The sequence below is a fragment of the Catharus ustulatus genome, chromosome Z, assembly GCF_009819885.2.
Source record: "Catharus ustulatus isolate bCatUst1 chromosome Z, bCatUst1.pri.v2, whole genome shotgun sequence".
Lineage (NCBI taxonomy): Eukaryota > Metazoa > Chordata > Aves > Passeriformes > Turdidae > Catharus > Catharus ustulatus.
In genome coordinates this window covers 111635-224401 of record NC_046262.2, presented here as the reverse complement: position 1 = coordinate 224401, position 112767 = coordinate 111635, and the positions used below count along the sequence as shown (strand labels likewise).

Here is a 112767-nt window from a genome sequence, read left to right as displayed (position 1 = left end):
AATGGACGCTGTCCTCAGAGGGAAACACGACCTGATGGGACACCCTATTTACAGATTGTTGTATACAAATGCACATAACTTCATAAAGGAAAACTGGAAATAAAAACCAACACCCTCTGCTACATTAGATGATTATTTTCTTGTGGCCATTTATTCTGTGGTAAACCTGCCTTTCCCAGTGTGCTTTGAGGTTTCAGCTATTTGGGAATAATTTCAGCCAACTCTTAGCAGTGAAAATACAAAGTTGGAGATGAGTGCCCAGTTCCCTGGGAAGGGCTGTGCCTGGGCCTGGGGCAAATGGTCAGGGCTTATCTTCTCCTGGTTTGAGGCTGGGTCTGGCAACACCACACCATTCCAAAGCAGACTAACGATTTTCTGCACTTTGTCACTTGTCCAGGCTCTCTGCATGCTGCCATGCAGGGATACACCTCTGTGCCACAGGGGCTTTGTGTGTGGGCTTCGAGGCTTTCCTCCAAGTAGTGGTAAACTCAATTTCCATTTTACAAACCTCTATTGCAGCTGGATTAGCTTAAGGACATGGCCTCCCTGTGAAATCAGTTTTTAAACAAAAGGTAAACTTTGAACCTTGGATTACAGCTGAAAGATAAGAGATACACACTAGATCAATACTTGGCAAATATTAGTCACATGCTGTGGGCAGATGCCTCTCTGCTGTATCTCTACATGTTTTAGTTTTAGATCTTTGGTTTTAAGGGGTTCTTTACATGACACAACCATTAAATAACTTCTAACTGCTTCAAAGTAGGGTAACATTGTGTAAAAGTCTATTAATTCCCTTCCTCTGCAGCCCACCTAGAGTTCAGGGAACTGAGGGCCACCTGTTTGCACAAGTGACAACCCCAGGACACCCTACCATAGCAGTAATTTCCTTTGCCCAGTGCATTCCTTCTGTGAACAGCAGTTTTTAAGAAAATTGTCAAGTGTGAAACAGTTCCTCAGCAAGCAGGCAGCTGGTTCACTGTCTCCAATTATGTAATAATAATGCAAGTACAAATTGTGCTTCTATGTTTTATCAAAGGCTGGGTAGAACACACACATTTTTGACTCAGTGTTCCCCAACTGTGCCCATAGGTTAAAAAAAAAAAGGAAAGAGAAAACATAGAAGCATTCAATTCCATTTTTTTCCGTTTTATTAAAGACTTTGCTATTTGATAGTGAGGCAGGAACCATCTTTCTGTTGCTCCTTTCTGCCTTTGGTTTGTAACAACAGTGCCAAACCCATCACAAGAGGTTGCACATCAATATTCCAGGAGTACGGATCCCTGAGACAAAGGCAGGTGGTGTTACCTGCCAGGGAAGCAGCCTGAGAGAAATCAGCGTTCCTCAGGAGCAACCCAAGGCCTTCCTACACCTCCTGCCCGAGGGGCCACCCAGAGAAGCCCGGACATGTTCTCAGCTCACTAGCACAGCTGTGGAAACTTTTCTGTCAGTAAACTATAGTTTCAGATATGTAGCACAGCACCAAAATCGTGGTTAATCTGGTACTGAAAACAACAGGGTGCCTTTAGAAAGTGCTGGGGAAAGAAAAAAGTACCCATTACTTCACTAGGTGCTGGATCAGCAAACAGACATAAGGATAGTATCCCTCATAGTAACCCTCACTCAACTTCCTCCTGTTCTTATGCTCAAACCAAACTATCAAAAGCTCTTAAAAAACCCCAACCACAAAGCCCCCAAAACTTCATGTAAGGCATAACTTTAAATAATGCTTTAAAAGCAACATAATTCAAACTGCCATACTCATGCCAGCTTTCAGGAGTTAAATAAAAATGCAGTTACAAATTAAACAGAAGCTTTTTTAAGATTGAAATTTTCAGCCAAGCTGAAATATTTTGTCAAATGATGCATTTCAGGAAAACTTCATTTGATGAAAAATTCCCAGTTTGGGGTAAAGGTGAGTCAGCCAGTTCTCACAAACCTGTGGCTGGCACTGCCTGACTTCCATCTCATGCTCCCAGCAGGTACAGTCATTAATCTTTATGCTTTTCAGCAAAATCCTTTCATCCATACAATAAGTATTGCACTAGTACGTACTGGGTGAAATCCAGGCCCTGTGGAAACCACCAGGAATTCTCCTGCTAGCAGAGCTGCTTTTTTTGTTACATTTCCTGCCACTGGTGACTGCTCAATGTTCCACCTACCTAGATCCCTCTGCAAGGCCTTTTTCCCTTGAGCCCACAGCACCTCCCACTTCAGCATCCTCAGCAAACCCACTCCTGCAGCCAGACCCTGGATAACGCTGGGCAATAGTGCTGAACAGTACGAGCCCTTGGATTGAGACCCAAGCACTTGGCTGGCAAACCACAGCTCTGCTGTTCCTGTGACACCTGGCCTGGCTTCCAGAGAGCCAAGAGCAGTGTGTCCTGTTCAGCCAGGCTGGCTGACACCCCACCTGCCTGGCTTCTGCCTGTCCTGCACAAGTTTTATTCAAACCTGACCAGCACTGGGGGCCCCTGAGGCAGCTCCTCAGGGGACATGGACAACTGCTCCCTGGCAGCTGAAACTTTGCTCTCTTGAAATCCAGGGTGACAACTCTGGTTTTTGTAACTACACCAAAAAGTTTAAATCCAAGCATTTCACGGTCACTGTGACTAGGGCCATCACTCCTGCCATGAATCCTCTATTCACAAACCCCCATGGCAGAGCACTTTTCCTAGCTGGCTCGCTGAGCACTTGTGATGAGAAGTTATCCTCAACAAACGTCAGGAATTTCCCAGACTGCTTGTCACAGCACTATGGTACTCATGTCTAGTTAAGTTACTCACTGATCCTAAATTAAAACTGGACTTTACATTCCACTAGCACTCAGGAATGTTCTACTAGCATTTAAGAATTGTGAAACACACGGAATCTTGCCACACGACCACAGCTTCAAACATGGCCCCAGAGTGTTGTTCATTGACCTGTGCAAAACAGAGCCCTGGCCCACACCCACAGAGGCTTGAGATGAGTGATTAATGTTTAACATGCTCCAGCTCATGTATGTGAAATAGGTCCAACATGCCAGCCATGGGCAGATAGTACGTAAATCCACCAGGCACACAGGGACCACACGAGCGGTGCCACCAGCAGCCATGTGTCACCACGCCCGCACACCCGTGTCCCTGCCACCCCGCAGCGAGCACAGCCCAGCAGCCAGAGCCCACAGCCCCAGCCCTCCAGAGCCAGGCCCCAAGATCCCCGTGCCTGTGTCCCAGCAGCAGCGACCCAACAGCTGCGGGACTCTGCTGCGCCAGGTCCGTCCCAGGGCACCGAGCAGCCCAGCTGCCAGCCCTGGCAGCACCACCCACGGCACAGCCACAGCCTGGGACCATTCCCAGTGCCAGCTCCAGCAATGGCACATCCAGCCCCACAGCCCCACGGCAGCTGGAGGCTCCGGCAGGGACCGGGGCCGCCCCACCCCGTGCCAAAGAGAGCTGCACCGCGTGGGCAGCGGGAGAAAGCGCTCACGTAAGTTGGAAAAGCATCAGCTGGTGTCTGGAGGAAATAACTCCCTTTCCACTGGGGAAAAAGATTCATATTTGTATATGGGGTGTTTTGTTTTTTCCAGTCGTAATAAACCAAGTTTTCAGGAGTATTCTAGGAACGGCAGGTGAGTTATAAACTTCAGATCATACAGAATTAATCCTGCAAGCATTAATTAAAAGTTGGGGTTTTTTCTTGGTAAGCAGAGAGAATAATCTCTGAATTCCTGAATAAGCCTTGGAAGCAAATAATGTTGAAATGACTGCAAATTGCATAGTTTTACAGTCTTCACTTGGACATGAAAATAAGTAATTGGTTATTGATCTTTAAATGGGTACATTTTATCTCCTTTTTAATAAAAATAAAAATTAATTCACTGAGATCACTAAAACAAGAATTGCGTATGTTGAATTATTCTCTAGTACAACAGAAAAATTTGAAGAGGCTGGAAAGTGTTTTGTTTTAGAGCTAGCAGAAAGTTTTAGCTTTTAAAATAAAAACACTCCCAAACAGAGCAAGCTGATACCAATGACTCAGCACAAGGGGGTCCCATACAGCACTAAGGGGTTCGACAGTGGCTGTGATATATAACCCCTGATAAGACGGATACAGAGTTATAGAGCAGGTACCTTTGGTCCAAAAAAATTACTGAAACACCTTAGCAGCATCTCCAAATAAGATTATCAATACATAGATGTTTAAAGTGAGCATTTGCTGGAAATCAAACAGAATTTTCCTCCCTTCTGCCTTATTTTCTGTTTCTTTAAAAAAGGTTACTTTCCATTGCTGGATCTCATTTCTATATTTAAAAAAAGGAAAAAAAAATTTAATTTAACCAGCAAACTAGCTCATTTCTCAAACATTAATACTACTAACACTGTGAAACAGTAAGAAATGAAATATAAAAAAGGAATCCTCAAAATAACTTTTCTTTAGCTGTATTCTGAGGACAGCATTGTGTAACTGGGAAACCTTGTGAGGTTCCGGCAATAGATTTCAAGCTCTGGTGAGCTGAAGTGGTATGTGATGACACAGGCAGGTCGTGCATGCAGTTCCTGGTGGTTAAAGACAGCCAGGTATTTCCTTGCAGAGCTGAGCACTCCTCCCCTCCCCACCCAACAAGAACCTGTGTCCTTTTAAGCCCAGCTCAGCCCTGGGCAGCCCCGTTTGCCCAGTGACATCTCCAGTGACATCTTGCGGGACAAAGGCGGACTCGGAACACCAGGTTAGTGACCGTGCCTGTTTTCACAGCGAGGGAAGGCGAGGCTGCTCCTTGTTCTCTAATGGCAGCAAACGCGTGCCCCGAAGCTTTGCGCTTTAGCCAGGGGGCATTCACTGCCCAGGGACAGAGCCAGCAGCCGGCCAGGTCACCCTGGCCCCGCTCACCCGGAGGAGCCGCAATCCCGGAGCAGCTGCGGGCTCCGCAGGGCCCCGCCCTGGAGCTGCCCTGCCCCAGCCCCTGAGCTTCAAAAAGCACGGCTGCAAGGGCTCTCAGCACCACAGCATCCCAGCACCCACGGCATCACAGCACCCACAGCATCACAGCACCCGCAGCACCCCGGGGGGTGCCCGGTGACAGCTGGCACTCCGAGCCACCCACCAGCCACCAGTGACAGAGCTCCAGCCAAGGGCTCCACAACAGGGAAAGGCTCTTGTCCAGTTACTGGGACTCGTGCTCACACGGGTCCTGTTTCTCTGAACCACACTGAAACTGCAGGTGCTGGTGCAAATGTCACATGGGGGCTCTGAGGTGCGGACACATGAGCACTTTAACCTAGTCCATCACACAGTGTTTGGGATTACACTTCAGAAAAATACTTTTGGGAGCTCTGGGCCATGGTACTCAGTGAGCACAGCACAAACCCACTGATTTCCAAGAGCTGATCTTGAAAAAGCCCTGGAACACAAAACAGGCAGAACCAGGCACCATCACCCTTCATCATCCAGAGGCTGAAACACAAAGCCACGTCTGATTCACTAACCACACCCTTTGTTATTTCTGTTTTTCTATTTCTAAGCTATCCTCAGAGAGCATAAAGATACTGGCAGGCAGTGGAAAAAGTTTTCTGGTGATTTCTTTCTGATCCACCACGTTTCCCACAGATAATCATTCTATAAAGTCCATCAAATCTAACACATGTCAAGGCACAACACCACCTGTTTTAACAGCGGAATACAGGAACCTCAGAGTCCTCCCATTCCAACCACAAACTAAAAGTCCACTTACTTGTCCATTTTAAGTTTCTCCAGGTGAGTCCGTCTAGAAGAGCAGTCTCAGGAACTCCAGAGCTGTTGTTATCCAGTAAATTTAATATCAAATGCAAGGAGCAAGCTTCTGTAACTTTATAGAGGCAGTTCTGAAGGCCTCACCACAGAGAATCACTTTAGACTGAAAAACCGTTACAAGTTCCCTGAGGCACACCTGACCTCAATCAGGACTAATTAACTTCTGTGCACCTGTTTCTACAGCCTGTACAGCAGATTCATAATTCTTCTTTCCATTATTTTTATACATCATCTTGCAATTCCCAGTTCTAGGTCAGGAATTGCCAAGGCTCACTTCATTTTGAGCTCAAGATCCGTATTTCACCCCCGTGCTGTTTCTGCATGCAGGTTCCCTGCAACGCAGCAGCCTTGCAGCGCTTAAGGGGCTCACAGGAGGGACTTGGGACAAGGGCCTGGACTCACAGGACAGGGAATGGCTTCCCACTTCCAGAGGGCAGGGCTAGATGTGATATTGGGAAGAAATTCTGGGCTGTGAGGGTGGGGAGGCCCTGGCACAGGTGCTCAGAGATGCTGCCCCATCCCTGGCAGTGTCCCAGACCAGGTTGGAGCAACCTGGGACAGCAGAAGGCATCCCTGCCCATGAGGATGGAATGAGACCATCTTTAAGGTCCCTTCCCACTCAAACCATCCTGGGATTCCCTAGTTTTGACTTCCCATTATTCCTGGCCAGTTAACAAGTGCTAGGGCTGCCACCGACAACCAGCCTCTGCCCAGTGGAAGCAAATCCTTTCTGGAGCATTCTACCAATGCTACAAATACTTTCCTTGTGGAAAGAAAGCACTTCAGCTCTTTCTCAAAAGCTGCTGCCTCACTTTCTTCCCCACTTCAGTCCTTCTTTTCACTCAAAACTATCTTTGGATATGTAACAATGTTTTATGCTCAGCACTTGCACCCACCTAATTAACTACAGACCAGCTGCACCTGAGCAGCCACAGCCTGCCCCTCAAACCTGCTGGTTTGGATTACAGGGACAGACTGGGAAAAAATAGCAGCTTCTTTTTCTCTGAGGGCTTGAAATCAGGATTTTGTGGAAAAGGCTTCAGCTCAGCAAAGCCATGGCAAACAGGACTGGAATAGCCATGAGAAATGCAACTTCATGCTACACAGAGAGGTAAATGAGTTGGTAAAACAGGTTAGACTAAATATGGAATCTGTGTGGTTTCCATTTAGCAAGGAAAGTGCCTGCAATGTCACACAAAACACTCGATGGCTCATTCTTTATTACTTTGTCACCACTGTCTCCAAAACATTGCCATCACAGCTGTAACTGGGGGATTAGGAGCAGATGAATACAGGAAAGCAAAGCCAAGTCCAGCCCAAGCTGGGTTTAACAGGCCTTATCTTGGCTACTTCTGAGCCCTGACTTTAAGCCCTTCTGGTGGCCAGGGAAGCTGTAGGAGCTTCTCCAGTCACCACATCCATCCCTCGTGCCCCTGCTGTCTGCAGAGCCAGCAAGTCTCCTGGGGGAAGGGGAGTTGCCCTGAGGGACTGGGAAATACAAGTTCTTTTGTGTCAGCCTTCTGCTTACAGCAAAATTGCTTAAATTCTGCCCACAACTATTTTCCTGGGGAAACAGCAATGCCACAGAAGGTACATGGTCAGCCAGACCTTACTCTCCTAATCTGAAGATAATTCCCAATCCAGATTGTCTCTGTCAGAGGGTGAATGGTTATAGGAAATGCCAGGATGATCTAGAACTGATGTAATGAGTTTGATGATTGGGAAACTCAAATCAATTTCGTTTACTGATCTCCAGCAGAAATCAGAAGAGATCATGGCTTCCAGGTTAAAGACCTTTGCTCAACTTTCTGCTGCTCTGAGTTAATCTTTCTCTACCCAGCCATCAGAGTGACCAGCACAAGTAATCTTTAACCAGTGGCCATTGACTGACAAGGATCACAGCATTTCTCCTCTGGGATCTGAGCTTACCTCTGATTCTACCTCAGTGAGATCATGGTAAATGTACCCTTTGAATGCTGCAGTACTCTGGGATAAGCTGACAAACACCACCTTTGTCTACGCTGAGCCCAAGAATTGCTGTAGCAACGTCTTCTCAAATATTACATGGCCATATCCAAAAGTGACGTGAGTCTGCACAGTCACTGACTTTAAGAAAGCAAAGGGATAAATTCAGCTCCACTGTTGGATATGTGTCATTTTTCTCCATAAAAGATTCTGGCCTAAATCTTTGACCCAGATTTGTCTGGAAGTTTAAGCCAAGGGAGCCATGCCCATGCTGGGGGGACCATGACAGGGTTTTTCTATGGATGAAATAGCCAGTCCCAGTCAGTTGAACAGTATTGATTATGTGCTGGAGTAAAGCCACAAAGACACCGCTCAGATTTTGGCCCCTGTGGTTATTCCTTCAGTTTTGAAGCTGTTCTTCAACTGTTTCCACACAGAAAAGACACCATCCCTGTGATTTCCATTTCCCCCAACATATCCCCCACACTGTATGTAAGAAAAATGAGAGAAAAGGAGAAAAGAGACTTTTGTAGGGATCAGATAGTATCCGTTGTCTAGTGACACCTTACTCACTGGGTGCTCTGCATATAAAATGGAAACACAGAATAATTTAGGCTGGAAGGGACTTCTGGAGATCACAGGACTCAGTCCTCTGCCCCTAGCAGTGCCAGCCTCCCAGTCAGACTGCACTCAAAGTCAGATGATTTTACTTGGGGTCACAGCCATATATTTCCAAGGGAAGAATCTGGCCCTCAGGTGTATGTGCAACGTATATTGCATTATCTGTCCCTGCGTCACCTTTAGTAACATTTAAACAAACCAGCTCCTTTTCTTCTTCCAGGAATTTCCCAATACTTTGGCATTTCATTTCAGAGAACTGGACCCCAACCAGTCTGCAGCAGTACTGGATGTTGCAATGCAGTTCCAGACTTTCCCCAGGCTCCCTGTGGAGTGACCAGTGCTTCACCCACAGTTGCAGAGGCCCATTTTGAGGGGCTTTTTTCCCCCCAGAAACATAACCCACAAATACCAAGTAAGTGGTGTTTCTGCTGTGATTAAAAGTAGCACATTTTCATTTTTCTCTGCTAGTTTTAGACAACATGTGGCATTTTGGTTTTGGGTTGGTTGTTTTCTTTTTAATATGAGGTCTTTTGTCCTCTTTTTCTGGTAAAGCATATTGTCAGATACCTTCTGTAGACTTCAAATGCACATCTGTTCTTTCAGAGCACCATAAGGAATTTGCACACAGGATGCTGATACAATTGTACAGGTAATTTTTAGATACCTACTTTCCCCAAAACTTGTTCTACTACTAAGGCAGACTCAGAAGTAGTATTTTTTGTCATTTTTACGCTGTATACATGCACCAGTCCCAAATGAGGAATTACTATTTACATAACAGGATTAGGATTAGAAATCAGCATTTTAGGAAACAGTAGATTATTCGACACAGAATGTTTTTCAGATTTGATTTCTTGGTGGTTTTCTGCTGCTGGATGGACACATCCAGCCAAAATCAGTAAAGCCACCTGGTCCTCACTTTTGTGAAGCATTTGTATTGAAAACTTTGCATTCTAAACCCCCAAACTATTACTTTCCCAAAAGTTCTAATGGAACAGAAGTATGGTAAAGGAAGTAAGTGATGAAATACCTGTTAGGTAACTAGCAAATGTTCTCATACCCAAAATGTGACTTCATGTTCAGAGAAAATCTCAAGTTCAAATCCTATTTTAGCCTTCACAATAAAATGTGAAATTCATCAGGCCTAAATGTGGAGGTTTATACACTGGTCTTGTTGTTGGGTGAGGTCCTGGGGGGTGTGTACCATTCCAGGGTTTGGCAGTGGTGTTCAGACAGGCTCAAGCTAAGCCAGGCATTCCCCCCTACCTCCTAGGTGTGCTGAAAAATAAAACCTGAAAATTCCCAAGCAAAGCAGACAGTACATCAAAATTTAAGGAAGGAAAAGATTGGCAAGCCCCAGCAGTGAACATAAGATGAGACCTGAGGAAATGATGAAATCAGACTCACTGGCAGAAGTAAGCAATTAATATGCAGCCAGAGTAAACACTCTTCATCTCAGGGTTCAGCAAAACAAAGAGCTGAAACCCCCTTATCTTTTGCATTTTTCCCTCTCCGCATGTGCTCTCTGAAGGAACAGAGAAAATTGAGGTCTCAGAGCTTTTTTTCCATTCTTTAGTCTGACTAAAGGTGACTCCAGCTCGGTGCAGCAAGGGTCATCTCCCTCCCCCAGATCAATATTTTAATATGACTTATCAGAACAAGAATGAATTGTTTACTTTAAAACCTCAGGATCCCATAAAGGGAGAGGGAAAGGTGTCCACTGGAAGCAGAGGCTTGCAGCACTGCTCACTGCTGGGAACTCAGAAAAGAAACCAGGACTCCAAAGATTCAAGTCAGCAAAATGTCCTGCAAGAGAATCCCAGTTCTGCCAAGCCCTAACTACACACCAGAGGATCCTCTGGCTCTTGTCTCCGATGGTAAGTGCCTTCCTGTGCAAATTCATGTGAGGAAAAGGAAATGCTAAAATATATTAACAAAAATGAAACAGTGCCGGTGGATTTCCAACACCAAGCACTTCAGCATACCAAAATATCCACACGTGCCCAGGGCTCAACTGTGTAACTTAACAGGATTTAATGTCTTGGACCTAGGGATCTCTACCTGCACTTGGAAAAAGATTAGGCTTTTGTTAGGGCAGTGCAAACCACCCTGAATATTTATTGTTTTTAAAAATGGGGTGGTGGGGAAGCTGACTGACTTCCCGGGGGACCAGGAATGCTTCCAGGTCTGGCTGTATGGGAAAGACAGGTTCTGAGACCCATCTGAAAAAACCCTCTTGTTCTTCACAATGTTCCTCTGCATTGGGACATCCCAATAATGTTCTTTACATAGATGTCCAGCAGAAGAGAAGCAAAAAGGGGTTTTTTCTCTGGTGATTATGCTTTGTTTTCTCCCAGTAATTTTCCCATTATTTTGTGGGGTTTTTCTCCCCCTTGCAGTACTAAAAACCAGTGGCCATTTATCTTTCTTTCATAATATTTTGTCTTGGAAATATTCCTGATGATTTGCTGGAAGCTTCCATGTAGCCGAGGGACCATAAATTGCCTGTTTGCAGTGGCATCCACTGCCTTGCTTTCTCCTTATATTTTGCAGTGAAGTTGAGTCCTGCCAGGATTTCTGGGCTTACCTGCACAGGTTTGCCAGGCTCCTCAGGGAGCTTCATTAGTAGGATCTTGTCTGAGCCTTCCCCTCTGCTGCAGAGAGAAGGCTGAGTAAGATGTGTGTGAGGGAAGGTAAAGGAGACACCGACACTGAGGTGAATTAGAAAGCCAGGCACAGCACCTCTGACCCTCTGGCACTCGTTTCTCACCGCAGCATAGGCACATTTACCAAAACCAGCCCTGTGGACCTCAGGGCTACAGCTGCATCCTTACTGACAGAATGTTCTGGCATGACTGGGTCTGTGCCATCCTGAGTTCAGTGCCATGTGATGCTCAGGGTGTGCTGCAGCTCCTCTCCCTCTTTCATAGATGTCTCCTTCATAGCTGGGACCTCACAGGAGCCTGACCTGTGGATCTGCACATCTGCCTTTGTGTGTGTTCAAATGCTCAGCTCTGTCCCACTGGAGCACTACAGAACCAGTGGGACATGAAAATCCCTTGGATGTCAGCCACGCCCAAGCATTTCTAGGTTTGCTTTCGTGGCAGGGATGGGAATGCCAGATTATTGTAATTGTGTTGGAGAAATGAAACAGCCTGATCTGGAAACCAGACACTGAGGGCTCATTTCTCTGCTGTTCTGTCCACCAGCAAAGGGCACTCAGAACCCAGCTTCTCCTGCCAGCTTGTGGCACTGAGTGACCACAAACCCTTCCCTGAGGTTTGATTAGATGTAAATCAAGAAATAAACTGATCCAGAGCCCCACTAAGTCTGCCCTGACCTAGCAACACTGGTTGAACTATATTACAGTTGGGTAGAAGATCCAGATAATACAAGCTAGACCACAGGGTGAGGAGAACTCTGTTACACTGTGAAGAGCAGGCAGGTGGTTCAGGTGTGTCAGCAGAGGTGGGCAGCTCATCTGGGTGCCCTGGTATCTCCTCTGAGCGGGCACTTTGACACTTGATGCTGTAGAATTGAGCGGGCTGATCTGGGAGCACTGTGCTCCCTACACAAAAAGGGATTGATGACAAGGCTAAACCCAGGGAGGAGTTCTCTGAGGATGAGCCTTTTGAGGCCTTTAACTTCCTTAACACTCTCTTGCTAAAGCAGAACCAGATCCTGAAGACTGCTGGAGAATCTGGGTTTACTACACATGGGGAGCAAATTCTCCCCAGTATGTAAAATGCGAATGCATTTCTGAGTTTAAAAATAAATGAAACGGGAGTTGAAAAGCACTACAGCAAGACATCTCATTCTCACCTCTTGGCACCAAAAAACTGCATCCCTTCCCAAGGGGCTTCCAACCAATCCACAGAGGTTTCTCTCCTGAGAAAGTTCGATTTTCAGTACTTACAAAAAATAAAGGTTGTTGCTGTTCACCCCAGCGCAGGTTTCTAGCCCACTCCCTTCCATGTGCTTTTCCTTCCCTGTTTTCTCTGCCTCTCTGCAGCATTCAGACATGATGATGGCATAAAACTGAATTTCCACAGGTTACAAATCCCTGTCCAGCATGTTTGTGTGTTCTTAATCCACTCCTCAGTCCACATAATCTTTTATGGGATCTTTTCTGCTCACTGAGACTGTGCAGAGATGTTATTTGGCTAGCAGGCTAAACACACAGAGAAACTCTGAAACACCCAGCCTGTGCAGACAAGCACCACAGCTACGGATCCTAGAGCTTAGTTCCCTGATGCACATGTGCTGATGTGTCCCAGAGGAACATGCAGGGAATATTACAGGGGCAGTGGGACCAGGGGGACAGTCCAGCTTGGCTATCTGTGGGCTACTCAAAAACACGGCTAAAAACAAGTGTATGAAAATCAAATACAACCCCCAGCATGGTCTGTCATAGCTATAAACGTCAGGTGCTGATTCTGGGCTGTCTCCACAGGCCCTTGCAGGAATGACTCATCCCTCTCCTCAGGGATTTGTCTCTGGAATAGTACAGATTACTTTCTCAGGTGCTGTCCATCTCCCTTGTCTATAAGGACATGCAAAGCCACTTCAGCTTTTACATCCCACAGCCAGCTGAGACACAATATTCACTTCAAAGCAATTCAGGATCCTTTGTCCCACCTCCTTGTGAGAACCCCAATGTGCCACACATAAATATGCACAAACCTGGTCTTGGGTCTGTTTTGCAGGTGTTTGAAACCCCCTCTTCTGAAGTGTGCAGTGTGCCTCCACCACTCCTTCCACGGGCTAAGGATCTGCTCCCAGAGCTGTGGAGTGTGACAATGGTGTTTGTGTCCAGTCTATCAAACGCCATTATCACACTAAATAGTTCCTGGCAGACAAGGCATCAGGTCAGGAAGGTTTGGGACCTCTGGCAGTACATCTTCCCACTGTGCTGAGGAATAACCAACCGTGGTACATGCACAGCAGGATGACTCTGCTCCTTCTTTTAGAGGCAAAAGCAATACAATACCTGAGGAATCCATATTCTTGGCACAGCACTTCCAGATCCCCATTGTAAAGCACACCAGACATCCTAAGGAATCATCACCACACTGTCATCACTAGGAATGTGGATTTCGTTGGCATTAATAGGGATGTGTTTACCTCTGAGACATCAGCTTGTGATTTTCATTGAAAATGAACTGGCAGGACAATAAAAGGGAAAGCAATTAACCAATAGAGTGGAACTCCATCTATGGCTTTGGGACATTCTGAATATTAACTGGCTGAGATGTTCATGACATTTTTCAAACTGAACACTTCCCAAAATTCTCATAAAAATCTGAAACACCATTTATTCAATGCTTTTAGCTTCGCTCCCATCCCACCACACTCAAGCCCCTTGTCTTATGTTCTAAACCTCCTGTTTTGGGAACAGTCACAATGTCCTCACAGAAATTCTTCTGAATACTATTGTAAAGAACAGGTATCATCTGTAGGAACTTCCAAAGGCCTAACAAAAGCCAGGTACCAGCAGTGCACTGAGGAGCCTAAACCCCACTGAACAGCCCAAGACTGAGGCTCAAAGCATGTTATGCTCTGATTTGCAATGGAAGTGGTAACTTTAATTTTCATCAGTGTGTTCCAAACTTCATCTTTCCTGACTTCTAGTTCTAAGAAACCCAGCATGTATATACATATGCAATACTGTGCAAAACCTGTACTTGGCATCCTAAATATATTGATGTTTCCATAGCAGCTGACCCACAGGGCTGTGGATGTAGACACAGAGAAGATTTTCTTCTCCAATACCAATCCACAGAAGCCTGTAAGAAAATCCAGGAGATGGCTTAGTTTGTTTTTAATCCTTGCCCCAGTGTTAAATCTCAGGCACCAAGAGCACAGGATCAGCTCCTTCCCTTGTTGCTGGCCAGCATCAGGATGATTCCAGAACAATGTCAAAAATCAAAAGACTAAAGTTATCCCCTCAGGTCACTGGTGCATGTCACTGCTCCATGTCCTCAAGAGTAGTTTCACAAGATGGGATAGAGAGACTCAGTGCTCTGAAGAAATGAAGTCTCTAGGTTCTCTTGCCTTCTTGGGCATCATTTTCTTTACCGTTGATGAGTTTGGCAGATTTTTGCTTTTAGTGGATGTTGCTTTCCTCAGTTTTTGATGAGTGGTTCGGAGAGATTTCAGCCCCAGCATCTCACAGTACTCATTGCACTGGTGGAGGGCTCTGAACTGCTCAATGAAGGAAAAGGAGCAGTTGCCTTTAAACCCCTTGTATCTGTAGTAACAAAGGAAAAAAAACCCAAATGGGAATTCAAGATTCATTTTCAGCACAGGGAGGCAGAGTATGACGGCTGACTCATAAGCAACTTGAAGACATTAAGCAAGTCTCTTCTACCCCTGCTGGCTTGAGAAGCATTGCCTGCCACAGAAACTCAGCCTGGCTCATTGGGAGGTGAGGGGAACCAGGCAACAAGTGGTGACAGAAGAGGGAAAAGCATTAGAGGCAAAGCTCGGTGGGCTGGGTCCTGCGCTGTCTTTCATGGCCTTAAGTTGGGAATAAAATTGTCTGCTGGCTCCCTTTCTCAGTAACACACACATGAAATCCACGCTACCTCACTCTCTATGAACAGTTCTGTTGTCCACCATGAAGAGACAAGGCTGTTGCACAAGGTGTTTCAGAACTAGAAGCTGTTTCCATCTAAACATGTACATCAGTTCCATACTGCACTGCTCCCCTCCCCGGCTGCCTACAGGATCTGAAGGAGCCAAGCCCCTCAGGGAAGGATGGAAGGAATGTTCCTGAGGAAGGCAGTCTCATCCAGCCTCCTCAGTTCCCAGGCCACCACTGCACCTCCCACCATGAGAGGCACAGGGCACACATATCCCTCTTCTCCTCACCGTGCCTCTGGGTGCTGACTGTCCTCCCAGGGCCTGCTTTTTAAGCTGCTTCAGTTTATTTTAACAGGTGCGCCTCCTTTTCAAAGGAGTAATTTTTTTAAGTTCTCAGGATGGAGAAGGGAGAAGAAAGGCCAGCATGCTCCTTTCCTTTTTAACTTTAATCAGTGTCTGTTCTACTCTGTTCTCTTGGTTTGCTGGACATCCAGTGTCCTCAGAGCTGAACTGGGAGTTGTGACTACACAAAACCAACCAAACAACATTTGGTACTGAAATAAACAGAGGCTGCTCGTTCCCAGCATCCAGAGGACAGTGCTAAAGACAACAGTGGTGCTCTGAGAAGGTCAGGCTCCTGCTGACAGACAGGTCCTGCTCTGGAGACCCCACTCAGCTGGCTCTGAAGAGCAGGTTAACCTTGAAGCGATATTCCTCTCCTCTCCACGTAATCTGTGTGTTTGTTTAACCAAAGCAGGTTGAAGAGGTGTGTCATTGTTACCCCAAGACTATATCCTGGAGTCCAGCAGGATCCTCACCAAGCTCTCTTGCTCCCTTGGAGAGATCAGAGACTTCAGACTTCACTGAGCTGCTCTCAAGAGCTCAAACATGTGTGTTGTGTTGGTGGATGCACCAAGCACACCCAAAGAACAGGCAAACACACCTGCCCTCAGCAAGGGAATCTCTTCTATCCAGCACCAAACTAAACCAAACCAAATCTGAAAGGGAAATGTTGGATTTGCCCTCAAGTTTAAACTCCCCAGTGCCTCTTGTTACCATGTGGAGTAAAGCTAAACTTGTCAGTGCCCTGGAACCAGGCAGAGTTTCAGATCCAGACTTGGCAACCAGCACTCCTGTTAATGACCATAACCGTGGGTTACCACGCTCCTGATCCCTCCTTTGTGTGCACCATTCCTGGATCATTCCCGGGCCCTCATGCACAGCTCTACTCTGCTCACTGAGTGTGAGCCACACACTGTGCTATGGTATTTTTGTTTCCATTTGCCAGAGAAGCTACAGAGTGTTTTTAAGGCTCAGGCGCAGATTAAACATGCTTCCCAGGCATTCCTGTTCCTAGCCCCACTTCGCCCTCTCCTGACAGAACTCCACTGCAGCTCCTGCAGCACACTGACCACACCACTGCTTTGGGCTCCTCTGCTTCACAGTTCTCTGGCAAAACACACAGAGCAAGGACAAAAGATCAAAATTCCTCCCACACATTGCAGACTTCAAAACACACAGAGCAAGGACAAAAGATCAAAATTCCTCCCACACATTGCAGACTCTGCTTTGGAGTACAAAAGACAGACGTTCTGTGTCCCCTCTGCCGGCACAGCTCAAGCCACCCCAGTCCCACTCCGCATTTCTGGCTCAGTAGGACCATGTGCTCTCAGCAGCTCAGCCCAAAGCAGCAAGACCCAGCAACACACACGAGCCCTGGGCACTTAGTTGATTTTCCCCACCCATGTTCATAAAACTAAAAATCCAACTGCAGACATTTATATAGAGATATTCTTTCAAGGAAAGAAGCATGAAAACAAAATACAGGACCAGGAAAAATCTGTCATCTCGCAGGAATACAATTAGCCAAATAGCAAACAAAATTATATTGAATATTTTCAGGAAGTTGTTCGTTTAGGGAAATGATTTTCCTTTCTATATGCCTGAGGTGATCCTTACCATTGTGTGCCCACTTCCTCGTCTCCAGCACAATGTGTCTTTTTATAGAAATAATTTCCCACAGTGAACTGGACAACATTCACTAATGCATTTTTATAAATTTTCTGATTCCTGAGAACAGTGTTGCCTAAATAAAACACTGAGTACTTTTTTGGCTTGTAACAGGATGATGTACATTCATTTCAACTGCTTGTCCTTTGGATCCACAGCTGCAAGAGTGTATCAGTCTAACTGAATGGATGCTAGCCTGCAAATGTTCAGGATTCTCCCACAATATCCTAAAGTCACATTTTTATTAATTTAGATGATATTGTGAAGTTTCTATTTGTATCCCAGGTATTCAGACAAGGTCCAATTTAGAATAAAAGCTGTACACATGACCAGACCTTCTTTCTCCTGCCAGATTCTCACAGGAGAACATGAAGTTAAAGCACTTACTCCCATCCCCTTTCCTTGTCCAGCAGCCACTGCCTACTCCTATCCACAGCTCTGCTGGACTGTGGTATAACTAGAAGCCTTAATTAACTTCAGAGAAGTGGACTAAAGTTAGAATATTACAGGCCTACATCTTTACACATATCCTTAGGTCTCCCCAAAAGAGCTGAAGCCTTTGCATCACCACAAGAAAACAGAAATGCCCTGAATAATCTTTTGTTAAGGCTCAGAACTACTGTTTTTGAGAGAGAAAGGGGAGAAATACCATCAAACCCCTTCACAACTGTCCTTGTTTATCAGGGAAGTGGCCAATACACAGCATCCCACTGAGGAGAGTCTTTCTAAAAGCTTGTGTCACAAATATGTATCCCAAAGTTCTGGCACTTTTGCTGGCTGCAGGAGAGATTCCAGCTTACCTTTTACCCCAGGCTGCAGCCAGTGCTGGCCCTGTGTGTTCAACCCTACCTTCCTCCAGCAGATGGACCACCAGGAGCCTTACCTGCTGTCACCAGAGCCCTTCATGTCACTTGTAAAATACCCTTTGGACAAGCTTGTTTCAAGGGAGGCATGCAGGAAAAACAAAGCTCAATCTACAGGGTGACCCCATTCTTTCAGAACCAAATAAACGTGGTTCCTTTACAGGCAGGTTTCCATAAAGATGAACAGCAAAAAGTTAAAGGGTTTAGGTAAGGACTGCTTTCTTGTAAAGTTAAAGCAAGAATAAATTTCCAGTGCACCCTCTCCTATCCACATTTAACTGTGAAGAGACAGATGAGTAAAGTACAACCATGCTGCTGAGAAATTCCGTTCACTCACCCTTTGGCCAGGGTTGCTATGCCAACATCTGTTAACTTCATCCCTACACCTGCAAGGCAGCAAGGAAACACAGAGCTTAGTTTACACTGGAATTTCTAGGACAATCTTCACATAAGGAGGCATTAAATGTCATTTATTGAGTCACCTTTTTCATTTTAATTATTTGTCACATTTTTTTCAAAGCATTTTAAATCACCCCAGTTAAGAGGATGCTCTCTGTGTCACCAGCAGTTTCTAGAAGTCAGGCTTATGCCACTCTTTTAAATACCTCTAATTTTACAGCTGTCAGGGTGATCAACAGTACAGCTTGTTTCCTGTGCTAGGAATTTGTTCTTTCTCCTCCCTTCAAATTACTTCAGGGATCTCATTTAGGTGCCTTGTTGCTAATTTTCCTGCCTTTGCTTGCAAAATAATAAAGGATGTTTCCTAAGATTCCAGCTTTTTCTGTTTTTCTCCAGGAAGGGGCTGTCTTCCCCTGCCCCAAATGTACTGCAGGACTGAAGAGTCACACCCATGGGAGCTGAGGGAGCACTTAGCAAACACGAGGGTGTTTTTTCACTATTCTTCTTTTTGAAAGAATGTATTTCTTCAAAACTAGCCAGGACCCAAATATGGAGCATTCTGCTGCTGAGTTGATGAGTATTTAAATACGAGAAAAAGGGGAGGACTAGGGTGTCGTTAACACCTGAAGTCTTTCACTCAGCAACCATTTCATTAATTTCTGGGTGGGGTGGTGAGAGGAAAAGCTGGATTTGGCTCATACTGAGTGACCTGATTCACTAAGGTACATGTGAAAGAACAACTCTTCCATTAAGAGTGTAAAATTTGGTTTTCTTTTCCAAACTGTCCTCTTGCAAGAATGTAAGCTAGACAACTCACCTTGCAGGTCAGTGACAAGCAAGTTCCCATTGGTCTTCTCATACACCCAGTGCTGAAAGGTGCAACACTTCTGGCCAGCCTCCGAGTCTCTTCTCAGGAAATTCACTTCCTTGCCATCCTTGACAGAGTATTTCACAAACTCCCCAACCAGCTCCTCCTCCACTGTGGCATAGGGGATGTTATTAGCAGGGCGATGAATAAGAAAAATCGGAATGATTCTGAAATCAAGGGATAGAAACTAATAAAATGCGGGGAATTCTTTCGGTAAGGGGGTAAGAAACGGACAAAAGGGGACAGTGATCTCAGAGAGTCAATGAACAGCTACCAACTCTACACCAAGCTGGAAGAGCTGTGACACTGGTCCCAGGTTTCCTCCTTCCTCTCTAGTCCTAGCAATCAGTGGGCTGCCATGGCACAGGACAGTATATATAAGCACATATGTATATAAAATATGTATTTATACTCACTCTGGTACTTCTCCAAAGCCTTCCAAGGGTTCAGCTTCAGCTGCATATAACTTTGCATACTCTCTTGCAGTGTTTTGGACATAGCATTCCTGTGTTACAACAGACACGCCTATGGGAATATTGCTCGAGACACCCAAGAGATCATCTGTTTGAAATGAGGACAGCTTTTGCCCACCACTCTGGCTTACGAAGGCCAGGCGCAGCTCACCTGCAGTGCCAGGCTGTAGTTCCTCTGCAGCAGCTCGTCCCGGCTCTTGGAGCCGTAGGTGAGAGCGCTGTGCACCTTGAGCACGCAGGGGTGTCCGGCAGCGAAGGCGGGCGCCAGGCCCTGCAGCACGCGGCTGCGGAACGCTCTGCGGTGCATGCCCTCGCCAAAGTGCAGCCCCTCCGTCATTATTGCCCCGTGCAGCGTCCCGCCAAAGTAGCTGGAGCTGAGGGGATCTTCTCTGAACATCAGCTGCATAAATTCGATTTCTTCCACACCTAGAACATAACGGGAATCTCTGCAGGCACAGGAGGGGGTGGGCATGGGAGAGCACATGCATCTCTCCAGAGAGGAGGAAAAAACACTCAGTGGAAGCACAATTTGTGTTACTGAGGACTGGACAGCTGTTTGCCTGTGCGACCTAAAGCCAGCATGGAGAAAGGTGGCAGCTCAGGCTCACATGGAGACAGGACAGAGTGTAGCAAGCAAGTCTGTTATAGATTAAATACAGGAAGATTCTGGATTTCACCCCTTTAAATGATCATTGGAATCTAAATTCCAAAAAACTCATAAGGGGGGGAAAAGTTAAACACTGAGGGAAACTAAAAAATTCTAACTGCACTCCAAGTGTCTCTAATCATAACATTTCAAGGACCATCAGTAAAGAGGATAAACAGGAGAACAGAACTCCACAACAAGGAAGTCCTTCCAGCTGCCCCTTGCAGTTATCTCTGGTTTGGCCTCTGTAAACCATGCAAACACCACACAGATAAGGCCAGAATTAGAACACTCCTTAATTCAACCTAAAATTCTCTCATTAAAAGTTATACAGCGCTGCTACATGAAAAGTCCTGTCTTCATTTGCACTAGGAAATAAATGTTTAATTTTAATTCTTCAATTGAAAGAAAGAAAAGTCACCATGCCAACTGAAGGCCTGGATCTCTGCAGGCTGTTCAGGAATGACAATCCCATGGCAAGGCACTATCTTTAGCTGCAGCACAGGACCCATGCCGGGTGTCACTGAACACCAGTTAACACACAGGGAAAGCATTCCAAAGCTTCATGCCTGCCTTTCTCCTGGAGTACAGTTACACAGCAGGTGACCTGCAGGAGCCATGTGCTTGTGCCAAAGAGCTGCCAGTGCTCTGTGTGTGTCTGTGTCTCTCTGTGATGCCATGCAATATTACTTTACTTTATATTTACCTTCATAACTCTGAAAACTTGAGAGACGTTCCAATACTAGGAGGAAATAAATAAATGAATTTTGTAGTAAAAAACTCTGAATGTAAACTGTCATTGTCATTATTATTAATCAAAACTGTAAGCTAATGCTTACCTGCAGCAGTCAGATGAAACTCAGCAGTCACCTTTCCATACACATTATTCAAGCAGCAATAATACATTCCCTGGTCTTGGTAACTGGCTCCAGCTATTGCCAGAGACACGGGAGAGTCATCCTGGGCACTGGAACAGAGCATTTGGTGCTATCACATATTTCACTTGTTATCACTGGAAAAACTGATAAATTTGATCTCTCTGCACTGTTTATTTGTTTCAACACAGCACCATTATTTAGCAGATAATGATATGTATAATACTACAATGGATATTGTAATACAGCAATCAAAATCAGAAGTTAAAACAAGGAGTATCAGAATGCAAAGTTTAACTACTTCATACAATTTTTTCTCTTCACTTAAAAGAACAGCTAAGAAGAATCCTTCCTACAAAATTTTTCATCTTCTCAGAAGTGTGCATTCTGATGGAAATCTTTTCTTTTTACTTTCCTTTGAGTAATATTAACTTCGTATTTTTGAAACATTCTAAATAACTTTTTAGATCCGAATGTCATTACTGCTATAAGAGAAACAACTCATTTCATCAAAATGGAAAAGCTTTTCTTTCCACTCTTCTCTAGGTTAAATGAGGTTCAAATTTCTATTGGTACTTTTTTGAAATCTGGATGACACTGGCTGTGAACAAACTGTGACCACTATCAGTTGTGAGAAGATCTGTCTCCTCTGAACAGCAAAGTCACCCAAAACTCCCAGTCCTTCAGAAACCTTCCCTCACCTTCTCTGCAGCTGAGTCAGTATCTTGGAATCTTTAGTCCATGTAATGGTGGAGTCACTATGAATGTCACCAAACTGACAGCACAGCTTAATACTTCCAGAGCAGTCAGGGAATAACTCTGCTTGGATCTTCTTCAGCAGCTTGGGGGCTTGAAACAGAAGAGCAACAGTTCAGGATTTAAAGGCAAATATATTGTTCCAGCATTTTAACATTTCATGTAAAGACCATGAATGCTGAAATCTCTGGTAAGTAATTATGACTTCTTGTGTCTCAATAGTAATACCTAGCAGAATTTTTTAGCTAATCACAACCTGGGAGAAAGTCCCAGAAGGTCCTGCCAGCCTGGATCTCTGCTAGGACATTTCGCTGCCTCACAGAATGCTCCAGTGTCTTTGCACATGGGCATGGTGTGAGCGGGGTGCTGGAGGGAGCTTGGAAAGAAAGGGAATCAACATATACTTAGAGAAAGGTTTGGGGGTCACAACATAGCCCCACCTCAAGTGACACACCCCTGCTCGAGGGAAGAGATGTAAAATGCAGGATGTTTTGTTTCCTGCTGTGTGAAGTCTGGGCTGTTGCACTCTGAGTGAGGTAGCACGGCACGTGTCCCTCGGGGATCCCATTCCTGCAGTGAGACTCCAGTTACACCAGCTCCAAGGGTCAGGCACACTCCTGTGGTTTTCCCCATTCCCAGATCCAGGCCCCACTCAGTCCAGATCCCCCCACTGGATTGGCAGTCCCTGAATCCTGGGCGATGTGAACCTTGCTGTATCAGGGCTAAAGCGACACACACAGGACATGACAGCTCTAGAAAGAGAACTAAAGGCTCCAGGTTCCTGCCCTGGCCACAATCTTCTCTCCTGCAGCTGAGATAATGCAAAAGAACACTCAGCATATTCCACAACAACCAAACCTTCCCATAATGCCAGGGAAAGGGCCACAACAATGCTCTAGAGCACAGACATACTTCAAGACTGAGGCAGAGCAGAAACAGGTGAAGAAAATTCAGTGTTATCTGATGTAACCTGAATGTTTAAAACATATTTCAAGCGTAGCTTCAAGTAATGGAAACAGGCCAGGCGTTGCACAGTCACTGCAGTTTGCTTGCTCTGCTTTGAAGGAATGTGTCTCCCCTCCCACACATTTGGTTCCCTGGCAAAGGACACATCTTTGAACAGAGAAAAGTCTGGGGTTTTTAAAATGTGATTAGAAAAGTAGAAGTCTCATGAGACCGCACAGTAATTAGTATGTGAAAAGCTCCACAAATGTGTAGCTTACCTTTAGACACTGTTCAGTCTTGCTCTGACCTATTAAATAATTTTATGATGTGAACATGGAATGTCATGTCAAAAGGTAAAAAGAAGACCTTGGTCCTTGCAAACTACCCATAGAAACAACAAATCCCTCATTGGCCCAGCTGTCACAATCCTGCTACAGTGTTAGCAGCCTTCTAGAGACTCTCACAGCAACCCTGATCTCCTTTCAATTATATGTTTCCTATATCAGTTTAATATTTCTCATTTCATCCAGTCAGAAGTCAGCACATAGGACCTCAAAACATTGTTTATCAGTGGTACCCTTCTGCTAAAACAGTAACACTTTGCTAGCAATAAATGCTTTGGTACCCAAGAGGGGACAGTTGCAGTCGGGAGCTGCAGTGCAGGAGCACAACTGGAAACACAGCCCTGTGGAACAGAGCAAGCACTGGGCTGGCAGCTGCTGAGTGGTGTGTAGCAGTGCGGTACCGTGATACTGTTCATCCCTGAAAAGTTACTCCGAGAGGCCAATGAGGCAGTGACTATTTCAAACAGGTTACAAAGTTCACGAATTGAATATACTTGCCAGCTGGGAAAAGGGCTCATCCCTGTGGCATGGGCACAGCACTCATTACTAAGTGCACAAATCTGGAAATACAGCTCCATGAGGGCAGGACACCTTTAGCTGACTGCGTCAGTCTGAAAGAGGCTTGCAGAGCCTTTCAATAATCTGAATTTTGTACTGTAGCCAGAATGATGGAAAAGGACAGAAAAGAAAATCAGTTTTCTCTTACCTTTGCTATCCTTTTTCAAAATGGGTTTCCTTTGCTCTTTTCTGTCCTCTTTGTGAGTCACGCCTCCCTCGCTCTTCCCAGACTTTTTAACGCAGCTGGGATCCTTGCTGACACTTCCCCTCTCCTCCAGCCTGGGTTTTTTGGACACAGTTGCCGCTGGTAATTTCTTCTTAGCTCCAGCAGCTACAGGCCCGCTCTTTGTTGTGTCCTCTTTACATTTGATGGGCTCAGGCTCTGCAGCAGCCAGTGGTGTCTGGCAGGATTTTGACCCTTCCTGGCTTTTTTTACTTTCTGTGTTGACTGGGAATGGATCAAGTGTGGTCCACGGCAAAGAGAATGATGGAGTTCTTCTGTGGGATGGCTGCTCTTGAGAACACTGGTTGTTCCCTGAACCAACTGATGGCAAATTAACTAAACCACTTACTACACTCTCTGTTGTCCTGACTTCCTCCTTTTCATCATACTTAGTGGGCTTAACTGAACTCTCAGCCTCAGTTGTCTTGCTGGAAGGGATCAAGTCAGGACAAGACTGGTCTGTGCTAATATTCATAATCTGGTTCAGAGCCTGGGGGCCAGTCAAAGTGTGCAAAGGAGCCTTTGTTTCAGCTTCATCTGAGTTATATTCAACAGCTCTTGGAATCTCATGTTCATTTTCAAACAAGGTTGCTTTCCCTTTGGTTTCTCCAGGAACCCTCTGTAACAGATCCTGCCACGACTTGCAGGGCTTTTCCAGCGTAGTTAAATTCTTGTTTACTTTGACTCCAGGTTGTATGGATCCAGTTTTTCCCTCACTTCTTGTGCCAGGACATGCCACTGCAGATTCACTGGAAAGGCCCTCTGAGTGGCTTACAGGTATGAGGAAGGGCAGGGTTTTGTTTCCAAGCAGTTGTTGGGAATGCAGCTGATCCCCAGCAGCTCCATCTTCCCCATCTGCTGTGCTGTGGTGCTCACCTTGAGCCTCCCTGGGCAGCAGGGCGCTGGCTGATGTCACACTTCCAGCAGCATAGGTGGGATTTTCTGCAGAATCTATTTTTAACTCTTCATCAGACTTGAAGGTGCTGTCAACAAAAAATGAATGTTGTTCTGCTGTATTACAAGGGGAAGTCTGACTCTCTGAAGCCTGACTAACTCCTGAGTCACAGGAAGTTTCAGCCCTGTGTTCCTCAGGTATGCAAATCGCTCTCTGCTCTCCTCCTGGTTTGTATGGTTCACAGCTGGGCACTTCTAGATAAAAATCTCTTAAAAATGGCCCCCCAGAAGGGGGAGGGACTGCACCTTCCTGTTTTGCTATTTCTGTCAGTTGGTCTGTATTTTGGGGTAGATTCTTATGTGTTATGGTTTCGTGACTCTGAATTAAAGTAGGCAATTGCATTACATAACTGTATTTCTGTGCATTAGAAACAATTTGAAAATCCTGACAGCCATTATTTTTTGAAAAATGGTAGCTGTCAGAATTAGTGTCATTTGGTGCACTCAAGCCTGAATTATTTCCTTTTTCTCCTAAATTCACTTCATTACTTTTGTGTGTGGTGTTAACAGAAGATTGCTCTGCATGTGTAAACTGACTGGTATTTTCACTGGGGATAATGTCTTCCTCTTCAGGGAAATAAGCCAGTCCTTCTCTCACTGGATAACAGTCCTTAAAATGACAGCCTTCTCCAGGTACAGACTCATTTATCACGGCTATGTTGTATTCAGTATGAAGTAACTGTCCAACTGTCCCATGTGACATACCTGATATGTCAGCTGGGTTTGCTTTGGGACATGCTAAATTATCACTCTGGGCATTTTGGAACCTTTGAAGAGAATCTGCTTCACCTATTTGGGCAGCATTATTAACAGCAAGCTTCCCTTCCCAAGTCAGAGTGGATCCATTCCTGTCCATGGCCATTGGATTTGGCTCCAAGCACTCCTGGGTACTTAAGAGGACACTGTTTGCTGAAACACAAATGGATGGCATTTCCCTCTCATTCCCAGTGCCAGAATCTAGACAGACACCATCTGTTCCTACCACTTGGGCAAGACAAATGTTTCCTGTGGATGCACTCTCATGTGCTGCAGCTCTCTGCAGGAGGACATCAGAAACCTTGCAGTCAGCTTTCTCAGTTCTGGGATTGTGAGCTGGTTCTCTGAGTGGTTCCTGCTCTTCTGTCAAATCCATTGGCAAAGGATGATCGGAGCAGGTCTCCCACACAAAGTTCAGTTCTGGGACTTTGATATCTGTCAGGGTCGTACCTAAACTTGGGATGACTCTGTTTTCAAATGGGATTTGATAGTCTGAGTCATCTTCATGAAGAAGTTTCCACAGCTTGTCATGCACTGCAGATATATCAGCATCTCCTTTGCACTCAGGCTCTCCGGATTCCAGGACTGATTTGGGATTAGCTTCAGACACAGCCTCGTCGGCTGATCGGCTGCAGAGAATATCTGGGTTACTGCTGTCATGTATGTCAAGCCCAGACCTTTGCTCTCCCTCCCCTGGCTCATCACACAGCTTTGCAGAAGAGAGAACAGCACACAAGCACTCCTGTTTATCAGGAGCAGAGTCTGTATCCCATAGAGGAGAAGGGGAAATGTCATTCTCTGACTTTTTGCCATTACTAATAATTTCTTGTCCAGAGAAGAGCTGTTGGTGACAGCCTTCTCTCTTTTCAAAAGGAGCACAGTGAAGAGAAGAGGTCTGTAAATCTGCATTCTTTACTTGCAGCATGTTTTCAGCAGAGAGCTGGCTGGCTCCTGCACTCTCACAAGCCATGAAGATACCTTCCTTTTCTGTGCTGGGCTTCATACAGAGGTCCTCACAATTCTGGGTAACACTTTTAAGATTAGCACTTTGACTCTTCAAAGAAGGAAAACAGAGAAATGTAATGTAAAATTAGAACTACAGCTTGACACAGGCCTAAAGGCTTGCAATTTTTTCAAACTTTTTTTTAAAATGTTTGTCAACAGTAGAGTTTCTGACTTGTAACTATCAAAATAATGGATTAAAATCAATCTCCTGAGTCTGAGTCTGACAGTGTTGCTCCTTGGAATTGTAATGAAGCTGATCAATTTTATCTCCCAGTTTCTCACTGTTTTACAAACAGAAATAAATTCGTAACGTAATTCTCCTCTGCAAGTAAAGTCCCCGTGTTACATTCTTATCCCTTCGTTTGCACAGAGTGTAACAAACTATCCCAGACAAAAAATACATCATTGCCTTTGGGTCTCAACTGAGCTGTAGCTCCAGTCCAAGCAGGACTCCCCTGCTTGCTCTGACACAGAGCTACGGCCCCTCTGGCATGGCTCAGGCTCAGACTGCTCCCTGGCAATGCCAAGCTCTCATCCCAGTCAGATGCTCAATTACCTGGAACTTCTGAGTCAGTTCTGCTTCTCCACTTTTCGGATAACAAAATTTAAAAAGATCTAAAGGTGACATAAATTTGTCTCGGGAAGATCCAACCAAGGATCTCTCAGATTTTACGTGAACAGGCTGCTCTGACATGAACAAAACCAGAATAATGGCTCTGTAACCCAGGAGTGACAGAGCACCTCGTGCCAAGGTGCTGAACACTGACAGGGACAGGGTGCTGAACACTGACCACTGACAGGGACAGGGTGCTGACCACTGACCACTGACAGGGACAGGGTGCTGACCACTGACCACTGACAGGGACAGGGTGCTGACCACTGACCACTGACAGGGACAGGGTGCTGAACACTGACCACTGACAGGGACAGGGTGCTGACCACTGACCACTGACAGGGACAGGATGCTGAACATTGACCACTGACAGGGTGCTGGTAACAGAGAACAGATTCCCAGTGGCACCCAGCAAAGCCTCCTGGCTCTCTGTACACTCTGTAACATAGCTGGCACCGTTGGTGTCTTGGACCTATTATTAATGAAGCTGCTTTGAAGCACCAGGTAAATAAAGAGTTTCACCTGGGGCTAGACCATGAGGTGATGCAGTGAGGAGCCTCCCACCTTAACTATCTAACGGAAGGAGAAGTCACCCAGCACAGCAGGTGCTGCACAAGACACACTGCAAAGGTTGTTCCAGTTGGAACACTTGGCACCACGGGGAAGTGTAAATCCTTGGGTCATTAGTGCTGTGATCCCGTGGCTGCTGTGCACCCCTCAGCAGACCTGATTCCCACATGGATAGGGAAAGTACAACACCCTTCCAGAGTCAGCGGTGGGGTTTGCTGCCAGCCCCTCCCCTTGCTCCGGCAGAGCTGGCTCACTGGGCTCCAGCAGGAACTCCAGGGCACTTTTACAGAAACCTGTGTGCAGCAATAGATTCCACAGGCAGAATTCTGAGGAGTTTCTGGCTTACTATATGTGTGCTGTGAGAAGCTGTCCACATTTTTCTGGGGCCCCAAAAAAGGAGCAATATTCAGGCAGGATGCTTTTGCTTGGCTCATTTTTAAGACCACATAATTTTGAACCTCCACCTGAATTTCACTGTCATACACACGTTTAAAAACAGGGGTTTGGTCCATGCCCAGCCCTCACCCTTTTGTGTACACCGGCACTCATTTTTTGTCCAATGTAAAGTTTTGGCCATGGAAGTGCAGACATACTGACTGCACATCAAGAGTCTAATTGGCTGCTCTGAATTTTATGCCAGGCACCTGACAGCTGGTCTTGGCTAAGAGGCTTCTGGGATTTAAATTATTGCACTGTACTTGGGAAAAAAGCAAACGAGGCCTCTGGCAAACCATATATCCTGTCAGGAAGTTCTGAGGAGGTTAATTCCAATGAGGGGTATTCCCCATCATAAGGACATCATGTGCTCCTGAAATGGGACTGGAATTTTGTGTACCATAAAACCAGAGAAACCTGTGAGCATTTTTCAGGAAGAAGAATTCGGTGATTTTTGATTGCTGAAGACATCCTGCCCAGTGGTGAGATTGAAGTCACTCTATGGTGATACTACACCCAGAACTGGGAGATGTTTTTGCCCAAATAATCAGATGAAGAGAAGCATGTGTAACTGGAAAAAACTTTTGTTGTGACAAACGAGTTTTTTTTCTGTGCAATTAGCTATACACCTTCAAATCAGAAAAAAATGGTGACAATACGATTATTCATTATTTATTAGTATTTATGTATCTTGAGTCTTTACTGTATGAAATAAAAATGATGATTCAATTTTTCCACTAGGAAAACTGGTGGAGCATCATACCAGTCTCTACAACTGCAGTGATTTCTCCAGCTGATTTTCTACCAACACCATAAAACAAGGAAGTACATGGAGAGTACCAGGAGGGTTTGATCTTTTAATTAGTTTGTACATTTAAACTGGAATATCCAACTCTTTAATTGTTTTATTTTTAAAAATCACAGAGCTTTTTCACCTCTGTGACATGAACTCTCTGCATTGAATTCCCTTCATTGTTATAAAACCAGAGCAAACCCCTATTGATTTGGTTTAGGTTTCTGGCACCACAAATGGAGGACAACTTTGTTTGTTGAATATAGATGAAAAAGAAAGTAAATCAAAGCATTCTCTGCTCACAACAGGTATTTGAGAAACTTTCTGGGTTGAAAGAAGCATTTCTTTGCTAAGACCTGTGCAATAGCCTCCATATCAGATTTCCCTATCCAGCTGTCCAGAGGCCCATTAGTGCCTCTCACCATTATCAGGCTCACTCTATAATTAGAACAGCTCAGGCTTTACTTGGGCCTTTTCTAAACCCAGATTTCCCTCCCAGCCGTAGCTGTCATTCAGAAGTACATGAATAGTATCTTTCAAAGTAATTTTGATTTTACATTCTTCTGACAAGCAGGAATAAACTGAACTGAGATCAGCGGAGCAGCTCTTTGTGTTAAATGATAAACATGTTACTTACCCCAAACGAGATGTTCTCATCTGGAGCCTGGTTTTGCTCAGACAGGCCCTGAGTCCTTTTCCTTTCCCAGTGGCTGTCTGTGTCTGCCTCTTCTGTGGGACACAGACCAGCCTGCATTTGCCAGCTCTCTGTCTCCTCAGGAATCTGTGTTGAACGGAAACCTTCCAGACTGGGAGACGGAGCCCTGGACTCCCTACCCACTGCTGCAGCCTGGAAAGACTGTCCTATAGTACTTACATATCTGCAAAGTTCTAGAGGGTTTAACAGCTTGAAAAGGTTTCTCCTCAGACTTTCTGTTAAGGTACAGACAGCGTGCTGTGCATTTCCCTCTGGCACATTCCTTCTCCCCTCCTCCAGCAGCAGTGAGCTTTCCCCCAGCACGTCCCCGTCGGGGCTGGCTTCTGTCATTGTCCCCGAAGCCTCATCTGTGCAAGCAGCACCTGTGCCATTGGCAGAGGAGTCTACCTGGGCAGGGACAGTGTCCGTGGGCTTTGGATCATCCGTTGAGGAGCCTGCAGCCAGATGGCCACTTCCATTAGTCTCTTCTTCACTTCTGGGCTGTTCATTTCCAGTGGCTGCAGAAGCAACAGGCGCTTCATTCTTCTCTTTGTCTTTCAAAATGGTACTTTTATCTCGGTGGTGTCCAACTGTGAGAGTCATCTCTGTCTGCAGAGCTGACTGGCTGTACATAGAGGGGTCTCTCCTTACGTCTGCTCCTTTGATTTTTGACTGATGCTCACAGAAGCCAATGGGGGTATCCACAGGCGTAGTGTTATCTGACACTTGGAACACACAAGGCATTTCACCGAGGAAGTAAGCACACCCATCACAATCCTTACCCAGTTTTAGATCATCTTCATCACTTTCTAATAAAAATTGTAATTTCTTTTTCCAGATTTCATCTTCATGTACTGTAAGCACATCTGAACATTCAAAGTACTCCAGGTCATCATCAGAAAAGTCATCACTCGCACTTGTTACTTTCTCTGCATAAATCTCCAAAACAGCGGCAGAATTTTCAGAGTCACCTTTTCCAAAATTGGTGTGATTACCCACAGAAGTGTCTGCCTGCTCACTGAGCAGGGAATTCATGGTTAGAGATCTGCCCAGCCCAGTTGTTTTACAAGCCTGGACATCTGCCAGAGACTGAAGAGATCCAGAGCCTTGTGTGCTAAGGCAGCAGTTGCCCGTGTGACGAGTGGTCACATCTGTGGGGCAGGAAGGCACCTCTCTGCTGCAGTGTTCCTCTGCTCCTCCTGCAGTGACACCAACCACACCGTTAAAGTGAAGCAGGTCATCACCATCCTCTGACAAATCCCTTAGGCAGGAAAAAGTTGCCTGGGATTTAACTGCATTTTTAACGTCCATGTTCTCTTCTGTGTTAGGCAAGTGTCTGAGGGATTTCTCAAGTGAAGACAAAACTCCTGCTTCTCTGAGCTTCTCAAGCAGTAAATGAATGATTTTTGAAGAGTCAGAACCTGGTGAAATCAAAACAGACTCGCCCTCACAGGGGGAACTCTTGCACTGTGCAAAATGTTTCCCATTTTGCTCATTCTGCCCTGAAGTCTGCCACAAGTTCATTTAGGAGAACAACAAATTCTGGGCAAGTTTTGTTCTTTGTATCTGGTTCTGGGCCAAGAAAAGTCATTCTAGCTGTCAATGAAGTGCAGATCTTACTCTGTGCGCCTGCAAGTAAAAGAAACACAAAGTTTAAAACTACTTTTGAAATGGCTTTAGGTCTTTTCTAAAAGGTGGTCAGATTTTACAGGGCAATTTTGTTTAAAGCAATTCTCTTGTGCTCTGGCTTGATATTTGTCATTCCTGTGCTGAAAGAAATGAGGCAGGTTGGCTTCAATTTCCTGCTCATACTGAGTTTTCCCCTCCAGTGGGTGAGAGGGTGTGCAGTAGCAAGGTGGTGGCAATGCTGAATTCACATAAAATCCAAGTGAAATGCACCAAAAGGCTTCCACCAGCTGAACCCAAAGAACTGTGAAATCATCTCTCTGTTCCTGTAACAAAGCCCTTGTTTCCTTAGCATTGCCAAACCTTAGGATTTTAGACAACTGAGATGTTTTTGTACATTCCTAGGGGCACGCTGGTTCATCAGTCACCTTGGAAAAGGTGTGACATTGGTCACACTGGAAAAGTTCTGTGGCAGTTTCAAGTAAATTTGACCTCCTGGAGGGTGCCAGACTAACAGCTCTGAGAATGACTACATTTATTAAAGAATTGGTGAGGAGCAGCAGGAAAAGCTTTCTTGCCATGTAATTTGACGGAGCCATTTAAAGACACCTGTGTTCATCCTCCTTTTCCTTTCCTTCTGCTGTAATGATGTTTCCAGCTCAGGTCCCTGCCCTGCTCCAGTCCCACAGCCCCCTGGGCCCTGCCCTGCCCAGCACTGTCCAGCATTGCCTCCAGGGCCACAGGCAGGGCCCTGCTGGTGCCCAGCAGGTGCCACAGGATGGAGCCTGGTGCTGGAACAGCAGGAGCTCTGAGATTGCTCCATGTGATAATTATATTGGACTTCCATGCACTGTCAGATGTAACCACAGAAATTAAAGCAAAATAACGTTCCAGGAGGAAAACTGCAATAAATGATGGGCTTCCACCCAAGAAAAAGAGATACTGTTTTTTAAAATCTGGGAAGAAAATTGAAGGTATTAAGATTTTTTAAAAATTCAATTACTGAATTCAGATAGAAACTGGAAAGAGAACTTTTAGTATGATAATATCTCAGCTCGTCTGGAAAACTTGTGACAGAAGATGCACAATGAAATTCACAGAGGGAAGAGGAATGGGAGAGACCATAATTTACCATCAGCTGTTGACTAGTAACCTGAAAATGAACTAGTTCCTGACAAACTGGGAGTTGAACACTTGTTGGCAGAAGACATGAGAACATTTAAACATGCCAGAATGTTGTGGCTGCTTGTCCCAACTCTCACTCTGCAAACCATTGATGTTACTTGCTGAATCAGGAATCAGGTCCTGGCTCACTCACAACAGGAGACACTGAAGCCACACAGGAGGAATTCACACACCCAGACTTGACCAGGTCATGGTAGGAAACATGCCTGCTTTGGCTCTCTTATCTTCTGAACACAGATTTTTCCATTTCATACTGGTCAGATCCATGGGGAATGTTTATGGCACCCTTGAGGCAGATGAAGCACACATTGATGCTCAGCAGGGTGTGCTGCTGCCTGAGCTCAGTGCCTGGGAGCTGAGATTAAGGGAGAACAAAGGTGGCAGCAGCATGAAAACAGTGACCTGACATCTGTGCTGGGTGTGATTGAGGAGAAATATTGAAATGATGCAAACCTGCAATAGTCAGATTAACAAGGAAGCAAGAGGCAGATGGAGCTGTTTCACCAAAACCCTTGGATGGCAGGAAATTACCAGTGTTTGTGAAAAACAATCAATATTAAACAATATTTAACAAAAATTGTCTGGAGGAAACATCAAAATGGCTAAAACAATCACCCAAGGTTTCTGTAAGGCAAATAGACAATAAAACAAATTCAAGTCAATTTTCAGAAGAGATTTTTCATTTAAAAGTCATATTTTGTCATAATTCCACACCGGTTGTGAAAAACCTATTCACTATTCATAGTGAAAATATTTCTGAAATTCCAATTCTCAATATAAAATTTGACTGTTCAAAATTATTTTCCTTGGAATGACATCTTTCCCAATTTGAACCTTATTTTTATATGTTATTAAATATGTTCAATATTTGATCATTTATTTCAATTGAGACCAAAACAGTTTTGAACTACACTTTTACATGGAAGGAAAAAATTTAAATTATTTTCTATTTTGTAGGTAGTTTTGGTGACAAAGCCACTTCTTTCAGAAGGACCTGTGTGATTATTCCTAATATCAGAAAAAAAATTAACTGACAGAAACATATAAGCTTGATTAAACTTTAAAAGTGGCCATTAAATTTCCTCTCTTGTATCCCTTTTTTTCCTACTTTACAAAATTATAGCCAAAACGAAAATCTTCCTTTGTAAGAAATTTTATATTCACAGAAATTATTTATGCAGCCAGCTTATGCATTTTAGCAATCCAGAAGTGAATTTGTGCCTTTCTGTGAGGTTCATGTCCTCGAGAGTCAGTGGGAAAATTCCCTTTATGACCTCTCGGAAGCATTTTTCTCTTAGTTGTGATCTATTCAGGGAGTAATCTCTGTTTTGTGTGCAGGCCCTCCTCCTTTTCAGCAGGATTCCCTCCTATCTCTGAGCAGCCCTCCCGGGTCCCTGACCCTCCCGGAGCCCTCCGCCCCCCCGGACCCGCTCCCGTTATCGGTGCGGCCCCGGCGCTGCGGCTCGGGCCGTCCCACGCCTTCCCGCGGCACCGGGAGCCCCGGGCGATGCCCAGCCCTCGGCGGAGCCGAGCTGCGCACCCCACACAGAGCAGGGGCTGCCAAGGAGCCGCCCCACGCCCCCGCAGGAGTGGGAAGGAGAGGCTGAGTGTGATGCTCGCACGGGGGATATCTCAGCACAACACCTGGGGAATTACAGATAATGTCACAGTGATTCACACTGGGACATAGCCTTCCATCAACCAACACTTTGGGCTCTTTATGGCGAGCTGACAGCAGCTCTGGGACACCTGAAACACGAGAGAGCTCCAAAAACATTGTGTGCCTCAGAGCACAGGCCACGGCTGCAGGAACTGAACTGCGCAAAAGCTCCTTCTCCACCTGCCTGAGCATACTACATACATTCCCATACATCCCTTTAAGAGAGGTTTTACTGGCAGGTAGCTAAACCACAAAGAAAGCTGGGCAATATAATTAGACTTTATTTAAGATGAACGTGAAATATCTCCAACCCAAGCCACCAATAACCACAGAGCTCGTTGTGATGATGAACAGAAATGGTCACATATTGCATAGATCCAACCAGAAAGCTTCCTGGTATGAACAGCAGGATCTAAGAAATATTGATTAAAGGAACAGAAAGTAGCAAAAGCAGAACAGAAGCAATAAAAACAAAGCAGAAAGGAATCTCCACTAAGCACAGGATCCCAGGAGTGACGGACTACAGCACCATATGTATAACACAAAACCTCTGAAATCTGAGTGTCCTGTTTAAATGCTGCTGTGCTCCAAAGTTAATGTTAATTCTCTTGCCATTCTCCCTGGAATATTTCTCAAATACATCTTAGCTTTCCCACAGAGCTTTGCATATGTTTTGTTTAGCTCCTCTAAAAAGTCAACAGTTACAGTTGTATCCAAGCCCACTTCCCACCCTGCTGACTGCTTCGTAACAGAATTGTAACCAGAAAACAGAATTGCAGAATTCACTGCGACTTTGTAAACTCTGCTCACCACAGGGCTGTAGTACGGATCTATACAGCAGTGAGCCTGCTAAAGAGTGAAACATTTGATGGGGTAGTAATGAGAACCCACGTGTGCACAGATTTACAATGATGCATTTTCTACTTGTTTCTTCACCTCACTGGAGTTTGGCCTGGTTCAGTTCTGCCTCAAACAATAACCCCATTCTTCTTCTCCAAGTCCTTTCAGATACCACAACCAAACAGAACACCTTGAGCAGCACACTTGCCAAAGAGTGCACAGTGTGAGAAACCGAGAAACAGAAAATTACAGTTTATTTATCAGTTTATTTACAGTTTCATTATCTAAACCAGTCATCACACTATATATTGGATTAACAAGGTTTAGGTAAGAAAAACATCAGTGAAGTGTGGTGCTTCAAAAAGCAAATGTCTGGAAAATATTCCCTTGCCAAAAATTCTGTGATATATTGCAGTTCTTTAACTGCCAATATCCAAGGCTTTTTGACAACATTTTGATTCGTGCAATACCCACTGTAAACAGCACCACAGTATAAAAACACCTTAGCCATAATTCATCAGCTAAATGGAATAATAAATCACTGGCTCTGCACATGTCAAACAAACACCTTAATATAGAGTAATTAAAATAAGCAATCACAGCACAACTCTTAACGCTGATATGTCTAAATCTATTTTTAACATCTGTCAAGCATCTGACCCGGTCAGACTGAGCAATTCATGAAGCCTGGGAATCATCTATTGCTACCAAGTGACCAGATAATTTTCTCAAGAATGGAGGAACTTTTAACCTAATGAGTATGAGACCATGCAATAAATATTTAGAATAAATAAATGTGTTTTTCGGGATACCTGGTATCACTTACACACTCTTCAGAGAAGGAAGTTTGCTTTCGCACAATTTTTGCTGTTTTGTCTCACCAAAACTTAGTGGAAATAGTACCACAGTGTAGTTTCAGAAATAGTGAGCAGGATTCTAAATGCAACATGCTTAGAAAACCCCAAATCTATCAGGATAAACAAAAATTGCTCTTCTTTAGCAAAGAAAATAACAAATCCCATTTCCTGCTCAATAGCAGCGTAAATCTCCATGCAGTGCATTGAAAATAACCACTCGTTCTCTTTCCTTCGTCTTGTATGATACGCATTCTATTTCACACAGGAGAAAAAAACAAACTAATAATTTTCAAAGCGCAAACAGCCCGACCCTTCACTCACCCTCCAGCTCTTTGCGGACGATCTGGGATAGGCTGGTCCTGGGCTGGGCCTCGCTGCTGGAGACAAAGGAGGCTGAATTTGTGCGTGTTGTTGGGAGCTGCAAGCCGGCCGCAGCTTCGGTGGTGTTTTGGAGTGTGACCTCAGGATAGGGAGTCTGATCACTGAACAGTTTGACTTTTAAGAGAGACGATTTCATTACACGCAGCAGATGGCCCTTCCTGGGAACACCTCTGCCAGACAGGGAGTTGGCAGTGAGGAGAGGGCACATCCTACTGCCATAGAAGTCCACAGGAATTTCTTAATGGCCTTGAGACAGAGGAAGTGTTGGCCTTAGCTTTTCATGACAAAGCACTGGGGTTTTTTTGAGGCACCTGCCTAACTGCTCCCCTGGGCACATTGAGAATTTCTTACTTGCTGGAAGTAAAGCACACAAAAGTTCTGCTGAGCATGAGAAAATCCACAGTGCCTAACAAGCAGGCTGAGCAAACCAAAGGTGGACAGTAGACTTTTCATAATCTCTACACAGAAATTCACTAATGATTCTCGTCCCTCAAAGGCAAGTAAGTGAATCCTGAAGTAAGAAAGTATTTCCACTCTTGGTACCCAAGGAGACAAGTCTCACACAGGACAAGCTGAAATGAATTGCACAAACTGCCCTGAGCTCAAGGGACGTGGAAGAGGCTGAAATGCAACTTTTGTGCCAAGTTTTTCCCTAAGCATTTTGCAGGACGTGCAGCTAAAACTGGTTACAAGATACCACTGCGCTAAATACTTCTTGCTCCCAGTGTTATCTAGACAGATAGGAAACGGGTGTTCGGCAATAAATATAGCAACTCAAAAATAGCAATAAGGATATCTATGTTTTATATAAGACCCTAACAGTCAAAATAACCCCAGCAGAGGCAGCCACATTCAAATCAGAGTAGTTTGGGTAGGAAGGGACCTTTAAGGGTCCAACACCAACATGGGCAGGGCACCTTCCAGCAGACCAAGTTCTAGTGGTGGGGCACCTACCACCTCTCTGAGCAACGCGAATGCTTGATCACTGATTAAAAATGTTAATAAAATTGATTTCTTAGGCACTTTCAGTCCACTTTGAGCAAGTTGCAATAGCAGAGAGATGAGAATTCGCCTCAGATCACCTGTCCCTTTGCAGCGATGACATCGCTCAGCGGAACACCTCTCTGGGAGGCTCCTCCCGAGCAGCCCCTGCGCTGCTGTCCCTGAAGGACTCAGGGTGCCTTACACTGCACCCTTGGAGAGTCGGAGCAGGTTGGGGAAAGTTGTGCCAAGGAGAGTCCATGGTTGGTGCTGGTTGGGTAAAGCTGTTTCTCCTCAAAGCGAGACGCCGGCCCTCAAGGGTCCTGGGGCCTTTGGTTTACGCCCCAGCCCCGGTTCTAAAGCCACGTTCGGCCTGCTCAGCACCGGCTGGAGGAGATCTAGCCCTCGCAGTCGAATAGACACATCACTCCCATTTCAACACAGGTACAATCACAGCCCCCGGGTGTCTGTCCCCTCACGGTGTCCTCAGGGCCGGTGCGCTCCCCTCAGGGCGCGGTGCCCGCGGTGCCCGCTCTCCCCTCAGGGCGCTCCCCTCAGGGCTCCCCTCAGGGCTCTCCCCTCAGGGCTCGGTGCCCGCTCTCCGCTCAGGGCTCTCCCCTCAGGGTGCGCTCCCTCCCGGCCGCCCCGTCCCGCTCGGCGCTTCCTTCCGGGCGGCAGCACCGCCCCGGCGGGCAGCGATGGAGCGCGGCGCGGCGGGATCGCTGCCCCTCGGCCGCCTGGCCGGGCCGCTGCCCCTCAGCCGCCTGGGCGGGCCGCTGCTCCGCCGGCTCAGCGAGCTGCTGGACCGCGCGGCGCCCGGCCGGGGCTGGCGGGAGCTGGCGCAGCGCGCGGGGAGCCGCGGCACGGTGCGGCTGAGGTGAGCGGGGAGCGGCGGGGCGGCGGCGGCGGCACCGCGCGGGCCGGCCGTGGGTGCTTGTGTTTTGTCTCTAATCCACTCTCTGAAAATCCACTTCATAAGTGGAGGTATCACCACATACTGAAGGTGTCTGGCCCCCAGGTTTGCGTGGCACTGAGATTTAATTAAAGAAATGTTGATGAATCTTTCTAGTGGAAGTACGTAGCCTTGTATTCGCTTTAGTCAGCTGTCATTAATTCCTAATTTGCGTTGATTGAATCAGCTGTGATTGAAAGCACGTGATGACAGCACCAGAGTTATAACTCCACAGTTCAGATGCAGTTAACCACGCTACACAGTCGCTGTGTTAGCCTGGGCTCTAGCAGTCACTTGTTTACAGCAACTTTCAAATCAGTCTTCCTGCACTTTGAAGCTAAGAGTCTGACTCACTCTCTACGGCTTCTGAATTAGGCTCATGGAAATGAAAGGTGCTGTGCTACTTTTCCTGCTGAGAGTTTACAAGTGAAAAATACAAGGTTTCTTAATACATTTGCTGAGAATTTTGCACCATCCAGCTCACTAATATCAGTTTCTGTCTGTGGGTGTGCCACTGAATGACCGCTGAACTCCTGAAACTTCAAGGAAATGCTGCAAATACGTCCATATCAGCTAGGAATTTCCCATCTCTATTTTAAAAATCTTTTTGTTTATCTACAAGTGATTGTTAAGCCAGGTCCTTTCTGAGAAAAAGATATTAAGAAGGTTTGTGATGTCTTTCTCACGTTATTCCGTAGCCCCCAGGATTTGGAGCAGTGTTCCCTCCAGGTGCTGGAGCCAGAAGGCAGTCCCAGCTGGAGTCTGCTGAAGCTGCTGGGGGATCGAGGCTGCACTGTGGTGGAGCTGGCAGAGTCCCTGCAGGCCCTGGAGCACACAGAGGCTCTCCGGTGTCTCAGCTATTCAGGTCAGTTGTGGGCTGTGCTGTCACTGCAGCCCTGGATTTTAGACTGGAAACACTCAAGGTTACACTCTACAGTAACTAAACATCTTTTGTGCTTGAATTGAATTTTTCTGATCTATGTTCTTAAGAGCTATTTGTGATGCAAATCAGGGGAAATTTAAAAAAAAAAAAAAAGTGGAACTTTTGGAAAGAGCAAGTCTTTAATCTTTCTGTCCTTTACATTGAAATAGTATTTTTACTAATTTTACTTTACATTGAAATGCTTTTTGTGTTGGGCAATGCTAGAGGATTGTGATGCTCAAAAACTACTTAACACAGCTCCGAAAAGCAGCAGACGAGGCGTTAAATGGGGAACTGAGGCAGTGATTTCCAGTGCTAGGTGTAGTAGGAAGTGAGGAAAGCAGGGAATTTCAAAGTGCTGCAGCTTTTTTGGAGTAGTTGACAATGTGTTCCACTCTTTCAGAGTAATCCTGTGTGTGCAGGCAGCTGATAGAACCCACAGCCCTGCCAGGCAAGGTGGCATGATTTCCAAATTCCATGTGCCCTCTGTTTGAGGCTGTTGTCTCCTTGGATTCTGGTCTAGTTGTACCACCCAGAGCAAAGAATGCTTCGAATAATGATTTTTAAACTTCTACAGTCAACTTCCCCTCCTTCTTCTGATGACCTTGGCTGTACCAGTAGATCTGTTTTTGGGACCATCCTGTGACAGGATGGTTTAGGTTAAGAAAATAACAGCATCATATAATGGTGTCAGAGTTGCTCTCCTGGCAGTTAAGATTCAAAGTGGAAAATTTTACCTTGCAGAAAACCCCAGCCCTGTGTTCTGCAGGAGTCAGAGACATAAAGCTGAAACCAAGGATTCAGCTCATAAGAGTGCATAAGGAACAGCAGGAAAATTTACTCTGTTGCACTTAAACTCTGACTGCTTTTGACTCCCAGAGGCTGGGCCTTAATCTGAACAGCTCAAAGAAATTGTTGGGAGTGAGCAAACAGTTAAAATTAAGAATATCTTTCCAGAAAGAGATCTGTGATACCATGAGATACATTATTTCCTTTAAAATGAAAATATCTGAATGGTCTATTTTAAATCTTTTATGAGCTCCATCGAGTACTGATCAATTTGAGCATGGATTTTGTCTAGTGGAAGATGATTTTGAATGTCTTAAAGTAATATAACTGATTGGAACTGCACATATACAGAGTACAAACAAATTATTTTCAAGTATATTTAATGACAGAAATGTTCTTTGCTTCAAGAGCAATTTAAATGCAAATATAAATTATGGACTTGTATTTCTTTATAACTTTCCTATGTGTAAATTCTGCCTTAAAGGTATAAAGATCATTGTACAGCCAGATTCTCAAGCAGTGCTCTCTGGTCAGGTCGTCAGGTTGTGCTGCTGGGCAACAGGACACCCATTTGTGCACTACCAGTGGTTCAAGCAAGAAAAAGAGGTAAGAGTTCATAGAGAATGCAGGGTTTTCAAACAGTGAAAATAACACATGATGATTTTGGATCATCCTTTTTTTAAGACTCTAATTCACAATGAGAGAAGATTGCTGTATATACTCATAAAACTGAAAGTTTAAGAAATGCTGGCTAATGATCCTATGAATGTGCTAAAACAAAACACTGATTCCTTATATTTTTACACCACTTCATTCCTGAGGGCTGTGAATGTGGAATGGGGCAGAAAGGAAGCTGTGAATTCAGTTATCTCAGCCTACCAGTAAATGTCAATTAAGTGAAGTAGTCAGGATGCTGTTATGGACTTGGAAATAAATATTATTATGCTTGATCCTGGTTTAGATTAAACCAATTGAAATTGAAATATTTCTGGTTCACCTGTGATGCAGGTTCCCCATGGTAATTCTCCAGAACTGATTTTGAGTTCAGTGAGTGTAAAGGATTCTGGATTTTACATCTGCCGAGTGAACAGTGAATCTTCTTTCATGTTCAGTCGGTGGGCACGCCTTGAAGTTTGTGAGCTTCAGGATACGCCTCTGCCTCATGGTGAGTGGCAAAAATGCCTTCTGAAAGTGCCTCCCTGCTTCCTCAAGGCACTTGGGTCCCTGTTGCTGTGCTTAGGTTGTCTCACACTTCCTTTTCTTGTTACTTCATTTTCTAAGGGCGCTTAATGGGTTTGCCTGAAGACAAGCTGTGCATTTGTAATCAGCCTCAGCCACAACACCTGACAGTGGGGGATGCTTTGGTACTAGAATGTGGAGCTGTTGGAAACCCAATTCCTAATTACCAATGGTTCAGAGATGGATTTCCTTTGGCAAACGGGAGCAAAAATGTCTACACAGTAAGTTACTGCAACGGGCCACACTTGGGGGCTGATGTTAAGCACCTTGAGCTTACCACAGAAAGTTTGCTTGAAGAAAATAATTTCTCCAGAACCTTGATAACTTCTGATGAAGTGCTGCTTTTAGTTTCTTTACCCTTTCTTGGCTATAAGGCTTAGGTGCAAGGCTTAAATACCTGAGGCAGGTATTTTTTGCCAGTCTGTTGGGGTGATTGTAATGATGCTTGCGTAGGTAACTTACGTGGATGTGGGACATCAAGGAACATATTGGTGTCATGTTTTCAATGACCGGGAGGACAAAGACAGCAAGAAAGTGGAAGTAATTGTAGGTAAGGAGTTCTTTCTTCTGTTTCATACAGGTCAGCTTCTTTGTCCATTTCTTCCACAGCATTAAAATTTATTTTTGAAGCTTTCAGTATTAAGCCAAGCACATGCCTTCTGTATTTTCAGTTTATCCGTTTGTTAAAACACCTGTGCTTGTGTCCAGCAAATGGAATTTTAGAGCTTTGGGGTTTTGTGGTAACCAGACAGAAGTGCTATCCCTTTTTGGCCCTGCCAGCATGTATGTCTTGTTAGCAGATTGCAAGCTGATTTATGCTTTGTTACAATTAAAAACCACTTTAACCCTTGCTGGGGACATGAACTCTGTTACATGGAGTCCTTCAGCAATCAGGACAGGTGAGATTATTCAAGTAAAATGAATGAACACGTTTCAGTGCATGTGTATTTGCAGTGAAGAGGAGCAGATCTGTTTGTATAGCTCCCAGATCTATCTGGCAATACTAGTGTGTAATTTCCTAACCTAACAAACACCCTAGTTAGTACTCCTGAGTTTCAGGAACCATTACTGTACAGTGTTCTGGCCAACACAGATTTACACTGCTGTAAAGTGAGACAGATTGCAGAGCAGCTTGAAAGTGCCCTTTGTCTTCCACCTTGTGTGCTAACTCTCATAACTGAGAGCTTCTCTTCCAATTTTTTCCCCTCCTTAAATCGCAAGGAAGGAAAGCTATGGCAGTGGAGTGCACAGAAGGTAATGTAAACCTCCAGTTGTGAATCAATTTAAAAGTCATGATGGGGATGACAGGTTGAGTGTGTTGCTGAAACGCATGCGTGGGTTAAGTGCCTGGATTTAAAACACTGATGGATGATGCAACAATCCTTTTGCATGTGCTTCTCTCTTCTTTGCCTGGACACCATGATCTAGATCACACAGGAGAAAAAACACGCTACTTTCTTCTTTCGTGATATTGAAATGAATATAAAGATCTGGAGATTTCTTCGGTGGGGCACAGGAGGCAACATCCTAGCAAGAAAATCTGGAGATGTTCAGGAACCTGAGTGATCTTAGAGAGCTGGCTAGAGCCAGTTCCAGCATCAGCTCCATGTCTGCAGAAGTGTTTCTAGCAACTTCCTTATGGTGGTTTCTGTTCTCCTTTGCATCGTCACAACAGGGAGGAAGTGTAGTGACCTTTAATGTTGGTACCATCCCTCGACTACTGAGCATCTCAGAGTGTGCAATATTCATGGCACAGGGGATTGTGTACGATGGAGCGAGGCTGCTCCGACAGAATACTGCTGCTTCACAGATGTTACTTTTCTTTTCTCTGCTTTCCAGTGTTCTCAGAATAAAGAGGTGAAACCCCTGGTAGCTTAGAATGTTTGAAAATTGTGTCTGAAGTCTTTCTGAATACACATGGCTTCCCAAAATCAGATTTTTTGCTCAGGATGTTGCTTTTTCAGCAGCCCTTCAAACATCTGTTCTCTAGTGGGATGATTCTGGTACCTTGTTCCTTTTTCCTTCAACCTGCTTGCATGCCTGTGGGATTGAGGTGTCGTAAGTGTCCCCCCCTTTGTTTTTACGTCTTCTGTACTGCAATGCTGTGTCTAGTACAGCTTGATGTATTGCTATAGGATTTTCTCTTCTCTGTGTGGAATAAACACAAAAGGCTCGATGTGCAGAAATGCAAAGCCAAAGTATTTTAGAAAGGCATTTTGTTTTCTGTGTTTGGCTTTAATAATGGCATGGCAGTTACATTTTTAAAATGGGGGTTCTTCTTTTTCTTGTTTAAACTATTACTTTATTGGTGTTTTTCTTCACAGAAGATTTAAGTGATCTTCAGGAATCAGGCAAGTGATAAGTTTTGAAAAACTTTAATTTTGTATCTTTATTTTACACTACAAGTCACTGAAGGCTCGCTGGGTGCAGTATAAATGTTACAGTACTTGGATGTATCTGTAACTGAGAACTGAATAGGAGCAGCACAGCTTTTTAGTTCCAAGAGATTTAACTTAAAGCATATAGAGAATCGTAGGGGTGCTGTTTGTAAAATCACCCAAGGCTGCACGCCTGCTTACACAGATACAAAGGGAATTATCTTTCTTGTCTGTGGTTTCTTGGGACTTTCAGTTTTAGCACAATGCTGCTTTCTCAGGAAATTAATGTGAAAAAGGTGTGAGGTGTCTGGCTATCACTCATGATATGTTGAATGGCATATTTCGTACAGTCATTTTGGAGTTAGCCAATGTGATTTAAAGTCTGTTAGGTGTTTATTATACAAGTGTAGATCCATAGATCCAGGGGAGATTATCTGTGATACAGCTTTCCCAAAACCTCAGCTCCCAAAGATAGTTTCCTGGGTTAGGTATGAAATACATTTATGTGTGCCCAGCCTCAGTTTCAATCACTAGAGGGCTTCTCTGTCATACTGTGTCATGTTATCCAGGTACTTACTGTTTCTGGTGGCACAGCATTGGCTCTGCCACCCCTCTGTGAAGTACAGAATAAAAGAATTATCACATCCAGATGGGAATCCCTGCTAAGCATCCCTCACCTTGCATGTCTGCATTTTGTTTGGAGAGGATGAACTGTTCAGATGTCACTGAAAGCATCAATGAGCAGTTTGTGAAATTCAGCATCTATTCTTTCTTAATCTATAGAACTAGCTATTCACATCCTGTCAGCTTGTTTGCTGGAAGAGGGTGAAGGAAATCAGCTGAACAAAAACAACAATATCAGCAAAACACCCCCAAACTCCACCAAAACAAAAAGAGGACTTTTTCTTGCATTGAGCTAGCAAAGTGTTAGAGAAAGCAAACACTAGATTGTTTGCTGTGGGGAAGATGCAGTTCTTTTTCTGTAATCATTGACATGCTGCTCTTCTGTTTCAAGCAGACCCACAAGAGGAATCAAGTCACAGACCTGTGGGTAAGTAGTTTTGTATTGAAATGACTGTGTGTATTTGACATCTAAGAGGCAGATTTTTCTGAGTATTGCTACAACTGACACTGCCAGACCTATGGGGCAAATAGAGAGCTCCAGGCAGGGAGATCTGTGGGTATTTGTGTGGTCCTTTTAGAATGCTTGCTTGCCCTTTCAGGAGTAAACTCTGCTGAGGGCACCAGTATTTTTAGTGACCCTGTGAAGCATCTGCAGCTTCTCATCTGTTTCAGTTTACTGCTTCAGATTCCTGTGGCCAGGCCCTAGCCAGTGTGTTACTCCACTCCTTTGAATGCTTGAAGGCAGTGGTGTTGGGGTGATGTGACAGAGAGGATTGCTATCCTGTCTGCTGAGGAAATGCTGTCCTGGCAGGCTCAGCTCTCTCTGTTCCATCATGTGGATGCTTTGATGCTCATGAAGAGATGGGTAGCACATGTGATAGGAATAGTTGCTAGCTTTTTTATCACATTATTAAATTTGCACTGCAGGCTTCAGTGGTAGGAATGTTGTCCCATTGATACTAAGCCAGGTGGGAAGGCCGCTAGCCTTGGTCAGAATTCTGTGGCTCTTTCAGGTTCCTTGGTGTGAGGGGGAGTGTCAGTGCTCCCCTCTCACATGGGTAAGTTTTTTTTCTTCAGGCTGAAAAGAGAGTTTAGCTGTGTTTTTGATGTGGGATGACTTGCAAAATCACATCAAATACTGTGCCTGAATGAGATTGGATACTCTTTCCACTTTGGAAAACCTTACATTTGCAGGTGTTGAATCCATGGAATAAATAAACGTGACTTTTTTTCTCTGTGTCTTGGCAGCCACAGACAAGGTGGCTCTGTTAATAGGAAACATGAGCTACTGGAATCATCCCCAGCTCAAGGCTCCAATGGTAGATGTCTATGAATTGACCAATTTGTTAAGGCAGCTGGATTTCAAAGTTGTTTCTTTGCTGGATCTTACTGAGTCTGAGATGCGAAGTGCAGTGGATGAGTTTTTACTTCTCCTGGACAAAGGAGTTTATGGTAAGGACATGTAAAATCCCACCTGAAGTAGGTCAGTTTTGTACGTATCAAGCAGCAAACATCTGGTATTTGCCTCTGCTAAACAAACTTCAGGGTAAATGTGATGCTTGTAGAACGGGAAGAATAAGTTAAGGTACCCACCCATCATATCCTTTGACTTTGGTTAAAATGTTATTGTTCCTTTACTTTTAGGAAGTAAAAAACAGAACATGGAGGAAGTTCCTTTGCTTTAGGAAATAAAAAACTAGAACAGGTCAAAAGTTTGAACCTTATTCTTTAACCACACCTAAATGTGCAGCGCAGGCTTTTATTTTGTTTGATAGTATTGGTAGTACTTTGCTTGCCTAGATTTGATTTTGGGAGACAAGGCACAAGACAGAAGTGGGGGAGAGCATGATGAAATTGATGCATGGAGCAAAAGCCTGGCATGGAAAAGGCTGAGTGATCTGGTTTGGAGTGTAAGAAAAGTTCTTAGGTATTCCACTGACTGCCACTGTTTTGGCATTTTTCTAAGATTGTATTTGCTAAGATTGTATTAAAAGTTCCAAAAATTATTTAGGACAGAGAGCAAAAAATTTTCCCAGGTCCCTATTTAATAGATTGCAGAATTCCTGTAGTAAAAGCCCGTTTGAGAAAACGTTATTTGATCCCTTTTTGGACCACAAGGTCAGCTTATTTCTTAGCATGACTTTTTTTGTGGGTGTGTTACCTGATGCTCTGTCTGTGCAGAATTGCCTGCTCTGACATTTGGGCATTTTTATCTGAGCCAAAACTGCCTGACACGAAACCTTGGTCTGGCAGGAACATGAGGCTTTTGAGAGCAGTTTGCTTTTATTATTCCCTGGGAAATAGATGGGCTTATCTATTTGGCTGAGCTTTGAGATTTTTGCACCTTCTCAATTTTTCTCAGTAACTGTGGACACGAATGTAGCAAATAAAGTACTGAAAGGGTTTCATGGATTTCTCAGCAGCACATGTGAAAGCTCTTACATGGCATATTTCTGCAGTTGTACTTTTCCAGCCAGTTGATATAAAAGGTAGGCAGAACAGTTTTTCAGTGGTGTTTGGCAATAACTACTTCAGTTTAAATGATCACTTTGTTCTTTCTGCATAGTGGCTATTAATGGCTTAAAGCCTATAAAAGATTCTGTCAATGCACAAATAGGTAATGATTTATTGCCTTTTCTAGTGGGCATAGCTTCAAATAGGAGAAGAGGCATAGTGGCTACTGCTGTTTAGTCCCTGCTACATATAAACCTGATGCCTAGTAGGTTGTGTAATTCTGGCTTGCTGCCAGGAAAGTGGCATTTCAGTTGCTGGTCCTTAAGGGCAGGAGTAGTAAACAAAGTGGTGATGATTGTCTCCTCTGCTGTCTTAGTCTGAGATGTTCTAAATGTAGGTTGCAATTAACATTGTATTCCACACAGGGTAAAAGCACAGACCCGAGTGTTTGAAAGGCTAAAAATATTTAGGCTGCTTTCTTTTTAAATGAGAGGGGCTGAGGGAGGGAGAGAGGCAGATATCACTTAAATGCTGACGTCTCTGAGGAACCTGAGCCTACTTAAAATTGTTGTGTGTGAGTCTCTGTTGAGGCCCTCCAAACATGTTTACTCCACTTACCCCAGGTATGTGCAGATTTATTTCTGATCTTGAGCTCAGCATATTAACTGTTGCAGGTACTTGGCACATAGCACAGTCATCTGCCAAGGATAGAAAAGGAATGCAGTCAGTCAGTAAGTCAATTACTTACAGAATATATGCTCAGACACATAGAATCTCAAATGTAACCCTGATTTAGGTCCACATCCAAACTCTGGAGATCACATTAAGACTTTCCTTTTAACTTGGGGCGTGACACAAAGTCATGCTGTTGCACTCCATACCATTTTTAGCTCTCTTGAAGCTCGCCTTCATATTTTCATTTCTTGTAGCTGTGTGTAGTGAAAAGGTGAAAACATCTAGCACGCCCACCTCCATGAGCTAAATTAACAGTAGATCATCTCAGTATGTTAGGGTGAGGCTTATTTTGGGTTTTCTCTGACTGTGCCTGTGTTGTAGTGACTTAAATTTTTTGGCAAATTTTAGTAAAAATAACAACATAAGAATATCGTATCTGACAGCATAAATTGTCAGATTTATGTTGGCTTGTTCAACTGAGAGCTATATTCTAATTGCAGATCTGACCCACAGACTGCTTTGACTAGATAAATAAAATTTAAAAGATGGAATTCGCATCATTAGGGAGAAGCAGCACTGGGAATAGGCAATAGGAGAATTCAGTTAAATCATGCAACTTGATTGTTGTGCAATCTGGTAACTGCATTTTACAGCAGTAGAGATTATTGATTCTAAGATCATCTAATCTTCATGCAAATGTATATAACTTTAATATTGGACATTTTTATTCATATAAGGAAAATCTAAATCCTAACTTGCAGTTCCTTTTCTCAGGGTTGAGAAAAACTTTAATTCCTTGATCAGGTTGGTTTTCTCCTACAAAAATATTGCATATTTTATTGAAGATTCTAAAACTTAAGATGTTGTAGACTGTTGTGTAGTGACACATGAGGGCAGGATAATAATTTCTGGCTAGGTAAGCATGCAAAGAATTTGTTTGTTTGTTTGTTTAGTAGACCCAGAAGAGTCATGAGTCTGTAACTAGGAGATACAGCTGCAATCAACTGAACATGAACTGATGTTAGTTTGGTAACGGGGATGTGCTCTGGAGTCCTACCAAACTTTTCAGCATTTCTTTTCTGTCTATGAACTGCAGACTTACTGCTGCTCAGAGCTTTGTAATCGCACATGGGAAGAAGATGTTTTACAGTTGGCACATTTCCTTGTTCCTATCTGTGAGCTGCACATCACACAGGCTGTCTCTGTTAGAGGTCACAGCGACTTAGAGCATTTAGAGTGTTTAACTTGGTATGCTTATGCAGATATCTAACTGATTTATTGCATGTGTGATTTTTGTGCTTCTTTTAATTTATTGTGTCAGTGTATTGTGGAGTTGATGTTAACGTGGCTTTGAGTGGCTTCAGTGAACCCCCTGGCCCACAGTCCGTGCTGTGTGTGAGGTTTTGATCTGCTAAAATGGACAGAAGTCTCTGATGCACTGCTCACTGTCACACCTGTTTTGAACTCAGGTTTGTTATACTATGCTGGCCATGGCTATGAAAACTACGGGAACAGTTTCATGGTTCCTATTGATGCCCCAAATCCCTACCACTCGGCAAACTGCCTGTGCGTGCAGAACATCCTGCGGCTGATGCAGGAGAAGCAGACGGGACTCAACGTGTTCCTGCTGGATATGTGTCGCAAAAGGTATCTCCTGCATTCCTGGGTGCTGAGAGCTGACCTCAGCTCTTTGGGATCTTCACAGAAAGCTGGGCCCACTGCTGATGAGAAGTCTTTAGGCTGAGAATTCACTGTGCTGCAAGGTTCACGGTTCTGAGAATTCACACCGTGCACCTGAGTGCTTTTAGCATCAGTAGGATTCACCCACAGACTTCTGCCTGTGGCCTTGGATAGAGATGCAAACCTGGGGTTAGACTTCTTCCCCATGGGTACATACCTGCCTCCTTATTTCAGTGACATTTATTTCCTTCTTGCTGTTGTTTTTTAAAAGTTATAGAAGTGAAATTGGGCATCTTAAAGAAGAAACGGGACCCTTTCCCCTGGGATCATTACCTAAAATGGGAAGATATCAGAATTCTGTTGGTCAGAGATTGTTGCCAAACTCTACTGGTTACTGCAGCATGCCCTTCTCTGGGTAATGCATGGTGCCTCTGTCTTTACACTGCCCTCAGGCAGTGTTGATGGTGCTGACTTTTGTATTTGAGCAGTCAGGATTCATTCCAGACTTGCAGGAGTGAAACAAATTACTGGTTCTGAACTCTGCTCTTTTTTGTATTTTGAATTTGTTGCCATTATTAGTTCTCAAATTATTATTTTACTTTACTGTGCTTCTATTTATTACAGAAATGAATATGATGACACAATTCTTATCTTGGATGCTCTGAAGGTTACAGCCAACATTGTTTTCGGATATGCAACGTAAGGAAGTTTTTCTTCTGTGCCACAGAAATGACTGAGATTGTATAGCTGATCTTTTTCAGAACTGTGCTGTAGGCCAGTAACCTTGGTCACTTTTCAAGTGCAAAAACTGCTGAATAGAAGCAGGAGCTTTACTAAAGTTGTCTATAATAAATTTAAGCTCCTCCTACGAGCAGTTTGATGAACAGGTCTAGTCTGTGATATCATTTTAAGAGAACCTTCCATCAGCTGCTTGCAAGGGAGCACAAAGAGCAGGTTGGCCTTGGACACAAACTGGTTTTCATATTGTGGAGTTTCTTTCCCCATTCTCAATATAAATTTATTCTTAATCATGCAGATTTTTCAGTATTTTTGCCTTGTCTGATACTGATGATCTCACAGGTGCCAAGGAGCAGAAGCTTTTGAAATTCAGCAGTTGGGGTTGGCCAATGGAATCTTCATGAAGTTCCTGAAGGACCGTTTGTTAGAAGACAAGAAGGTCACTGTTCTGCTTGATGAGGTTGCAGAAGGTGAACTCCAGCTTACTGCACTAACAGTCTCCTCAGTCTGCATTACTGAAAACAACTTTGCTTCCATGTCCTTCCTCTCATGGTGAATGTGTTACACTACTTAAATCTTTCTTACTGTGTTTTGTTCAAATAGCAGGTGCCACTGGGCAGCATATTAACAACATTGCTGATGCTGAACTGCTTTAACAGTGTTCAGTTTTATACTTTCCTCTTCAGTGAACCTTATTTGTTCTGAGTATCTGCATGGAGCTTTGAATTGCCCGTCCACAAATCTGCTCTTCTGTCCTGTGGTGCCAGCTGCTTGTGGTAGTCCAGTCATTTGCATGTTCATTTAAACAATTAACATAATCCTACTTGCCTCAGAGTGCTGTAGCAATGATAATGATTTGTTCTCTAAGTGCAGTAAAAAGGGCAGTGCGCTGTGTTAATTTGCCTGGTTCAATGGTTGTATTTTTGAGTTGGTGGGAGAGGCACTAAAGTGAAAAGTATGAAGGGAAAGCATCCTGCTTCTCTGCAAACACCTGCTCCAAGCACAGAATAGTGTCAGACTGGTGTGTGTAGGTGCATCAGGCCAGCTCTGCCCTGGGTTCAGCAGCCTGGGGCAGCTGCAGGTCACAGAGCTCTGTGTTCTGTTCAAGAGTGCAGGGAAAGACTGACTTGTCAGGCAGCGTGACGAGCACTGCTGTGAGCACTGCCAGGTGTGGGTGCTGGAGTGCACAGGTGCTGTGCAGAGGAATGTTCCCATTGAGCATTCCATGGAAACAGCCCCCATGGACAAGGCTGCAGCCTGCTGGCACCGTGGTTCTTGCTGTGCCTTTGCCACAAGAGTGCAGTGCTGGCTCATGGTCAGCTTGGTGGCCACCAGGTCCCCGAGGTCCTTCCCTGCAGAGCTGCATCCCAGTGAATCCAGGCCCTTTGTGGATGTGTGTAAGGGATTATGCCTGCCTGGGAGCAGAACTTGGTGTTCCCTGTTGCTGGACTTCATTACATTCCTCTCTGCCCAATGCCACAGCCTGTCCAGGATCTTCTAAAGAGCAGTACAGTCTTGTGGGGTATTAGTCACTCTTCTCAGTTTTTAATCATCTGCAAACTTGCCAAGTTTAGCACTCTGTCCTGACATGTGGGTCTTTAGTGATGCTGTTAAATAATCAATATTGGGCCCTTGTATCTAAACCTAAAATACTCCCTTTGCCCTCAATTCTTTAGAATCATCTCCTCCAATGTAATTACTCACATTCTTTAAATTAGTCACTCTAATTAGGACCTTACCCAGTCAGAGCTGTGGTGCTGCTTGGACTGGCTCTGAGGAACAGGGGATGACGTTGGCCAGGCCACATGCAGCCCCGAGGGGCTCTGCAGAGCTGCTTTGGCTTTCAGGGAATGAAGAGGCAAGGAATACTTGTAAAACTGCTGCTCTTGATGGATGTGCTGGCTTGGCATAAACACAGCAACCACACATTGCAGGAGGGTACTTAATTCAGCTGGAATTGCAGCAGCATTGATTTTGAAAGAACCTCTCTGCATTTTGTTTTTAGATATGGGCAAGTGTCCCCTTACCAAAGGCAAGCAAGCCCTGGAGATTCGCAGCAGCTTGTCAGAGAAAAGGGCATTAACTGATCCTGTTCAACAAAGCACACCTTCTGCAGAGTCCCTGGCACGCAACCTGCAGTGGGCCAAAGCTCATGGTACAGTACAGTCTGCTTTTGGGTGATCCTAGTGCCGTGATGGGAGAAGGAAGAGCTTGTACTATTGAATGAAAATGGAAGCAATTCAAGGTTATAGCTACATTTTCATTGCTATGTTCAGTTGGAAGTTTTTGTGTTGGGGTTTACCCCTACATGAGATAGTAAAGAACGAGGTCACGTGTAGAATTCATGTATATTTGGTATATTTAAGACCACTCAGAGACTGGAGAGCAGCCTCACAGGCTGTCTGCCTTCAGGGACAGTCTCCCAGTACTGCCTGTCTATCTGTGACATTTGTAAGATGTCACTGATCTCATTCTCATCAGCTGAAGTAGCCAGATGGAACTGTATGGTAAATGTGCATGATGAAAAGAAGTTTTCAATGCAGACAACTAAGAAGAAAATAAGACTGAGATGAGTTCCAGGCTTCCCAGCCTTTTAAGAAGGGCAGTGGGGTTTAAGACCTTTTTACCTTTTTCACCTAAACTTGTTGGAGTACATTTTCAGATTTCTTTCACCGTTGGGGCAGAGGGTCAGGGATGGCATTTCTAAGACCACACATCGTATAGGAAGACTCTTTCAGAGATGCAGATGTTTGTTTGTGATACCAAGCACTTAATTCTTCTTTGTTAAATGGTGGGAAAAGAAATATGCATATGCTGAGTTTACATTTAGACTGCAACAATGTGTTATTTATTGGCAGAGCTTCCAGAAAGTATGTCCCTTGAATTCCAGTGTGGTGTTCAGATTCAGTTGGGGTTTGCAGCCGAGTTCTCCAATGTCATGATAATCTATACACGGATAGTTAAGAAGCCCCCTGAAATCACAGCTTGCAGAGCCCACATCACAGACTTCCCACTCGTAAGTGCTTCCTGCTGCTGTCTTGTGATCTTGCTCCACTGAAGTTGAAAATTTTCTGCTCCACCCATATCAAGCTGCATCTTGTATAATAAAATGGGTCTAAAGTGCTGCAGCTTCTCAAACTGAAAGAAATACTATTTTATGATCTACAAATTCTGTATATTCAATTAATTTATTTTTTTCTTGCAACAGGACTTGGATGTAGATCCTAAAGAGACCAATAAAGGAACTCCTGAGGAAACTGGAAGCTATTTAGTATCAAAGGACCTTCCCAAACACTGCCTCTACACCAGGCTGAGTGCACTGCAAAAACTAAGGGTTAGTGTATACTATTCATTACAAGTTTACCCAGAAGTTTACATTGTTTATGTTGCTTTGCAGTTCTGTTGAGTCAGCTGTGTATTGTTAGTGTAGCAAGCTCTTTGGAGGGAAAGAATGGATAATAACACAGTTCAGTGACCTTAATTTAGGCTGAAGAGTAAAAGGCAGGGAATTGATGCATATGCAATCCTGAAACCAGTGTGCAAGGCCCTTTGTGTTTTCCAGGCCCATGCTGAACTTGGCCAAGATGGTTATTTTTGTGCGGATCGCCTATTGCATGCTCTGAAGGTGTTCCCTATGCTTTTTAGGAAGAACATGATCTGAAGCAGAGCTGCCTCTTACAAAGTCATTAGTAGGAGATGGAAGTGTTGTGTATAATCAGCCTGTGCTCCTGGGCACACAATTTTTGAAAGGTTCTCACTTCAGCAGACTGGGGCACTGCTAAGTGTCCCTGTATCTTTGTGTCATGAACATCTGTGCCAGACACAGCCTGGCATCTCTTCTTCAGTGATTTTGGCAGCTGAGGTAACACAAGTGCTTCTGGAAATACAGAATGTTCAGTGAACAAGCAGTGACCAAAAGAGGGCCTCAGGAAACAAGGCCTGCCCATTGTGTCTCTAGCTCTTAAAAGGTCACTCCGCTTCTCCAGGAGACGCGAGCCTCTCTAAGGGTTTCCTGTAGTGTTTATTTGGAGAGGAAGTATAACTTTTTCTCTCCCCCTCTTTCCACTTTTACAGGAACATTTAATCTTCACTGTTTGCTTGCACTATGAGTATTCAGGAATAGAAGATACAATGGATGAAAGAAAGGAAATTAATGTTGGGAAGCCCCTTATTGCTAAATTAGGCCTTCACCATGGATTCAAAACCAGGAACTGTCCCCAGACCTGTTGCATGCCTGGTTATCCTTTTCATAATCCAGTAGAATCGAGTCCAGAGGCAGCTGAATACTACATCCCTAGCCATTGCCATCCCAGTTCCTGTCCAGGTGTTTACCATCCAAACTGTGCTTGCTCAACCAGCATCACACAACCAGAGGCATGTTCCTGCAATGGAACCTCAAGGATACTGGCTTCAAGACATGAAGTACAGCATTATTCACCCACTGTGGAAAAGAGTAATGTACCAGTAGAGACCACTGATGATACTGTGGAACTGGAATTCTTCCTCTCTGACAGCCTCAGCTTGTCTGAACAGCAATAGCTGGGATTTGTTTGGAATAGACCAAAGTGGCATCCTTGAACAGAGGGGCCCCCTCACTGCCTCTCCATCTTCTCAGCTTTGGAGACTTCTGGACAAGGCCCTGGAGAGTCTAGATTAGGTTCTGGGAATGAGGTTGTGATAAAAATTTTTCATATCCTTACAGACAAAACTGGACCAGTAGATTTAGGAATGAAAAATGAATTATTTTTTCACCTACTATATGTTGTTTGATACAGGGAGAAATCTGGGCTGCTCAGTTTCCTATTCTGTTCTTTGGCCATCATGTGTTAGGATCAGTCACTGATGTTCCAGTGCTTTGGATGTAATCAAAAAGCAGCTCTGACTGCATTCTCCTCTCTGATTGTCAGATGTCCAGTGTCTGACAGCATCTGAGATAGGTGAGATCTGTGCAAAGAACCCAAAACCTGGAGAGCCAGCAAACTGACATCACTTCTGTTTTTAAGAGAACTACAGATTATCAGGGGGAGCCACAGAATCATACTGTGGCAGATTGTTTTTATTATGATACTTTTTTTTCTTTTACATAACACAACACTCTTAAGATTTTTGCTGATTTTTATCTGGTTTTTCATGTTCTGGAAGAACACTAATTGGAAAGATGAGGGCAAATGCCTGCTCATAGCAAACAAGTTATTTTATGGTCAGTCTCACAGACATGCTGAGGGCTAAAGCAAGCATCACAAGAAAAGTGATCTTTTGTTAGGTCTTTGAAAGTCTTGATGCTTTGAAAATGTGAAAATACTGGGGTGTGAGGAAACTAAAAGGGAGTTTTCAAACAGGGGTAGTAGCCTCTTCTGCACTGGTAATATTGAGAAGAAGAATTGCTTTAATTAAGGTGCCCATCATAAAAACAAAATAAGTGAATGTTATTGAGGCAGACAAGCCAGTTTCAGTCTGCAGTGGAGAGTGCTGCGATCTGGTGACCTGGCAGTACGCAGGATGGGCACTGAGGGATGTCCTGGTGTGGCATAAAACTTTTGAGATGGGAATGTTAATGCATCTTTAACTAGATCTGGTGATTTTCAGGTTGCTCTATGCTGAAAGGTGGGTATGGGTACATGGATATAGCTATTTCCAGGATGATAGCCATACCTGATAGCCTTGAATTTTGTTTCCCTTCTGCAGAGTGTTAAATGAGATGTACTTGCATTAATTATTCTGTGCAGTTGCCCTCTAAATCGTAGTTATAGCTTGAGACATGGCCTAGGAGTGTAATACTTAGCTAATACTTCATCAGTTTCCTAATCTCTTTAAAAGTTTATTCTTTTTTCTTACTGTGTAATAAATCATTGTCCACAAAATTATGTATTATGTGCATATGTATTTGCTACATTCTTCTATGCCTTCCAGCCTTAAAAAGCCCAAAACTTTATTGAAACAAAACATGTAGTGAAATAATTTCCTTAACAGAAAAGAAGGGGAAATCTGAATCATGAGCTTCAGCTCAAGATATCCAGATCTGGGCCTGGGTTGATACCTTTGGTTCTCAAAGCTCAACCCTTGCCTCTTGAGATGTGCAAAGGTGTTTGATCTTTAATAGATACCCTTGGACATATTTATGTATTTTTGTACTTTCTGTGTGTGAATTGATTTAAATCCCCTGTGGGAGGTATAGTATGGATATTGCCATCTTGGATCTAGAATTAAATTCCTGCTGTGCTTATAGGAATTGAATCATTTCACAAATGTTAAATTAGTCGGCAGTTAGGTGCTGCTCTCTTGCCCAAGTCCGAACCCTGAGCAGGGCCTCCCTTGGTCTTTGGCATCCATGGTGCCTGTGTAAATCATTCTGCATTGATTCTAGGCAGATTTTCCTCTGTGTGCATCATCCATGTAGCAGTTACCAGAGTGAACCCTGCCATTCAACCTCATCCCCTTCTTGCATTTACATTAAACCTGCTTTTGCTAATACCTTTAACAGAGGTTCTCTAAGTGACCTAAACCACTCAGACTTGTCCAAATCATCTGCCTGTGGCAGAATAGAGTGTGTGGAGGAAAACTTACCTGTCTGAGCCCTCTTTAAAAAGACAATGGTGATGGAAGGGCATTTTCTCACTGCAGCATTGTCTGTAGGAACTGTTCAGAATGAAATACTCTGGTTCTTCAGCACAAGCTGCAAGCAGCACCCGTTTCCTTTGGCCCAGGTCCAGGAAAGCACTTTAAAAGTTTAACAGGCATAAATTAACATTTCAATCTTAGTGAAATTGGTGGGATTAAAAGACATGCCTAAACCTAGGCACTTGTTACAGCTCTCTGGTTTGTGGTACCCTTTCTAACTCGAAGCCTCGGGGTTTGTTTTTTTCCTACGGGGCAATTATTTGGAGATAATTATTTTTTGCTAAAGTATCTGGTAGGCTCAATTACTTTGCCCTCTGCTTTAGCATGGCTGGGCGGTTTTGTATAACTTAAGTGTTTGTTACCTGGGTTTGGACATTGAATAGGTTTAGAAGAAAGGTTTAAGGTAATCCGAATAAACTCAGGCTTCTCTGGCAAAAGAAAGGTCCATGTGCTTCAGAAAGGCCAAGACACTTCTTCCATTGTCCCTCACCACTCTGCAGTAAGGTGGGAGTGCATTTATTTCTGTACCTCTACAGAGCTCTGCAAGCTGGCTCCTCTTGTTATCCTGAGAGTCCTGAAACTGCCTCTGGCTCCAGAAGGCCATCTGCACCACTGACCTCTTCAGCAGATTTCAGGGCTGGTGTTGTCGTCTCTGTAGTTACTGCCTTGGTTCACACATCAACTGCTTTTCCTCATTCTGTCAGCTAATTAGTAACTTTGGCAGCTCTCACACGCAGTAAGCTCCTGGGCTATGTTCACCTTGACATAAATTCCTCACTGCTGTAATGCGGATATGTTTCAGTATTACTTCTTCTTTGCATAGAATTTTAATTCAGGCACAGTAAGATCTGCTCACTTTCTAGAGCGCAACATCCTGAGCTCCAAGGTTTTTGCTGGGAATTGGAGACAGGTTTAAAGTATCACATAGAGGAGGACAGGTTGGGAATTTCAGGGAGTTTGGTTTGTTGCGTTTTTTTAAAAGGTTGATCATTTAGTCATTGCAATAGTCTAGGAATGGAGTGAGGACACTTCCATATTGTGGCAATTAGGCAGTTTCTAATTTCTAAGGTATTGCTGCAGCAATTTAGTCATACCAGGCCTGTTTGAAGAGCTAATGAGAAGAAAAGCTGTCTCCCATGGTCGTGGTTGGCGCACAGTGAGCAGGAGCGCCGGATCCCTGTGGGGGTGTGTTAGCACAGGACCAGCCTCCACATCTGCAGCGGGTGTGGGAGGAGGTGACCAGGCCTGCCCATCGGCCCTTCAGACAGAATCTGCTGGCACCCTGCTTTCAGCTTTCAAAGCCATTGCAATTAGGATGAAAAGTCTTCAACCTGTTATGCAAATTACTTCACTACACATAAGATCAAGCGGCTTTCAGATGCTTCCTGGGCTCTCTGATGACTTAACGGGGTAGTTATGATTTATTTCATCTCTCTAAACACAAGCCAGCTTTGCTTCCCGACATCCTGTAAGAAGAGGGATGTTGATTGTGCGCTGTAGGACAGCACAGGTCACAGACTGGCTGAATACACTCACTTGGAAGGGACCCACAAGGATGCCCTGCACGAGGCCATCCCCAAGAGTCACACCCTGTGCCTGTTGGGACTGTGACCATTCCCTGGGGAGCCTGTTCAGTGTCCTACCACCCTCTGGGTGAAGAACCTTTTTCTAATATCTAACCTAAACCTGACTTAACCTCCCCTGCCACAACTTCAGGCCATTCCCTTGGGTCCTGTCAACGGTCACCACAGAGAAGAGATCAATGCCTACAGAGGTCAGCGCCTCTTCTGTGGGTTACCATCAGGCAGCCTGTCAGAAATTCTTCAAGACTGATTTGAGATACTCATAATGTACCAAATCCAGTAATTTTTTTGTCTGTTAGAAGTATGCCAGTCTTTTAAGAAGCTACACAGTCACTATAAAATACTGGTTTGCTGATTCTCCAAGCTTTGTAGGCTTTTTTTCATGTCTGCCTTAGGGATATGCAGAAAACTGCTGCAGATTCTGGTTCAGTGTTGCAGCTGCAAGAAAACACGATTTTGAAACACCCATTGGATTACCAGCTCTTAGTGGAAATAGTGGGTTCATTTGAATCAGAAAATAGCTGTGCTTCATGACAAGCCATTTTTCCACGCTGGCAGGTAGAGAACTGAGACTGTTTGCACCGCACTGCATCCCAGCACATAAATCAGAGGTGGGACTCATTATTACTGCAGAGCCTCCCTGCTAGTTTCTTTCTTGCTGTCTGCACTGGGATAATCCAGGTTTTAACATGAGCACAACATGCTTTCCTGTGGTGGCATACACAAGAGCAAGCCACTTGCTAGCTGGAGTGAGTTTTACTTGGAATGAGGTGTTTTACCTTCCACTCTGGTGTTGCCTTGCCATCAGCATTCTTTTCTGCTTTTCTGATCTGCTGAGAAGAGCCCAGCAGGCCCTTAGTACCCTGCATGTGCTGGGACACCTTTACACCTCCCATCATCCTGTTCTATACAACAATCCATGGAAACTCATCATCTCTGCTGCTGGCAAGCCAATAATCCCTTCTTTTCCTTATAAAGGAGATAAACAATCCTTTTTTGTTGTTGTTTTGTGGAGACTGGAAAAGTTCTACCTGATGTCATGCAACAATTCTTAACAGAATATGATAGCAAAGAAGGATTAAACCCAGGTTTGTTACCTAAAGGTTCCCAAGAGAAATAACTGTCCTTTCTCAAGTAATTTTGTTTACAGTTATTTTCCTTTTAGACTAATTAGTTACAGTATTTTCTTACTGCTATAGTCTTGATGCTAGTTAATAGCTATAATACAGTTAATATATAGTTAATAACAGGGATGTCTTGAGAATGGTATTAATAATGTTTTTCCTTATACAAGTGATCCTGAGTCATTGGTGACAGCAGCTTCTCAAGCTGGCAGATGGTGTCTCTGTAAGAAAACATGTTTTCTTGCCTTGCCCATCAGTTCATTCCCAGACTGAGCAAAGAGAACTCAGTAGTAGCATCTGTTGATGGAATAGTTCCTGTTAAACTCCATCTGCCTGCCAGCTCTAGGATGTTCAAACTGTGGTGTGTATATAAGGTACAAAAGGTATAATCAGAATTCTGATGTATCACAAACTAGAGTGGGTTTAGTTATGTAAGATGGACATTTTTGGACAGCCCTAAGTAATAAAATATCTCACGAGTAGAGAGATGATGCTTAGCAGTTGCTTTTTCAGCCTGCATTATTATTTGCACCCATGCAGTGCAAGATGGAGATTTGTGACTGATCTGAAGCCAAGCCACTTCTTGCACGGTGGCTGCATGGGAGCCTAGCTTCTGAAGCAGAGGTTTCGGAGGAGAAGGGACAAAGAGAAAAGATCCCTGGGGCTGGAAAGGAGGATCAGCCCCTCCCCACCCAGACAAGTGAGCCTGTAATTCGGCCAAGCAGGTGCAGGCAGCCTCCAGCACTGTCACTGGTGACAGCAGCAGGTGCCCTGCCATTGGCTCGTGGTGGCCACTGCCCTGCGTGGGAAACCCATGCTCAGGCAAAGCTGGGGGAACGTGTGCCCCCCACACCTCGTGCCCCACAGGGAGCAGTGCTCTGTCAGTGGGGAACCCTTCCAGGCAGGTGACTCTGCTGTAGCTGCTCTTTCACATGAAAAAAGTCACGAGGCTGCCACCTGCCCTTTTGTACTGCAGAGGGGAAAGCCATCTGAGACTGCTGATGTGGCTGCTGCTGAGCAGTGAAACTCTTGGGGCTATGGCTGGATGCTGCTCTGGTGCCTCTCCCCTCCTCTGTACCCAAGAGATCATCCTGGTGTCCCCTCTCCCTTTGTGAATGGCAGAGGGTTGTCCCTAGTGCTGAGACATCCGAGGAGCAGTGTGGTGTGGTACGGCACCACAAGTGTTTTCCTAACTCAGGTGCACTCTGAAATACTTTTGGTGGTGTAGGTTGTTGGGTACTTTTAACACCTTTGTGGAGTAGCAGAGCACTCCCCAGGTGGGGTGTGCAGCATCTTCCCTCCCTCTCACCATGCTAACACAGGCAAAGTCATCTTTGGAGCACAGGTAATGCCAAAGCCCAGTAAGGATTTAGGGAACTGGCAAGGACAGGACGTGTACCTTGGGCTAGGGGACTGCCTGCAGACCTTGGGGGTCAGGAGAGGGAAACTGCCAACAAGCTGTTGTTTGAGCTGCAGCCAATAGCCAGCTGTTATTAAATCCTGTCTGGTGGGAGAATCACTGCAGAGGCAGCAGTATTTGCAATTTGAAAGAAATTTAAATGGTGGTAACAACCCCTGTCTGTCCTAGGGAGGGACCAAAACCAGGACATGCCAGCCACCAGCACCCCCCCTCAGGGGGTGCCTCTCTTGCTGATCACTGTGTGTTCAGAGATTTGTTCAGTCGACTTTTATAGCAGCAGACAGGAAAGTTGCAACATGGGAAGTAGTGTTGTTACACAAACTAAATGGAATTTGTATAATCCTGACTCATCTTCGGTAGGTGGGGATGAATCAGATGTCCTTTTTCCAGCAGGAGATGCCAAGGACCAGCATGGAAAGTATGAGTGCTTGAAAGACTTCCTGGCCATGCCGGCCACAAACCAGCCAGGCATCTTGGTTTTAACTTTGCTTCCATTGTAGGAAGATCATCATGGGCAGCTTGGAATCAGCAACCACAGCCAGGCTGAGCTGCTGCTGCCACCCTCATCTGTGAGGACAGTATTTCCTGAAGTAAACAGAGGAAAAGTGGCAGAAAAATCACTCTTGGGCTTCTCCTTCCTTTATTCTGTGCTTACTCCATTTTCCAGAGTGGGCTCTGGAAAGGCAGGAGTGCAAGCACAGCTGCTGCTGGTCCCGAGTGCCTGTGTGCCTGTTCCTGCATAGGGGCAGCACCTCTTGTCACACAGCATTGTCCCCAGTGCCCCTCTCCCCAGCTGTCAGGGTGCCACCCCTGAAGGACCAGCAGAAACCCCGCCAAGCTGTGTGATTTGGGATGGATTTCTCAAGCTCACTGACACCCACAGCTATGCAGTGTCTCCCTGTTCCTAAGGCCCTCCCAAAACAAGGGTGCACCTGTGCCTGTTGTGGCTGTTCTCACAGACACAGAACCCTCCTGGGTTCTGGAATGCAGTGTCTTCTCTCACTTCTTGGTCTCCTCTTCCAAGAAAGAAGTGCCTGGAGCACACAGATGGCGTCTGCCCCTGCTCACACCCATAAGTCAAGGGTGTCACACCTTGCAGGACCATATATACACAAACTGCTGGCAGTTTCTGTCCTCTACTTCACTGTGATGTAGTGAGTATTTTGGTGAGATATATACTCAAGTGATGTATTGAGTAGTTTGGTGAGATATATACTCAGCTATACCAAGATTTTCTGAGAAAATTGTATTAGATAACATCTAGAACAAAATGTAAGTTTTGCAGCAACACTTGCTCTCTGTGTAATTTTCAGGATCACTGCATGGGTATTACTCATCTCCCACCCCGTGTTCAGGTTCAGCACTCTCCTTTTGCTGGGTAAATGCACAGAACACACAGCACAGGAGCTGTTGATGGCACCATCTGCAGAAGCCTAATGGCTCATTCATTAAGCAGTGGAAACCGGCATCACCAGAGTCTAATCAGATATTGTATGATGAATAATTCAGAAATAATCCTCGTATACTTGAATAAATATTCAGGAGGAGGAAGGAAAAAGCCCCATACATATGGCACGTTAAGGGAACAAAACAGGCATTCTTCAATTGCCAGGCTGCTGAGCTCTGTGGTACTGATGTTAATCACGCAGGTGGCTAATTCCCAATGAGGAACTGACTGAGGGATTCTGGCCCAGCACTCGGAAGGTGTTCGGAACTGGAAAAGAGCAGTGTCACGGAAAATCCAAAAACCCCTTAGCCTTGAATTCTGCAATATGCCTGTGGTTGTGTTGTGTAAGCACCTGGGGGTCTGCATTTCGGAAGTCTGGCTGAGGCTGTGCTCCTTGTGCTGCTGGGCAGACGCTGTGATCAGGTGTGTGCTGTCCCTCAGCAGCTCCTCCCTGCACACCCTGAGCTGCTGATCTGGCTGCAGTACTGGTGTGGTGCACTCCCAGCCCCGAGTGACCAGTGCTCAGAGAGCCTCAGGGTGGTAGATGCCGTGTAAATGGAGTATACAGACATAAGGTATCAGGGTACATATTTTTTCACCAGAGCCTGTCGGTAGTGACAGGGCAAGGGATGACAGAGGGCAGGATTAGATTGGAAATAAGGAATAAATTCTTCCCTGTGGGGGGAGTGAGGCACTGGCAGATTGCCCAGAGGAGCTGTGGCTGCCCTGCCTCTGGAGCAGTTTCTCCAAAAGCAGTACTCTGTGCAGAAGAAATGCCTTTTCAGCTTTTGACAATCATTGAGTCATACAAGATTTTCCATTTAATTTTTCCTATTTCATATCTAGAAATGCTTGGGCTTGAAAGCATGCTTTTGCCAACAGATGTAACTGTGACAGTGCCTTCAGCTGTCTGCCTTGAACACCCATGTCTCTGCTTGGCAGCTTGAGGATGAGCCAGCAAGTGCTGCAGGCAGATGGCCTGTGTACCAGGCCCGCTGCAAGTGCAACACCGAGTCTCATATATGTGCACATTTTGAGCAAAGCCCTTTTTTCCCCTCTGGGAATACTCTTCCTACTATAGTTCATATGTAGGTGAGTGCCTGGGGTGTGTGTGCTCTGCTCTTGCTGTTCAGAAGAGCTGTGACCTCTCAGCATGGCACAGCAGTGTTACCTCCCAGTACACGTGGAACAACTGAGGCATTGACTAACTCCTCACAAACCTGTTTTAAGCCCATGATCCTCACTAACCAACTCTGATTTCTTTGGATAATGCTTAGTTTGCTCTGGTTTGTCAACAGCCAGAAAAAAGCTGTAATTAAGCCCTGACAAATCCTCTTGGCTCTGTATTACACCTAAATCAGCATCTCTTTTACAGATGATTAAAAATGGGAGTTTCTTGTTGTTCAAGACATTGCAGTATTTGGGCTTTTACAGTATGTAACACCTTGAGAGTCATTTCTTCATGCTACTTGGGGATTGCAAATGTTCACTCTGTAGGTAAAGATTCAGTTCTTGAAGATGGATAACACAAATTGCCACTTTCTGTGAATACATTTAAATCTGGGGGAAACTGCCTGTTGTGAAGATGTTCCACAGCTCTGGGCAGTGTTTGTAGAATTCTCCCTACCATAGTCCTTATCTCCTATGAGATCACCTTCTTTTAATAAATCTCATCATTTCAAAAAGCAATCATTGGGGTTTTAGTCCAAAATGTAATAGAAGATACATTTTAATAAATGGGAAAGGAATTTTTTTCCCCCAAGAAAATACCTGGAGATTAGTGATAGGAGCAGCTGAAAAGGTGAAGTTTAATTGTAAGCTAGTTTTTAAGTACTGAATGTTTAAATATACATGGTTAAAGAAAAATACTACTGCTTTCTAAATAGTGATGAAAAGGAAAATGTAAGTATTCTAAAACAAGAAAGACAAGCTTCTGCTCTGCTGTTGTTGATCACGTTACAAGAAATTTTAAGGTGAAAAAAGCAGCGGAATTAACAGACACTATTAATGATTTGCCAGAAGTTGTAAAGCTATTACTCTGAAAACAAATCTAGGATTGAAAATATAGAATCTGTATTTTACCCTTATTGCTTAAGTTAAGCATGTTTTGCTAGCTAGAAAGGAAATGTTTTGTTATTGTCCTCCCCAAAAGTAGGAAGGACAAAAAAGGCAGTACTTATTGTGACATTAAAAAAATCAAATGTGAATTGACTTTAGTTTTATTGTGTTAATCTACCTCCAAAATCCTCTTCAGCCTCAGCACATCTTTAATGTGCAGAAGCTCTGTTTGATGCAGTTAAAATTGATCCCTGTACAGAAGGCATGAAATGAATACACCACTGTTTAGAGCTCTGAATTTCAAGAGTCTTAAAATCCTTAGAAGTTAAATAATTAAGAAGTTATTATTGCACTCAAGTTCAGCATTCACTGTAGCATCAAAGTGTTCTGAGTTGGCAGCACTCCTTGCTGACTGCTCAGAAGGATGAGCAGGCTGCACTGGAAGCCTTTCTTCAGGAAAGGAAAAGGAGGGGCTCCAGACTTACTTGGCTCCCAGAGGAAGAAATACAAGTTATGGGACTCCACAGGTGTCAGCACAGATGGCCAGGAGATCCCATCTCAGAGCTGGGATCCACTGGAAGAATCCATTGGTGATGGTTTCATTGGTTGGGATGGAAATTGTCCATGCAAGGACAGCAGGGTTGGGGACTTTAAACCTGGCTGCTTCCAAGCAAAGGGATAAAACAGAGTAAGTTAAACAAGAAGAATTTCTTCCACCACAGGTTCTAAGGATTATGTGGCAAAGTGTCTGGGGGAATGAACAGGACCTCTGGTCTGAGACTTCAGAGCCAAGACATAAAGTCAACATGCCAAAAACTCCTCCCAATGCAGAAGTGACTGCAGGGACACTCATGATGCTGAACCTGTTATTTTGTGTGCTTGAATTAAAAAAAACAAAAACAAAAAACCACTGGACAAGTACTATCAGCCTGGCATGGTTTGTAAACTATACTTTAAATTATCTTAATTTTATATTTTTAAGTCAAATACTTAGGGTGACAGACTTTCTCTCCCATGGAGATGTCAAGGACACCTGGCCTGAAGGAAAACAAGTAGATTCGTGTGAAAGGCAGCACATGCAAAGACCTTTGTGCCATGTGTGAACTGTGAAATTGATTAACGTTTCAGATATTAATACCAGAGTAGTATAGCAGCTGCCATCTTTATGCTATTATGCAAGCTGACCACAGAAATTCGATGTAAATAAAGAGAGTGTAGGTTTCACGTCTTTAATCAAATCAGTTTCCTGGTGAATTGCGAAGAAATAGAGTGTTGTAATTATTATGGCCTAATTCTGTAAGTCACTTGCAGGATGAGCCCAAGGCTTGTGCAAGCTGAATTGCATGGCCCTTCTTGAACATTAAAACTAGTGCACAAAAACACTTTTATATAAATCCTAAAATCGATTTATTATATTCAAATTCTAGAAACTTGTTAGACTCACTGATTGCCACTGCTGACAATCAGTAGAACCTGTGTTCAGCTGCTGTTTTGGATAACTGGAGTAAGTTAGAATTTCTACCTGGAGGCTGGATTGGAGCAGCCAGGGTATGGGCCCATGGGTAATTTCCTGCCCTACCGATACCTGCGGGCACAGCTTGTGGGGCAGCTTCCCAGAAGGAGCTGTGCTTATGCAGAACGCCTTTGGGACTCTGCTGCCCTCCTAACAATTGGCTAACGTGAGATGTTAAGACACCAGCATTATTTTATCTAGAATATTTATTATACTGTATGCTCATAGCATAAATTTAAGACGGATGTTATGTATTTAAAGCCATTAGCAGGATTCAATGAAGCGATTCGCGTGCAGAACTTTACATTCTGAAAATGGTACTGCACGGTGGTAACAGAGAGAGGGCGGGATCTCGTCCTGCCGTTCCTAGCAATGGCGATGCCGCCAGGATGCTGCGCAGCCAACAAAGGCGGCTGGTCAGAGGCAGCGCAAGGGCCGCGGGCGCTGTGCAGGCGGGCCCGAGAGTGCCGGGGCACGGGGTGTGCAAGGAAAGGCAGCACGGCTCCGGGACACGGTTCCCGACCGCGCCCCGGGACCTGCGGGGTGACCCCGGCCGGGCCCAGGCACAGCGGCCGCAGCATCAGCGGAGGGGCTGAACCGCCAGAGCTGGCAGCGTGTGGCTCCTCCCGTCCTTTGTTGGCCTGGAACCGGAGCAGCGGCCGCGGGCTCTCTCCCCGGCTGCCCTTCGAGGCCTGAGGCGCTCGGGCACGGGGAGAGCCCGGCGGGCCCCGGGCAGCGCTCCCACGGCACCCGGGCGGCGCCGGTTCGGGCGTGGGGGAGCTCGGCCCCGGCCCCGGCGCGGTTCTGCCCGCCGGCACCGCTCGGAAACACCCCCGACCTGTCCGGGCTGCGGGAGGCCGCGACCCGGCCCCAGCCCCGCGGCGCTCGGCGGCCCCGCAGCCTCCCCGCCCCCGGCACTCTCCAGGGAGCCGTTCCACACGGAATCACACGGGAGCGTCTCCCCATCTGTGCCGCCGAGCACCCCCACCGCCCAGCCCCGCAGCCTCCTGCCATTATGTTCCTCCGACGCGGGGCCGGGCCGCGCCGCGGGCCGTAGCCCTGCCCGAGCCCGCCGGCTCCGGCCGCAGCAGGTGTGTCGCATGGGGACCGGAGGTTGCATGCTATGGGGTCGCTTCCTCCCGGCCCGGCGGCGGCCGGAGCCCCCGCGGGTACCCGTGCAGGTACCAGGGCTGGCGGCTCCGGGACGGCCGGGCGGGGGCGGATCGTTCTCCCAGCCGCCAAAGGGGTGCCACGGCCTCTCCTCCCCGGCCGTCCCCAGGGTTCGCGAGGCCCGCTCGGACAAGGCCGGTTCGGGCCGGGAGCGCGCAGACCCGCGGGGAGGTGCCCAGGGCCGCGGCAGCCCGGAGGAGGGAGCGGCCCCCCGGACCGAGGGGCCGAGGGAGGGCCGGCCGCGGCTGCGGCCGCAGCAGCCTGTGTGGGGAAGACGGGCCGAAGCTGCGGAAGAACATGGTGGTTCTCCCCAGAACGGGGTGGGGATGAGGGATGCGAAGAAGGTGTCTCCGCAGGGAGGGGTGCAGGGTTGTGCCCGAGACCTCTGTTCAGTTGCAGGTGCAGCCAGGGGCAGAAGGGCTTTGCCGGGGTCGCCCATCCGCCCGGAGGGAGCCCTGCAGAGCAGCATCTCCCGCAGCCTCCGAGAGGAGGGGGTTTCAGCGCGTAGGCGGAGGTGGTTACTGGTGTTCCCAGAGCAAGGGTGAGTAGCCAAGAGGAGCGGGGTGGCTGCTGTCTCGGTCTGGGTGCCTGTCAGCCATGCAGGAGGAAGGCCTTTGCATGGCCGAGGTGAAGGGGAGCGGGCAGGAACAGAGCGGCCACGGGCACAGGTGGGTGCGGACCCCCGGAGCGGCGTGGGCACCGCAGGGGGCCGAGGCCCTGGGCAGGCATCGCCCGAGAGGCGCAGGGCCGGGCAGGCGCTCGGTCCGCACGATCTCTGCGGGGTGGGAGCTGCGCAGGGCCAGGCCGGGCCTCCCCGGCCGGCGGGTGCGAGCCGGGGGGGCTGCCCAGCCGTGGGGCCGCAGCTCGCTGCTTTTCAAGGCCTCCAGCATAGTCGAATAGCAAAAGAAAAAAAAAAAATCAGTGTAGCAGCCAAGTCGGTGCTGCGAGGAGGGGGCAAAGGAACTATTTTGTAGGCATCTTGCTGCTGCGGAAATGGATTTCTTGAGGGGAGGGAGGCGCGTTTGTGGGTACTCTGTAGTAATGCTGCTCTGAGCACAGAAAATGCCACTCGGGCAGCCCCAGATGGAAGGGCAGATGAGAGAAGCCCTCGATCGGGCACCCCATGGCCGTGGGCATGAGGGGGCAGATGTGACATGTGTGAGTAGCCACCCCTCATCTGGGGGAGCAGAGGGGTAGCAGCCCGGGTTAGCAGCCTGTCTCCCAGGGCTGTGGCCGAGCCTGCCTGGTGCTGCAAGAGAGATCCTGTGAGGATTTTTATTGCGGTCTCTTTGTTAGCTACAGACAGGCACGCACACACAGCTCTCAGCCAGGTTGTGGGAGGTAAGTGGGGGAGGCGAGCAAGGGAGCGTGCGGGGGGCTCTGGGGAGCAGGGGCTGCGTGGGCCGGGCAGGAGGGGAGCCGGGGCACAGGGCTGTGCTGGCCCCACACCACACAAAAACCAGCCCCTGCGATTTTCAGGGTCTTGTTGGCAACTCAGCGAGGGTTGCCATAGCTTTTTATGTAGGGTGACCAGAACCGGCTGGAACTGGTTTGAGGCAGATCAGCTCCTGAACACAATGCAGTCACTGAGCTACTACACTGGGATAGCTTCCTCCCTTCATGGCAGCCAAAAGCAGAGGAGCTTGCAGAAAGATACCATCCCAAAACAGTATGTGAATGCACACTTTAGACACACAGCACTGGTATGTGGCTAACGTAGTCATAAAGGGTTCTGTATGTAAATGTACATATTTGCAGTAACTGAGATTACTTTGGCTTTTCATGCCTTTTTATGCTTAAGGAATGGGCAAGAGCTGAGATTTATGACCCTTACTAAAATATTTTTGCTTTGCAAGGGTGGGACACTGGTTATGCAGTCTATTTTAAAACTAAATGAAATAAAATGGATTAAATTATTTGTAATTGTAGTTATGCTTGTGACTGAGGATGCTTTGCATGCTGTTTTATTTACAGGGTGCTGTCTTGTGGTTTGCTTCCTTAGGAAACATTAATGGGGGGGGTTACTGTGCCTTTCTCTAAGGCCAGAAGGAAACAATATCGTTGTAGAATTATGCATAAAAGCATTGAAAAGATGCTATAAGGCATACTCGTTTTCCCTTTTTTTTTCCTTGTAGGCCTATTGATTGGGGCTGCCTTTAACCCTTTGGTGTTTGCAGAGGTAATGCGGCTGTGGCAGTAACTGAGCACTGGCTAAAAACATCTCACAAAGGTCAAGGTTCACAAGGTGAGATGTGGTGATTTGGGCTGAATATAACAATAGCGTGGAGGTACATCCTGACTGCACACTTGGCACGTTAGAAAGGAGACAATTATTTAAGTGTTACTGAAGAAATGCTATTAAGGTACTCCAGTTTTAATAGGATTAAAGCTATTATTTGTAAAGACTTACTGGTATCTTGGCTAAATACAGTATTTTCATTGAAATATATCCAGATACAGGTTTTTTTCCCCCAATTGTAGTGATACGGAATAGGCCTCTGAATGACAATCATGAATTGTGGCAGGGAGCTGTTCTGTGCTGTGTTAGAGACTCACACATGCAGAATTTGCTGTCTGTACTTTGCAGATTATTTACACGTTATTGTTTGACCACATCTCAATGACCCAATACTTGGTTTTTAATTAAGGTCTTCGGTGTTAAACATGTACTTAATATCACCTACAGAGAAAAAAGCCTGTGCAGAAGAAACAGTATGGATGGCTTTTCTTAAATTTTTGTAACCTGGGGAGGATTTTGCAGCAGCCAAGTGGAGAGATGTATTTTGGGGGGCTGGATGGAGCTCCAGTGCATTATCAGTGGTGTGAATTATAATATTGTGCATAGGAAACCGGATGGGCAGTGCAGCAGCTGCAGAGGGGTGACTGCTTTTAACTCAAAGCAATGGATAATGGATAGAAGTTTTAGTTTTTATTTCTCAGTGAGGAAATATAAAATGTGTACTTAGATTTGAGCTGACGCTTTTATCTTGTAGTGAAATCTGAAGGATTCAGAGAGAGGGAGAGGGGCAGAGAGAAGGAAGCAGTGATGAATCTAGCAAAGGGAAGAACAAAGGCTGTTGGAGCTTGCACAGTGGATCACTAAACATTTTGCCTGGGGGGTTCCTTTGCTAGAACTGTTACTTTCTATAACAGGAAATCAGCAACTCTAGAATCCTAACCAGTGTGATTTTTTAAAAAAAAATCTTCCCAGTCTTGGCTGTATTAGCTGGTTTGGTAATCTAAGTCAAGGTAATATGGAGGCAAAACATTGGAAATACTCTGTTGTGGTGTGAAATGAGGGTACTTTCTTCTGTGCTCAGCAGAACAGACAGTCCTAAAAGCCTTGAGAGGTTGTGGATAGTGGGTAAGTTGTATGCTGGCTGCTGAGGCAGGGTGACAATACAAGGGAACCTTTTTGTTTCTGACTGCAGTAGATTACGTAAGGCGCTGAGCTATTAACTGTAGAAAAGTGAAAATAGCATGCTAACACTTGGCCTGAAATTTTGGGTTTGTGGGCTTTACTGCAGCTGTGATGTGTTGTTTTTCAGGTTTGATAGAGCAGTGAATAGCTTGTGGTGGAGCAAAATGCCTGACAGATCACTGTGCTGATTTCTGCTCCTGTTCTTCAGCATCGGGATGCAGAGGGTCTATATTTGACCATAGACATCTGTACCAGAATGATGCTTGCAAGCAGGAATTCTTGTTGCATGATAGGGATAGGATCTCTTCCTGATGAGGATGCATGTTCTTTTCCAGGTATCAGCTAAAAATCATGTGTTACACAAGGGTAATTTCTGGGATTTTTTTTTCATTCTGCCAGAATAGTAGGCAGCTTTACAATTGTAAGTTCTTCGGTTGTGACAAAATTCCTTGAATCTGTTCTGTTTGGGTTTTTGAATGCTATCTGTATTATGAATTTTTATTTTTAGCAAAGGAGATTTTGAATTTGCAGGGATTTTTGTTGGCTGTAAGATGAGAAAACTGAATAGATGGAGTCTGCAGTGTTCTTGGTGAGTTGTCTTTTTTCAGTCTAGTAATATCTGTAAATGCTCTCCATCAGGAGATTTGAGTTGTGCACACAGGCCAGCTTTCCAGCAGCAAATGCTAATGCTGGAGGGCTGGTCTTCTGTATCAGCACCCAGGATCTCATTTTGCATTGGTCTCAGTTATTTGATCTCCAGAATGAGGGTAAGGATTTCTCACATTCCTAGTCCCTTTGGAATGAATTGACTAACTGTTGTTTTCCTAGCCATATGCCTATGTGTTAAAATACAAATATGCAGCAGAGTACCAGGAATATATGTTGGGAAAAACCCAAACTTGACCCTAGTGTTCTCAGGCCTGCTTGCTGCCCTGATGGGCGCTGCCTGGCTGGGAGAGCTCTCTGGGAGGCTGCAGCTGCTCGTGCTGTGCTTGGGCCACAGTTGCCATTCACTTCAAAAAAAAGTACCTTAGAGGAAAGAGGTGGGAAACTTGTGCCATTTAGAATGTAATTCAAGTCTGCATTAGTTTGGGAATCTCACAATTCTCTTAATTGTTGTTGTGCATCTGATTTATTCACCTGTTATTGCCCCTAGCCTATTTAACGTATAGAAGTACAAAATTAAGCCAGATTGTAATTAATATCTAAGTAGACTGCAAACAGAATGGTAAGTAGATTTCCTTGCTTTGTAGGAATTCATCTCTGCTTCAGGAGGGATTTGGGAAGTGGCTATACACAAACCCTGGCCTGAATCTCTTGATAAATAAATGCAGGTGGTTTTCATGTGTCCAGCTGTAGCTGGGGATGGCCTGTTCAGCCCCATGTTGAGCATAAGGAGGTTGCTTGCTCGTGTGTTGAAATATCCCTATTCTTTTTGCCAGCCAAAGGCTGATTGTCCTGAACTTTGAGCTAGCTGCATGTGGTTCCCTTCAGGCTGTCCTAGCAGTGGTTCAGGCTCCAGAAGATTCCCCTCCTCTTTCCCTTCTTGTTTCCTTGTACCCCAAGAGAACTTGAGATACCCAGTTCAGAAATTGATGTGTTGGACTACAGGATGAGGCTCCTAAGGAGTCATAAACTACAAATAACACTATTTTGGCTGTCAGAATGGTGGATTAAGTCTTTTACTCATTGAGTCTTGAGCATGGAAATGAATAGCATTTTCCCCTTTTTTGAAGGCAGGTAGATATGGTGTACAATACAGAAAAAGTAGGTTCTTGGGATAAACTTTAACTGTGAAACAGACCATACTTTACAAAGATGTTTACATTAGGACTGACATGAATTTACTGATGCTAAATGGATACTAAACAAGACCTTTATCCTGAGAAATTGATATTTCCTAGGGTAAGAATTACTTTTCATACTCCTAAAGGAATTTCTGAGATTTGTGGAAGTGGGTGTTTGTCTGGATTTTACAACAGTAAATGGGCCCTTTGAGAGTGAAAACGAACCTGTATTTTATGTACATGAGCATGAGAGCCATTGCTGGCTGTGGTTGAAGTGGCCTCTTGCACATCCCACTTGCCTGCTGAGTATGTCAAACCAGGCAAGGCTGTGATTGGAGATGTGGTTCCCATTTCCTGAAGAAGGTTTTGTGGTTAGATTAATTAGCATATTGCTTTGTCTGCCTTCACAATACTTGGCTCTCAGAGCAAATGACTGGAAGTATGTCTGTCATAATTACTAATAACCAATGAACTGCTCATAATGTGTGTATTAGGATGAAGTTTACCTAATGTTAGGGTATAAGTTACCGTAAATCTGATTGAATCCCTTATGGCTTCTCTACCTGATGAAATTTCTTATCCCAACGACACAAAAACCCAACCCCAAAAAAGTATGGTTTTATGCTGGTTAGACTGGTATTGCTCCCTGTGTAGGCATTTTCTTCCAGAATGAGCTTGATGTTACTTAGACATCATTAGTCTTGTTTGGAAGTGAGGTAATTATTCCAGATTACTGGAATTTTGTTCTGGAGCAGTGTGTCTGCCTGGGACTAATTTCTGTATGTGGCTGTACCAGAACCAAGACACTGCCATGTGCCAGACCCTGAAAAGAGGCGTCTCAGTGTTCTCTCAGTGTTCTCATTTCACAAAACTGGAAAGAAAGCTGGTGTTTTTGGAAGAATGTGCAAAAGAAAAGTTCTCTGTCCTAAAGGTGCAGTCCACAAATGTACATAGTACATACAACAGGGTAAAAACAAGAGTTTAGGGCAGCTAAAGGAAGGTAGTCATAGAACATGAATACCATAGGTAGATGAAGATTAAGTCTGGTGGTTTTCCTGTTTCCTTTGATAACAAATGGACTTGGCTACTGAGGGAAGCTGAAGTTGAGTAATGAACAAAAGCAAGGAGTTAAATATTTAAGTGGGATTTGAAGGCAAAGGGTAGGAATTCAGTAAGGCAGAAAAGATGATCTGGTCCAGTTAAAGCAATTGCATAAAGTTGTTAGGCTTGTGGTTTAGCTATTTGGAAGGTCTGGATGAATAGGAAGGTGAGTGTCAAGGAGGAAAAGTTGGTTGCTTCTTCAAAGGTTAAGGATTAAATGAAAGTGTAAAAATGTAAGACCATGCTTGTGATACAGAAATTATAAAAGCTTTCATGCACAGGAAATATTAATTGGAAAAGTATTGGGAAGGGAGGAGGATTGTTTACCATTTCTGGAAAACTTGAGGCTGTTCTTGTACCTGATAGACAGGGGTCTGAGCAGTTGGCTGGGAACTGCCATGTTATTCTATTTCCTTGTCTTCATTAGGCTGCTGAACTTCCCAGAACGATTCTGATTGCAGTGTTTACAATTACTTGGCTTTACACAGAAAAGCACCTTCTAATCTCAGCAACAGCTTCTGGGCATCTTGGTCTTTCTGTGGAGAATGCTGGGCCTAATCTGCAGGTGTCCTGAAGCCAGAGCTACAAGATAAATCTGACTTTGAAAGTAAGAAAAAATGTTTCTCTGGTGTGTCCCCCCATCTCAACAGAGAACATGAAAGGTTAAGTTTGTTTTTCCTGATATGGCTAGAGTGTTTCTGCCTGGAACAGGTACAGATACAGGGATTGAGGAGGAGTGATAACAATTCTATCCAGTAAAACAAAAAGTCCATTCTTCAGAAGTAGCTGTTTACTTCTAAGTCCTGTTTGTCCTGCTTGCTGCTTCCACTGTCAGAAGAGAGTTTTCATGGTCTGGTTCTTGTTTTGGTATAATTCCCTCTCAGTGATCATGCACATGTGCTTTGGGAAAGCATGAGCACAAATAAGCAGCTGCTGGTTCACCCCAGAACTTACTTTCAGTAAGATGCTGATACAGATATAGAGGTGGGTGTTGTGACTGAAGAGATCCAGGGAAACCATGTAGTAAGGGTTTATTCAGGATCTGTTATTTTAAGTTTTTAAGACTCATTATCTTCCCAGAAGTTCTCTCAACCACCATTAGAAAAGCAGAACTCAGAAGCATTTCACCTCACTGCTTTGTGGTTCTGTAGCTGTGTAATTCTATTGGCCATATCCAGATTCTTTCTTTCTTACTTCTTCATTGAATGATAAGTAAGCAAAGTAATGCTTGAATTTTTAAATAAACTGGTATAACTTTCCTCAAGCATTCTCAGAGCACTTTTCAAAGAAATTCCAGTTCTTGGAAAATCATGGTTTCCTAGGGAACCAGGAGCTTGCCTTATTTCCTCTTCTGAAGTATTTACAGGCATCATGTCGGCCAGAGAAGGAATAGAGTCACAGCTTGTCTGGCAGCCAAGGTGTCAGTTGATTTTGATCTTGGATAAAAGGCAGAGTTTCCTCCTTAAAGGAAAGAGTTACTAAGTTTGTGGTGGGGAAAAAAATGGGCGGAGTATGGCTGCAGAGTCCTGGCAGGAAACATGGTTTTTCTGTGGAAACATGGTTTTTCTGGTGGGAACATAGTTTTTCTGGTGGAAACATGGTTTTTCTGGTGGAAACATGGTTTTTGGTGGAAACATGGTTTTTCTGGTGGAAACATGGTTTTTCTGGTGGAAACATGGTTTTTCTGGTGGAAACATGGTTTTTGGTGGGAACATGGTTTTTCTGGTGGAAACATGGTTTTTCTGGTGGAAACATGGTTTTTCTGGTGGGAACATGGTTTTTCTGGTGGGAACATAGTTTTTCTGGTGGGAACATAGTTTATATACTGAAGCTTAAGGTGGGTGCCCTAGAATAGCGAAAAAGAGATTAATAAAATGGCCAGGTTAGAACTTCTCTTCTTGTGTATCGCAACTGACCGTGTTTGTCTCCCTTTTTGTTTAACTTCACCTGAGAACTTTGAAGAATGAGAGAAGTTCTTGGTAAGGGCAGCAGTAGTTTTCAGTAAAGGACAGCTGTGTGTTCTCTGCTGGGCAGTTGTGATCTTAAACATACTTGGAGCAATTGAGTGTGTAAGCAGGACTTAATTCATTGTTATGGGTAAATGTTAATTAAACTCCAGGATATGTAATTAGAGGAAGTTTCAGACTTAGGGAAACCATCTAGCTCTTTTTGAGTGTATGCAACAACTGTAAAAAAACACCTATGGACAGATGTACAACCAGAATGTGATTAGTATCCCAGATTATGAGAAACTGTGTCAGAGCTTTCTGTTGTTTTGTATGAATTTGATATGTGTTGGTATCTGCAATCTTTTCCATTTAATCCTCCTGGAAACTTGCTTTGTTATTTTCATACTATACATGCATCTATTTTTGTATTAAGGACTTATTAAGTTAGACAAAGGGCCTAGAACCATTAAGTGAACTGTGTAAACAAATTTCCAAACCCTTCTATATTCATTTGAAGATGTTTCATGAAGTGTTTGTACCTATTCCAGTATCCTTGAAGAATTTTCCCGAGTTGCCTTCTCATAGTCCACAATGACTTCTAGGTAGCCAGTGTTGATGAATACTTAAGTCTTACAGATGTTTATTACTTTATGCTTCATTATTTTTAAGAAGATGCCTCAGATTAATAGTGCAACTGTTAGTCAAGTCAAAAAGTCAAGACTAAAGAGAAATTACAAGCACCTCATGTCGATTTTATGCATGTCTAGGTATTTTTCAGTCTGGGTGAGTGAGATTAGGAGGGAGTGTAGGAGAGAGAACAGGAAGAAAGTCAGTGCAATTTGGGCCCAGAGTAAAATGGCCAGGTTACCATCTGTGGAGTTTATGAATTACTATAATTCTTGGTGTAATAATTCAACTGTACACTGGGACTGGAACACTGTTCTGTAATGTATAATCTCTGAAAACATTAATTCAGAAGTGAAATAACACTTCTTTACATGGCAGATGTGAACAAGCACTTGTTTTGTATAAGGCTTACATTGTTATGTGTATAAGACTGTTTAAGACTGCTGCTAGAGCTTAAAGTGATGGCTTTCTGCTTATTTTACAGATTTGCTTACAATCAAATACATGGCCATGGGGGATATGAAGACCCCAGATTTTGATGACCTTCTTGCAGCCTTTGACATACCAGACATGGTAGATCCCAAAGCAGCTATTGAATCTGGACATGATGACCATGAAAGCCACATAAAACAAAACGCTCATGCAGATGAAGACTCCCATGTCCCATCATCATCTGATGTTGGGGTGAGCGTCATTGTGAAAAATGTGCGTACTATAGATTCTTCCGAAGGTCTGGATAAGGATGGCCACCATTCCACAGGCAATAGCTTGCACAATGGCTTCCTAACATCAGCAGCTCTTGAGAGTTACAGTAAAGATGAAGGGAAATCACTGAAAGATGATGGGTCAGCTTCTGAGACTACCCTTAAGGATTCAGCTTTCAACCAGTTCAGCCCAATATCAAGTGCTGAAGAATTTGATGATGATGAGAGAATTGAGGTGGATGACCCCCCGGATAAAGAGGAGATGCGTGCAAATTTCAGAGCAAATGTCTTGGCAGGATCGCTATCTCAGCAGGAATATGACAAACTAAAGGCACTTGGAGGGGAGAACTTAATTAAATCTGGAATCACTGTTTCAAGTAGTATAGATAAAAATAAAACTGCTAAACGAGAGACAGAGACTAACTCCATGAATTTAGGTGTCTATGAGCCTTTTAAAACTAGAAAAACGGAGGACAAGTTACTAAAAGACAATTCTGAGAAGCTTCTTGAAAACAGGGTACTTGATGGAAAACTGAATACTGAAAAGTGTGACACAAATCTTGCCAGCATTTCCCAATCCAAAGTGAAGTCATCAGCAAAGCTTTCATCCTGCATTGCTGCAATCGCAGCACTGAGTGCTAAAAAGGCAGCTACAGATAGCAGTAAAGATTTACAGTCTAATTCAGGGGAGTCTTCTCCATTACCAAAAGACATGAGTGAAAGTCCCCGGGCTATTGAAAAGTCTCCTGAGTCTCAGAGTCTCATTGATGGTGCTAAGAAGCCGACTGTGAAACCGCCCGATAGTCCCAGAAGCGTCTCAAGTGAGAACAGTAGCAAAGGGTCTCCGTCTTCTCCCGCAGGGTCAACACCAGCAATTCCTAAGGTTCGCATAAAAACCATCAAGACTTCTTCTGGCGAGATCAAGAGAACTGTTACTAGAGTGTTGCCAGAAGTTGATTTGGACTCTGGTAAAAAGCCAGAGCAGAGTGCTTCCATGGTAACATCCATGACATCTCTCCTGTCCTCACCAACTTCCGCTGCTGTTCTCTCCTCTCCTCCCAGAGCTCCTCTGCAGTCCTCAGTTGTCACCAATGCAGTTGGATCTGCAGAGCTGGCCCCCAAACAGGTCACTATCAAACCCGTGGCTACTGCCTTCCTGCCCGTTTCAGCAGTGAAAACAGCAGGTTCCCAAGTGATCAATCTGAAGCTGGCCAACAACACCACAGTGAAAGCCACTGTCATCTCTGCCGCATCTGTGCAGAGCGCCAGCAGCGCCATTATCAAAGCTGCCAACGCCATCCAACAGCAGACGGTCGTGGTGCCAGCATCGAGCCTTGCCAGTGCCAAACTTGTGCCAAAGACAGTCCATCTTGCCAACCTTAACCTTTTGCCTCAGGGTGCTCAAACCACCTCTGAACTGCGCCAAGTGCTAACAAAACCCCAGCAGCAAATCAAGCAGGCAATAATTTCTGCAGCTGCCTCCCAGCCTTCGAAAAAAGTGTCTCGAGTGCAGGTGGTGTCATCTCTACAGAGCTCTGTAGTGGAAGCATTCAATAAGGTGCTGAGCAGTGTCAATCCTGTACCAGTTTACATCCCAAACCTTAGCCCCCCTGCCAATGCCGGAATCACGCTACCAACGCGAGGTTACAAGTGTTTGGAGTGTGGCGACTCCTTCGCTCTCGAGAAGAGCCTGACCCAGCATTATGACAGGAGGAGCGTGCGAATTGAAGTGACTTGTAATCATTGTACAAAGAATTTAGTTTTCTACAATAAATGTAGTCTCCTGTCCCACGCTCGTGGGCACAAGGAGAAAGGCGTCGTGATGCAGTGTTCCCACCTGATCCTAAAACCAGTCCCAGCAGATCAAATGATAGCATCTCCTTCCAGCAATACCGCTGCGGCCGTGCTCCAGAGCGCAGGGGCAGCTGGCGCGCACTCTGTAACAAAGATCCAGCCTGGCTTAACTGGGACAGTGATCTCGGCCCCTGCGAGCTCTCCTGTCGTTCCAGCTATGCCGCTAGACGAAGATCCATCGAAACTCTGTAGACATAGTCTAAAGTGTTTGGAGTGCAATGAAGTTTTCCAAGATGAGACATCTCTTGCAACTCATTTCCAGCAGGCCGCAGACACAAGTGGACAAGTAGAGTATCCTATGTTTACATTCCAATGTTTCATCTATAAGCCTAGGAGACTTTGGATATGTTTTTACTTTCATTTAGCTGTTAATTATCTGAATCTCTGTGATTAAAATGATAAATGAAAACCACAGAAAGTCTTGCAAGCACTTACATAGTAAATATCAACACTTTTTAAATAAGACTTTTTTTTAGAATCTTTTTAGGCCCTGAAGTCTGAAATTGACACTGTATATTTTTGCTAAAATTTAGCATTAGCATTCTTACAGTTGAACATTATAATACAGGAATTAATAATGGGTTTTATTAATAATATGTTAATGCCTTTTTCTGTGCTTTGGAATTTGACAGGCCTGTGGAATCCACTTAATTGGCACCCTCATTAACAGCCCGTCTATTCAACCTGAATGATAACTTTAAGTGATTCATTCTCAATTGGTCTTCAGGTTTTAAAGTTTTCACCAAGTGCCCTAAGTGAGCGAGGCGTTGCCCTCACATGCAGGGAGGGACTCAGGCAGTGACAAATGGCACACTGACTATTGACAGGAATGCCTGCTGTTTGCCTCAGCTCTGCCTCAGAAAGTGCAAAACACTGTTCTCACTTGCACATCCTCCTTTCTGTGTGAGCATTGGTTTAGTTGGTTGGGTTTCTTTTCCTCTTACAAATGCTAATGAGTTCAGCTTAAAAACCATTTGAAAATTCTTTACTAATGTATGTGGCCTGACCTGAAAGAAATACGTAATTCAATAAAACTTAATATTAATCAGTGTGCGATGTATTTTATAATGCTAGCAAAGTGAAGGTGGTTAATTAAGTGATATGGCTGGATCTCTGTTGGGGTGTGCCAATTAAAAGGGATTCTGGTGTGTTTCAAAGCATTCAGGTGAACTCAGTGCTCCAGCTTCTTGCTGCAGGGGAAGCTGAAAACCTGCAAGCATGCTCAAGACAGGAATGCCCCAGGAGTCTTCCTGGGAATCACACAACAATGGACAGGCTAAAGATTTTTAAATCCTGCAGTTAGGAAAAAATGCCCTAGTCCTAGGAGCACAGGCAGGTTCCTGTCAGGATCTGTCGACTACATGTGGGGCCTGTTCTGTACCACAAACAGGTAGTAATGTAAAGAGATTTGCACGTGGAAATAACCTTGATTGTGTGTCTCTGCCTTAGCTCCTCCCTTTAACTGGCTAGCAGAGTTAGACTGAAAGTGGAATGCCATGGAAATGAAGGTCTCTTTGTAAGATACTCTAAGCATGCTTACCTAAGGGAGTTTCCTTCAGCAAATGTGTCCATACATAGATGTTGCTGCAGTTCTGAACAGGATCTAAAGGCTGACCATGGTACATTCTGCACCAGCTTGAGCTACTTAATACTTAGGGGTTTTAGCTAACTGATTTGTTGGTGCTTATCGATTGTAGATAGATTCTTTCCTATAAGAAGCCCATTAGGTAACATTCCATCTAAGATCCAGTAGTCCTTACAAAAATCTGTTGGTTTTGGTACCGGAAAATCAAGTAAGAAGGTCCCAAGACAAAGCAGCTGGATGAGAGACACAGAATAGGTTGGGAGGATGAGGCTAAAATAGATATGGAAAAGAAAGAGTACCAAGATAAAGCAGTGTTCTCACTTGCAGGGTGTGAGGATTTTTGTCTTTATGACCAAGTAAACTAAACCTTTTGCCCTTCCCTTTCTCCATCTGTCTGGTGCTTTTCCCCTGTTGCTGGTGAGTTGGCTCTCATGTCCTTTAGGTACTGTTTACCCTGGTAATTTACTAAAGGAAAGCAATTGTGATGTTCACAGAATGTCAAAATGCAGGTGCAGGGAGGTGTGGAGAGAGAAGTGTGAGTTCCCAGGTACTGCTATTCAAGGAGAAAAGCCCCTGCCAGCTGCCTGTCAGGGTGTTTGTGTCTCCTCATGGAAACTTGCTCTGTTTAAGAGCTGTAGGTTTAAAAGAAAGGTGCAAAGCACTGGAGGAAAAGAAGCTATTTTAGTGTTCTTCCACTTGAACACTTAATAGATGTAGTTTTAAATCTTCTTTGTTGAAATATCCTTTTAAATATTAATTAAACATTTTTCATAGTCCTTTTCATATGTCAAGCAGCTGCTGTTTTTTATGTTGTGTTTGGTTGCATCCTGTAGGGGTAGTGTTTCCTGGAGAAAGACTCTGTATAGGCATTGATTACTAAGTATGTTGCTGCTCTTTCATTAGATGTTACCTCTTGAGAAGCTTGGATAAGAAATTTCCTGACTTGTTTTCCTTCATAGTGCTTGGCACTGGCTTTTTGCTGTAAAACTGCCATTATTGTGGGGGGAAGAAGACAGGGAAGTTAGATGAGATTGGTATTTTTCTCTTTGAAAGGAAGGAAGAAAGAATAAAAATGAATGCCTAGATTTTGCAAACAAGTAATAGGAAAAAAGGTTATTTGCACCTTACTATTCTTTCTAATGTCCCATCTAATTGCTCTTGAAATGGGAAATGTATAATTTTGTTTTTCTAATAAGTAGCTGCTCTTATACTCCTGTTATGAAGGTAGAAAGTTTCGTTTAAAATAAGCGATGGTAGAACAATCTTAGCAATGAAAATACATTCTCTATAAAGTTGTTACCTTTCTGTAATGTTTCATTGCCATTGATATTCCTGTTAAAGGAATATTAACCTAAAGAAATATTCCTGTTAAAGGAATATTAACCCTGACTCACTCACAGGTTTTCTGGCTGAACAAAACCCTCATCTATTTGCTGGGGGGGAAAGGTAGCAAATCTGGGCTAATGAATGTTAATATTTCTCTTAGTTATAGATAGGAGTATATAGCTCCCATGGAAACAACGTAGCTCATTTCCCTTCATACTCAGCGTATGTGTGTTTCTTTATTTTCCAGCTCCACCATTTTTCCTTCTAACCCTTTTTTTTTTTCTGAAACTTTGACTTTAAATGCAGGCAGGTGATGATTTTCACAAACTGTGTTTTATTTTGGTGTGGGTTGGAATGAGAGAACTGGAAGTTAATGCCACCTTAAGCCCAAAATAAAATGGTAAGCAAATGTGCTGAATGTCAGAATTTCACAGTAGATGCTTCTTGTTCTACTGTAATCAGTTAGAATTAAACATTTTCTGTACTTATTGAAATAGCAGAGCAGGGGTGTTAACTGAGAGTATGATTGGCATGTCAGGTCAGCAAACAAATCTGGCAGCTGGCTGCAAAATCAGGAAGATGACTGAGCTGGGGCTGGAATGTTGTGTGGCTCTTCTGTGGCATCACATCCTGGTTTCCTTCAGAAGTCCTGCAAGCCAAAGGCTTTGGAAGGACTGTGAAACCTTCAAATGTTTCTGCCACTGGAATAAGAAGTTCTGGTTTGCTGTTTTCTTACGTAATCAATGCTCCAGATTCTCTAGTATTGTATTACAGCTTGTTAATACAGGAACAGCCAAAGACAGGTTTGGGGAACGCTACTGAGCACAGTAAATGTGGCACTTAGGGCTGGTCACAGGGTTTTTCCTATAGCTGAACTTAAGACAAAGCTCACCCCAAAAGAGTTCTGGTCATTCTGAGGTTCTGAGTCCCCCACTTCTGGCTACTGTTTAGTCAATTAAGGCCAAGTATTTGGCATTTCAAAAGGAGTATTTCAGTGTGTCTCAACACAGCCCTATTGTGTCCCAAAGGCTCTGAGCAGGTGCCAGTTTGAAACCTCTGTAGAGAGCTGAACTCAGGCAGAGCCTTGCAGGAGAGCAGTGCATCCACCCATGCTGAGCACTGCTGTAGTGGGCTGGCAGGAGGGACAGTGGAACCTGCATTGCAGCGATGGCAGGTTTGCTTTGCTTAGCATGCTGTGTATTTAATGGATTGCATTTTGCCATCTTGCTGCATCAGGGCAGGGGAGAGCTCTGATCATACAGACTGTTCAAACACACCAGGCCACAGTGCTCTCAGAGCATTTATTTCAGGATTTCTTCATGCATATGTTAGTAAATAATTTATGATGTAGCTCTGGAGTTTGGTTTTTTTTGGGTCAATATTCTTGCAGAGTGTACAAATCACTACATAAACCAGAGTCTTAGAGAGAACATTCTTAAAAATATGCGAATACATGTTTTAAAAAATACTGATGTGGTGAAAGAGTCTTGGGGTTGATTTTAAATCTTTGCAAGTCACTGGTGAGTTTCACAAGTCCCAAGCCATAAGAAATAATAGCAATCATTTGACTCTGGAGTTGTACATCGGCCCCTTGCACTATTAAGGTGATCTGGGAAGGCACCTGAGTAGTATTTCTGTAACCCATGTGTATCTCCCATGGTCAGTGGTGTATGAAGGAGCTTTGTGGCCCAGAATGCCAGTCAGTCTGGCTACCAGCACCTGCCAGCTGTGTCAGCAGGGCTTGTGTTGGTACTTGCCTACTGCTTTGGGTGCCAGTTATGATATTTAACCTTTATTTGCTGTATTGCAGTGTTTGACACAAGACATTACGTAGAGCTGAACCAAACCTTTTGTCTCATCTATTCTGGTTTATCATTTAGAAGACATGCAATATCTGCCAGATGCTGCTTCCTAACCAGTGCAGTTTTGCATCACACCAGAGAATTCATCAGCATAAATCTCCATACACGTGTCCTGAATGTGGAGCAATCTGCAGATCTGTCCACTTCCAGACCCATGTCACTAAGAACTGCCTGCATTATACCCGAAGAGTTGGGTTTCGGTCAGTATGATGATTCCTTTTGTTGTCAATTTCTGCATAATTTATGGGTTTAAAAATGATTTTCCATTTTCATAAGTATTGTTTGGACAATACCAGCTTCATGGGTTTAAGATTGTCATGGCAAAACTACTATTAGTACTAAAATTTTGGAATAAATATATTAAGATTCTGCTTTGTTTTGGGCATCCACTTTTGTATATTAATAAATCAGAATATTAGCTAGTGTCACACAGATTCAGGACTTCATGGTTTATGAAGTCTAGAGAATTCAGATGCATCGTCTTAATTTCAGGTTTTTCAAAAAACTTCTTGGGTTTTTTCAAAACATTTGATTTTAGATTGTTCTGTCTGGTAGAACAGTAATTTTCAGTACATCCAGAATGTATGGTTGAGATGTTGATGGGCATAGTGCACCTGTCTGGTTGTTCTCTTTCTGTGGCAAGTCAAGATTCCTTGGCTTTACAACACTTGGAAATTGCCTGTCTCAAACAGCCTTATCCTTTGGTTCTCTTTTGTTACTCTTCAGTTTCCCTTTGACTTTTACATTTCCCTGTAATGGCAACTCACTGTGAAAATGGGGAACAGAGGCATTTCATAGAAATATTTAGTTTTGAAAGACTTGAAAAAATGTTTTCTGTTAGAATTTTCCTTGCACTGAGTGACAGGCAGCACAGCAAGAGATCAGAATGCTTAGCACTCCAAAACCACATCCACTTCACCCTGTCTGCCTGGAAAAGGCCATTCTAAATCTTAGAGCAGGTAGCTCCTTCCACCCTTAAGGTGCCACAGTTCATTTTCCAGGATGGCTGTGCAATCTTCCCCTAAGAGAAGAAAAAATTTTTACTGCATCAAGCCTCTGTTTTCAGCTTGAATCCATGGCCTGACACAACTCCAAGCCCTTTTCATCTCTTTGGGGTCTTTTACCCTTTTCTCTCAAGCAGTAGTCTGTCTTGTCCTGCTTTTCCTCCATCTGCTTCCTGCACTCCACTGCTCTTCCTTCTAATGTATGTCTCTTGGGTTTGTACACAGAATCACCTCTAGGGACTCCTGGCCTGTCCCAGTAGCACCAACAGAATCCCCTTAACTGGGAATCTAAGTCACTAAACTTTTCAAGATGTCTCATAAACATCTCATGTCACACCGAGTCAGAATTTCGTGATCTGGTGAGACTAAAGCAAAGTCACCCAGGCAAGCAAAAGCAGCCTCTGGGGATGTTTCTGTCTTCCTCCCTGGACTCCTCAGCCTCTCCCTAGAACCGAGATGCTTTTGCCTAAGGAGCAGCATAGCCTGTCCTGCCTTTCCATAGGGCCTCTACCACGAAGTTCCTTTTGATTACTGTGATTTAGGCTAGTTATCTGCCCTGAATCAACTGAAAGTTTCAGCCTGAAGTTTCACTGCATCGTGCCAAGGTGAAAGCAAGAAGCTGTTAGAGCAGTTCTGAGAGGAAGGCTTGGTCCCTAGGGACTGTGTTACATACAGTGGTGGATGCTGAGGATGAGTTATGTGAGAGAATAAAGTCAAGCTGTGGCATGGGGAGGTGAAAATGCCACCTGGCTCTCCGGAGGGACACCTCAGGGGTAGATGTGTTTCTGAGTGCATCACGCTGTATACTGCTGTGAAGAAGTGTTCAGCTCTGTGTGAGCACAGAAGATCTTAACAGAGCCAAAAAAAGATCAGAATTATCTGCTTTAGAGAATGCATTGGTAGCAAAGACTAGATGGGTATAAATTGAATGCCCAGAGAAAGGATGACATTTCATAAATTCATGGATGATAAATTCTAAAAGTAAAACGGGATCCTTGAATGCAATGTAGAACTGTATTTCTTGCTTTATTGCTATTATCAGGGCACTAAAACTATTGAAAAATTAAATGGACATTTATATGACAACAATAATACTGCCATGATAGATGCTAAAATTAAATTTCTGAAAGGGTGGAGGCCTTCTATGTTTGAAGAGTTTGTAAAAGTCTCACTGCAAAATACCGATCAACAAGAAGTGACTGCACTATGTTCTTGGACTGATTTGGGGTACTGGACATGTAGGGCATTAAAGGGGACCATTGTGTATCAAAATTGTTATGTTCTAATATTAATTAAATTTTTTAATCGTTTCATTTTAGAATAGATGCAGAAAGGTCACAAATTTTCGACACAGCAGAAGTATGTTTTTGAAAAATATTTTCTGAATTCCAATATGTTATATTGCTCTGATAGTAAGGATTTGGTTTAGTTTTCCTGAGTTTCAATCCAAGTGCCGATTTGATTACACATACAGAAAATCATTACCAGTATATCTTCCTTAAATCTGAACAAGGGAAATGGTGAAAATATTTTCCTTACTGGTTTTCCATTTGGTGGTGGTTTCTAAATTACTGCTGTGTACTTTAAACAATACTCTGCATGTGATAAAAATGTATTCTGGAAAATCTTTCCAAATTTGCAGAAGATTTAAGCATTTTTTCTGCAATCAATAGAGTATTTTTCTGTTGAACCTTCTATCTGTTTTATTGTAATAACATAAAAACATATTCTGACCTTACTTCTCTTAGATTTTCAAATGGAAATGTGTGAAATTTCTTTTCCCTTACTTTGTGATCCACAAATCACTGGTTATGTTGATTCTTATGGGGTTAAGTTGACACAGTAATGCAGTTTTATCCAGTGTTATCTATGTGTGTTTCTCTCTTCCCTTTGCTTGAAAATCCATGTTGATTATGTCCAGCACTGCTGGGGGCAGGGCTGCACTGACTCTCCTCCGCTCTCTCCGCAGCTGCGTGCACTGCAATGTTGTGTACTCTGACGTGGCGGCACTCAAGTCTCACATTCAAGGTTGTCACTGTGAAGTCTTTTACAAGTGTCCTATCTGTCCCATGGCATTTAAATCTGCTCCCAGCACGCACTCCCATGCCTACACACAACACCCGGGCATCAAGATAGGCGAACCAAAGTAAGCAAAATTCATCTTCTACTGCACTTGCCTGCGTTTGAATGACCTGTGAAATTGCATTCTGTCCTGTGCTTGCAGTCATAAAAGTCACCTCTAACAGCCACCAGTTTTGTCAGCCTGCTGTTATGTGGGATTTGTGTAGTGCTTTCATGACTTCTCAGCTGGCAGTTCATTGGGCAAAAGTGACATTTCTGTGAATGCACTGACGGATCTTTAAGCACTGCATGCCACAAGACAGTGATTGCAAAATGTAATTACACAAATGATTTGGACAGGTGGCCAGAGTGTGGCTTGTTCTGATGTTTTAATCTGCTTAGCTCATCTGCATTTTTACTCTGAATTAAAGTAATGTGATTCCAAAAAGAGCTGCTAGGACTCATCAGTGCTTATGTGGTGATTTTCATAATGTGGTTGAAAAGTTGAGAAAAGGCCGTTTTATCTGTTTATATAAACTAATTTATATAAGGTAATTTCTTTCTGGCTTAAAGCAGAAGTGGTTTTGTTCTGTAGTAGGAAAGTTGGCCACAAAGGTGGTGGTGAAGGTTGCTGAAGGTGATGACACAGGGCACAGGTAGGACTCAGCCTCACGGTCTCTCGGACACTGGCAGGCTCTCCTGAAGGCGCAGGTGCTGCTGTGTGTGCAAACTCCTCCAGCCCTCGGCTCTGAGCCTCTCTGAGCACCCCTTCTCCATCTGCCTCTTCCTCACTGCCACGAGTGCAGTGTTCAGAGCAAACAGAGACTGAGCTCTGTGTTTTCTCTGGGGTGTGCACAGAGCACTAGCACAGTAACAACTTGCAGGCTCAAGAACATCGAGGGTGCCGTGTGATGTAATAACCAGCATTCCTAAGAGTTCCATTTCTCACTGCTTCTTCTAACATATTAACAGGAGATTTTTAATTTGTTGACACCTCCATCAAAACAAAATGGCAGTGAACTTGCCATGTTGATACCAAATGATGGCATTTCTGCCTAGTGGGAAATGGTACATTGTCTAAGTTCAGGATGCTGTCATCAGTCAGAGACTGTGAGATACCAACATTTAATTTTTTTTCAGGTTCCCATAGTTCTCCTTAGAGAAATATAAAAGATTAAAATCACTGTTTGTGCAAGATGCTGCACATATGAAAAGTGAACAGTGCCAGGGCCCCTGGCCCCATGGCTTCTCAGGGACTCTGTAGTAGGTCACACTCCTGTTTACAGGAATTGGGCTCCTGGGGAATCTACTGCCTGCCTCTGGCATTCATTTGGAACTGTGTGATTTACAATTACATTACAAACAGTTGCTGCAGAACACATGCACTAAACTATTTAGTGTATGAAAAATGACTTTTATATTCAGGGAATGTCAGTGGGATGAAATAAGATTATTTTAATATAGGGAAATGGATGGCTGTCTTATCTTTCAACTCTGGGAGGCTCTCTCCTGTAAAATACTGTAAGCTTTGATTTCCCAGAAAACCATGGAGGTGATCTTCTTTTTCAGTAAACAGTGCCTAGGAATGGCACCAAGATATTTTTCATGGCTGGTCTCTTTTTGAATACAGGAGAAATCCTTGTTTATCAAGCCAAATTATGGATATTTACCCTACAATTGGTAAAAAGTGTATTATCCCAGGTTCCTTCTTTTTAGAGAAAAAAATTTAGGAAGGAGGAATAATACTATCCTCTGGTGCAGAAGCTTTCCAAATGCTAAATGTCTTTTATGTGACTGAAAGTATTTTCCTGTGAGATAACATCTGTATTTATTCCAAGATAATACGTGAAATTGTTAAACTGATTTTTGGGAAGTGAGAAGGCCATGTAGAAGCACAACTGCCTTTAAGCTTTGAACAGGATTTTAGGCAGTTGCATGTTAAACACTGACTGCTTCAATTAAATTTTTAAAACCCAAAACCAGCATATGTGGCTGCATGTAGGTTGTTAAGGATTGAAAATCATGTTTTTGCTGTGTCTGAAGGAAATACTCCAGGTGTGTATAGTCATAACTCATACTGGGAGGTGTGTTGGTATGAATTTAAGTGAGTACAGTCTTTGCCCACAGACTTGTCTGGATTCTGGATCTTTACCAAATAGTTCTGCTTCTGTGAAGGCTGAGTAGAGCACTTTAGCTGCCATAGAAAATACAGAGATTCAGCTTGTGGTGTTTTTAAAGAGTTGCAGTTGTTATGCACAAGAAATTCAGAAAGACGTTGGATTTTTTTGTAGCAGATTCACTGCAGAAAGTGCGACAATAGTACACTGATCATCAGAGGATGCTGTGTAAATAATACATTTATCTTGGCATGTGTGAGAAACTGGGACCACTTGATACCACAAAAACAAAGTCTTTCCCAGTTAATATGAAGTGTATTGTTCTCCATTTGGAATTACAGGACAGCTTGGACATGGAAGCAATGCCCTTGTTCTTGTCATCTCAAAAGACAGTGCAGAGTGATCCCTAGAGCTCTGGAACAATACACTATCCATAATAATTACTTAGAGGAATATAGAAAGGACTGGGAACATTTGTCTGGCTAATGAGGAGATTAGCACTTCAGCAGGAGGGGGTTTGAGGATTGGGGTTTTTTTGGTGGAAGTTACTCTTAAAGATGGGAAGCACCTATTGTTGGGTTTCTTTTATTTTACCTAAACTTTGTCTGCAGCACTATAGATTAGATGTCTTATATTTCTTCCTCATCTGATGATGTGTGATTAGAAAACTACTGTAAGAATAGGAGGCTGAGGGACATAAGTTTAAAAGTCACCTGTGCTCCAAGAGAGGAAGCATTTGGTGGTATCTCTACATTTCTATGACAGATTCGGGGCTCGGAATGGCAGATCAGAGAAATCCTGTCCTGTGCTGTTGGAGCTCCAGGGCATTGAGAGAGTCTAGGCATTCAGGAGCATCAAAGCCATGAACATTGCCAAAAATGTATTTATCTTGAAATATGTTACTAACTAGGATTGAATGAATCACTCCCTTAAAACATACTGCGTTTGTAACCTGGAGCAGGGATATTATCCTTTAGCTTCAGTGTGAGTTCAGAAACTGAAGGTGTTGAACTGTCAGAATGTCTGGGCAGATGTTGTTGTTTATGTAACTGGCACATGCTGTTGTTTTCTGGCTTCTTGTTTGCACTCTTTAAATTATTTTTTCTATTTTTCTGCTTCTTCTACTGCTCCCATATTTTGAAATTGGAGAATGTTTTGAATTAGTTTAACTTTTTCAGGCAGTGTGAAACTACTGCTTAAACAATAGTTTCTCTGATGAGAAAAAAAGTTAACATCGTGATTCTTGCAAATAGATCATCAACATGACTGACATTGTTTATTGTACTTCTGTTTTTAGAATAATATATAAATGCTCTATGTGTGACACTGTGTTTACTCTACAACCTTTGCTCTATCGCCACTTTGATCAGCACATTGAAAATCAGAAGGTGTCTGTTTTCAAGTGTCCAGACTGTTCTCTTCTATATGCACAGAAACAACTTATGATGGACCATATCAAGGTGTGTAGGCATCTTCTCTTGTTTCCTTCATGATACCATTTGTTGTGCAGTATATGCTGTGAGAATACATTGTGAAAAGGCACAGAATAACAAGACTGCTGAGAGAAATGTTAATAATTCTGAAGGTATAATCTGTGAATATTTTTCTCAAATGTTAAAATGTTATACTTTGGTCTTCGTCATATCTGTGATGACTCAGTCGGTTTTTCTGTAAGAATGTTGGTTTTGGTATACTGGGAATGTCTCAGCAAGTCCAATCCTAACAAATACTGAGTTTTATTTGCAGTATTCTAAGTATTATTCCAATTGTTAGGAGCTGAGAATGCTGAGTGCATCAAAAAAATCAAACCTCTGATGTTCAGAATTCACCAGGAAGAAGTATGTTGCTAGATGTAGGGCTACCAGTGTGTACTCACATATGAATTTGAACACATGCTTTGAAAAAATCTCCAAGTGGATTTCCTCACAAACTCTGCTGACAGCTGACGATTCACTGTGATCCTTGTAAATCCTGGTATTAAGGATCAGCAGCCCCCTGGCTATCATTTGTTAGCTGTGTGTTTGACACAGACTGTTACCTCATGTAATACAGACCAAAGCTGAGGTTTTTATGCCTTATTAACCCCTGGTGCCTGAACACAGCCCTGCAGTCCAGAGTGGTACTGTGCAGCTCGCTGCACTTCTCTGCCAGTGACACAATTTCTGAGTACTATTTCTCTACAACAAAGTAGAACACTGCTAAAACCATCATTTTGCATTTTAGTCCCAACTATGGCACTTGTAACCACAGAATTCTCCAAAGTTGTGTTGGAAATAAGATCACAAGTCTTAAAAATCAGGTGGTCCTAAGGCCAGTCTTCAGCTTGAGGAGGAGATGAGGAAAGAGCTGGTCCAAGATGTTCAGAAATACAAGGGCTGAATATTTTCTTTGTTTCTGAGCTAGTAGCACTAGTTCTTGCATGTTTATTGCAAGATATCTTAGATACTCCTCTCATGCAGCAGTGCAAAACTCTGTTTTCTGTTTCCTTTGATCTACTCAGATGGTTGGGAGTTTTTAAACTAAATAGGCAAATTCTGTGTATTGCAGCGTATGTCTTGTTTCTGTAATTAGTTTTTCCTGACTCACATATTACTGGAAAAGTATCATGTCTCTACATAAGTACTTCTGTAAGACCTGAAGACAACACTTTCAGGAGCTAGATCTGACTGCAGTTAGGGCCAGAAGCTGTCTCTGCAGAAATTGGAGTGCTGAGCTTCTCACATTTTAAAGATATGCTCAGTTACTTGGGCACTACTTAACTTCCTTGGTTTTAGTGTTCCATGCCAGTATTTGAACTTTTAGCCAGTTGGGTTTTAGCGTGATTCACTCTTAATGATTCAGACATTTTTGAGACTAAAATTAGAGGATTAGAGAATACATGTGCAGTAACAGTATTGCTGGTTTTGCATTTAGTATGTGTGTATAGCAGTAAGGACTGGAGCAAAGCAGTGTCAATTGCAATTCAGTTAAGGGGGACTGAAAAAAACAGTAACAGGTTATAGATAAAAGCAGAAAAGGATTCAGGGAGAAGATAAAAGCACAAAAGGACTCAGAGAGAGTACGAGTGAGCTCAGCTGCACAGAAAGTAATGGTTTGGTATGGCTAGACATAAACCATCAAGGCAGAGACAGACCTGGGTGAAAGTAGGACAGAAAGGGACAGAAGGAAGCCCAGGAGGAGATTATTTAAAGCTACAGAAAATAACCCAGAATAATTCTTGCAGATGTCAATATTTCTTGATAGAAAAATGAATGTCTTATTTTCCTGTAATGACTTGCTACAAGAAAATTTCCAGCAGCCAGTGAGAGCAGATGGTGAAGGACTGGCTTGGCCTGGCCTGGAGGTGTAACGCTCCCTGTTTGGCCAGCACTGGGACTCCATGCTATACTTTAATGCTTTTGGTGTAGTTTCAAATAAGAAATGAAACTTCAAGTACTGTACTTAAAAGACATTTGGAAAGTTGAGCACTAACATTTTACATGCTGACATGTTGGGCTGGAATGGAACCTCCAGGTCAGCTTCAGTTGCCTAAGAGTACAGGAACCTCGTTTCCTCTTTCTCTGTGCAGTGGGATACTAAAGCCAACCTCCTCCTTTACTACACACCTGCACTTCACTCTTAGTTGTTGGTCACTTCTCATTAACAGTTTAGGGAGTTAATTACTGGCTTTTCTGCTATTTAAAAGCTGTCAAATCAAAGAACATGTTCTACTGATGAGGTTGATATTTGCTCTAGAGCCAGTGGGTAGTCCCAAGAGCCAAAGTATTTACAAAAGAACTTGTTGCTGGAGTGTCACATTGATACTCCTGTATTCCCAGAATCAAGAAGGGATTGAATGGGTTTTACCTGAAAGAAAATAATTCTGTTTGGACTGGTTAAACATATCCATCCAAGAGGGTTATAGCAAGGGCCAGCAGGTGAGAGGATCAGAACACTGTCCTGGTAAAGCCTTTCAGACATGAGACCTCAGTTATGGCTCCCTGTTCAGCAGGATTAGCTCTGGGCTGCAGTCATCCCTCCTGGCTCACAGCCCTCCTCATTCTTGCTGTGTCCACATTCACACACGAAACTCAGACACACAGCTGAGTCCCCCAGCCCTTCCTGAACAAGTCACTTTGTTGGAAAGCTCAGGTGTAACACCAACACACTAGGCTGGTTTGGAAATGGGGGAAGGAGGAGTTCTTCCCTTCTTACTGATCATTGACTTAAAGTGCAGACATAAGTCCCTGAGGAAAGTTTCCCACCCAGGAGCTTCAGGGGCTGGGGAACAGCTGGTTACACTCCTCTGATCTGCTGTCAGCCCTGCACACTTTGGATTCTGAGGGCTGTTAGCAGAGTAGCCCTAAATGAGCGTGCTCATAACCTGACTGGAGAGTAAGGCAGGGCTTAACCTCAGCCTCAACATAAAATGTCATATATCCTAAATTACACAGCCCTGTGATGTTTCCAGAGTTGCCTTATCTTATTTACCAACATATTAAGTCAACATTTGGTCAGTAAAATATCTTTCCTTCTTGGAAGACTCCAGTCACATAGTCTGGAATGAGGATACTCAACTAACATGTCATGTAAGTAAAGCGAGAAATTAGGCTTAACATAAAGTTCTTACTGAGCCCTTTGTTCCTCCCTGTTAAACCACAACTTAACCATCAAAGTAAGTCTTTTATTTTTTTGTGAAGATACCTACAGTACGGTGCCTGTTAGTGTTAGGTCGTGCTAGGACTTTATTTAACTCTGTTTCTTTATGAGTGTGATCTGATGATGATAATTGTATGCCAAAGAGGTAACTGAAGGGTTTTGGTTGAGTACAAGTGTGTATGTCTATGTCAGTTTTGTACCTTTTTTTCTCTCTCTTTTATTGTAGTCTATGCATGGAACTTTGAAAAGCGTCGAAGGGCCGCCAAACCTGGGGATAAATCTGCCTCTCAGCACTAAACCCACAACCCAAAACTCAGCCAGTCACAACAAGGAGGACACAAAATCTGTCAATGGAACAGAGAAGCTGGAGAAGAAATCACCTTCTCCCATAAAGAAAGCAGAACCTAAAAAGTCACTAGTCCTGGCTGGACATGTTGGGAGTGTGACAGACTCTTCACTCAGAGAGACGTTTACATCTCCCACATGAGGAAAGAACATGGAAGGTAAAGGAATGTATTCAGTTACAAAAAGGTGAATTAAACCTTAAAGGTGAAGTATTGTTTCTAAAATCTGTTTGTGTTTTTGCCAATAATTTCTTTAAGTTCCAGCAGTATTACTCACTGTTCCCATATCTATTTCATCTTTTTTGCTTTGGATGCTTAGTTTTTTTTCAGTTTCTACATCATTCTACTGAGAAAACCAGTTGTAGGCTTGTTCATTCAGTATCAAATTTTTTTCAAGATGGAAAGAGTGAAAGATATTGCTGTATTTCATCCAAACCATCTAATCTGTTCCAGGTTCTTATTTCTTCTTTGTGCCTTCTCAGTTCCCTCTCTTTACGGTGGTGTGGTGGACGTGGCAGTGCTGGGGTAACGGCTGGACCCAGTCTTAAAGATCTTTTCCAACTTAAGCAATTTGATGCTGTTCTGTTCTGAACCTCAGTGCCTGTTAGCCTTAGGGAGTGGAGAAGTGGAGACTGACTCAGTCATGTTTTACTGGTCCAGTGGGTACCAACTGGTGTTTCATTTAAAGGCAGGCACATTCTGCAGTTGAGCTGCTGCTCTAATCTTACACTTGAAAATTTAGCTGAGTTAACAAGTTGAATTTTGTATTTAAAGCAGCTGAATTTGAGATATCTTCTGTAAAATGGATTGAAAGTGAAATATGGGAATATTGCATCCTCATGTCAGCAGAGAGGCTGCTTGATGTTCTTCCTGCATTCCGTAGCATTTCCAGTTAAATGAAATTAGAGACTGGCAGGCAGGAAGGCAGTGGTGACCCTGATTAGCTGTGGCAGGCTCCAGCCCCTTGCTGACACGGGCAGCCACCTGCCCAGCCAGTCTTTACCTTTGCTGTGTGCTGGTGGCAAGGCTCTGACTCTCTCCTCGGCTGGGAGCCAGGGAGCTAAACTGATGAACTGTGCTGCACTGCAGCAAAAGAGCAGGACTGGGAGGGATAATAGGCTGATTTTGTCTAAGTGGAGGAGTACCACCCTGAGTGAAAATCCGTAGTTTTCAGGATTCTAATGTGCTGTAATAAATGACTGCACATTTCCAGAGGTTTCTATTACAGTGATTATCTCCGAAGCTGTTCTGCAAATGATTTTGTTCTGTTTATAAACATTTTATGGAGAAGCTGAAAATGCTGAACTACTGAGTGTCATCTTCAATTTTCTTAGGACAACTTCAAGCAATAGCACCCCAGCATCATTGCCTCCAGTAACTCCCATCCCATTCCTTCAGCTTCTTGCTGCCCAAATATTAACTCAGCAGAGCTTTTACTGGCAATCAGAAATGCGTTTAAGACCAAATTCATTGTACATTTATGCAATTCTTAATAACAAAGCAGCACAACCTCCCAATGAAACTGTCACTTCAGAGTGAACTAGAGAGCGATATTCAGTCTCATTCCATCCACAGCAGAGTAGCCAAAGGCATGTCAAAGAAGGTTAGTAGCATACCAATAATGCTTTCTAAATACTAGCTTTAAATCTGTGTCTTTCTGTCTCTGATGTTCATGTGCAATGTTACCTCAAGAACAGCCCTTATTATGAAATACTGGGTAATTGTTGCACTCAAATTCTGGCCTGAAGGCCTCTTTCATTGCTTCCATTCAGGTGCTAGTTTTTACTCCCATTCAAGCAGTTCCTTGAATAACACAGGAGGCACATAGATACTAAAATAAACAGAAATACAGCTCCATGTCTTGCAGAAATGGGGGATACAGACCAGGTCCCACATTCCTTCCCAACCTGTCAAAATTTTTAGTAATTGTTGGCTGTCAAAAAGACTGTTGAAAAACTAAACTTTTACTAGAGAGAGAATAGAAATGAGCATAAGATAACCAAGTATGTGATATGGATCTAATAAATAGAGGAACTAATCTACAGTCTGATTTTCTTAAGAATGATAGGTGTGGGTTAATGCTCTAAAATGATCCTTTCAGAATGATTGTTTAAAACTGTAATTAAGCAATTCATGTGCTATTCACAAAATCCATTGTCATGCAAGCTATATGAAAACACTAGTTTCAAATTTCTAATTTCTGCTTTTGCAGGACCAGAGTGAAAGAGCTGTAACCCCTAGCTGATCCCAGGCTGGATTATGCAGAGGTGTTCATAGGAGAGGTATTGACATGTATATCCTCTTTGGACAGATCCTTAAAGTTCCAGCCTTTATTGGGAACTGTCTACACAGACAGATTCACATTTTCTGATCCTTTCCTGAGGATCCTGGATGAAGGGAGCCAGCTGTAGGGTAGGAGATTTTGTAGCCACCTTGCTGTGACTCTCTGCCTGATCTTAAAAGTGCTACAAAAAACAAAAAAAGTTACCAGCCCAGACAAGGGAGGGTTCCACAAGCCTGTACAAGTCCTGTCTGAAACTGGATCATGTGTGTCTGCCTTCCACCAGGCAGGCACATGCTGAGCTCCTCGCACTTGTGTGCAGGTGTGTTTCTCTGAAAGGGCAGATGTTTTCTAAGTAGGAATTGCCAACTCCAACTTGTTCATTGGTCATCCTCTTCCTGTCAAGATAAGATGCAACAGATCATGCTGCACTGAATTACAGAACTGATTTTCAGTTCTTTTTGGTTTGGTTGTCATTGCAGAAACAAATGCATCCAAAATCTATTTCTATTTCAAGTCTCCCCAAGGGATTTAGAACAAGTGTGGTGTCACAGCTGGCTAGCTCACATAGTGCCCCCAGGTCCTGCTGAGCATCATCCTCCTGCTTTTCTGACCGTGGCTTGATGCCTCTGCTCACTGCCGCACAGCTGCGATGTGTGACTGCTCCAGCCCTTCTCAGTTTCTTCCTTTGCTTTTTTCCTTTCGCTTGACCAGCTGCAACATCAACCCCACAGAATTCCCAAGCACATGGCCATCAGGTTGGCATCAGATCGTACCACTCATTTTGTTACGACTTTCCTGAACCCTGTTAGTCTGTCAGTGTCTGTGCGGTTCAAGCTTGGTCCTTCTTCTGCGCTCTTCACCTGCTCCCTGTGTGTGGCTGAGGAGCTCCTGGTCAGCAGCTGAGGACATGGTTTGGTGATGGGAAGTGAAAGCAGCCCCCTCATCCTGCTGCCTTTATGCAGAAATAGTCCTCTGGTCTTTCCCTGTTTCTTTGGAGGAAGAAATTCTCTTCACCCACCGTCTGAGACACCAGTTCACAGCTGGGGACAGGTTTGTGTGTGTAGCTCGTGGGGGCCACAGTGCTTTGAGAGAGGTCCAGCTCTGACTCGTACAGCGCTGGTTCAGGGGCAGTGGGGGGTGTACGTGAAGTACAGTACCAAAAACGGGTAAGTGATGTTTCTTTCCTATTTATCAAAAGGTTCAACATATTCACCACTTGTACTGAGTTTTTTTAATGAAAGTCTTTCTCTTCTCTTTTTAAAGCAAATGAAGAAACATCCTTGTCGGCAATGCGACAAATCTTTCAGTTCATCCCATAGTTTATGTCGGCACAATCGTATCAAGCACAAAGGCATTAGGAAGGTTTATACCTGCTCGTAAGTTCTGGTTTTGTTTATTTAAAAATGGAATACAAAAGCCATTGTTAGCTGAACATCTTTCCTTAACTGTGCCAGAGCCAGTGTCCCATTCATTCAGATGCCCAGGGACAGGCCAAATCAATTACCTATCCTACCTGCAGAAGCGTGTCAGGCTCCTGAGAGTGCAGTCTGAAACTGTTTGCAGTTCCACTTAGGGGAACCTGGTTTTCAGGAGTCTCTCAAATACACAACCACTCTTCCAAGCTACAAAAGGCACTTGTTAAGCATGACACTTGAATGTCTGTGTATGTGTGTGGATGTGTTTGCAGGCACTGCCCAGATTCAAGGCGTACTTTTACCAAGAGGTTGATGTTGGAAAAACATATTCAGTTGATGCATGCATTAAAGACCCTGATGTGAAAGAAATGACTGAATCTACCAATATGGAAGAAAGGAAAGTAAAAGAAGACACAAAGGTAATCACTTAGAAACTGAGAATTATTTTTTTGGTGGGTATATATCAGGATCTTAATATAAATACAGATACTTTGATGCAATAAATGTCTCCTGTGAAGTAGTGCCCCAAAAAGATTGTTGTTTGTCAGAGTTGTTCTAGTATTTGCCAAGGGAAAGATTCTGACATTTGCAAGTCACAAACTAGTTATGAAAAGAACTGCATATTGATGCTTACATGTGTCTGATACAGCATTTCTGTCTTTTTGTTAGGTTCCTAGTCCAAAGCGTAAATTGGAAGAACCTATAATGGAGATTAGACCTCCACGAGGTTGCAATCACTCAGCCATTAAAGAAGCTGAAGATAAATGTTTTTAAAGTTCACAAGTGTGCAGTTTGTGGCTTGACAACAGAAAACCTTCTCCAGTTTCATGAACATATTCCCCAGCATAAATCCGATGGCTCTTCGTACCAATGCAGGGAATGTGGACTCTGCTACACATCTCACGTGTCCCTTTCCAGACACCTCTTCATTGTACATAAGCTGAAGGAGCCTCAGCCAGTATCAAACAGAATGGGTCTGGGGAGGATAATCAGCAGGAAAACAAACCCAATCATGAGGATGACTTGTCCGACAGTGCGGCATCGGACAGAAGATGCAAAGTGTGCGCAAAGACTTTTGAAACTGAAGCGGCCTTAAACACTCACATGAGAACACATGGCATGGCCTTCATCAAGTCCAAAAGAATGAGTTCAGCTGACAAGTGATCAGGTTGTTTGGGATGCAGAAATCTCACTCCACATTGGAATACTAATGACATTTTTGCTACAGAAAGTTCAAGGTATAATAGTGTTAACAGTACTGTTCAGGCTGTTGCAATATATTCTGCATAAAAGTATCCCTTCACCTCATTGGTCTATAACCCTCAGAACCATTGAAGCAGTATTTGAGTTGAAAAGAGTTTTGTATATATTTAAACTAATAATTTTTATACTCTTTTGTTATGTGTTTGTATCAGTATCTAGTGGAAAAATTGGGTTTTTTTCTGTTTTGGTTCTGTTCTTTCGTAGTAAGTTTCTTTAAAAACAGAGTTCTGAATGCTGGGGCAGTTCCTTAGGTTCTCTTAAAACTGTTTGGTTTTTTGAATGCTTCTGAAAGAAAGTTTAGCTAATGGAAGTGCATCAGGAGGAGGTGCTAGGAGGGGAGAGGGGAGAGGAAGTAAGCTAAGGGAGACTTTAAATTCTAAAGAACTTGGGCTTCCAAATGTCTAAGGAAGCGTTTTAAACTTTTTCTTACAAAATATATTATTTTAAAAAAATAAAAGTATCACTGCATGTGTAAAATGAAGTGCTGTTTTTTTAGGTGGCAACACCAGAACTGGTGCAGACCCGTTGGAGTGGTAAAGTACTTTTGAAGAGTATAAATGCACAACTCTTTGAGTATCATGAAGTGATTTTTTTAGGTCATCAGGTGCTCGTGATCAAAGCTCAAATTGTTACAAAAGGACCGGGCTGCTCTGCATTTAAGAAATAAGATGTAATTAGAGGAATAGGTTTATAATGATGATGTTTTTTGTCATGTAATTTATTAAACATATAGAAGTGAGTACACAGCATTATGTATTTTTCCTTGCTGGTTATTGAAAGGAAATAGTTGACCCTTGCTACAGGGGTTGGGATTTGCCAGCTCCACACGATCATGCCAAACATTCTGGTGCTCAGTGTCACACACAGCCACAACTGGGAAGGAGCCAGCCCCAGCCAGGACTGGGACTGGGGCTTGCAGCTTTAGCACAGGCCCTGCAGAGCTCGGCCAAACATTGCAAACTCCTGTTCCAGCACCACTGGTTTTGCTTGCACAAGTACAAAAAGGTACCATACTGTCCCTTTCAGATAGAGTTCTCTGTGAGAGTATATTTTTAGTTTGTTTTTGCATTTTATACCTTGTATGTAACCCTACAAAAATTTTTGTACTTTTTTTTAAAAGAAATTGTGTATATATAGATAGCTGCATGATAAACAGTAGTAATTGTTGGGTTCCTTATAAGTCTTGCTGCTGTCAGGTGTTACTATACACTACGTCCATTACGACTGTATTAAACACATTTCATATGTAAATAAATGTGGAGCATTTTGCCCCAAAAGATTTGTGAGATTCTGTTATTTATCATTAAATTTTAATAGTTTTAAAATTTGGAGTGTTTAAAAAATTATGGATCCTCTCAGCCACCTCTGTAAAACTTAATCATTTGGCAATTGTGTATCAGATACATTAGTTCTGCTCTTTTCATCCTCATTCCTAATTTGGCTCCTGGGTAGATGCTTGTTAGCCCATTTATATTTCTGGCATATCAAGTGCTTGTGAGGTACTTCATCTATGGCGTGGGCACAGCAGCTCCGTGTGCCACCGCTGCCCTTCCCATTTAGAGGATACCTCTGAACACTTGTTTGTTGATGTGCACTGTCAACTGTACAACAAATGAGTTATCACTATGCAGAATGGTGTTTTGTATACAGTGAACAGACAATAAAAGTTCCGTTTTCACAGCCATTACTAATACTTTTCTTTATTTTCCCTTTTCACTGTCTTCTACCTGCAAGTAACCTGATGAAGCAAATGGCATCGTGGTGCCAGGGTGTCACGTTCCTGTCCCCAGAGGAGCTCCTGCACAGCCAGGGAGTGCAGCCCCGTTGCTTGGCTCTCTTCAGGTCTAACTGGCAGATTAATTTAACTCTCTTGCTAGTAATCTCTTGAAAAGTTTAAGGGCTAGAGGGTGGTGAACTGCCCCATAAGCTCCAGCCACATTTCTGTGTCAGAGATGACACTCCTTAGCAGAAGGATGACGTCCTGAAAAGAGGAGGTCAACACAAAGTTTTAAAGCAACATGAGATACGGTGAAAAGGCACAAATATCAGTAGGCATGCCTAAAGGAATTATTTCCTTTGTAAACTATAGAAAAAAGGTTTAAACTTATTTTTGTCCAAAATCTGACATTTGAGTTGTTCGCTTTTAATTAACACTGTGACACTAACAGTCAGTGATGACATAATACTCCTTTTTTTTACCCCTTTCCTGTGAGGACTGAGTAATGCATATAAAACCTCTCAGAGTTAGGAAAGGGATCATGTAGACTCCACCATTTTGCAGCCACTCTTGTGGTTGGAAACAAACAGTGCAACCCCAAATTGCAACAGAAACTAAGGCTATAAATCTCCTGTCGTGTGCCTTCCCATTCCATCCCTTCTGCTCTTCAGGGAGGCAGGGAGTGCACTGAGACTCTGCCAAGATCCAGCTGCCCACAAACTGCACCAAGGCTCAGGTACCTGCCAACACAGCCTCGATAAAACTGTTTTCTCACCTGCTAATATTGGTTAATACCTCACCTCAGGGCACGTGGGCAGTGCCTGGCTGCAGTCACCTGGCTTGGGCTGTGTGGATGTGGGGTCTTTGAGAAATGGCACCAAAATAAGTCACTGAGGCTGTAGTAAGTGGAGGTGGGGGGGAACCCCACAAACCATGGGACATGCACTCACCAGTGGGGAGGTAACAGAAAATACACCAGGGGAGTTCACAACAGTGAGACAGCACAGAGCTGGCTCCTCACTGTGCCCAGGGCCATACCAAGGCGCTTTCCAAAATGTGCAATTTGCCACAATAAAGATGCCCTTGAGAAAGGCTAAGAGACTGGACAGAAGGAAAAATAAGGGGAAGGGACACTGTGTCAGCCAGAGCCACCTCAGTCTGTGCAATCAACCTCACAGAAAGCAAAATGCTCTGCACAAAAGCAGTGGGCTCAGGGGAAAGGCAAGCACAATTCCAGACCCTTTCCAGGACAAGACCCAAGGCAACAGCCTGAAGTTGTGCCTGGGGAGATTTGGGTTGGATATTGGAGAAAGGGTCTTGACCCAGAGAGTGGAAGGGGCTCACAGGCTCCCCTGAGAAGTGGTCACAGCACCAAGCCTGACAAGAGTTCACAAAGTGTTGGTACACTCTGGAAACATGATGTGACTCTTGGGAATGGTGCTGTGCAGAACCCCTTGCTCTCGGGGATGGTGCTGTGAGGATCCTTGTGAACCCCTTCCAACTCGGCAGTTTCTGTGATTCTGTCACGTGTGCTCCCCCAGGCAGGGTGCATTCCCAGCCTGCCATCCAGTGCCTCACTCTGGCACGCCCCAATCCTTCATGCCCTGCCACACCCGTGGGGGCTATGCTGTGCCTCTCAGCTCAGCCACAAACAAGTCTATTTAAATCAATGCATTTGTGTTCCAGTGCACAGTGCCTTTAATGACTACCATGTGCATCTGCATCCCTTGTTCCTGGGCATGACACAGGTGTGCTGTGCCCACCCTGCCCCCAGGTACTCCCTCGGGAGCTGTTGAGCCTTGGCCTGCTTGCCTGTAGGTACAGCTGGAGTTAAATCTGGCTGGCCACAATCCCATTACTTCTCTACACTTGTCTGGTGTTTGTATTTCTGGAGGGCATTTAGAGATGCACAACTTGACCTACCAAAGGCCCAGATGTTCTCAGTTCTTAACCTCTGTCTACCTGTGGGGAATTCAGTTTGGCAAGCCTATTTACTTTAAAAGGATTTTTATAAAACTCTGACCTTTTCAGTCTGTTAATATTATCTTTCTCAGTACACTTAATGTACACACACCGCTGCCAGGCCAATAACAGCACACAGAAAAACCTATTTTGCTTAAAACCTTTCTCAAATATTAGTAGTCAATTCTTGTATTTGAATTTCAGATTATTACTCAAAGGTTATCTGCCCAGGCTCCGTGAAGGGTGACTAGGAACAGTGGGGAGTGGATTGACAAGAGAAATGAGTACTGAATTGGTCAAGCATGGAAAGCACGAGCGTTCCTGACCTACATCCCCGGCTCTGTGTACAAAGCAGATTCTGCAGCCAGAAGTGATGTGGATGCAGGAGCACAAAAGAAGGAGCCACTTCGTCTCATCCCTGGGCACTTCGTCAAAAATTATTTGCTCCTCATCAGGACGTACAAAACCTGGTTTTGATGTTATTTCTTTCATAGTTGGGGAAAAAAGAGCTTTCCTCACTGGGGACCAAATGGCCCATTTGAGGGCATTGCAGTGAGGCACTGCACTGGGAATGACCCAGATTCACCTGGAAAATTAACTGGAGGCACTAAAGCCCTTTTCTCTGAGCCCCAGGACTCTATTTTGAAGGAAGAAATGTATTTGAAACAGTAATGTGACTATTAGCCAAATAAGCTGAGCATGGCACCCTTCTCAGATATGTCGCCTTATATGATTTGGTGGAAGACTTTATTCAGTTCATTTATTTTCTGTTCTCAAATTGTACTATTTTGTATTCAATGGCTCTAATGTGTGGTGGGGATATGGATGCAGTGCATTATCAGCATTGCTCTCCCCGGGGTCAGTCCAGCACTTGGCTAACAGCGCCGTACCTTTGCGGGCCAGACTAATATTGCAGGTCAACATAACAATATTTCCTGATTTAGTGATTGTTTCTGATTTTTTCCCCTGTTCCATGGGAGAAAGGGAAGGAAAAGACAATATTATTTGCTAAATTCAATTGAATGTTCAGATAGCTGGATCCCTCCCTCCCCTTACCCTTCTTCCCGAGAAAAAGAAATTATTTTCACAAATAAACTATTCCCTGAAACAAATCCACTCAGCTGAAATCCAATTAGCTCTGCAGACACCGGGTCATAGACTCGAAATGTTGACTCATACACTTAGAAAGTGACACTGGGGTTGCAAACTGTGCCTGTGATGGGTCCTTGCCAGCTCCCAAGGCACATGCCCAGACTCAGGAGAGGACTAACACAAGACAAAACCACACACGCTCCCAAGCAGAGGCCTCCAAAACGGGGGTGGGCATCCATAAGCGTGCAGGAAGCAAATAGTCCTTCTACTGCTACAAAACTGCAATGAAATACAAGTATTAAAAGTATCCAGAAGAGGGGTGAGTTCTGTGCTCATGGCCAATCCCCTGGAAAGCAAAGAGCTGTCATTCAATGTTATATACACAGGTAGCACTAATGCCTGGCTGTGTGCAAAGGTCTGGCAAATATGCCAGAATGTCAAGAGCTACATTTTCTGTGTACTAAAAAACCAGCACAATTTTCTAGCTGCAGAGCTCCAGAAGATCTACTGTACAAATATCGAAGTCAAACATCCAGTGCAGGGGAGGATTTCAAAATACATGTAACCTTTAATAATCAAAATCACGCAGAGTAAAATAACAAAGCCACCAACAGAGGTGTGGGTGATTCCCAGCATCGCTGGAAAAGGAAGAAAAACAGCTGCCTAATGTATTTCTCTTCCCTCATCACAAACAATGGAAGAGTCCGAATGTTTTGTGAGCTATCAAACACCAAGCAATCGAACCAAGACACAAAGGAACTGCAATCTCAGAATTAAATGTGGGTTCATGCCTCAGACAAAAGAAAGTCCCATCCATGTGAACAAAAAGCAGCTTCAATCCTCCCAGGTCTCATACAAAGTTGCCTTCTCACTTTTCTAAATTCGCTACACACTAACTCTGCTTGTTACAGAATTAGATGTTACCACCTCCATTTCCGCTTTTAATTCTCTCCACCAGGAATGACTGCAAGTTGTTCCACACTGAGCAGGCTTTGTCATTTAGGCTCTCTAAATGTCTCCCTGCTGAGTGGTTTGTCTTTGCCTCCAAAAATGATATTCCTGCTTCACAATAGGCAAGAGTAGTTTTCTGCCTATGTGGTGAATTAAAGCACTACTCAAAAGTAACACTCAGAGACCATTCTTCTATGACAGCCATTTGCCTTTGCTCTGTGAGTGGCAGCATTGCAACTCCAGTCTAGGATGAAAATTCATCCATTTGTGTTCAGCCATTCCTTGTGTGACCAGGTAATAGAAAAGTGTCAACTATTTACTGCTAAATGCAAACATAATTAAACACAAAGTAAGGATTAATTTTTTTCCATTTAGCAGGAATTTGGTGTGATACACTGTGTTTTGGAGCAAAAGCTTTTTCATATTGATGCAGATGATACCCACCATTAATATAATGAATTAATAGAAGTGGAAAGTACAACTATAACCACAAGAAATGACAGAGATTTCCTTGCAATAGAAGGCAATTTAACAAAGATGTTTTTGTCAAATTGTTTCTAGTTGCCTATGAGTTCGTGGTCTGAACCCTAGTGTAAATCACTGGTATGTTCAATGAGGTTTTTAGACACTGAGATTTGTTAGTCTCCCTTATGTTGACTGTACAGCCTGATAATTTTGTCCCAATCACCATTTAAAATCTCTGTTTTCTCAGGGGTTTTTATAAAAATAAAGGCAAGCAGATGTGTACACAAAGGCAAAAAACTTTATTGAAAAAAATCTGTACAAATAGTATAGTATGAAAAATCTACTCGGAGGAATTGCAGAAAACCTTTTGCTGGGGAAGAGTCAATACAACATTTCAGTGGGCAGATCCCACTCATACAGAACACCAAACTTTGTTCCACACCTTTTAAATTAAACTCTTAATTGCACAAAGAAAATTCAGAATCTTTTCACCACCTTTGAGCGTATTTTCCTTCTGTCTTAGTAATTACTTCTGAATACTGCATCTGCTCAAAGGCAATAGTAGCAGATGTTTTTCCCTGAGTATTTAAAGGATAGAAGTGAACTAATCTGAAATCACGCAAACTTCGAGGAACTCCGTGTAGTAAATACAATACTGGTGTCACTGGAAGAATCATCAGGTGAGGAGGTGAGGGATCTTATCTAGATCGTGCCTAGCTGGTGTCCTTGGAGCTTTCTTTCCAGTTTGCCATTTCAGTTCATTCCTGAGAGCCCACACCTTCCCCTGTGATCTAATGCTCGTTCTGCCTCTCTTAGTCCTAGTCTGTCTTGTCCAGCTTACCAGCATTAAAGTCTTGGTAAATTTCTTGCAAATTACTAAAACACAGGTCCGGTTAAACAGTTTGTTTCCGTTTATCTTAGTAGCATTTCCATGTGTTCTCTCTTCTCCCATTCTCAGTCTTCATTGGCTAATTTTAAACTTGGTGACTGTCTGACTCGGTTTGGCGGTTTAATTCCCAGGAAATCAGGCTCTGGGCTATGAGCTGTATCTGTGTGACTGCTTGTGACTCCAGGCTCATTCAGAGACGAACTGGAAATGGGTGTAAAGTCTACCTGTGCTGCGGGAGTCCGAGGAACTGGCAGGCACCCTGTGAGCAGCCCCGGCCCATCCCTGCCGGCCGCCAAACCTGCGGAGGGCACCGAGGGGCTGCCCCACACGGCTGCGGCTTTTCTGGCATCTGTGCTCTCCTCTGACCGAGGCCGTGTCGCGGTCCCTGAGCAAACAAGCACTGGGGTCCCGCCACCTGCTGCCCTGAAATGATTCCGCTCACAGCCGGTGAGGAGGGCACGGCGATGCCCTCTGATGCTCCCTTTGATGCCCTCACACCTGTCCGCCCTCACGGCCCCTGTGCTCAGCACAGCGCCCCTGCTGGACACCCCGCCCGCCCCTCACAGCGTCCCACCCGCGCGGAGCGCCGCGCCCGCCCAGCGCCCCCTGCCGCCCCCCCGCCCTCCCCGTCCCGCCAATGAGCGGCGCACACGAAGCGGAGCCCTCAGGGTGCCCGCCGCAGTCCCTGTCCCAAAACTCTCCCCGCCGGGAGCCCAGTGCAGCCGCCCGGTGCTTTTCGGGTGGGCACGGCTCTTCCCGCCGAGCCAGGGGGTCTGAGCCTTCACCGACGGTCCCTCGGTGCAGCCAGCTGCTCAGGCATCTTCATGGGCAAGGAGCACGGGGCCTCGCCATCAGGACCTTTCGCCGCGGTGCGTCCGGGAGTTGTAGTTCACCTGGCCGCAGAGGCCCTCTGTGCGTCAGCAGGGCGGGAGAGGAAGGAGACTACAGATCCCGGAGAGCAGCGCGGGCCCGCTGTCGTCCCTGGCCCTGCGCTGGGGGCGCGGGTTTTGCTGGCCCAGGAGCGGCGGGATCCGCGGCGGGGTCGCCATGGATCTGTTCGGGGACCTGCGGCGCATGAACAAGCGGCAGGTACCGGGGCTGCGCCCGGGGCTCCCGCGGCTCTCACCCCTCAGCGGGGAGCGGGCCAGCGTGCAGGCTCCTTCCCACCCCTGTCCCCGTGTGCTGCCGGCAAAAGGAGCAAAAAATGAAGGAGCGTGGTTAAAGCGCATCCGCTGCTGGAAGGGCTGGCGGAGAGTTTGGGGGCAGAAAGTCAAATCAGTGATTTTCTAGATAAGAAATTTCAGTACGACAGTAGCAGGAAATGATCCTTTGTCGTCTCTCGTCTCCTACAGCTCCTCTTTTTAAACAAGTCACTCTCAGAAAGCCTCTGCTGGCAGTCCGGTGTTCACATGTCCCTTTGGGGTATTTCTGAACTCGGGAGGGAGTCGGGACCAAGCCAGGTTTAATCGTTTGCCAGGTTGCTTCCCCAGCTTTACAAGCCTTTATCAGAGTGTTTGCCTCTGTCACTGGCACACAGGAGTGGATTACCCACGGCTAAGGCACACAGAGGATTCCAGCTTTATGCTGCAGTGCTCTGCCACCAGACTTGTGTTGGAATAGGATTTTAGCATAAAAGCCTAGAATTTGTGGTCTGCTTGAGTTCAAGTTCTATGTTGTGCTTCTAAATAAAATACAGTACCTTTAAAAACCAATTTTCTTGTTTCACACAGCTGTATTACCAAGTCTTAAATTTTGCTATGATTGTGTCTTCTGCCCTAATGATCTGGAAAGGGCTGATCGTATCACTGGCAGTGAGAGCCCCATTGTTGTGGTGCTCAGGTGAGTCAATGGAAATGCTTTCTGCTTCAAGTCCAGGTATTATTTTGCATTTTGTCTTCTCCCCACTCCTCTTGGATACATTTACAATTTGAAATCTCACCTATTTAAAGAAAAACTAAAACACTTTCTTCTGTCTGTGTTTGGGCTCTGGCAAAAGTCACACTGTCAGTAGCCGTGGTCCAGTTTCCACTGAGGTTTATAGGAGCAGTAAATGTGTGAGACCTTTTAAAATCCAAGTTCCTTCACTTATTGGGTAAACTCCTGCAGATTGCTTTCTGGGATTTGGGTTCTGTTAAAGGTCTGAGCAGCGTTACTGAATGGGTGAAGCTACAGATCTCAGTTAAAATTGTGGGTTTATCTGTAAGAATTAAATGTTCTTGATTTCGTGGTGCTTCTTTCATTTATGCCAACAAACTCTCTCTTTCTTGTTGTTTGTAGTGGCAGCATGGAACCAGCTTTTCACAGGGGAGACCTGCTATTCCTAACAAATTTCCATGATGACCCAATCAGAGCTGGTGAAATAGTTGTTTTTAAAGTTGAAGGCAGAGACATTCCAATAGTTCACAGAGTTATCAAAGTACATGAAAAGTAATGCAACTTGGCTTTTTTTTTGTTTGTTTGTAAAGCTCCTTTCTTTCCCCATGGCTTTCAATGACAGTTAATTGTGATTTGGTGTGTGAGAAAGGCAGGTGGGGATAAGCAGAGAGAAAGCTCAGCTGTAGGATGTGATCCACTTCTGTCCCCAGTTCTATGCCACACTTCTTGAGGGTCTGAGACCTTTCCCTCAGAAAACTGCTCAGGGTTGGAGCAGGTAAAGCTGTGTCCAGGAAGAATCCTGGCAGCAGGAATGGGCATGGGAGCAGAATCCACTCTATGCTGATGGTTGTCCAGTTAGGGTTTTAGTTATAAGAGCAAGTTTTTAACAGAAGGTGGAGATTCAGGATCGGGGTGCAGCCTGACAGTGTGTGTGTGAGCTTTCCAAGTTTTCCAAGTTCAGTTCATGGAGCAAATATGTCAATGCTTGCTGAAAAGCAGCAGGGAGAGGGCTTAGTTTGGCCTTGATTGCAGATGTCTACTCTGCTAAACAAATGTTTCCAAACCACAGTTCTGTTCCTAGTTCTGCACAAAGGGAAAAGCTAAGCTAGAGGTGGCAAGCATTGACATATTTGCTCCATGAACTGAACTGGTGTTTATTTCTTCAGTAATCTGTTAGTCCATGCTTCTTTAAAATTTCCAAGAATCACCTATTTAATATTTTTTATTATTACCTGATTTGTCTTTATGAGAACTCCTCATTTATTGATATCAGTACTTGAACGAAATTAATTAAGCTTAAGAACTTGTGTTCTCTTGAAGATGCAGATAAACACGGGGGTTTTGTTGAGGAAGTTTAGTGCTTGGATGGACAATATCCCTTTCATGTCCATTGTAATTGCTTACATCAGTTGGCAATCTAGGAGTGTTGTAAAAAACGTTTGTTATTCATATCTGTTGATAGATAAAGTCACCAAAGTCTGCAATGTTAATGATTTAATGGTGCTTGTTCAATAAGCAGGGCTGAAAGCAAACATTGTTATCTAATCTTGTAGCACTTTTCATCCTCATTTGCTTTGTAGATGTTAATTGAGATTTTTAAATTAAGTGCTATTTAGTTTATCACCTCATTGTCTTCTAGAGGAAATGGGAACATCAAATTTCTGACTAAAGGGGATAATAATGAAGTTGATGATAGAGGCTTGTACAAAGAAGGTCAGAACTGGTTAGAGAAGAAAGATGTTGTTGGAAGAGCAAGAGGGTAAGTAAAGCAAAATGTACTTTGTAATTAAATAGAAAAATTAGCTCCTAAATCGATTCTGCTGTTGATACAAACCAGATCTGATGTATTTTTAAAATTTCTTAAATAGAATGGTGCTTAAAAAGAAAACCTGGAAAAGTTGCTTCCTATAGTCTTCCCACTGATGTGAAGGGTGGAGGAACAAAAAAGGACATTTAACAACTAGTTCATCAGAAAATACAAAATTAAGCAGCTTCTCCTTGTAATGGCTGGAAATTCCTCAGAAATTGTTTTAGCATTCCACAGGAATTTTATGCAAGGTTTCAGCTTTTTACTTTGTCCTCTTCTCCAGCTGAAATCTCTTCAGATTTTCTCAGATAACTCTGATTAAGGAAAACTAATGAATTTTACTTCCTATTCAGATCTGCATTAGTCCCAGGCATAAATGATGGGTTTGCACTGAAATATTCCAGACTGAGTAACGTTAAAATACTTCCATGTAATATTTGAGGGCTAATTTTGCATTTATTAATTATCAGTTAAATTAACAATGTTAATTTATCTATTACAGGTTTTTGCCCTATGTAGGAATGGTAACTATAATAATGAATGACTACCCAAAATTTAAGGTATGTATACTGACATTTTGAATACTCGAATTGCTTAAATAACAAGTACAGACAATAAGAACCTTTTCTCCAAACATACACATTAATAAATTTGTTTCTGTGGTTTGGTGCCTAATGTAGGATGTGCTGGGTTTCCTTGCTTACTGTTGGACAGTGGAATTTGTTGTTTGTAATGAGTTGAAAACATGCATTTATTAGAATTTTGTTAGTTAAGTGTATCCGGTTGTAACGCCTGGTTCTGATGAATGTGATCACTGTAAAATCTTCCTGCAATTCTGTAGGCCCAGAGCTCTTTAATTGTGGAAAGTGTGATGTTTTAAGTGGGCACCTTGTGAACAGTTTGTGCTTTCAGAGCTGAGTGGAGAGGAGTTGTAACAAGTGTGTGTTCTGTGTTTCTTTGCAGTATGCTCTCCTGGCAGTGATGGGAGCATATGTACTGCTCAAACGGGAATCCTAAACACAAGAACAAAGGGAAATATACAGGGGAAAAAAGTAATATATTTCAGATGGTTTCGTTTATGTATACAGTTACAAAACTGTGCAAGCTTTTGTCTTGTCTAAATAAATGACACCTAATGAGTGAAGCTGTTGGCTGCTGGCTAATTACAAAATTGCATATTTACCACCTTCTGCAGACTGCTCTCAGCTAGCCTGGCACTGGTTTGGAGGACTGTGGTGCTGGAGCAGCTAAGGGCTCTCTTACCATGCCACAGTGCTTTTTCTTGGCTGGTGCTGCATCTGAACCAACTTTTACCCTCCTGTTTGTTTTGGAGGTTATTTTTAGTCCGTCAGTGCCCTCTTTTCTCCACCATAGAAATTGTTTTGATCACTGGTTGTATTTACAGAATCTCTGAACAATAGGAAGTTCTAAGAGTTTAGTCAGACTTAAGCCTAAGCTGGCTGGTTGTGACTGATAAAAACAACCAAGAAGGGGCAGTGGGAACTTGGAGCTTTTTCCCTGAATTTGAAAATTGCTCCTTCATGGGGTAAGGAAAAAAGCCCAGATGGCCTGATTTTTAGAGGCCTGGTTTTTAGGGACTGTGTGTGTTGCTAGTGTTCAGGCTGTTGATGATTCTGCCTTTTGTGTTCTAGCTCTTAAACAAAGCTAACAAAAAGGTTTTCTGGGGCTTTAATAATGCTCGTAAATTACTGAATGAATAGCACAGTATACATTCAGGGATATTGCCAAGAGGGGGCCAGAACTCTTATGCCAGTTTAGAGAATGTATTATTCTCTCCTATCATATAACACCTGAATAGTATTAAACGTAAAATTGATTTTTCATTAAAAAACTTACCTGATAACTGTCTTTTATGAAATTTGGTATTTTTCTCTTATCTTCAAATGTCAGTGTTGCACCTTCAACAAAGCAGAACTTGTTTTCCTTGCTGGCTTTGTTTTTGTAGCTTTGATAAGGAACAGCATGAAGCTTTTTCCTCTGGAGTTCTGTTTCTTCTGTAATCCTTTACTTCTGCAAAAATACTCTATTATACAATAATGACACCTTTTTCTGTTGTAAGAGCTCATGCTCAGCAGACAACTGCTGAATTTCTCCCAGTAATATTTCTTTTGTGTCCTATTAAGCAGTTTTCACATCCAACTGTATTATAAAAATTACTTATTTTGTGTCAAATGGTATAGAAATAAAATTGAGTATGATAAATGGCATGGCAGAATAATGTTGGGATCCTTAATGTAGTCTTCCTGGAAGTGTATCATCCCAGTTAGGAAAAAAATAATGTGTTTTTTTGAAGATGATGTATGTGGAGTAAGATTTTTTTTCTTTCTCTTGGTATCGCTGAAATCCAGATTTATGCTGTCCACCTACCCCAGTGCAAGCACAGTCAGCTGTGACTTGGAGAGTGCAGTTGGACATTTTGCAGCTGGCCAATGTGGCACTGGGATGAAGTGTCAGGAGTGGCTCAGAGCTATGCCAGGGGGGATCAGGGTGGATGTTAGGAAGCATTTCCATACTCAGGGGGTGCTCAGATCTGGAGCAGCCTCCCTCGGATGGATGCCCCAGGCTCAGCATTCCAGCAGCACTTGGACAATGCCCTTGGGCATCTGGGCAGCCTGGAAGGCCTCAGGCTGTTGGGTTGGGTGATCTCTATAGGCTGTTCTGGCCCACAGACATGTGTCCATAAATGCGTCCCATTGGAATTTCAGGTTACTGAACCCCTCCACTGCAAAAATCATAAACCCAAACTTGTGGCTGCCATGGCAGCCTGGCACACATTAAATGTGCAGTGAGCAATCACTGTGGTCAAGCTTCAGCTGTCCCAGGGCTTCCCAAAATGCAGCACAAACAGTATCAACTATCACACACTTATTAAATAAATGTTATTATTTCACATTATTCAACCTCTGTAAAGTTGTGGCGCTCTTTTCTCTGAGAAATGTCTTCAGTTCTTTAGGGAACTGTTACTGCACTGAGTTGATGTTGAGGTTATTTGCAGAACACCTGCCCTGAGTGCAGGTTGGAAATGCTGGAGTTTAGTGTATTCAGCATCTTCAACATTTACAGAGTATTCCTCAGTGATCACGCCTGTTATTACGTTGGAGATAGGCTTCCACCAGTGTTTGTTCTGTACGTACATCCTGGCTGTGTCTAACACCAGGCTCCCTACAAAGAAAATGATGAAAGGCTCACCATTCTTGTATCATATCCCTTTTTATAGCCATCAAATGTGCGTTGCTGATAGAACAATCATGCTTGTCTAAAATGTAAAGGAAGCAGATTAAAGAGTGTTATCATGGTAATAGCATTTAGAAAACCATTAATTTTTTCCTGCCGTGAAGCACAGAAACATTTTGCTTTGCCATGGGATATATGAAAGGGAGGGGTATTTTAAAACAGAGAGAGAGACGTGCTTCTCAGTGTTCAACACAAATTGCTATTATCAGGCTTCTTCTTAAGAGAAAGATTGTCTTGAGTGAGTCGAGTCACAGTTCGTAACATCCTTTGGTTGTACCTGGTTCCTTTACTGTTGTGGGTGGTCCATAATAATGTTTCCGTATATTATCAAGTTATTATTTTTCTTAGAAGGGTAATAAATTAAGAATTAGAATAAATTAGAATAAGAAAGACAGCACATATACAACATATGAGAAAAGTTTTATTTGTTTGCATGGTATTTTCAGTAAAAGAGATTTGGGACTACCGAGCAACAAGGAACTGAGTGAGAATTCATGTTTGGTTGGCTTTGGTTTTGTTTTCTGAAAATGGACAATTTCCTGAATTTTTCAATTTCCTGCCTTGATTGCTCCAAACAATTAGAAGTTTCTCTGGATGGCAATATTTTATTTGATCAGCTGTCATTCAGCACAGAGCATGTGTCTGTAGGCATGAAAATACTATTGTGAATTAAGCAGGAATGCATAATTAATAAAACAAAAGAAAAGAATGAATCACATTAATCTGTAAATGAAGACGAAACAAGGGAACAATTTGGCTCAGAGCAGTAGGATAC

At 43.9% G+C, this 112767-nt stretch overlaps 4 protein-coding genes across 4 annotated transcripts; 3 read left to right on the top strand and 1 right to left on the bottom strand.

Moving 5' to 3' along the window:
• Positions 1 to 13758: 13758 nt before the first annotated feature.
• ALPK2 (alpha kinase 2) lies at positions 13759 to 31108 on the bottom strand. Its single transcript, XM_033085869.1, is given in 11 exon segments — positions 13759 to 14483; positions 14485 to 14608; positions 18154 to 18202; positions 19033 to 19250; positions 19500 to 19588; positions 19708 to 19982; positions 20909 to 20944; positions 21042 to 21169; positions 21779 to 21926; positions 23829 to 26667; positions 29667 to 31108. Coding segments are annotated over 11 exon segments (5325 nt in total). The 5' UTR covers positions 31035 to 31108; the 3' UTR covers positions 13759 to 14432.
• A 6843-nt stretch (positions 31109 to 37951) lies between these two features.
• On the top strand, positions 37952 to 54669 carry MALT1 (MALT1 paracaspase). Its single transcript, XM_033085645.1, has 17 exons — positions 37952 to 38130; positions 38904 to 39070; positions 40401 to 40522; positions 40925 to 41081; positions 41198 to 41376; positions 41609 to 41705; positions 42377 to 42409; positions 43480 to 43506; positions 44549 to 44584; positions 45406 to 45609; positions 48756 to 48933; positions 49591 to 49665; positions 50047 to 50174; positions 51710 to 51859; positions 52563 to 52720; positions 52913 to 53038; positions 53779 to 54669. Exons 1-17 carry the CDS (start codon positions 37952 to 37954, stop codon positions 54241 to 54243), a joined length of 2481 nt encoding a protein of 826 aa, XP_032941536.1. The 3' UTR covers positions 54244 to 54669.
• A 12018-nt stretch (positions 54670 to 66687) lies between these two features.
• ZNF532 (zinc finger protein 532) lies at positions 66688 to 99663 on the top strand. Its single transcript, XM_033085260.2, is given in 13 exon segments — positions 66688 to 67178; positions 76007 to 78366; positions 82872 to 83053; positions 85827 to 86003; positions 89333 to 89495; positions 92900 to 93083; positions 93086 to 93175; positions 96563 to 96677; positions 96989 to 97056; positions 97059 to 97135; positions 97386 to 97445; positions 97447 to 97675; positions 97678 to 99663. Coding segments are annotated over 13 exon segments (4116 nt in total). The 5' UTR covers positions 66688 to 66970; the 3' UTR covers positions 97881 to 99663.
• Positions 99664 to 105960: 6297 nt separating this feature from the next.
• On the top strand, positions 105961 to 109881 carry SEC11C (SEC11 homolog C, signal peptidase complex subunit). The gene is given in 7 exon segments (XM_033085698.2): positions 105961 to 106144; positions 106786 to 106855; positions 106858 to 106894; positions 107333 to 107482; positions 108570 to 108689; positions 109240 to 109297; positions 109701 to 109881. Coding segments are annotated over 7 exon segments (531 nt in total). The 5' UTR covers positions 105961 to 106102; the 3' UTR covers positions 109755 to 109881.
• Positions 109882 to 112767: the final 2886 nt, after the last annotated feature.

Excerpts from the sequence above, each read along its gene's own strand:
- MALT1 (XM_033085645.1), top strand. The coding sequence starts at position 37,952 with ATGGAGCGCGGCGCGGCGGGATCGCTGCCCCTCGGCCGCCTGGCCGGG. Across the intron at positions 42,410-43,479 it reads GGCAGTGGAGTGCACAGAAG|AAGATTTAAGTGATCTTCAG; the intron begins GTAATGTAAACC and ends TTTTCTTCACAG. Across the intron at positions 45,610-48,755 it reads CCTGGACAAAGGAGTTTATG|GTTTGTTATACTATGCTGGC; the intron begins GTAAGGACATGT and ends TTTTGAACTCAG.